Source organism: Sarcophilus harrisii, chromosome 5 (assembly GCF_902635505.1).
Source record: "Sarcophilus harrisii chromosome 5, mSarHar1.11, whole genome shotgun sequence".
In the NCBI taxonomy this organism is placed as follows: domain Eukaryota; kingdom Metazoa; phylum Chordata; class Mammalia; order Dasyuromorphia; family Dasyuridae; genus Sarcophilus; species Sarcophilus harrisii.
The window spans coordinates 214,852,301-214,996,479 of record NC_045430.1 but is presented as its reverse complement, the minus strand read 5'-3'; positions in this window follow the sequence as shown (position 1 = coordinate 214,996,479).

The window sequence follows — 144,179 nt, the reverse complement described above, 5'->3', positions numbered from 1 at the left end:
TTCTGTGTCTCTTGTTTCTGTCTCTCTTTGTCTTTCTCTCTTGAAAGGTCTCTCAGAAGAACTTTAACATAAATTGTGAAACATGGGAGACTCTATTACTGGACCACTCAGTATGCATGTCTGCATCAAACAAGGTACTATGGTCTTTGAGCAAAACAGAATTTCAGCAGCACAAAGGAAATATAGAGACATCTCCAATCCCCAAATTCAAATTTTGTGCCCAATCAAGGGCAGAGTATTCCAAGCTCATATTGAACTGAGCAGCCACAATTGAAGACACTGTACCTTGACTCCAACTTTGTGATGTCATTGACATCACTCTTCTTTTCTGCCTCTGTCTTTCTGACTTTCTCTCTGTTTGTCTGTCTGTCTGTCTCTGTCTCTCTATCTCTCTCTCTGTCTCTGTGTGTCTCTCTCTTTCATTATCTCTCATAAAATCAGGATAATAATAATTATGGCATGTTTTTCATGGGACTGTTGCAAAAGTCTTCTCTTAACTGAAGGGTGCTAAATGTTTGGGCTGTGATTTTTTTCCTTTCTATTGTTTAAATACACATATTTAGAAATCAAGTATCATAGAGGAGAACATCATACTTATTGTGACCTTTTTTAGCTGTTCATATAAGGTTATGCTTTCAGATAACAAAAGTGTTGAAAACACAAACATGAAAATAGTATTTTGTATCAAAAAAATAAACAGAGCTCTGTTTCCAGGATTTCAATTTTAAAAGTTACCATTAGCAACCAAATATAGTCTTTTTAACTCAATGTAGGCTATAAATTGTTTGTTGGTTAATTTGTTTTGGCCTGAAATATTTTTTCATCAAACATTTTAGCTCATAGCTGATAGAATTTTTCTTCTTCAAGGAATAGTAACAGGTTACTACGCAATGCCAAATATTACTCTAAAAACAGGCCATGATAGGGAGGCATTTCAAATCAAAGAATCAAAAAGACATAATGACATTTTTGCCAGGAATATCAATTTGACATCTGAGAGGCACAGAGTAAGAGCAGTCTCCATGCTCCCTTCATTCTAGGATTGTGAAACTTATGTGCAATTCACTTACTTTATCCAAAAGGCAATATCAGAGCAGTTTTAGCCACTGAAATTTGAAAAAACACCAAGCTGGAAACATATTTAATTTGTTTGTAATTATTTTTGAGTTATGAAAGTCATATGAATATATTGGCACAAATACTTTGAACACGTTGAATTTAATTGTACAGAAATCTTTTAATTGCATTAACTCACACCCACATTATATCAGTTTAAAGTATTTTATAAGTTGTGATCTTAAGATCAATAATTCAAAATATGGGAATAGTCACAAGTGACAGAAAAGAATCAAGGGACAAGAAGAAGTTCTGAAAGGATTTCAGGTGCTGTCTTGTTCTTCCAGTCAACTCATCTTCCCATCCCATTCAGTTTACTGGGACTGAATTCCATCACAACACAGATTGCCACAATTCACCAATGCAGACTAGATTTCCATCATTCATACATACTCCTTTAACCTCTCTTCAGTTGATATGGTATCTTTCTTCATTTCTCTATTTCACATGCGTCTTTCTTTCAAGTTCTCATTTTACCATGATTAGGAGGATGTTATGAAAGCATTTTCATTTTAAAACAACAAAACAAAAATTCCTTCCTTTCACGTTTTCTCTGGATTCTAAGTTGTGTATAACTTGAGAAGGAAGACAATCAACAATATTAAGAAATTTCTTTCACAAGAAATGTCGTGTCATCAGCTAGTTGAAATCAAGAAGACAATCACCTTCATTCTTAATAAAATGATTGAATGATGTCATTGTTTGATTCTCTTGGCTAGTCAGCATTTTCTAAACTAATGGAAAAGGACAAAAAATTTTTTAAAGAAAATAAGATAAGTTTGTTATATGGGCCACAATATATAAAAATATATGCAATTTACACCTCATAGTATTAATTAAACAAAATCAATTTGGCATTTTAAAAAATAATGAATTGTTATCATTGAATATCTCATTAGAATTTTTTATGATGTACACATTTATTTTCCTTCATCATCAATCCAAACTAATTATAATTTGTATCTGTGGGAAGGAACAACTCTCTCTTTCTATTTTTTACCAATTTCAACCTCCAATATTAATTTATTATTGCAAATCACTAATTCTATTATATATAAATATATGTTCCATTTTATAGTCAAGCCAATGGGGAATTGGTTTCCTTACATGGTTGACTCTGCAGATTATTCCAGTCACTTGGGATAGGCACCACTGCATATCAATGGAAAAGGCATTAAGTATGGCCCTTAACCCTGGGGAAGCAAGCTCTAATGATAGGACCTCATCTGCATCCTTCATATGTCTGAAGAACTTCACTCATAGACAGCAAACTAGTAAGAAAAAAATGAAAAATGAAGATAAAACAAAATAATTATATATAATCTGTACAACAAAGCAAATGTTATGAATATATTCTATGAGTTATGGGTACTCTGAATTAGCTTGAATGTAGGAAAGCTGAATATGCCTAAATTTAGTCAATTAGTTGTTCTGATTTATGTGATAAGGGAGAGGGATATTGATTGTTGAGTAGATCCACAGGAAAAAAGTTCAGCTCAGTAGCTGGGATGAACCACTTCACTATCAACTCAATCAGGTTAAGCAGCTGGGGCTTGTCTGAGTTTAATTCATTGCCTTCCCTCACCATTTTCTCAACCTCTCTAACCCTTTGAAATGGAGAAATGTGTGGGAGGAGAGAGAAAAAACTTCTCCCGGTCCCAAAACCCTCAGATGGAATAGACTGAATTTAGGCTCCCCAGTAAACATCCCCAATTAGCTGCACAAGAGGAAGAGATTATGATCTGGGACAGAGTCTTGGGCCTGCTTTGCTGCACAGTTTTTCAGTTTGTCAAAGGAAACCTCTGTGACCCTTGAGTATTATCTTAGTGTCAGTCACCCCTTTCCCCCCAGACACTACAGATAAAGAGATTCAAAAAGTCTTTGTAGAGAAGAAAAATCAATGCAACCAAAAGCATCTAGAATCTCTTTTCAAATAGAAGAATGAAGCAGGTAATTTTAAGTTTGGCTCATCATTGGTAATATTATGTTTCTGTTCTGAATTCCTTTTTCCCTTCCACCAACAAATGCCATGGTATGGGACTCAGTATATAATGGGAAAAAATTTAATAATTTTTAAAATAGCAATGACTAGCATTTATATAGTGCTTCAAAGTTTGCAGTGTATTTACATATTTTTGTTTCTTTTAATCCTCACAAACACATTGGGAGGTAGGCACAATCAACTCCATTTTACAAGTGATGAAATTGAGTATAAAAATGTTTAAATCATTTAGCTTTTCTTTTATGTCTCACCTAAACTAGATACCTAAATCACTATCTTTCAAAACTTGGATATAGTAAGAAAGTAATGGAGGAAACTTTTCCCTTTTCTGTTGCTTGGGGAAGAGGTAGAAATTGTAATCTGAAAGAAGGAATATTTTAGCTCAGTTTAAAGAGACATTAAGAAGCAATTTAGCTAGGACAAACTGGCCCATGACACATGCTAGATCAGTACCCTAGATCTGTGGTCTTCACACTATTTTAACCATATTTTAACTATTTTGTAGTCTCATCAGTAAAAAAAAAAAAAAAAAAAAATATATATATATATATATATATATATATATATAAATTATATGCATGTATTACATTTCAATATTTTTACATTATGAATAATATGTAAATATAGAATATAGGTATTATAAACAGGCAAAGTAATGTTTGTCTTCAAGGCTTTCTTTATTTGGTAGTTTGGTTGGCAAGACACTGAATAGGTAAATTAATACAGAGAAATTATCATTTTTATTATGTTAGCTCTGCCTATCCTTGAGCAATTGATATTTTTTCCCCAGTTCTTTAGATTTAACTTTTTTATGTGAGAAGTGTTTTGTAATTGTGGTCATATAGTTCCTGGGTTTGTCTTGACAGATAGACTTCCAATATTTTATATTATCTACAGTTATTTTAAATGGAATTTCTCTTCTTTTGCTGTTCAGCTTTGCTGATAATAAAATGTTAATGATTTATGTGGATTTATTTTATATCCTGCAACTTTGCTTAAGTTGTTAATTGTTTCAAGTAGTTTTTTATTTGATTTTCTTCTCTTCTCTAAATATACTATCATATCTTCTCTAAAGAATGATGGTTGTGTTTTCTTATTGCCTAGTGCTTTCAATATTCTTTTCTTCACTTATTGCTAATGCTGACATTTCTAGTACAATACTGAATAATAGTTATGATAATGAGCATCCTTATTTCATCCCTGATCTGATTAGAAATTCTGCTAGCTTATTCCTATTACATGGTTTTAGATAATTAAGGCTTTTAATTTTAAGGAAAACTCCAATAACATCTATCATGTCTAGTGTTTTTAATGGGAATGGGTGTTGGATTTTGACAAAAGTTCTTTCTGCATCTGTTGAGATAATCTTATGATTTCTTTTATTTTTATTATTGATATGGTCAATTAGGCTAATAGTCTTTCTAATATTGAACCAGCTCTGCATTCCTGGTATAAATCCCAAATGATCAGAGTACTATTTTGGTGATAAATTGCAATAAAATTTTTGAGTAATACTTGGTTTAAATTTTTTGTGTCAATATTTATTAGGGAAATTGACCTATGATTTTCTTTCTCTGTTTTGGCTCTTTCTGATTTAAGCATTACCACCATATTTGGGTCATAAAAGGAATCTGATATAATTCTATCTACATCTGTTTTTCTAAATGCTTTACACAGTATCATACTTAATTATTCTTTAAAGATTTCATTGAAAACACTTACAAATACATCTGGCCCTGTAGATTTTTTTTTACGGTAGTACATTGATGATTCATTCAATTTCCTTTTTCAAAAAAAAGAAGTTGGTTAAATATTTGATTTCTTCTTCTGTTAATTTGGGCAATTTATATAATTTGTGCAAATATTCATTCATTTCATTTATATTGTCAGATTTGTTGGTATAGTTAAGCAATTTAGCTTCTAATTACTGTTTTAATTTCCTCTTCTTTCATGGTAAATTTAACCATTCAATTTTTTATATTGGTAATTTGGTTTTGTTTCATTTTTAAATTAAATTAACCAAACATTTATCCATTGCCCTACCCATAAAATTCAGTTCTTAGTTTATTTATTAATTCAACAGTTTTCTTATTTTCAGTGCTATTAATCTGTCCTTTGATTTTTCAGAATTTCTAATTTGGTATGTATTGGAGATTTTTAAATTTACTCTTTTTCTAGCCTTTTTAGTTGCATTCCAATTGATTGATATTTTTTTTCAATTCTACTCACATAAGCATTTAGAGAGGCAAAATACTTTCAGAATAGTATATTAATGATGCAAAAACATTTTTTCTTCTCACTAAAATGACATTTTAAAAATCTTTAAATTATTAAAATGTAAATAACATAATATTTTCTCAGTTTAGAGAAATTATCTACTTTTGTTGTCCTACATTTGATACTTACAATTTCTCACAATCACTTATTGCCTGCTAAAAATTTCTGGGTACATTCCCTAAATTTTTAATAATTCACAAAATTAGCCCATCTTATATAACAATGCTATGATTGCTACTATAATAAACATAAATTGTAAAATAATTTGCATAACAAAGGGGCAGATAATAGTTACATCAAAATGAGATTTCTTCTAATTCATCATATTGTATATGACTGTCTTCTGATACATAAACTATCATGAACAATATTTTAGGATAAAATATTGTTATAAATATGTAACACTAATTGAAGCAAAACTTTCACTTTAATTTTCTTAAACAATAATTTGACAGATTTTGTGTATTTAATACAAAGTGATTATTATTTTAATTTTAATAAAATTATTGTATTTGAAGTTTACAAAAGAGCATTATGAAATGGAAAGTCTATTTTAACATTCTCTTCACTGATTTATTTGTGCTGCCAAAAAAAACCAAATATTTTTAAAATAACAATTTAAATTTTAGAGTAAGAAGCAACAAAAATTATCCTTTAAATGATCTATTTCATGAAAATGAATATCATTATTAGGGTCTTCTATAAAGTACCTTTTTTCCTCATAGAAAATGTGCCAATACAGAGATAAATTTATGATAAAGATTTTATTCACTTTTTTTCCCCTTTGACATGTGCTGTTGCAAAAAGAGCATTATTTTGAATTTTTCTTGGAATGTTGCTACAGTGTAGTGGTGGGTTATTTGATGTAGGTTTAACTTTCTGATATCAGTTATCGAATGATATTGAAAACTCTGAAAATGAAGCCATAGATATTTGTGGCATTTTGAGGAACTATGGACACTATAATAGTAAAGTTAGCCATCACAATATAATCAGTTTAAGAGAAATAACAGATGAATATTGCAAATAGGAGAATTAGAGGGATGGCCTTCACTCTAACAGTCCATGTTCTCATATGATTCATGATGTTCAGATATGTGTAGATAATTGAACCTAGAAATTCTTCATCCTGGGGCAGCTAGATGGCCCAGTGTATAGAGCACCAGCCCTGAAGTCAGGAGGACCCGAGTTCAAATCTGCTCTCAGACACTTAACACTTCCTAGTTGTGTGGTCCCTGGGCAAGTCACTTAACCCCAATTGCTTAAAGAAAAAAATAAAAGAGAAAATTCTTCATTCAGTTTTCCTGTCCTATGTGGGTGGTTAGTTCAAATATCTTTGAGGTATTATGAAATTCTTTCAGGAAGTTCTTCAATATTTATAGGATTGATGCAATTAACACAAAGATCTGTTTTGGTTGCTAGCCTCAACTTTTTATACAAAGCATAAAGCTGAAAGATTTATATTCACTATTTTGATGAAAATGATTGTAACCCAAAATGAAAAAGGAATTCCTGGATGGTAAGATCCTAGATATGTTCCTGTTCACATATGGCATCATATTAAGTTTGTCCAAGTATATGTTTATTTGGCATAATTAGTATAGGTGGAAAATGACTGGAACAAAGACTGATTTGCTTTCAAAAATTGCAAAGCCCTTTTATGGACCTTGCAGCTTATTATTACAGCAAAGGTCCTTCTTTTCAATCTTAACATTTTATTAATGTTGAGCTCATTAAAGCAATAATGATTCCCTCCCCCCCCCCATTTTTTGTATACATAAGGCTTAGCATAATGTCTAGCACAGAGTAGGAAATTATTAAATGTTAGGTGATTGATAATGAAGAACTAAAGGTAAATATCACATTTAAGGTACTGGAGAGAAATGTGGTTTGGGCAAGGAGACCACAACATAAAATCAGTGAAATTTTTGAAGATGAAAAAGCATAAAGGACTTCATTGAGACATTCATATCATAATAGAAAAGATGGGCCAATCATGTGCCTGAGATAAGAGGTGGCAAATAGATAGTAAGGATGCTCCACTGGTACCCTTGCAGTATTAGAACAATGCAAAGAAGGCGTCTAGTATATTAAATGGACTGAATGTGGCAAACTTTTGGGAAATGACAAAAGTCTCACAAGATAGGCATAGATGGACTATGATTTGCAATACTGTGGGAAACTCCCAAATCAATGAACATGCACACACATTTCATTCATTTTATGTGATTATCTCTATCTTTTATTAGTTAAAAACTCTTCATGAGGATTAGTTTTACAAAGTAATCCATTTATTATTCAGTCTATATTTTGTTTTATATATATATATATATATTCTATCTATATTTTAATGATGTGCCTTCCCCCACCTTTTTATACCCCATCTAAAAGAGAAGATTATTGTGATATATAGTGAAAGAAGTTAGTCTAAAACTAATTTCTGTCACACTGATTTCTAATTTTTCCACATGATTTTGTTGACATGGAAATTCTTACTCTAGGGATTGGTATCATTGAGCTCTAGTCAAACTCTAGACTCCATGTCTCATTGGTTTTTCATCGTCTAGTTTATTTTACTAATCTAGAAAATGATCTATTTCTTTTTATATTGCTAACATCTTGCCTAGCATATAGTATGAATTGATAGTTGATAAACTGATAGATCAACTTTTATAGTTTCTAACCACCAACCGTGTACAGTTACTCTATTATGGTTTATTTTGCAATTTGGCAAAGTTAATCACCTATTCATTCTTTTTTCATCATTTTTGTTTAGATTCTTTAGCTTATCTTCCTATACAGATGCATGTCACTGTTATTTTTCTATATCTACAACTAATCTATGATAGTTGGATTTTTATGTCTTTAATGTACAAATTAATTCATGTACTATCATCATTTATGTCATATTGACACAGCCCTAATTTGAACATGAAAATCTCTTTGAGTATTTTAATTCTATAGAGAATGTTTTGTATTTTTGATCATGTAATACCTGATTGTGCCTTTGTTGGCTACCTTCCAGATATTTTACATATTTTATAGTTATTTTGAATAGAATTTTCTTTTCTTCTACCTGCTGGGTTTTGTTTGTAGTATTCAGTGTAAGAGATCTCTTAGAGTATATTTTAATACAAGATTTTTAAAAAAAAATATTAATCATTAAGTGCTACAAATTTTATTTTCTTTATTTTTTTTAAATGAGGAAAGAGAAACTGAATGATTTTCCTAGGGTCAATTAGTCATTTAGCATTTAAAGTAGGATTCAAACTTAGGATGGTTCTTATTCAAGTACACTTTCCATCACACAGACTGCCCTCAAGAAATCCTTATTTAAACTTAAAATTCCTGTTAGATACTCATTTTTTCTTGTCTTTATTTTTTGAATATGAACAAATAGATGCTTCAGTGTTTGAAAATTAGGCTTTCAGAAGCAAAGTTATTTCAGAGAGTGCTGAAGGAAACAGTGTGAGGGGAAAGTAGAGTTTATTTATCTGGTTTGTGGATAAAGATTTTTTTTTTTTAAATGATGTTGTATTTGGCAACCACCATAATGTGTCTATCCTAATGTATCAGTGTTAGCTGTGACACAATATGCCTTAGGGAAATTGAGCAGCAAAGAAATAATTAACTTACCATTCAGGGCCTCCACTTTGCTTGCAGTGAAAGACTAATGAAATACAGAGTAGCAGCCTCATTGTATGGGTTGTTCCATTATTGCTGACAATTATCAGACAACAGTGACAAAGAATAATGGCATACGAGGAGACAATTTCTGTATACCAGGTATGATTAGACAGCTTCTAGTAGTAGCAATGATCTGCTAACATCTGGTTTCTTTCCCTAATTTGTACAAGATTCGTGTATTAAAACTGCCTAGCCAGCAAGAAAGTAGAGCTCAACTGGAAATCAGTACCTTACCTGGGTGCCATAAGATAAAACTATTCTAGACATTCTTTATTGGTTGAACACATTGTGATCTGGTATGTTAGGGAGAAAGGAAAGATGTAAAAAACAAGAGAGTCATAATTATGTTACCCTTTGGAAAGGTTAACTTGTTCATTCCTTAGTCCCTAGAAGGACAAATATCTAAATTATCCTCAAACAAATGGGTGGTGCCGATTGCAGGCAAATTTATGACACAGGTAATTTGTCTTTTATACCTCTAATTATCTTTTTTTGGACACTCCAGGTCCCAAACACTTTGTTCCCTTGAACCATTTTATTTCTTTTTAAAAAACCATTACAATGCCTCTGAGAGAAATGAATGTGGTTGGCTAAGAGAATAGTCACAGGTAATTATTTTACAGTTACATTATTATCTTCACATTCCTAGTAGCCCCAAACAATATTCTATTTGGGCCTTAGTTTGCTCATCTGTAAAATGAAGGATTTAGTCTAAATGAATCTCAAGTGTCTTTTCCAACTCAGACTATGCTCACTCTATGCTCTTAGCCTAAGGAAGAATAATTTAAAATGCCATATAAATCATAGTTAGCTATTAATAAAGCACTTGAAGATGATGAGAGAAACAAAGATTTGGCACAAATAGCAATGAAAACCCAATTTCCATTTCTTTTCCACATCTCCATCTTCTGTTTCTAGCCACTGTACTCTTATTTGCTTTCCCAGATATAAATCCTTGTTCTAGACCTGACTCTGGGCTGTTTTGTAGTCAAGGTTATTGATAGAATAAAATGAACACCAAAATCATTTAACAGTAAATAGAAGACATGTTCCCCAACAAGCCCCAGGATGGAAATGACAGGACATTGATTAATTTGGGGCATATCTCCAGCGTTCAAATTTACCCTGGTGCCACTGACACAATTTGCGAAGCCAGGCAGATGAACTTTTGTAGTGAAGTGACAAGGAAGTTAGACAATGTTTCAAATATTAGTTACCCAGATCAATTAAATCTTATGGACAGTCTCAATTATCTTGTGTGGGTCAAAGTAACCTAATCTATATGGGGGTAAACAGTGATCCTACAAACTCCCTTTTCTGGACTCTCTTTCATTCATAATCATTGCTAGCTCAACTTTATACTGCCCCTGATCTTTAAATCCCTTGTTTTCCCCTCTTCTCATTCTACACTTTCCCAAATTGCAGCATTGTGTTAACCCTATCATTCACTTTTTGAAATGTATTCCCAGAATCATTAAATATCTTTTAATTATCTTAATTTCAAAGGGTTACAGGGCACATAATTTAATTTTGAATTTTAATTCACTTGAAAGAATCCAGTTGTTGGAATTCCATATTGTTTGTAATCTTTTCATCACATCACAACATAGCTTTTACAGGAGTTGAATTAAGTGCCCCAGGTGAATAAATCAGTTCCTTAAGAATATAGCATATTTTAAAAAGTTATGGTATTTTAAGTAACTATAACAGGGCTACTTTATTTTCTTTGCTTGTAATAAAATATATTGAGTATTACAATGGAAAATTAATGACAAAAATTGAATTGAAGAGTTGTAAATGTTACATGAGTTTAACATTAAGATCTATCCATATATTTACCAAGCACATAGATGTTGCTTCTTCTATAAAATCTGACAGAATAGAATTTTAAACAAAATCCTTATGTCTCTAGGATGCTGCTGAACTCTTTCTCAGAATATGTCAATACTTCACAATTGGCATTACATGGCAATATATCCCAAATAATCTCTCAGATTCTTCGTGAGGGTAAACCTGGTGCAAGTTGTAGCAACCATATCCTATTTCAATCTCAATTATAAAACCAATCATTCTCAATATATGTGGAAAGGTAATATATACAACATTAATCATAACCAAGATTTATAGTAGTAGTGTCAAAGGAGATATTACCCTCAAGAGGTCAGTTTTTCAACCCAAAGAACAATACATTTTCCTATAAGCTAAAAAGTGTAGTCCGCATTTTTTTATTAGACTATTGAGGTGGTAGTTTGGAACTATCTTCTCTTCCCCTTTAATTCACCCATTGCTAGGAGGACCACTATCTCTATCCTTTTCCTTAAGATATGTGTTTGAATGCTAGTATTAAGTCAAGAAACCCCCAATGGTCCATTAGGCATTAAAGTGAGCAAACCCTTCTTGAATTTTTTTCCGTTTTCATTGTTCTTATGGAGTTATTTCATTTTAAGAATAAAATAATTCCAAACATCTCCCAAGAGTATATCTTCAAATGATTTGCTATCTTTCAGTAAAATAAGTTTTTTTTTCTGGGAGAAATATTGCCCTGAGCATGAGTAAGAACTATATCTACAAAAGAATTACATATTATACTAAATATACACAATAACAGTAGGAATTCTTCTATCAAAGAAATTATAACCTTTTATTTCCTAGTAGTCCTTTTCTTGTGAAAATAACAAAACCTTGAATGATTCAGCATTGGAGATATACAGAAGGTAATTTTATTTATGACTTTTAAAAGTAGACATATACAGAAGTACAGGTAGAATATACAGAAACTTCTTAAAAGGAATAGTTAATAGATCACTAATTATTCTTTTTAAGAAGTTTCTGTGTATTCTAAATTTTAGTTTTTCTTATATTGTTTTAGCATGAAACATGTAGTAAGCAGCTATTTATTATGAAGTATTATGTTAATTACCTGGGATTCAATTTTTTAAGTTAATTGCCTGCTCTCTGTTCACATTTTACTTATATCTTATCAATGAAGTCTTTAAAATGGACACAGAGGTCCAGGTTCCATTAACCTGTTTTTTTAAAATCTTCTACATTACATTAGCTGATTCTCCCAATCTAAATTTATGATTTAAAATATAAAAACTTACCAAATACATAAAATTTTTAAAAATTACAATATCTATCCATTTGAAATAACTGGTGAAATTTTGTCCTTTTTCACGAAATTTTTAAGAATGTAAAAATATTAACAGTAGCTCACATTCACTAGTTTTTCTTTATACTTTTATTTTTTTTTTTAATAAAATGAGGATTATTGAAGTTACCCTTGATAAAAACAGGTGATGAAATCAGGTAGACTTTCACAAATGATTCTTTCTAACAAACTATACCTAGGAGGCAGTCACACAGTTGAAAAGAGGTATGGGAGCAGCTGGGTGGTGCAGTAGATAGAATACCAGCCCTGAAGTCGGGAGGACTTGAGTACAAATCTGGCCTCAGACACCTAACACTTCCTAGGTGTGAGACACTGGTCAAGTCATTTAACCCCAATTGTCTCAGCAAAAAAGAAAAGAAAAGAAAAAAAGAAGTATGACAGTTTGTATAGTTTGGACAGTTTGGACTAGGTTCAAAGGACATAGATCAGAATCTAACCTCTTGAATTTATTCCTCACTTGGCCATTTCCTAGAGTAATGAAATCACAGGAGCAGACTCAAACTTTCATACCTACTATCTCTATCACCTCCTGGGTATCTCACTTAATTTGTTCATACTTTAGTTTCCACAAATAAGGATACTACCTGTATTGTCTATCCACTAATACTGTTGTGAGGTTATAATGAGAATATCTAGGCTAGTCATCTTACAAACTTTAAAATAAATAGAATCATCACTTGTAATCACTAATCTAAAGAAGACAAAGAAAAGTCTGCTGTATTGTATAAACCCCCCTTTATAAAATAATCCTTTGCAATTCCATTTGTCTGAAGATGGGCAAAACATAGACTTAAAGACTCTCCTCTACAAAGAATTTCCCATGCATATAGAAAAACTATTCCTTATGGTGTTCCAATGAAAATAATTGTTCAGTAATTTCCTGATTGTTAGTTTTAGGTATGGTAAAAGACAGAAGATATAAGAAAACAAAATATGTAAGCCTTCTATTCTAGAGAACTTTAGTACAAGGTCCTAATGGAAAAAGGATTCTGTGTAGATGATGAAGGCGTCTAAATGCTTTTGTTTATGACATTGTCCTTCATGTATTAACTACCCAAAACACTCTCAGGTCTCCTTCGTGATATTCCTGATTGCCCAAGATAAATCAATTTAAGAAGTTTCTAAAGGGGAAAAAATGGATGAATAATGATTATTAACCAGACTACTACATACACCAGTATAAGCAGTATGTTGAATGGGCATATCAGCACAAAGAACAGGGAAATTTACTGCAGATAAACCATGCACTGGAACCAACAATAAATTAGAGGGAAGAAATGGATTGTCTGACATTTAAGAATTTCACAGTGCTTTAAACAATCTCAACTCTTTCTTTAACACACTCACACAAGCACATATACACGTCTTTTAGATACGTCTCCCTTTTTACCTTGCCTCCAAGGAGTGCTCTGTGGTTTGAAATTTTGAAATACCATAAACTCTAAAGAATCAGAGTTGTAGGTAAGCAAAAGGTTCAGGGAGCAATGAATGACAGAATCAAGAAGAGGTTATTTCTGATGGTGATCTCTGAACAAGGTAATAGATGATATCACACAGAAAACACACAATCAAAAAGAAGTGAATCGTTAAGTGACAAAGATGAAGGGGATATGGATAGTCTATGTGTTCCATTGGTAATCATGAAATCTGAAAAAGGCTGAAACTTTTAGGGGAAGATTTCCAGAAATTTAAGTTTCTTCTTTTTAAAGTTTCTATGAACGAATAAAATAAGAATTATATATGATGAAAAAACATGTCTGGATTATGATTTGAACTGATGGAAAGAATATCTACATCACTTAGAATCCAGAGCTATTGGAATAATGAAATATTGATATAGCAAAGGGAAAAGAACAAACATTTATTAAATGCCTACTATGTACAGGCACTATGCTAAATATATTACAAACGTTATCTCTTTAGTTATTTTTGATGACATGATATATTTTAAATAGTATTTTACAGGTTCAACATCCTTTTAGGTTATTTAATCTTTAAAACAAATCCTTGAAGTAAATAAGAAATATATTGTTGTATCTCTTTTACTGGTGAGAATATTAAGTTTTAAACAATAAATTACCAAGTGTTGAAAAGTTGTAGAATGAAGGCTTAAATGCAAGTCTTGTAAGTTCAATTGTAAAACAATTAACCCTCACCCCAATTGTGATTATTAAAAGTGAAAGTATTTATAAAAAATAAATACTATTGATTTTGCCATCAAAAGGAAAACTTATTGCACATTTTAGGAGAGAAAAGCAATAATTTTTTAAAATTTAGTTTGTTTTTTTTAGAGTATACATATAATTTTTTACATATATCAATATAAATCAGGATGGCAGAGAAAAATCAGAACAAAAGGGTTTAAAAAAAAAACGAGAGGGAAAAAAAATTGAAAATAGGGTTGGTTGAGTTGTCAACTGGATCCAACTATTATGGAAAGCAATTTGTCACTATGTTCAAAGGGATATAAAAATATGCATACATTTTGATTCAGTAGTGTCTCTACTAGGTCTGTATCCCAAAGAATGTTGAAAAAAAGGTAAAAGGACCCACATGTGCAAAAATGCTTATAGCAGCCCTTTTTGTAGCAGCAAGGAACTGGAAGCTCAGTGGATGCTCAGTTGAGAATGGCTGAATAAGTTATGGTATATGAATGTTATGGAATGTTATTGTTGAATAAGAAATGATCAACATGATGATTTCTGAGAGATCTTGAGATATTTACTTAAACTGATGCTAAGTGAATTGACTAGAACCAAGAGAGCACTTTACACAGCAACAAGAAGATTATGTGATGATCAACTGTGATGGACTTGGCTCTTTTCAACACTGAAGTGATTCAGGCCAATTCCAATAAATGTGATAGAGCCATTTGCATTCAGAGGGAAAACTATAAGGACTCAATGTGGATCATAAGATATTATTTTAATCTTTTTGTTAATTTTTTGTTTGCTTGCATATTCCCCTCCCCTTTTTACTTTTTGATCTAATTTTTCTAGGGCAGCATGATACATGGCAAAATATGTTTAGAAGAATTACATGTTTAACCTATTTGGATTGCTTGTCTAGGGAAGAGGGGAGGAAGAAGGGATGAAGAAAGATTTGGAATAAAAGGTTTTGCAAGAGTAAATGTTGAAAACTATCTTTGCATGTACTTTGAAAAATAAAAAAAAATATTGTTATAAAAAGCAAATAAATAAATAAGCATTGGAAGAAAGAAAATAGTGTGTGTTGATCCATATTCAATCTTCATAGGTCTCTATCTCTATATGTATGATGTTTTCAATCCATTATTTATTGGGATTGCTTTGTATTACTGAATTGCTGAGAATAACCAAATATATCATAGCTGATAACACAATCTTGTTGTTTCTATATATGATGTTTACCTGGTTCTGCTTACTTCACTCAGCATAGGTGAAAATCTTTACTACAACCATTAACTACTATAAATTACTAAATCTTTCCAGGTTTTACTACAATCAGCCAGTTTGTTATTTTATCTAGAACAATGATATCTCATTACTTTCATATACCATACCTTATTCAGCCATTCTGTAACTGATGGATTTTTCCTCATTTTCCAATTCCTTGCCATGGCAAAAAGAACTGCTACACCCATTTTTGCAGAAATGGGCTATTTCCCTTCTTTTATGATCTCTTTGAGAGACAGACTCAGTAGTAAGACTGCTGGATCAAAGTTCTATAGCCTTTGGGAAATAGTTACAAATTGTTCTCCAGAATGGTCAACCTGCCATCAGGGGGAGGGAATGGGGGGGGGGAAGGAGGGGGAAAAGTGGAACAAAAGGTTTGGCAATTGTCAATGCTGCAAAATTACCCATACATATAACTTGTAAATAAAAAGCTATAATAATAAAAAATATAAATAAATTTAATGTAATCAAAATTATACATTTTGTATTTCATAATGTTCTCCAGTTCCAAATAATAATCAGTGTCCCCGTTTTCCTACATCTCTCCCAACAGTTATAATTATCTTTTCCTGCCATTTTAGCCAATGTGAAAGGTGTGAGGCTTTTGTCAGAATTGTATTTATTTGCATTTCTCTAATCAATAGTGATTTAGAGCATTTTTCATATGATTATAGATGGCTTTGATTTCTTCATCTGAAAATGATCTGTTCATATCCTTTTACCATTTATCAATTGAGGAATGATTTTAATTCTTATAAATTTGAGTCAATTCTCTATATATTTTAGAAATGAAGGCTTTATCAGAAACACTGCTTGTAAAAAAAAAATTCCCGAGCTTTCTTCTTCACTTCTAATCTTGGCTTCATTGGTTTTATTTGTGCAAAACCTTAAAAGCTATAATAATAAAAAATATAAATAAATTTAATGTAATCAAAATTATACATTTTGTATTTCATAATGTTCTCCAGTTCTTCTTTGGCCAGAAACCCTCCCTTCGCCACAGTTTTGATAGATAAACTATCACTCTCCTAATTTGCTTATAGTATCACTCTTTATGTTTAACTTATGGACACATTTTGACCTTATTTTGATATAGGGTGTTAGACAAAGGTCTATGCTGAATTTGTGACATACTGTTTTCCAATGTTCCCAGCAATTTTTGTCAAATAGTGAGTTTTTTTCTCAGAAGTTGGAGCCTTTAGGTTTATCAAACAGTAGATTATTATAGTCGTTGATTATTGTGTCTTGTAACCTAACCTATTCTGTTGATACCACTCTATTTCTCAGGCAGGGCAAGATGGTTTTGATGCTGCTGTTTATAATATAGTTTTAGATCTGATATTGTTACTTCACAGACCTTTGCAATTTTTTTTCCATTATTTCCCTTGATATGCTTTACCTTTTCTTCTTCTAGATTAATTTTGCTATTACTTTTTCTAGCTCTACAAAATAATTTTTTGCAGTTTGATATGTAACATCAGAGAAACTGAGGTAGATACAGTTTTTTTTTAATCTTTTATATGTAGAGTTTAATTTAGTTGACCAAATGGGACTCTTGTCCAAAGCATTTGGTGCAGATAAACTAAAGTAGATACTTTATGTAGAGTTTTAGCTAACTAGGAATTGCAAACAGAATACAAAACCTGAGTATACAATCTTATTGGGGAAGCAAAAGCAGATAAGGAGGGCAAGGACACTGGGAGGATGGACAAATCATAATTCCAGAAAGGAATCATAACTTAATCCTGATAGGATAGGGGTCAAGATAAAAGGTCGAGGACAGGAGACAGTTAGGTGAGGAACGTTACTCAAAAGGAAAGGGAATTATCCTAGCATGGATCAAGATAATGTACTTGGAATTTATGACACAATGCTATGTAAAGAGGGTCAGAGCTTGAAGGTTTTTCCTGGGTTCTTTTCTAAACTCAGTTTTCTAGTCCTAATGGCAAAGAGGGTGGTTGGCGGCTATGATTTATTATCCAGTGTTCAACAGGTATTACACTGAATAATTAGACTAATTTAGATAGCATTGTCATTTTATTATACTAGCTCAGTCTACTTCTAAGTAATTGATATTTTTTCCTACTGTTTACATCTGATTTTATTTGCGTGAAAAGTTTTTTGTATTCATATTTATATAGTTCCCATGTTTATCTTGGCAGGTAAACACCAAGTATTTTATTTTGTTTATACTTATTTTATTTATTTATTTATTGCTGAGGCCTCAGAGTCACACAGCTAGGAAGTGTTAAGTGTCTGAGACCAGATTTGAACTTAAGTCCTCCTTACTTTAGGGCTGGTGTTCTATCTACTGCACCACCTAGCAGCCCCTTTACACTTACTTTAAATGAGATTTCTTTCTCTAGTTCTTGCTGCAGAGCTTTGTTGATAACATATAGAAATGCTGATGATTTATGTGGTTTATTTTATACCCCACCACTCTGCTAAAGTTGTTAATTATTTCAGGTAGTTTTTTTGGTTGACTCTCTAAATATACTATGACAACATCTGCAAAAAGTGATATTTTTATCTTTTTATTGCCAACTCTAATTCCTTCAATTTATCTTTCTCTTCTTAGAGGAGCAATGCATTTTATGTTAATTAAATAGTAAGTTATCTATTTAATTTTTTATTTTGTCCCTCAAATTCCATTCTATTCCTTAAAGACTGCTGTCATAGTATAACATTTAACTAGAGCCATTTGAGAAGGCCCTGACTCCAATGAAATTTTATTTTCTTCTTCCAAGGTAGCCACATAACAAGAAATTTTTGACAGTCTTCTAATTATTGATATATATGAACCCTGCCTCCTAAGGAGCAAAGCTAGTTTCTAGATAAATAGGAACTGTTTGAATTTCATTTATAAAACAGTTTCAGAATATTGAGATTAAAAGATTCATTTGCATTTGATCATTAAAAGCTTGGTTTTCAATGACTATATGACATTAATTGTATTCAAAGCATATCCTGCTTTACTAAGTTACTAAGAGGAATATAGAATGAAAATTTCTATTCATTCAAGGACATCACTTTGGTTACTCTGTGGATTGAATGAACAAATAATATACAAAATATGCAGTAGGGTATGGCCAGAAATCTATATTTTTGGAGAGGAAAAATAACATTGATAGGATCATAGCTACATAGTAATGTTGGACAGTGGGTAACACATTTAATACACAGAAATATGTAATGAACCTCCTTCAGTACAATATAAAATACCTATTACATGACTACAATTATATTTCACTTAAATACTATGAAGAAGTACTATTATGTTAATTCTTGATGTTCATTCTTGTCTAGTTGATTACCCACACTTTGAAAAAAAAACAACTAGCTTTTCTATTTTGCCTATAAACAAATGTTCTCCCCTTTTCAAAATGATAGTCATAGCAGAACTATACTTTTTTTAAAAATTCAATTTTTTAATGCATAAAGTGTGATTGGAGAAACTCATTACATAAATACATGATTTAAAACATTTGTTGAATATGAAATATATAAAAAATCACCCTCCTATTATTGTGATAAATCATACAAACTAATAAATCTTAGTCAATATCAGAACTATAAGTATGTATATTAGAGTTGGGACCATTTTACTAGAGTAAGAAGTGGACAGCAAGAGTGCATTGGGACATCTAGTTCTATTTCTTTCCATGGCTGATTTTAAGGGAATATTGTCCCTGGGAGAAAGAAAAGAAAGGAATCATGTCAACAGGGCATTGGTATTCTGTAGATATTGTGGGGGATATCAGTATAGACCATCGGAGGACTGTACAATGAGATATAAACATGACAGTTGCAGAGGGAGAAAAGCATTAAAAAAGTGAAAAAAAAAAACCTAACTTTTAAAGTATATATTTCCTTTTACTGCATTCATTATTTTCCATAATTTGGTATTGAATTCTCAATATGCTGACATATATTCTTTGATTATTCATTATGAAATTCTATATCACATTTACTATTAGGCATATCTTTGAGGAAAAGTCCATTTTCCCTTAATTATAACCCATAAGTTTTCAATAGATTTAAAATCAGATTGGTCCCCAAACCAATGAAACAAGTTTATCTCTAATCTGATACATTTCTTATTCTTTTATGATATGTATTATAGTGAAAGATCATGATATGGCATTTCTTTTCTATTTAGAAATTTCTTTAATTTGGGGATAATTCATCTTTAGAATATGCCAGTATTTAATAAAGTTTATCATTTCTTTGGTGGAACATTAAATCCAGGACCACTAGATATTAAAAACAGTGTTATGAAGGCACACAGTTCTTTGGGGCTTTTCTGAATTTTTTCAAACTGTTTTTGTATAGCCTTGAATGAAAAAGTGAATTTAAAATAACTTTTCTTTCAGTTTCTATTACTCCAGATTTTCTCTTAATAATCCATGAAAACATTTTTCCTTTATGATATGACAACATACATACATGCCCACTTTTATATTAGGAAAAAATATACTTACATATATACATATACTTACTGTTCTTCTAACTTCAAGAAGTCCACCCTACCCCACATGTAGAGGAATCAATAGCAAGCTCTTTCTAGTTGCCAGGTCCTGCTGAAGGTCTTTGATATTTTTCTCGGGATTAATTTAATTCATCCCTTTCCTCTTTCAGTATTTTGACCTTTGGGATCAGTCTCTCTTAAATTTCTTTGATGCCAGCTCAGAGTACATAGAATTTAACAAAATATTTGATAAAGTTTCTCATGGTATTATATAGAGAAGATGGAGAGATGTATCTTAGGTGATATTTTTATGTTTTGTTTGGCAATGTTTCTTTTGAGTCACTAAATCTCCAGAGTGGTCATTAATTGTTTAGTATTAGTTTGGAAAAAAAAAAGGTTTCCAATGATATTTCTTAAGGATCCATGTATAGCCCTGAATAGGTTAATATTTGGTATGATTATCAAAATGGCTGATTCTAGGGAAGGGGTATATGTACCTATATATGCATGTGTATATATACATATACACAGACATTTATAAGGACACATATACATTAAACACACATATATGTTCCTCTGTCTTTATATACACACACACACACTATATATACATCTCATATTGAGTGGTCAGGATTGAAAAGGACACACGCATACACTCAAAATGTTAAACACTGAAAAACAATTTTGACAGAATGGACCATAATGTAAAAGCTAATAGAATGAAATTAAATAGGGACAAATATGAAGTTCTGAGTTCAAAACATTAATCTAAGTATAATGTGGAGGATGCAGATATGACCTTTGACAATGGTAATCAGCATCTTCTTGATAATTTCATGTACATAGGTTATAGAGACATTGTTCCTTTTTCATTCTCCTACCTATTGAATCACTCCTCAGTTGTTTTGCTGAATTTTTATAAAAGTCACACTCACCAACTATGAGTGTCCACCACAGCAATGCCCTAGATTATCTTCTCTTCTCCCTCTGTATTTTTTCACATGGTGTTCTCATCATGTCTCATGGATTCAATTATCAGTTTTATGATAATGCTTCTTGGATCTCCTTATCCAACCCTAACCACTTTCCTAACATTGTTTCTTAGCTCTCTTATCTATTGAACGTCTTGAACTGGTTGTCTCTTAAAAACCTTAAATTCAACATTTATGAAACAATTCGTTATCTTTTCCTTAAAATCTTCCCTTTCTAATTTTCATATTACTTCAAGGGCACTGCCATTCTTTCAGTCATATAGATCTGGAATCTAGGAGTCATCTGTGTCTCCTACTTTCTCTTTTACTCTCCATGTCTAATTTGTGACCAAGTCCCACTCATTCCATCTTTATGAAAACTTTTGTGTATACCTTTTATTCTCTAATATTGCCACCACCCTTCTGGTTTCTTTCATCTCAATAAAAATTTCCCCACTTCAAAAAGTCCTTTTCCAATCTTTCTTAATGCTACTTTTCTCCCTTTTTTATTGAATAGCTTCAATTTGCATGCTTCTCCTCCCTGCTTAGACTGTGAACTCTGAAAACCTACATAGTAAGCTCTTAACAAATTTATGTTAACTAATATTGAGTCTTTTATATTACAGAATCTTTCTGATTGGCTTGATGCCTCAATGTTCCAATTTACAACTAATTTTTAACTTCCATTTATTTTTCTGAATGTTCTTAAGACTATCTGGCTTACTTAAATCTCATGCCAAGCTTTTTGCACACTCATTTTGATTTCTACTGCTTTTTTAAAAATTTTGTTATCCAACCATACTTATAATCTTCCATCTTTCTCTCCTGTAGTATTATGAAAATTATCTTGTTCTATAAAGTTATATCACTTTTGATTGCCACTTCAATAGCCTATTTTATATTAGGTATAGTTCACAAATCAAAAGCTATATTCAAAACTAGTGTTTTCAGTTTCTATATTACTTAATTTAGAAGACTGAGTTGAAGCCATTTTAAATGTTTTATGTTCCTCCTTACCAAAAATTTGTTGTTAATTTAGATCTTTCCTATATTTAATATTCTCTAACTGAACACAATTGTGAATCAAGTGATATCTTCTATGGAGAAGTCACAAATCCTCTTAATTGCTGGTATTTTTAACTTTTTCCCCCTATTTTTAGTGCTTAGATCTGTGTCAGGTACAAAAAAAATAACACAACAAATGCATATTGGTTGATAATTTTCTCTCCTCAAATTATTTTATATTTATCTATATGTAGCATTCAGTCTCTTTTACTCCAACATTTTGACTTGTAGTTACTCTGAATTTACCTTTATATGTGTATATTCAAGACCATGACTGAGCCTACTTGAAAGCATATCCTTGACAAATTTTTTTTCCCCTCATTTTCCTCAACTTTATTTATTTATTTTTATTTTATTTTATTTTTTATTTAATAGCCTTTTATTTACAGGTTATATGCATGGGTAACTTTACAGCATTAACAATTGCCAAACCTCTTGTTCCAATTTTTCACCTGTTACCCCCACCCCTCCCCAGATGGCAGGATGACCAGTAGATGTTAAATATATTAAAATATAAATTAGATACACAATAAGTATACATGACCAAACTGTTATTTTGCTGTACAAAAAGAATCAGACTCTGAAATATTGTACAATTAGCTTGTGAAGGAAATGAAAAATGCAAGTGGGCATAAATATAGGGATTGGGAATTCAATGTAATGGTTTTTAGTCATCACCCAGGGTTCTTTCTCTGGGCGTAGCTGGTTCAGTTCATTACTGCTCCATTGGAAATGATTTGGTTGATCTCATTACTGAGGATGGCCAGGTCCATCAGAACTGGTCATCATATAGTATTGTTGTTGAAGTATATAATGATCTCCTGGTCCTGCTCATTTCACTCAGCATCAGTTCATGTAATTCTCTCCAAACCTCTCTGTATTCATCCATCTGGTCATTTCTTACAGAACAATAATATTCCATAACATTCATATACCACAATTTACCCAACCATTCTCCAACTTATGGGCATCCATTCAGTTTCCAGTTTCTAGCCACTACAAAAAGGGCTGCCACAAACATCTGTGCACATACAGGTCCCTTTCCCTTCTTTATAATCTCTTTGGGATATAAGCCCAGTAGTAACACTGCTGGATCAAAGGGTATGCACAGTTTGATAACTTTTTGAGCATAGTTCCAAACTACTCTCCAGAATGGTTGGATTTGTTCACAACTCCACCAACAATGCATCAATGTCCCAGTTTTCCTGCATCCCCTCCAACAATCATCATTATTTTTCCTGTCATCTTAGCCAATCTGACAGGTGTGTAGTGGTATCTTAGAGTTGTCTTAATTTGCATTTCTCTGATTAATAATGACTTGGAGCATCTTTTCATATGACTAGAAATAGTTTCAATTTCTTCATCTGAGAATTGATCCTTGACAAATTTTAAGGGTGTGCATATATATCTTGGAAATGGAAAAATGCTACAAATTATGAATTATTGATTATCTAAACATAATAAGTGATGGTGAAAATTTTAACAATGCACATTAAACATTCCTCTGTACATTGTTAAAATAATTGCCTTTTATTTATTTTAGCATTTATTTTTTTTAAAAAATTGAATTCCCAAATCTTTCCCCCATGCTAGTCCCTCTCCTATCCACTGAGAAGGCAAATGATACTATATCAGTTATAGAGATTAACTCATGAAAAACATATTTCCATAATATTATCTACATTACAAAAAAATACAATATTTTAAAGGGGGAAGGAGAAATATACTTCAGTCTATACTCAGAGTTGATTAATTTTCTCTCTGTATGTAGATAGCATTTTTCTTTATGATCCCTTGGAATTGTCTTAGATCATCACATTGATCAGTTAATTATTGTTATGTGTTTACTGTGTACAATATTCTCCTGATTCTGCCTACTTTACTTTGTCTTTGTCAGACATCAAAGATCCCAAAGTCATCCATTCAATCCGACACCAACACCAACACCAGTGCTCTTGACTTTTGGCTTGCAATAGTGAGTGCAATTAAGGGAGAATGAGATGAATAACTTTGTGCAACTCCACTTCACTTACATCCAGTTCAGTCATAAATCAAGACATCAATCCATGAATTTTTGGTTCTCTTAAAAAAAAAAAAGAGGACAAATGTCATCAAGTGGTTTTGTGTGCAAGATCAAAAGAAAGCAACAGCTCACTCATAAAATCCCCTGCATCCTTACAATATATAAAAGAAACTGTTCTTACATATGTTACATGGTAATTTCTAGAGAGAAAGACTTACATTTTCACATGGCTAGTAGGTAATATGGGTATGTTACTCATATATATGTATATGTGTGTATGTGTGTGTAATCATATGTAATATGGGTAACCATATGGATAGAGCAACTTTGCAGTTTGGACAAAGAACTTTGTTTAGGCTCAGGAATTTAAGTTATCAAAACAAAAGCAAACAAAATAATGGTAAAGATACTACTATTAGAATCTAAATTTTTTGAGAGTAGAATCTGTTTTATTTTTGTTTTTGAAGCCCTTGGACCCTGCACAGTAACTTGATTTATTTCAGAAACTTAATGAATGCATGACAATTAATTGATTTAGAGCAATTTTGAACTCTTCTAAGTCATTCTCTAAATTCTAAAGAGCAAATTAATAATCTACTCATATTTAGTAGTGTCTTGTATATTCAAGATGAATTAGCTGGCAAGTACAGGGAATTAAAAGGGATCCCATTAAAATTAGTCTTTGAAGAAAAGAAAAAAATATATTTCTACAATTGTACTCAAAGACTTTCTAGCTTGGTAAAACCCTACAAAGCTTCAGTTTTATTAGTAAGGTTCAGGTTATGTCCTAGTTGTAGTAGCTTTTGGAGTCACACTTTATTTCATTACTTATGTATTAAGTTTCTTGAATGGTTTTAATATTTTGTTTTTACCTTTTTTTAACCATTCTTCATTAAAAGGTAATTTTTTTTGGTCAATTTTTACTTAAGTCCTCTCTTTTGGAGAATAAAGTGTTGCAGAGATGTAGAGTCATCAGAAAGGTATTAGGGTGAACCATAGTAAGCCCTCTCATAATTATAACTGAAATAAGGTCATTTTTGTAGTCACAAAAAAGAGTTTCTCCTTGATGTCCTAAACAAATCAGTCTCCAAAGCAGTCTTATAAAACTTTTTTTATTAAAATAACAGCATTGTCTTTTAAATAACAAAATAGCACAAAACTATGCTAACTATTGCTTCTGTGTCTACATTTCCATATAGGTAGTAGTTTCCTGAATATATCAAAAATATGTATTTGAATAAAAGAAATATTTCTATTTAAATGCACACTATGGAAAATGAGAGGTTATTCCAGAACAATGAGGTAATCAAGGATAGAAGGAAAAGGCAGGTGAATAATATTAGTTGTGCCATGTTACTGGTTTGAGTCCTGACAAAAAAAAGCTAGAGTCAAATGCAATCTGGTTGTCCCAAATCCAGAACTGATGTTTAGTTTTATCATTAGCCAATGATATTGGTCAGATTTTACATAGGCAGGCCAGATGGCAGAAAATCAGACCAGATCCTTTTTTTTTTTTTTTTTTTTTTTTTTTTTTTTTTTTTTTTTTTTAGTGAACATTTGTAAATGAATGTACAATCTAGGAATAAGTATAGGGATAAGCACATAGGAAAAAACAAACAAACAGAATAAGGGATGAAAAAAGTAAATTAGAACCAGGAAATGTTAATAGTCCTTATTTAAGTACTCTTAATTGGGGAGTATATGTCTTGTCTGTTCAGTTCTTTAAAGATGATTTTCAAATGACAGTATATCAGAGAAATCTCAAAACAAACAAACAACAAATTATGAACTGGGTAAAGAATTATGGGTGGCATTTTTTTTCTTAAAGATCATAAAGGTAAGTGGAGAAAAAAGGAGAAAAAAAGGGATAGCTGCTGCTATCACGTGGCTTTGTAAATATAAGGTTAAGTGCTACATAAATATTTGTCATCTGAAACACTATTGAGGGAGCATCTTTTTCATTGTTTAGGAAAAGATGAATTTTTCAGAGATCAAAGGATTCCACTTTTATGGTGGGAAAGGAACTTAATGTCTGTTTAGCACATTTTCTTTATTTTATATGGAGAGAAATGAAGGCACAAAGAGGTTGTGACTCATCTAGGGTCACACATGGAATGATAAACCAATAGAATGAGTCTTTGCTTTTAAACCACAGTTTAAATCCTACTTTATGAAGCACCTCCTTAAATCCACATTATTCCCAGAAAGACACACAACACATTGAGTCCACACATAGACACATACATACATGAATATGTATAAAACATACATATCTATCTATCTACTTTTAATAGAAATAAAGAAGCATTATAGTATAATACATAGAGACCTAGCCTCAGATCTAGCTGTGTAACCATGTATACCGTGTACTGCTTTGTGACTTTGGGCAAGTTATTTAAACCCATTTGCTTTTCTCATCTTAAAATAAGCTGGAGAAAGAATTGATAAAATATTCTAGTATTTTTGCCAAGAAAACCCCAAATAGGGTCATGAAGAGTTGGACAGGACTAAAATAAATGAAGCTCAATAATCCTAAAGTTGTAGATATGTCTAAATTTGAGATCTATTTAATTTATTTTGTCTTATTTACCTTGTTGATCCTATCTATTTCTCTTTCACAAGGAAGTGCAGAGCATTATGTTTAATTAGAGTGGGAAAAAATAATCCAAGACAAACACTGTCCAGTCTAAATCATTCTTTTTAAAGATGTACAGATGAGGAAACTGAGTCCTAGAGACATGAAGTGACTGAATCAGGATTACATAGGCAGCGTATAACAAAGATAGGATTTAAATTCAAATTCTTTAGCTCCAAACTGTTTGTATCCCTGGCACTGTGGGACTCCTTCCCCTCCTCCTTTTTAAACTTTTTGAAAATCTACCACTGGACCTAAAATCCAGTTCACTAATTGATTATTGATTCTTTCAGTTATGTCTGACTTTCTATGACCCTATTTGGGGTTTTCTTGACAGATACTATAGTCATTTGTCCTTTCCTTCTTCTGCTCATTTTACAAATGAGGAACTGAGGCAAATGGTTAAATGGCTTGTCCAAGGTCACACAGCTAGTAAGTGTCTAGTGAAATTTAGTTTTCCTGATTCTAAGCCCACTTACTTTCTGTCCCATCCTACAAGTACCCTGTAAATGTCATTGAAACACTGAAAATTATTGAATAAATAGCCCTTCTTTCTACCTGGATAGACTGTGTAAGTGCTTTAACCTAGCAAATCAGGTGGTAAAAGTTAATTCATACCCTTTGGCATTTAGGACAGTCTGGTAATTTGTCTTTGAAAGACTTTTTATCTTAAAGATAAGAGAAAGTAAACCTGCATTATCAGAGATTAATCATGGACTTTTCAATTTGCCTTTAAGGTTGTTTTTTACTTCTTTCTTGATTCCATTAATGGATTAAAGCCTAAGAAAGGAAAAAAAATAATGTTGGACTACAAATTTGATTCACCTCCTTAGGAAGGTACTTAATGAATTATATTATTCAAGAATAGTCATAATCTTTCCTTCTCAAGAAAAATTCCATCAGTTGTCTAGAGATAATAAAGCATAAACTGCCCAAGGGAGGGACTTTCTGTTCTGTTACCTGTGTTTTTGTCTGGTTATCAGTAAGGGTAAGGAGGATTTTGACCCAATGTTTTTTTTTTTTCCCTCTGAAAAACTTACTATTAGAAAATAAGCCATTCTAAAAATCACTGCGTCTTAAAATTACAGACACTTGAAAGGAGTAAAACTCTCAGACTCTTAAAGAAATAGAAAAACAAACTTGGCATGATGCCCATTGGAGTACATAAAATACACCTCAAACCCATAGCTTCAGAAACAGTGTTGGAGCCTCAGTATATTCATTTAAAAATTAATTGAACTAGTAATCACACTTTCCACAAGCTAGAGATAATGGTTTGCTTCCTTGTGAAAATGTTAATGAGGTTATGTCCTATGCATTAGCTGAATAGTCTTAAAAATGGATATGAAGTTCACTACTAAAGTTATTATTATTAGAAGACCATAAGGTGGCTCTGAATATACTACTTTGGGCATTGTCATGCATCCTATTATCCTTTAAAATTCAGGAATTCCACTGGTTTGTCAGTATTGATTTCTTATATTTATTTTAAATAAGTATCTTCTTATAAACTGATTTAAACATGTATATAAAAATTTAAATCCAATTGTATTCAGAAATCTCTATTAAGGTAATATGAAGTGTAAGGCATTGAACTAGGTTCTGGAAATATGAAAGAAGACCAAAATACTCTCTGCCCACTGGAAACTAAACTTCAACTGGGGGAAGTAGGAAACTCAGATAAATAAACACAAACCAAATGCAAAGAAACTGAATGTAATTTCAGGACAGAGAATTAACAGTGGAAACTTTGTACTGAATGTAGCAACTGAGCTATAATTTTGTTGAGGTTGGGAAAGGGACCCCAAAAGTTTGGGTTCACAGACTAGTGTTGAGAGGTATTTCAAAAGAATTTGCAGACTTGAACCCACATCCTAATCAAAGGACAAAGTTTATTGTAATTGTAATGCCATTACAAGCAAACTGAATTCCAAAAGAAATTAGCAAAGAAATAGGAGCAAGGAGACACATTTATCTAGCTTTCTATCACTGCCATGCTAATTCCATGGTGCATAGGTAGAGCCAGGGAATAGTATCTGGAACTTGGTTCTTACTGACCAGATTCATCACTGACCAGATTATTAGTCAGCAATGATGAGTTGTCTATTTAGAATTAGACAAATTGTTGTTCTTAGATTGGGAATGTGGAGAGTCCCTGAGGCAGACTCCAAAGCCAGAAGTTTTACTGACTTATTGTTAGAAACAGAAGTCCCCCCAAAATAAGGGGACCACAAAATTATTGTTATATTTTATCACTTTGAGTAATTCTAAGTATCCTAAGAGGCAAAGGTAAGGAAGGAAAATATTCCAGAGAGACATCCTAAATGTGCAAAGCCACAGTGTAGAAATACAGCATTATATATGAGGGACCTATACAGTACAGAGGTACTGTCATAATATGACAGATGAATTTGACTAGAACAGAGTCTATGAATTGTTAGATTATGTAATAAAAATGGAAAGACATCATAGGCTATCTTCATCAATATGTCATTCAGTGAAAAATTAATTCAGTAATTAAATTTCTAGTATGTGCCAGGCAATCTACAAAGACTTAGGAATTCACATAAGAAAAAGAAAGAGAATCTCTGCCCTTACAGAGTTTAAAATGTAATGGGGGAAGGAAAGACATTAGAGAAAGCTGAAATAAGGTAATAGGAATATCCAACATAAGACCATGGTAGAGAAACTTAAAAGACTGGAGCTGGGTTAGCAATAAAGGCATAGTTGGTCCATGATGCCCTTTAAAAAACTCTTCACTGGGGGTAAGATGAAGGAATCAAAATGGGGGAGTAAAGTCAAGGACTTTCTTCTATTTTTTCCTAAGCCCCTCCAAATATCTTTAAATAATGACTCCATTGATCAAGGATGGACAGAAGTAGCTACACCCAAAGAAAGAACACTAGGAAATGAATGTAAACTGCTTGCATTTTTGTTCTTCTTCCCAGGTTATTTATACCTTCTAAATCCAATTCTCCTTGAGCAACAAGAAAACTGTTCAGTTCTGCACACATATATTATATACAAGATCCACTGCAATCTATTTAACATGTATAGGACTATTTGCCATCTTTGGGGAGAGGGTGGAGGGAGGGAGGGAGGGTAAAAATTGGAACAGTGAGTGCAAGGGATAATGTTGTAAAAAACTACCCTGGCATAGGTTCTGTCAATAAAAAGTTATTTAAAAAATAAATAAATAAATAATGACTCCAAAAAATCTAGAGCAGCAGAACCCAGAAAATATTGGGTGAAGCAATTTTCCAGCACAAGACAACTTACAAAGTTGGCAGAAAAGTACTGTTGCACTAGGATGAGGGTGGAGTTCTGTTGGGTACAAGTCACACCAGCATATCTCTAACCTCGGTAAATCAGGAATAGGCCTCAGGGTAACTGAATCAGTGGCAGCAGTGACATTGTCCAGAAGTCTTACCTCATAAACACCAAAGAGAGTTAAAAAGGTCAGCAGGAAAGGTTTCCCACATTAGGGTGAGTAAAGTGCAGTCCAGAGCAGGCCTCTCTAGTATGGCCCCACCCCTAGCAAGTTAGGAGTGTACCTTAGGAGCTACTGAATCAGTAGTGGAAGTTGTGGCATCCAGAGCTCTCAGCCCAAGATAGTAAGGGAACTGAACAGCTGACCAAAAGGAGATTACATGGATATCTTGGGTAGTCTTGAAGCAAGATTCTATTACTTTGCCCATACTCAAATCTAGGATGCAGTCCTGGGTGGCAGTCCCAGTGTGAGAAAGAACACTAGCACATTAAAGCTTACAGCCATAGTGGATTGGTGCTCTTCAGAGATCCAGGCCAAAAAATATTGCTTGTCACTTATTTATAGACCAGAACATGATGCAAAAGAGTAGTAAATGCACCTCTCCTTACATAATATCAAATACTGAGCTCCTGAACTCCAGCATAACTTGAGGCTTGGTCACTCCTATCTAGCACAGGAAGGAAGTCAGTAGCACTAGCCCCAGGGTAAGATAAAGCCATAGTTACCTGTAGAGGAAGAAACATTCTCCTCTTTGCCCTAAAAGTAGACCTCAACCTTTAAAAATGATAAAAAAAACAAAAAGAGCTCTGACCATAGATAGCTTTTATGGGCAAAGAGCAGAATCTGTTCTAAAGTGAACTCAAATCCTGAGGACATGAAAGGCAAAACTTCTCCAGATGAAGTCTCAAAGGATGTTATGAGTTAGTTGCCATCTCACAATGCTTTCTGTTTTTTTTTTTAATGAAGAAAGATTCATTTATTTATTTCTCTGTACGAGGCCTGGGACACAAGTAAAATAAGAAAAGACAGTCTCTGCTCTTACGAGGCTCACATTTTCATAGCAGGAGGCAACACATGAGGTTTCACCCATAAATCAAATGGAAATGCCCAGTGGTCTTTGAAATGCCCAGATGCAAAAGAGGTCATACCATACCATATCTTTCAAAATTTAATTTCTAAGGATAAAATCACATTTGTATTTCTTTTTTATAACTTTTTTATTGACAGAACGTATGCATGGGTAATTTTTTACAACATTGTCCCTTGCACTCACTTCGGTTCCAACTTTTCCCTTCCCTCCCTCTACCCCCTCCCCTAGATAGCAGGCAGTCTTATACATGTTAAATATGTTAAAGTATATCCTAGATACAATATATGTGTGCAGAACCGAACAGTTCTCTTGTTGCACAAGAAGAATTGGATTCAGAAGGTAAAAATAACCTGGGAAGAAAATCAAAAATGCAAGCAGTCCACATTCATTTCCCAGTATTCTTTCTCTGGGTGTAGCTAGTTCTGTCCATCATTGATCAATTGGAACTGAATTAGATCTCTTTGTCAAAGATATCTACTTCTATTAGAATACATCCTCATACAGTATTGTTGTTGAAGTGTATAATGATCTCCTGGTTCTGCTCATTTCACTCAACATCAGTTCATTTGAGTCTTTCCAAGCCTCTCTGGATTCATCCTGCTGGTCATTTCTTATAGAACAATAATATTCCATAATATTCATATATCACAATTTACATAACCATTCTCCAATTGATGGGCACATTCATTTTCCAGTTTCTAGCCACTACAAAAAAGGGCTACCACAAACATTTTGGCACATACAAGTCCCTTTCCCTTCTTTATTATCTCTTTGGGATATAAGCCCAGTAGAAAAATTGCTGGATCAAAGAGTATGCACAGTTTGATAACCTTTTGGGCAGAATTTTAAATTGTTCTCCAGAATGGTTGGATTCGTTCACAACTTCACCAACAATGCATCAGTGTCCCAGTTTTCCCACATCCCCTCCAACATTCATCATTATTTTTTCTTGTCATCTTAGCCAATATGACAGGTATGTAGTGGTATCTCAGAGTTGTCTTAATTTGCATTTCTCTGATCAATAGTGATTTGGAACACCCTTTTATATGAGTAGCAATAGTTTCAATTTCATCATCTGAAAATTATCTGTTCATATCCTTTAACTGTTTGTCAGTTGGAGAATGGCTTGATTTCTTATAAATTAGAGCCATTTCTCTTTCTATTTTGGAAATGAGGCCTTTATCAGAACCTTTAACTGTAAAAATGTTTTCCCAATTTGTTGCTTCCCTTCTAATCTTGTTTGCATTAGTTTTGTTTGTACAAAGATTTTTAATTTGATATAATCAAAATTTTCTATTTTATGATCAATAATGATCTCTAGTTCTTCTTTGGTCACAAATTCATTCCTCCTCAACAAGTCTGAGACTACCTTATGTTACTCTAATTTATTTATAAACTAATTCTTTTTTTTTTTTTTTGATGGTTAGATAAGGTAAAGATTGTTATTTTTTATTTTTTTAATAGCCTTTTATTTACAGGTTATATTTATGGGTAACTTTACAGCATTGACAATTGCCAAACCTCTTGTTCCAATTTTTCCTCTCCTTCCCCCCACCCGCTCCCCCAAATGGCAGGATGACCAGTAGATGTTAAATATATTAAAATATAAATTAGATACATAATAAGTATACATGACCAAACAGTTATTTTGCTGTACAAAAAGAATTGGACTCTGAAATATTGTATAATTAGCCTGTGAAGGAAATCAAAAATGCAGGTGGGCAAAAATATAGGGATTGGGAATTCAATGTAATGGTTTTTAGTCATCTCCCAGAATTCTTTTGCTGGGCGTAGCTGGTTCAGTTCATTACTGCTCCATTGGAACTGATTTGGTTCATCTCATTGCTGAGGATGGCCAGGTCCATCAGAATTGGTCATCATATAGTATTGTTGTTGAAGTATATAATGATCTCCTGGTCCTGCTCATTTCACTCAGCATCAGTTCGTGTAAGTCTCTCCAGGCCTTTCTGAAATCATCCTGTTGGTCATTTCTTACAGAACAATAATATTCCATAATATTCATATACCACAATTTATTCAGCCATTCTCCAATTGATGGGCATCCACTCAGTTTGCAGTTTCTGGCCACTACAAAGAGGGCTGCCACAAACATTCATGCATATACAGGTCCCTTTCCCTTCTTTAGGATCTCTTTGGGATATAAGCCCAGTAGTAACACTACTGGATCAAAGGGTATGCACAGTTTGATAACTTTTTGAGCATAGTTTCAAATTGCTCTCCAGAATGGTTGGATGTATTCATAGTTCGATCAACAATGTATTAGTGTCCCTGTTTTCCCACATCCCCTCCAACATTCATTATTATTTTTTCCTGCCATCTTAGCCAATCTGACAGGTGTGTAGTGGTATCTCAGAGTTGTCTTAATTTGCATTTCTCTGATTAATAATGACTTGGAGCATCGTTTCATATGGCTAGATATAGTTTCAATTTCTTCCTCTGAGAATTGTCTGTTCATATCCTTTGACCATTTATCAATTGGAGAATGGCTTGATTTCTTATAGATTAGAGACAATTCTCTTTGTATTTTAGAAATGAGGCCTTTATCAGAACCTTTGACTGTAAAAATATTTTCCCAGTTTATTGCTTCCCTTCTAATCTTGTCTGCATTAGTTTTGTTTGTACAAAAACTTTTCAGTTTGGTATGGTCAAAATTTTTTATTTTGTGACCAGTAATGATCTCTAGTTCTTCTTTGGTCATAAATTCCTTCCTGTTCCACAGGTCTGAGAGGTAAACTATCCTGTGTTCCTCTAATTTATTTATAATCTCATTCTTTATGCCTAAATCATGGACCCATTTTGATCTTATCTTGGTGTATGGTGTTAAGTGAGTTCATGCCTAGTTTCTGCCATACTAATTTCCAGTTTTCCTAGCAGTTTTTGTTAAATAGTCAATAACTACAACAATCTAGTGTTTGACAAACCCAAAGATCCCAACTTTTGGAATAAGAATTCAGTATTTTATCCTGTGAACCTAACCTATTCTACTGATCAAGTAATCAGCTAATACCAAATGTTTTTAGTGACCATTGCTTTATACTATAGTTTTAGATCAGGTACAGCTAGGCCACCTTCATTTGATTTTTTTTTCATTAGTTCCCTTGAAATTCTTGACCTTTTGTTTTTCCATATGGATTTTGTTGTTATTTTTTCTAGGTCATTAAAATAGTTTCTTGGGAATCTGATTGGTATAGCATTAAATAAATAGATTAGCCTAGATTGTATTGTCATCTTTATTATATTCACTTGACCTATCCAAGAGCACTTAATATTTTTTCAATTATTTAAATCTGACTTTATTTGTGTTTAAAGTGTTTTGTAATTTTGCTCATATAATTCCTGACTTTCCCTTGGTAGATAGATTCCCAAATATTTTATGCTATCAACAGTTATTTTGAATGGAATTTGTCTTTGTATCTCTTCTGTTGGATTTTGTGGGTGATGTATAAAAATGCTGAGGATTTATGGGGATTTAGTTTGTATCCTGCAACTTTGCTAAAGTTGTGAATTATTTCTAATAGCTTTTATGTAGGATCTATGGGGTTCTCTAAGTATACCATCATATCATCAGCAAAGAGTGATAATTTGGTTTCCTCATTACCTACTCTAATTCCTTTAATCTCTTTTTCAACTCTTATTGCTGAGGCTAGCATTTCTAACACAATATTGAATAATAATGGTGATAGTGGACAACCTTGGTTCAATATTGAATAATAATAGTGATAGTGGACAACCTTGGTTCACACCTGATCTTACCGGGAATGATTCCAGTTTATCACCATTACATATGATGCCTACTGATGGTTTTAAATGGATGCTCCTGACTATTTTAAGGAAAAGTCCATTTATTCTTATACTCTCAAGTGTTTTTATTAGGAATGGATTTTGGATTTTATCAAATGCTTTTTCTGCAGCTATTAAGATGATCTTATGGTTTTTGTTAATTTGGTTATTGATATAGTCAATTATGCTAATTGTTTTCCTAATATTGAACAAACCCTGAATTACTGGTATAAATCCTATTTGGTCATAATGTATTATCCTGAGGATGATTTTCTGTAATCTTTTTGCTAATATTTTAAGATTTTAGCATCAATATTCATTAGGGAGATTGGCTATAATTTTCTTTCTCTTTTTTCAACCTACCTGGCTTATGTATCAGTGCCATGTTTGTGCCATAAAAAGGAATTTGATAGTACTCTGTCAATCTCTATTTTTTCAAATAGTTTATATAGCATTGCAGTTAATTGTTCTTTAAATTTTTGGTAGAATGCACGTGTAAATCCATCTGATCCTGAGGATTTTTTCTTAGGAACTTGATTAATAGTTTGTTAATCTGAGCAAGCTATATTTTTGAAGGTATTGTTCCATTTCATTTAAGTTCGAATTTATTGGCATAAAGTTGGGTAAAGTAACTCCTAATTATTGCTCCAATTTCCTCTTCATCAGTGGTGAGTTCTCCCTTTTCATTTTTAAGACTAACAATTTTATTTTCCTCTTTACTTTCTTTAATCAGATTTACTAAGGGATTATCTATTTTGTTCATTTTTTCATAGAACCAACTCTTAGTTTATTAATTAATAAATTATTAATTAATTTCAATAGTATTTTACTTTCAATTTTATTTATCTCTCCTTTTATTTTTAGAATTTTAAGTTTAGTAGTTGGCTGGGGTTTTTTAATTTGTTCCTTTTCTAGCATTTTTACTTGCAAGCCCAGTTCATTGACCTTATCTTTCTGTATTTTATGCAAGTAGATTCTAGAGATATAAAACTTCCCCTTATTACCGCTTTGGCTGCATCCCACAAATTTTGTTATGTTGACTCGTTATTGTCATTTTCTTGGATGAAGTTATTAGTTATGCCTATGATTTGCTGTTTTACCCAATCATTCTTTAATATGAGATTATTTAGTTTCCAATTATGTTTTGGTCTATTTCCCCTGAATTTTTATTGAATGTAATCTTCATTGCATTGTGCTCTGAAAAGGATGCATTTACTATTTCTTCCTTTCTGCATTTGAATTTGAGGTTTTTGCGTCCAAATATATGATTAATTTTTGTATAGATTCCATGAATTGATAAACCTCTAAACTCCAGCTTGTGTAATAATAACTTACTATTTGACAAAAATTGTTGGGAAAACTGGAAAATAATATGTCAGAAACTCATCATAGAACAATACGTCACACCTCATACCAAATTAAAGTCAAAATGGTACTTGACTTGGGCATAAAGGATAATACCATAAAAATTAATACAGCAAGGTATAATTTATCTATCAGATCTTTGGAGAAGGAAGTACCAAAGAATAACTAGAGAACATTATGAAAGGCAAAATGGACAACCTTGACTACATTAAATTAAAAAGGTTTTGCACAAACAAAACCAACAGAAACAAGAATAAAAGAGAAGTAAAAAGTTGGGAAAAATCTTTGCAACCATTATTTCTGATAAAGGTCTCATTTCTAAAATATATAAAGAACTGTGTCCAGTTTATGAGTACAATCATTCCCCAATTGATAAATGTTCAAAGCATATGAACAGACAAATTTCAGAGGATGAAATTAAAGGTGTTTATACGTATATGAAAAAATACTCTAAATCACTACTGATTAGAGAAATGTAAATTAAAACTACTTTGAGCTACCACCTTACACCTTTCAAATTGGTTATGGTGACAGAAAAAGATAATAAATTTTGGAGGCTATCTGGGAAAACTGGAGCACTTATGCATTATTAATGGAATTGTGAAATAATCTAACCATTCTGGATAGTAATTTGGAACTATGCCCAAAGGGCCATAAAACTGTGCATATTCTTTTACCCAACAGTGCCATTACTGGGTCTGTATCCCAAGGAAATCTTAAAGGAGGGAAAATGATCCACAAAAATATTTAATATAGCAGGTCTTTTTGTGGTAACCCAGAATTGGAAAATGAGTAGGTGCCTATCAATTGGGGAGTGGCTGAACAAGTTGTGATATATGAAGACAATTAAATATTATTGTTCTATAAAAAATAATAAACAAGTTTATTTTAGAAAGGCTTGAAAGATTTACATGAACTGATGCTGAGTGACACAAGCAGAACCAGGCATATAGTGTATGCAATAACAGCAAGACTGTGAAATGACCAGCTATGAAAGATTTGGTTCTTCTCAGTTGTTCAGTGATCCAAAACAATCTCAATAGACTTTGGATACAAAATTACTTTTTCATCCAGATAAAGAATTAAGGACACAATGTAAATCAACATATGCTATGTTCACTTCTTTTTAAAGTTTTTTTAAAAAAAATTTCTCTCCCAATATTTTTCATAATTTGTATTAAAAATAAATAATTTACTAGAAAAAAACAATATGATGACATGCATAGATCCAGTGCTCCCACAGTTGGATATTTCCCCTAAAAGTGTTATTCAAAACAACAAATACTATTATTCTAGCCACTACAACCATTTACAACCACTATCATTACCAACACCAGTTGTTCAAATTTTTTTGTTACATCATCATTTGTAATTGGGGGAAAATAATCTGAAACATTTAAACAAACAAAAATATTGTCCTTTCCCTATGAATTTCTCTTGTCTTCTTTCTCCTCTTTCTCTCTCACTGCCTCCCTCCTTTTCCTCATCTTTCTCTTTCTCTTCTGTCTGTCCAGGCTAGCATCCTCCTTTTTCTGAATTTTTATAGCATCTATTATCCATGCCATTATTCTTTGTAATCTTAACTTAATACAGATGCTTAACTATATTGAGGAAGCCAGCTTTGCTTCCTCAATAAGATTTAATTCTCTTAGGAGTAATCATGACATCTCACCTTTTTAATATCTTACATGGTGTCAAAAAAACTCCACATTACATAGTAGGATACCAATATTTTGTAAGCGAATTGAATTTAAATGAATTAAAATTGAATTAAAAATGACAATTTTGCCTAAATTGATATACTTTTCCCATGGCATACTAATCAAGTTGCCAAAACATTATTTTATAGAAAATAGAAAAAATAATAACAACTAACCCTTTTGTTATTGTTTAGTTGTGTTCTACTCTTTATGACTCCATAGATTGGTCCATGGAGTTTCATTGGTAAAGATAATAGAATGGTTTACAATTTCCTTCTCCAATACATCCCATTTTATAGCAATGAATTGAGGCAAATAGCAGTTAAATGACTTGTCTAGGGTCACATGGCTATTAGTGTTTGAGGCCATATTTGAACACCAGGCCTAGTTCTCTATCCACTACATTCTACTCACTGTTTTTCTTGTAAAAATGATCAATTTATACCAAAAAAAAAAAAAAAATCTTTTCATCTTCTCCTCCCAATGGGATCATTTGATAAAGTTTACATTTTTGGTAAAAACTTACATTTGCCAACTAAGTAGACAAAGTGCTAGGCTTGGAGTTGGGAAGACATGAGTTCAGATCTGGATTCAGTCATTTACTAATTGTGACCTTGAGCAAGTCATTTAATTTCTCTCTGTTTTAATGATCCTCATGAACAAAGCAAGGATAATCATTGTACTTACCACCCAGCATCATTGTAAATATCAAATGAAACATTCCCAATCTTAAGCACTTAACACAATGTATATGCAGTATATAGTAAGTGTTATACAAATAATCATTTTTGTTGAGATAAAAATTTGCATATATGTGCTGAATTATTTTTTGCTTGCAAATATATCTTTGCCGTGTAAATATGCATAAAAGAAATATTCTTTTAGAATATTTTAAATGGCAGAAAAAAATTTTTTAAAGTACATCACAGTATAATTGTAAATGAAAATAAGTTTTCACTTTGTCTATTGGTTTCTCCCAATATTTATATTTCTTCTTTATTAAAGTTGAAATCATTAACTCCATTTGTGTAGGACACAGAGAAGCTACTGAATGCAGAATTCCTGATAGTCATATTCACTTGACCTCTCTGGCTACATTGCATTTTATTTGGCTCTGTTCTGTTACTTCTAGTTTCTCTCAGTCATATCAAGGTTAATGAGAAAGTGTGAAAATTGTTCCTATTCATAGAAAGCTGTGGAAATATAAAGGGGTTTGATATCACTGAATTTTTTTTAGTGTCATATAATAAAACATTAACTATTCACATACATCTTCATTTCAACCATTAACTACTATAAATAAACTAACAAAATTCTCAAGCTTTAATATGGAATATGAACACTGTTCAGTATTTAAGATGAGTTTATTTTAGTTTTGGTGAGAGTGGGCATGGAGGATGAAGGTAGCACAGGAGCTCTGGACACTTAGTTTGATCCTTTTTGGGGAAGTATTAGTATGGAAATTCTTTCCATCAATATAGATCATGCACTGGTTCATATACTTAACTGGAGCAAACTAATTTTTTCCTGATTTTTGTTTAGAGCATGGAAATGTATCTTATATAATTTAAAACAGGGACCTATATCATGATAATCACAATGATTCATATAATTGCTGGCCTGTTATTCTTCTTGCATGTCTATATTTCTGACATATTTTGGGATTTTGTCTCTGACAATTTATGTTTCAATTCTGTAGTTTCTCACTATCTATCTGGTAAAACTTGTTGCATTTTTAGACCATAGTCTAAAAAGACAATGACATTCAATTAGAGAGAGCTACAGAATGCAGACATAATCATCATTATCATTGCTAATAATTATCATAGCTCTTACTAGGCACTGCATGCTTTACAATTGTTATCCCATTTGATCCTAACAGCCTCCCTGGGAGGAAGGTACTGCTATCATCATCCCCATTTTACAGATAAGAAAACTGAAGCAAACTAAGGTTAGCGTTAAGCGACTTGACTAAGGTCACACAGCTGGTAAGTAGCTGAGGCTGAATTTGAACTAAGAGCTTCCTTAACTCATGACCAACACTCTATCCAGTGTATTGCTAAAATCCAGTTTAGTTGCTAAAAAAAAGAAGCAATACAATGGGAGAAGAATATGTTTTCAGTACTGAACTAGAAGCTGAAAAGGGATAAGGGAATCTTCATTGTTTAGTTTTTCCCCGATTCTACCTTTTTTGGCAAAGATATTGCAGTGATTTGACATTTCCTTCTCTAGAGGACTGAGTGACTTGCCAAGGTCACATAGTTAGGTGTGAGTCTCAGGCTGGATTTAAAATTGGGTTTTTCTGACCCCAGATCCAATGTTCTATCTAAAGAATCAAGAGACCATGTAGTCCAATTCTTTCCTGAACAGAGGTCCTTTGCAATATCTATTTCATCCAGGACCTACAACATTTGAAGAAAAGCAATAATCCAAAGTCTTGATAACTATAGTAGTTAGAAAGTTTTTCAGCATACAGAGAAAATCTACCATTGTATCTTTGTCTCAAGTCTGCCCTCATGACAAATAGAACAAATCTAGCTCCTTTTCTACTTAATTATTCTTTCCCCTCTTTACAACAATATTTTATTTATATCATTTTTAAATTTATATATTCATGACAATTTTTGCTATTCATTTTTACAAGATTTTTAGTTCCAAATTTTCCCCCTCCCTTTTAAAAATGGTATGCAATTTGATATAGGTTATACATGTAGAACATATTTTTGCATTGGTCACTGTTGCAAAGGAAGAGACTGATGAAAAGAAAACACCTTACAAAGAATAAAGTAAGTTTATTTATTTATTTATTTATTTTAAATGCTTCAAGCTGTATAGAGTCTTTCAGTTCTTTATCTGGATATGAATAGCATTTTCCTTCTTGAGTCATTTGCATTTATCTTGTTAACTATATTCCTGAGAAAAGCTGAGACATTCACAGTTGATCATCATGTAATGTTGCTGGTACTATATACAATGTTTTCCTAGTTCTGCTCATTGTACTTTGTATCATTTGTACAAGTTTTTCCAGGTTTAGCTGAAATCTGCCTGTTCATCATTTCTTATTGCATAATAATATTCCATTACATTCATCTACCTCTTATTTAGCCATCCCCTCTTGGGGAGCTATAGGGCCTGACTGTTTACCTGGTGCTACACTGATGCTACCCTGAGGTCCACCCGAGGATCCATATGCCTAGTACTATGCTGAAAGGATGGTGCAATGTGGCTGGCACTATTAGAGTCTATAAGGGTCTGCCAGCTTACCTGGTGTGGAGCCACAGTCCTAGTACTGGTATCTGTTTTGGGTTGAGGCTAGTGTGATGTTTCTAAATTTCCCTGGGTATACATTGAAGCATATGCTATCTGGCCACTGGAGTTTGTCTATTTATCCAGGACCATGCTCCAGCATGTGGAGATCTAGAGGTACTAGATCTCCTGTTTGCCTGGTACTGTGATAAAGAAAATCACAGTTCTTAGAACTGGAGTCTGCCCCTTACCCTGGGTCTGTTGAAATAGGTGGAATTCCTCATGTTGGTATTTGCATGCTCCACAGCACTGGGGCTCAGGATCTTCTACTGGTTTGCTGAGGTGAGAATTGTTACCGGCTTAATGGAATGCTTTCTGTTCTGGATCAAATTACCCTTTTGCCTGAGTGAAAAAGGTTTTTCTTGTATGTCCTCCAGGTTTCTTGTGCAAAAAGATTGTTTCACCGACTTTTTTGCTGGTTAGGTTATTCCAGGATTTGTTCCAGGATGTGTGCCATTTCTTGGTTGTTTGGAGGTGAATATAGAAATTATTGCTCCACCATCTTGGCTCCTGGAAGTCCCACATGACAGTTTTAGAGGAAGTTTTCCCTGACTCCTCTTTCCCTAGACATCCCTGACTTCAATTGATATCTTATGATCTCATTTCCAATTCCCATTTCCTGTTATCTCCCCACCATATTCTCCCAATCCATACCTTTTCACCTTCAGTGAAACTTAGGACTTCACTTCTGGATTCTCCCAGCTCAGATGGATGAACCTTTCTTTTCTTTGTCTAGGTCTAATCATATCACTACAATACTTGCAGTTCCTTCCCTCTTTCCCTTCCAATAATGACCTTTCCCTTCTTACTAGCACCCTTTAATGTGCGATATTTCCTCATTAGAATGTAAGCTCCTTGGAAACAAGTACTATTTTGTTTGCTTTTATATGCATTTCCAATATTAGCATAGTTACATAGTAAGTGTTTATTAAGTATTTATCTATCAATGCTGGACATTATTCTCTTGATGCTCTGCAGATCGTCAATATCCATCCTACAAGATGGTACCTGCAGGAAGGAAAGAAGAAAAGAGGGATGGAGGAAGGGGGTAAGGAGAAAAAGGAAAGTAGGAAATGAAGAAAGGAAAAAAAAAGCAAGGGAAAATGAATGAAGAAAGGAAGCAAGGAATTTATGGTAATGAGGATTATTTAGTTTCAAGATTAGTTTCAAGTTCAAGATTTCATTAAAAAAATTCATAATTCATGGACTTGGATTTAAAGTGAACCTTGAGAGGAAGTAGATTTCTTATAATAGACTTTCATATTTTCAAATATTATTTTAAAATTATCTCATAACTATCTTATTCAAGCTAAATAATTTCATTTTTCCTGTTATTTCTTCATAGGTACTGTTTTGTAACCCTTTAATCATCCTCTTTTTTCTCTCTTAAACTTATGAGCATGAAGTTTTGAAATGATCTTGAAAGGTCATCTAATATCTTATTCCTTTTATTCACATATCCGAGATGAATGAGTACTTACACTAAAATTTTAGTAATCTGTATTTTTAATCCAGTGTGTTGTTTTTTTCTACCTGACAACTATCATATCCCTTTTATGAATCAGGAGAATTGCTCTGGGTGAATGATTCAAGATCATAAAGTCAACCTGTTAATGACCTCTGTCCTCAGAGATCTCTGGGCTTCCATTCAAAATCTTCCTAGCTGGGTTAGAGCCTTTCAGAGTGTTTGCAACCATGAGCTTCCTTACCACAAACCAATGTTACTTCTATGCAAGTCATAAATAACCATTCATTTTTCTATAGTGCTCTCAGATTCATCAAGCACTTTTCTCCTAGTAGTACTGTCACTACAATGAGACAATAGGTAGTACAGGTAAGTATTGCTTTCATTTTACAAATAAAGAAAATGTAGTTGTTTAGAAGTTTAATTACTTGCTAAGGTCACTTACATAGAGAGTGTCTGAGACAAAATTTGAAATCGATTTCCCTGGCCTAAATTAAAATGTTATTTCTACCATAGTAAAGTTCCTTTCATTGATATATTGGAATAGACGCCTCAGATATATGAAAAATTACATTATGACTTAAAGATATATGATTTTTTTGTTCACGAGAAAATAATTACTTTATAAGAATTTACATGTTTGAAATTTATTGTAATATATGGGCTACTTCTCTGGACGGCCTCAGGATCAGTCAGAGTCAGGATCAGTCAAAGTCCTTGGTCTTCAATCTCCCTAATGAATATTGATGCTAAAATCTTAAATAAGATATTAGCAAAAAGACTACAGAAAATCATCTCCAAGATAATACACTATGATCAAGTAGGATTTATACCAGGAATGCAGGGCTGGTTCAATATTAGGAAAACTATCAATATAATTGGCCATGTTAATAACCAAATTAACAAAAACCATATGATCATCTCAATAGATGCAGAAAAAGCATTTGATAAAATCCAACATCCATTCCTATTAAAACACTTGAGAGTATAGGAATAAATGGACTTTTCCTTAAAATAATCAGCAGCATCTATTTAAAACCATCAGTAAGCATCATATGTAATGGAGACAAACTGCAACCATTCCCAATAAGATCTGAGTGAAACAAGGTTGCCACTATCACCGTTACTATTTAATATTGTATTAGAAACCTAGCTATAGCAATAAGAGCTGAGAAAGAGATTAAAGGAATAAGAATAGGCAATGAGGAAACCAAATTATTACTCTTTGCGATGACATGATGGTATCTTAGAGAACCCCAGAGAGTCTCTAAAAAGTTATTAGAAATAATCCACAACTTTAGCAAAGTTGCTGGTTATAAAATAAACCCACATAAGTCATCAGCATTCTTATATATCACTAACAAAATCCAACAGTCAGAGTTACAAAGAGAAATTCCATTTAAAGTAACTACTGATAATATAAAATATTTAGGAATCTATCTGCCAAGGGAAAATCAGAAACTTTATGAGCAAAATTACAGACCACTTTTCACACAAATTAAGTCTGATCTAACCAATTGGAAAAATATTAAATGCTCTTGGATAGGGCGAGCAAATATAATAAAGATGACAATATTACCTAAACTAATCTATTTATTTAGCGCTATACCAATCAGACTCCCAAAAACTATTTTAATGACCTAGAAAAATAACAACTAAGTTCATATGGAAAAACAAAAGGTCAAGAATTTCAAGGGAATTAATGAAAAAAAATCAAATGATGGTGAGCTTAGCTGTACCAGATCTAAAATTATATTATAGAGCAGCAGTTACCAAAACTATTTGGTATTGGCTAAGGAATAGATTAGTTGATCAGTGGAATAGATTAGGTTCAAGGGACAAAACAGTCAACAAATATAGCAACCTAGTCTTTGAAAACCCAAAGATCCCAGCTTTTGGGATAAGAACTTACTGTTTGATAAAAATTGCTGGGAAAATTGGAAACTAATATGGCAGAAACTAGGCATTGATCCATACTTAACGCCGTACACCAAGATAAGGTCAAAATGGGTTCATGACCTAGGCATAAAGAATGAAATCATTAATAAATTAGAGGAACATAGGATAGTTTACCTCTCAGACCTGTGGAAGGGAAGGTCTTTATGACAAAGCAGAACTAGAGATCATTACTGATCACAAAATAGAAAATTTTGATTATACCAAACTGAAAAGTTTTTGTACAAACAAAACTAATGCAGACAAGATTAGAAGGGAAGCAATAAACTGGGAAAATATTTTTACAGTCAAAGGTTCTGATAAAGGCCTCATTTCCAAAATATATAGAGAATTAACTCTAATTTATAAAAAATCAAGCCATTCTCCAATTGAAAATGGTCAAAGGATATGAACAGACAATTCTCAGATGAAGAAATTGAAACTATTTCTAGTCATATGAAAAGATGCTCCAAGTCATTATTAATCAGAGAAATGCAAATTAAGACAACTCTAAGATACACTACACACCTGTCAGATTGGCTAAGATGACAGGAAAAAATAATGATGATTGTTGGAGGGATGTGGGAAAACTGGGACATTGATTCATTGTTGGTGGAGTTGTGAACGAATCCAACCATTTTGAGAGGTAGTTTGGAACTATGCTCAAAAAGTTATCAAACTGTGCATACCCTTTGATCCAGCAGTGTTACTACTGGATTATATCCCAAAGAGATTATAAAGAAGGAAAGGGACCTGTATGTGCACGAATGTTTGTGGCAGCCCTTTTGTAGTGGCTAGAAACTGGAAACTGAATGGATGTCCATCAGTTGGAGAATGGCTGAATAAATTGTGGTATATGAAAATTATGGAATATTACTGTTCTGTAAGAAATGACCAACAGGATGATTTCAGAAAGGCCTGGAGAGACTTACACAAACTGATGCTGAGTGAAATGAGCAGGACCAGGAGATCATTATATACTTCAACAACAATACTAGATAATGACCAGTTCTGATGGATCAGGCCATCCTCAGCAACAAGATCAACCAAATCATTTCTAATGGAGCAGTAATGAACTGAACTAGCTATACCCAGAAAAGAACTCTGGGAGATGACTAAAACCATTACATTGAATTCCAATCCCTATATTTATCACACCTGCATTTTGATTTCCTTCACAAGCTAATTGTACAATAATTCAGAGTCTGATTCTTTTTGTACAGCAAAATAATGTTTTGGTCATGTATACTTATTGTGTATCTAAGTTATATTTTAATATATTTAACATCTACTGGTCATCCTGCCATTTAGGGAGGGGTGGGGGGTAAGAGGTGAAAATTGGAACAAGAGGTTTGGCAGTTGTTAATGCTGTAAAGTTACCCATGTATATATCCTGTAAATAAAAGGCTATTAAATAAAAAAAAAAAAAACCAAAGTCCTTGGTCTTTAGAAGGAGAAGTGAAGGAGGCAGGCAAGCTGCCATGTAGCTCATCAAAGATGGATCCTAGAGTCTGGAGTCTGGAACCTGAAGACTTCCAGTCTGCCTTTCCCCTCAGCCTTCCAATTCTTACTTACTATTACCTCACCACAACACATTCAGCAGGTGCCAATCATGAGGAGAGCCATCACATCACCATATCATCTAAGTATATGTTTACAGAGCCATTATCTTACATTGAGTAGGTATTTTGCCTTAAGTACTGTCTTAGATTCAAGTACACCTTTTCAGAATTCCAGCCCTCTATAACTTATTCATCGAGTAACACTGTACTAGTTAAAATTTATCAGAAATAATGTCTAGTCACATTTGCGTTAACATTTACTTGATGGGCTTATACATGTGGCCTTGTGTGGCATATTTGTATACATGCCTTGTTTATCTTCCTCCTAGCTATTAAGTTTTTGGATAACATAATAGCACCTTATTCATGGTAGGTGCTGAATAGACTGACTTTATCCATTCAACTTCCACCAAATTTTTTATAATTGTTGATAAGAGAATACTTTGAACTCAATGTAATTTTTTTGCTGATTGGAAATAATGAAAGTCTCCAGAAAGAATGGAATGACTCCATTCTTGCCTCTCATATTTATTGTCTATGTGACCATAGGGGAATCATTTAACTTTTTTGAGCTTCAGTTTCCACAATACCTGTATAGTACCTGTCTCAGAGTGCTATTGAGGCTTAATTTAGATAATTCATATAAAATAATTTACAAAGTTTTAAAATGCTTTAAGATAGTAATGATGATTATTGTTATTATCTTGCTTCCCCCAATCCCATGAACCTGATCCACCAATGACTTTCACAAAGGCAACATTTAGCAAATATGTATTGAGTGATGAAATAGATCAATAAAAGGATAATTTTTTAAAAAGTAAAAAAGCATAAAATGTATGCAAAACCTATGTGCTAATATCATTTTTCAGAGAACAAAATAGTTGGCTGTGGTGGCAAGAACTTGTAATTTCTAGTACAGAAAAGCTGAGGTTAGGAGAACATTTAAACTCTGGAGTTCTGAGATACTTTCTTTACTATATCTTTATATATATCTTTACTATATGTAGTATTAGTACTGTGAGGATTTTGCAAGAACAGTGTGCATAGGACTAAGATGCCTAAGGTAAACTAAATTGTCTTAAGTATGGGAAAAAAAATAGAACAGTCAAAGCTTGCATATCAATTTGTAGTGGGTCTAGGACTGTGGGTGGCTATTGTACCTTCAGCCTGGGGGATATAGGGATACCAAGTTTCAAACCAGAACAAACAAACAAAATCTAGGTAAAGCAATTCAGTAACTATCCTGATCCGAATCAGCTTGCAGATTTCTATCATTATATCTTTGACATTATTTGTAGACCACATGGTGACAAAGTAGGGGAGACTTTCATTATTTCCAATCAGCAAAAAAATTACATTGAGTTCAAAGTATTCTCTTATCAACAATTATAAAAAATTTGGTGGAAGTTGAATGGATAAAGTAGAGTCACTCTTAATGGATGGTAACTGCTTTTGCAATATTTTCCCACAGCTATTAAATACATTTGAGAGGAATATCTACTAAAGAGAAAGTAAATGTCTGAACTACCTGGTTGACTGGAGCAGTAATTTCTAGCTTAAATAGTATTACATTAAAGCTATCCTTCTTTCTCTTGGAAGGAGAATTTATAACAAGATTTGAAATAGATGTTATTTGTAAGTGAAAGTAGTTTCATTTTGTTCTTTGTTTCATTTCATTCATAGCTTTAGTAATGGAGATTTCAACAAAATAGTTGTTTGTTACCCTGCCTTTCCATAGTAAATATTAAGTAATAAGGATAACTCACATAACTCTTTAAGGTGTCTGAAGAACTTTGTTAACAACATCTTTGTGAACTAGGGAATTCAAAAAAGTATTAGCCCCAATTTTGAAGGAAGGAAAGAGAGGAGGTCTAATAGATTAATTCAGTACCCTCAAATTCAAACCTTATTGACTTAAAAATTATAAGTTAACGTTAGCTGTATTATATTATAATTTAATTTATGTCATTAAATATTGCCCAATTATATTAAGTCTGATTTGGATGCCCTCTGGAGTTTTGCCTCTTTCATTTGATATCAGTAGTGTAAGTAGTTTAAGTGACTTGCTAAGAATAACACAGCTACTAAACTTTGCACTTGGAATCAAATCCAGCCCTAGTGTTAAGTTAAATATACTTTTAATCATCACTATTCCTGTAGGTCTAAGGAGATAGAAGAAACTAGGGAATATACATAGTCTAGGAATCTCAACTAGTAGATTGAGTTTTATCAGTCATAATAATATCTCCTGTTTATTTTTCACTTTATATTTTACAAAGCACTCCCTTCCTTATAACCCTTTGAGACTATGAGGACACTTGTTCTTGCTTTGTACATGAACATACTATGATTCAGAGAGAAGAGAAACAGCTAATAAGTGTTGGAGTCAGAACTGTGTAACATAGGCTTTGGGTCTCCTCTTTCATGTTTGGACTAGTATATTTGATACCTAGAGGACAGTTATTTCTTCCTGAGAACTATAGGGGTAACTCTACTGGGTTAGGGATGTCTTTTTCATAGTCTCATTCATTAGCCCTTACATCCAGTGTTTCCTTCTGTCATCTGACCAGTATCATCTTCCCTATATCAGTTATTCAATTAGTATTACTTAATAATTATGAAAGACTATTTACTAGAATATGTAACAGGGATAGTAATACAATAAAATCACAAATTGGAGAAGCATTTGCTTCTTCACACATTAATTCCTGGTAAGAAAGGAGTAAAACTGAAAGTTGTTTCCTAAAAAATAATCCATCCTTCCTAACCCAGAATGACATACACTCCTTGACTTAAAGAATCCTTTGTTCTCTTTGTAGGATATCTATTAAATTCACTTTGAATGTAATGTAACCAATGCATGAGTTGTTCCCTTGTTGGACTGGGTTCAGAAAGTCACTCCTCAGGGATTCCTCCTTACTAGACTTAGTCACTACTGTTACTGTAGACTGAACTCTAAGGGGATCTTCTCAGGACTTTTGGTACTCAAAAGCTTGTAGACTAGTCCATTCTATCTGTGATACTCATCTACTTAATATTATGAAAAAATAAACACTACTGAAACCGAAGAAATAGAGGTTTTGTATTTATGAATAGAGGATCCAAGGGAACAAAGTCTGTGCATTTGAAACTTTTGCATAACTTGACATCCAATTAAGACCTTTCATTTATTTATTTTTTGCCATCATACAATATAACACTAGGAATTAGTCAGAGGATAACTGACTATATTCTAAATTCAGGACTATATTAGTTGAATTTCTGGAAGCTAGCCCACAGTGTCTTAACAAGGATCAGCAAAAGGCAGAACAAATGATCAAGTTCTCATTTACCAGTCCTATCATTACAACTAGAACTTAAGCTATTGGAAACCAAGACTCCTACATTCTCCATTAAATCATGCTGCTTTTCTGGTAGTGAATTAAGTAAGAAATGCAAATAATTCATTTCTCAGATTCTGTTTTATCTGGATATATGAATGACTAGGGAGAAAGTATGGCAATCTAAAATGAATTACTTGGATAATACAAAAATATGTTACTTTCTTTCCTCCAAAATTAGCCAGAAAATTTGCCGCCTTCTTGAGTTTCTGCTTAAGCATCTTATTACCCTTACACTGTCCTTCCAATGCACCTAGCTGTTGATGGAATCCGTTCCCCTGTGTCTTGCTTTGTAGCAATTAAGTAACTATCAGTAGATGATGTTCAAATGTAATCCTCACAAAGCATCCTGACAGGTCTATTTTATATGCAGTACTGGCCAATTTTCAGCTGTCAAGATTGGAAGGCTAATCACTACCTCTTCCTTCACTCATTTGAAGAGGAGACCCAAAGGGAAGATGGGGAAGTAAACTCTGAGATGTTTTTAAAGTAACTTCTAAAACAAAAGATAAAGTTTTAATATTTGTATAAATAAAGGGCTGATTTAGCTGATTTCTAAAGTAGTCCCTTTCAACTACTCCTAAGGCTCTAACATTATATGAAAAAAAAAAGTTGAAATGCATGAAATAGAAGTCCTTCCTCTACATTTTTACTTGAATTTACCTTCTAAACATCTATATTTGGAAATGAGCTTTCATCTTTAAGTAAACTTTTAAGGTGACTTACTGATACATGTGGCTGGTTTTGTTTATTATGAAAATTTCATTAATTAACCTCATACAGTTCTCAGGGCTGTTAAAATTTCAAGAAGGCATATTTGCAAGTTCCATCTATAGACACACTATAATTCCCACTTTTTTACTTGAGATAAAACAAACCTCACCTATTTATAATAATAAAAATAATCTTAGAATGTGTATAAAAATCAAAGTAGACACCAAAAGAAAAATGAGCAGTAGATGTAAGCAAAATTATATATATATATATATATATATATATATATATACACACACACACACACACACTCACACACACACACACACATATATGTTTGTGTGTATGTGTCTGTGTATATGTGTGCATATAAATATGTATGTATATACATATATATATATCCAGTTTTTTCTTTTTTTTTGGAGTGGGGCTCTTATTTTGAGGAAATTGTTAAAATGCAGCATAGTCAGCAATCTAGTATAAGTGATCAGAACTGAAAGTTCAGCTAAACAGAAGAATTCTGGCTAGTATTCAAATTTTTGGATATTTGAATTAATGGAAATTCAGAAAAAATCAAGGAGTATGTAAAATGCCAACCTGAATTTTTTTTAAAGAATCCAAATATCATGTATGTATATCTCTCATAATGGGTATATATATTGTGTGTGTGCGTGTGTGTGTTCCTACTTCTGTGATTATTCCCATATAGATATTGGAAGTGGCATTTTGGAAAAGGATTATTTTCAGGACTTTGGTCCCATTTCTATACCAGCTTTATGCCAACCATGAAATAATCGATCCAAGTCCTGATCTTCCTCCATTGTTGTTAAATACAGAATAATTTTCCCTCAGGTTTTGTATAGCCCTGGTTTAGCTCTCCCCAATTGTGTCTGTTACACATCTTTAGTCTGGTAAACAATCTTGATTCTTTAATATCCTTCTCAACATTTCCAAAACAAAAACAAAAACAAATAAATATCATTTAAAATATCATTTAAAGCAGCTAGGTGGTACAGTGGTTGAAGTATTGTGCTTGGAATCAGAAAGAGCAGAGTTCAAATCAATCCTTGGACAGATACTAGCTGTGTTACACTGGGCAAATCACTTCATCTGTTTGTCCCGATTTACTTATCTTTCAAGTGAGGATAGTAATCAAATTTACCTCTCGGGATTGCTATATGGATCAATTGAGAAAAATAATTCTAAAATTCTCAGAACAGTTCATGGTATATAGTAAGTACAATATAAACGTTAGTTATCATCATCATCATTATTATTTAATATCTGTTGGAATCATTTTTAATTTAATGGAATAGATAATTCTACAAACCAGAAGAAAGAAAATTTCAAATACTGAATACTAGCCTTTCACTGGTGAATGGGATTATACACAGCTGGTCTTTATAACTATTTGTTTAAAATAAAAAAGAAGTTCTTTCCATTTTAAGTGTAGAGGAGGAATTATAGATATAGGATATTGTTGGAATCTTTACAAAGTGTTAAGACATTGGAGTTGATAGAGACAATAGTTATCTGGTTTGGCATGGTTCAGTGTGATTGATTTGATCTTTGTAAGAGATATTTTGGGCCAGAACTTGAAACAAGGTACTAAGTGGAACTGATAGAAACAATGCTTGTGTTCACACCTTTAGAGAACTCATAAGTATTTAAGTACTCAATGGAGTGCACATGTTTGGGAGAGTCAGGGTTTAGAATGAGATAACCGAATTTACACCTCCCTTAGGGCCAAAGAGCATTCTGGAAGATAACCCAGAATCCCTCTCTCTCCAGAAGGTGGAGTTAACCTTTGGGAGATCACATATATAGGGAGCTCTTGGAGCTTGAGTTTAGTTTTTCTTGTGGGACTTACTTGAGTTAGTTACTTGAGGAGTTACTAGAAACTCTGTGAGCCCGAGAGAGTTTTACTTGGAGTCGGAGAGAAGCTCTTGTAACCCACAAGCCCTATCTTCAAGGCAAGAGATTCATTGCATCTTCCAACTTGGTGCTGGCTGGAGGCTGAGGAAAGCAGAGGCAGAAGCCAAGGACAAAGCTGCACGATCTCTTGGAGCCAGGCAGAGAGATAGGCCTCAACTAACCGGACTATTTTGGAAGGAGAAATAAACGTTTGCATTTTTACCAGCTGGCTGCATTTTGGAGTAATTATTGATTATTACTGAAACAAAGGCTGCCTCCAGAAAAACTTCACAGGATATTACAGATTTATGATGTCAGAAACAATATAGTGGATTAGTTTTGTTTTGTTTATTTTCGGAACAGTTTTTATCAAAACAAAAATCTTTGTTACCAATGAAGCATTTTCTGGATAGTGAAGAACATGATGTTTTTTTTTTTTTTTTTTCAAAAACCAGAAAAACAAACAACTTAAAAATATTACATAAATGCTATCTATTGCTGATTTTCACAGAAACTTCTTTTTCCCCATATCTATATCTATCATGATCAGACAGGTTAAGTCTCATTTTCTCCCTGGAACCTTTGCTTAAAACAAGGATTCTTAACCCGGAATCCATGAACTTGTTTTATATTGTGATGACTATATTTCAACACAGTTAGGTTCCTTTGTATTTCTGCATACATATATACATGCACAGAGAGGTGTGTTTATGGATTTAAAGACATTATTTTGATAAAAAAGAGCCATAGATTTTAGCAATGTCAAAGAGTTCCACAACACATACGCACACACACACAAACACACGCATACACAGTCACACACACAAATTAACAATGCCTAGGCACTTCTACTAGCACAGAAATTGTCTTGGTCCTTCAAAGAATTCTAAATTCCAGTCTTTCTGGAACTTCTGCCTTAGAGCAAAATTCCACATGGCACAGATCTTTCCATTCTATCAATCATCTCTGGATCTGTTTTCTATGTCTCATATGCTAGAGAGATAGTAGAATTTCAGGAAGTAGTTGTTAAATTTATGGATAGCTATAGAAAACTTCCTTGAGGGGGGCAGTGTTGAATTGTTCATTATGTTCTCAAAGATTCAAATAAGGTGATAAAGCATAATTGCAAATGTTATCTATCTGGTGGTCAGCTAGAAATCACTTGAAAACTTAACTAGGGAACATGAGTTTGTGAATATGACAGAGTGTGTTTATTTTTTAAATAATAAAGTGAAATAAAATTTAAAAGGAGGCAGAGGAGTAATTTTCTTGACCTAAGATTGAGTGGTGTTTAGAGTCTTGTTGCCTGTTCCTTATTGCAGTCAAGAGCAATGCTTAAAGAAAAATGAAGAAAGTGGTAAGTAAAAAAATATGTGGAGTAAGGTGAACTCTACATGTATTCCTACTTCAAAGAGATTTTTATCTTTATCACATGATTTCCTTAAAGGAGGTATCCTGTTATATTATTCTTCCAGAAGGATGTGTCAAGTTCTTTAAGACTCTCAAACAGTGTGAATTGTTTGCAAAAGACAGTTCTTAAAAGTAACAAGAAATAAATATTTACTGTCAAGTGTGTTAAAAGTTCCATGTTTTAAAAAAGTAGGTTCCAAAAATGTTTCAACAAACATCTCTGTTTTAATTCTTTTGATGATTGCTTTTCAATAGTAAATTGAACTATTTCAATAGTAAATTGAACTATATAAAATATATATATGCAATGATGGTCAATATGAGAACTCCTCCACCAAATCAGTTGTAGTTTCAAAATTCTTGTATATTAGGTATTCTTTCCAAGCATATCCATAATTCTACTTTGATGGCTGAATTATCTGGGTCAAAATATCAATGAAATATCTTAGTCATACACATGAAATAAGATTTTCAAATTTTTAAATAATTGAGCAATAAATATTTATTATGTGCTTAATCCCTGCCAACTACTGTCTGAAGTTCTGATGATACAAACAAACAAAAAAAAAACAGGAAAAGAAATTTTCTGCCCTCAAGGAAGTTACAATTCAATGTCAGACATTACATACATACACACGTACATATATACATATATACACATGCATATATAGATACATACATATATATTAACAAATACTTCATAGAGTGAAAACACTAGAATAAATAAAGGTAGGAGAAAAGCTTCCTATAAAACATAAGGTTTTCACTGGATTTTTAGGAAGTCAGTTGGTAGAAGGTAGAAGGAAGAAGTCAGTTCAAGAAGGAGAGTATTCCAGCAAGGTTGGGCAGGGAGTTGTTGCATTGATAGAAAATGGTCTGAGGCAAGAGATGGGGTATTTTGTTTATGGAAAAACTAGGAGGCTATTGTCACTGTATTGCAGTGAAAAAATTAGAGAGGAACATGTAAGAAGACTAGAAAGATAGAGGAGCACTAGATAATGAAGGGATTTACTACTTGCTAATTTTATTTTTAAGGCTAGTGACATTAATATCTTGTGTGTGCATGTGTACATGTGTGTATGTTGATTTCTTGGGAAAAAATTAAGAACATCAGACAAGTGTATTGTTGACTTGTTTTAAGAATCGGTTCCCCAGGATTCTGAACATTATAAGTCTCCAGATATACATATTTCTGAATAAGAATATACCATCACTAGCTTAACTATTGGTGATGAGAAGGTAGATTCCTGGGTTCTTTTATTTTCCTTAAATATATACTTTTTTATTTTATTAAATAGTTCTTTAATTTTTCTTAAAAATATATTTTGAATCATGCTGTGATTCTTTTTACACATATATATTTTTTCTGACAGTAGTTGGTATTTTAGAAAGTCCAGAAAGCATATACTATAAACATATAGCAAAAATATTCATGTATATGTTAAACACTACAGTATAAACATTGTATTATTTCAGAAATAGTATTTTTCAGTCGTAAAAAAAATAATTAATTTTAAAAATGACCCTCAAATTATTTCCTGAAATATTTTGGAGCAATTCTTCAATTTGTTTTGATTTAATACCAGAATTTAGGAAACCCCAATATGTTCAAGGCAGTGAAGATATAAAGACAAAATAAAATCTAGTATTTGCTCTCAGGCAGTAATATGTAATTAGCAAAAAATTTCCAGCCATTATAAAATATATTTGGGGCACTATGTATTGTTTATCCTTGGAATATTACTGTAATCTTCAATTTTACTCTTGGAGTTTCTTGAGGAAAGACCTACATAAACTTTCATGTAAGGAATATATATTCTAGACCTAGGGGTAGGAAAACTTGGTTTTGAAGCTGCACTCTTATACTAACTCTATGATTATGAATGGAATACTCACATATTTTGAATCTTTTTTTTTTCTTTTTGGCTGTTTTTTTTTTTTTCCCTATAGGTGATAGAACTCATAACATGAAGAGTTTTTATCTTACAATGTTGTTATAAGGCTTAAATGAGATGATATATGCAAAAAAAATGTAAAACCTTAAAGTGCTATAAAAATATCAAGTGTTGTTGTAATTGAATGACTTCCTTAATAGTAGGATTAAAGAGGATCAATTTAAGATAAAAGTGTTCACATTCTATATCCTGAATGTGTCTGTGCATATGTGGTCTTCTGTTCTGAACTACAAAATGATCTGTTCCGGAAAGAGGCCAGGGATGTATGAGTACTTACTAAACACCTCCCAATATATGTGTTAGCAAATGTAAAATATTCGGAAATGGTGACTTTATACCATATAATTCACCTAAACTACCCTCTGTCTCCAATTCTTCCATATAAGAAATCATAAACCAGTTAAGAAAAACATTTCTTTTTACTGTTTTTTACCATAGGAATGATCAGTTTCTACAAAACAGATGTTTGTTGAATGAATAAACAAATTGATAAACTTTTAAATTGTTTCGTGAGTTTTTAAAAGGTAACAGTAAAATTTCATATGATGGTATCCTATTCTGGCTCAATTCATGTACACTTTTTCCTAAGCCATTGTGAAACATAGCTATCCCTGTTGAATGTTAAAATTTCCATTGCATATAGCAATTGGAACTACTTTGATAGGGTACCCTTAATCTCCATGACAACCATGACCCTGTGGTAAGGTTCTGATTTTCACCCCTCCCCAATGCTAAAAGTCATTTCCCAGGAGACAATGATCACCATATTATACATGGCATAATCTCCCTATGGAAGGTCATCTAAATGGGTCAAGCCAACTAATTCAAAAATAAGGAAAGAGTGTTCATTTGTATCAGGAGTCATTGGAGCTGCCCATTTCCAACTCACCTTTGGAAAACACAGTTCATCTTATGATTATTCTCATTTCTTTTCAGATTGCTTGTTCTTGAAGAGTAGTTGGCAGATGGGTTGTACCTGAAATGGGAAAAAAAGACTTATTACCAAAATGAAAATAGAGGCTAAATTGTTCAGTTCTCTTTTAGCAATTGGCAACAAAACTTGAATTGAAAATGAATTTGACTGTTTTTAATTATTTCCTTCAGAAAAAAGATTGCTATTTAATATAATATTTAATAGTGTATGATTTAAACATGAGGGTAGTCCTTCCAATCAATTTAGATTTTAGCAACTACATTTCTAATTAGGTAGTTGAAGTTGTTTTCACTAAAAATAACAAGTATAATTTTTATTGACCAACCTTGTAGTGGTGGCATTCTGTACATAGCAAAGGCTTTAGGGTGATCAACTTAAAATCTATTTTGTGAGCATAGACTTGATTTTTTTCTAGCTTGTGGAATACAACCAGAAGGCAGCAATAAGGTACAGTGGATAGAGTACTGGGTCTGGAATCAGGAAGACCCATTTTCTTTAGTGCAAATCTGGTCTCAGACAATTAATTGCTAGGTCAAATAACAGCCCTTTTCCCTCAATGTTCTCATCTCTAAAATGAGCTGAAAAAGGAAATGGCAATCTACTCCAGTACATTGCCCAGAAAATTTCAAACTTGGTTATAAAGCTGCCAATGTCTTTCCAAAACCAAGATTATCTTCATACCATAGTAATATATTACAGGATGACAGTATCATAAATCTAGAGTTAAAAGGACTCGAGAGTTTTTCAAGTCCAATGCCTTAATTTTACAGATCAGAAAACTGAGGTACTTAGTCAGAAAGAGGCAAAATGTCAGTCACACAGCTACAAATTAAATTAAAAAATATTTACATATCTACACAGTGTGCCAGATGTTGTGCTAAATCCTGGGTATACCAAAAAGGCATAAGTAGTCCCTGGTCTCATGGAACTCACAGTCTAACTGATGACAAACTATGTAAATAACCATGTACAAGAAATATACATAAACACATATCTATGTATATACTTAGATATATAAATATGAAAAATTAACATAATTTCAGTTGTAAAGCTTTAGAATTATAAGAAATAAAGAAAGGTTGTTGCAGAAGGTGAAATAAGGAAGGCAGGGAAGACAATAGGCAGAAATGAGGAGGGAGAGAATTCCCAGGGAGTAAGGTATAAAAAGGCTATAAAGGGAGGTAGATGCCAAGTCGTAAAAAAGCTTTAAAAGCCAAATGAAGGATTTTATGTCTGATCCTAGAAATAATAGGGAACAAATGGAGTTTATTAGATGAGGGAGTGTGTATGACATGATAAGACCTGTGCTTTAGGAAGATCACTTTGATAGCTGAGTGGAGAATGGGCTGGAGTAAGGAGGGACTTGAACCAGATAGATTTACCAAGATGTTTGCAATAGTCCAAGAATAACGTAATGAGGACTCCTAGGGTAGTAACAGTATCAGAAGGGAAAAGGCAGTATGATCAACAAGACTCGGCAACTGATTGGATATGGAGTGTGAAAAAATTGACAGTGACACATAGGTTATGAAACTGGATAACTGAAGGATGGTGGTGTTCTCAATAATAATAGAGAAGTTAAACAGAGGAAAGGCTTTTGTGGCCAAAAAAAAAAGTGAGTTCATTTTTGAACATGTTGACTTTAAAACATCTGTAGGGCATCTAGTTCAACATATCCAACAGTCATATGATACTGGAAGTCAGGAGAAAGATTAAACCTTGATAAATGCTTCTGAGAGCTATTTGCACAGTGATGATAATCAAACCTTTGGGCACTGTGGGATAAGCCAAATAGCATAGAAGGAGAAGACAAGAGGGATTATAACAGAATGTTGGGAAATGTACACATTTAATTGGTATGAATGAAAATGTAGTAAAGATGTGGCAGAGGGAACTGAGGAGTAGTCAGGCAGGAGAATAATGTCATGGAAACTTTGAGAGAAGTGAATGTCAAGAAGAAAAGGGTCAGTCACCAATGTCAAATAATTCACTGTCAAATAATAAGGATTGAGAAAAGGCCCTTAGAGTTGTCAATTAAGAGATGATTGGAGAGATCACTTTGTATTTTATGATAAAGTGTCTTCAGGCAGGATTATGAATCCAGATCATCCCAATTCAAAGACCTCTGTCCTACCCACTACTATCTCTTAAAGGGAACTCTTAGGATCATAACATCTAAACAATATTTCCAGTTGTATAAAAATGTTGACCATTTCATTTGGAGACTTGGCTTGTAATTATAAAGCTTTCTTAACAGAGGTAACTGCAAAAATATAAAATAATTCCCTACGTTGTAACAAATATGTGATTCAGTAGCTATGTAAATTTTAGAAAGAAGACCTGTTTTAAAACATGTAAAATCACAGCTTGTTTGGGAAAATATAGGAATTTTCACTATCCTTTAGAAACTTTGAAAAGATAGCTCTTAAAATATTTTTATTATACTATTTAATGGTTGACCGTGATATATTTTCAGGAAATGACTGGTACTTAAATACTATATTAGTGTTTTTTAAATGATTTTCAGACTATGAAAAGATCATAGATTTTAAAGTTGGTTGGAATCTTAGAGTTCATAGAATCCAATCCTTGTATTTTACAGATGACAAAATTGATGGAGAGAAAAATTAAGGGACCAGTGCAAGGTTAAACAAGCATTAAGTAGCATAGGTTGGTTCTTGACTTCAAATTCCAGAATGCTTTCCACTAAAATGGCCTTTCTCAATATAAGTGTGATTCTTACCATTTAGTGAGACAAGTGCTATGTCACTGTACCAGCCTGTATCTTGGAACAGTAACCTGCCCAGAGTCATATAGCTAATAAATGACAAAAGGAAAATTTGAACTCAGGTCTTCCCTGATTTTAGTTCCATTTCTCATTTTATTCTACCTTTTGAAATAACTGATAGTAAGAAGGGTAAAGAAATTTTGCTCCAATTGGAACAATTTGTGGTTGTAGATAAGTGAAAGAACTGAAAATATTTAGGTAGAAAGAGACATGGGGGAAAAATAAAGGGAAACCTTCATTCTTTTGTCTTTCCATCAAACTGTCATTTAAAAAAAAATCAAAGTCTTGAAAACCTTTGCTATGACTTTTAGTTTATAAACTGTATTATCCTGGCTAAGTCACATCCCCTCAATAAGCTTTCATTTCTTTATATTTAAAATTAGAAAACTAGAATTTTCTAACTCTAATTGCATAACCCTGTGATACAATTTACATTGAACTTGATTCCCAGGCAGAACTAATTTTTTTTTTATTTTTAATCACACCAATGTTTCCTCCGTAGTATTCATTCATAGTTCCAATATGGAACCATTGTCATTCAGTATAATTGAAAATCATTCTAAATTTTCTTATTCCTATCATAGCGGCCCATTAAAAGAAAATTGTTCATAATTAACATGCTAAAGGAAAATGTTGCTGTTTAGTAATTTTAATCATGTACAATTTTTTGAGTTCGATTTTGGAATTTTCCTGACAGAGATACTGGAGTACTTTGTTATTTCCTTCTATAACTCATTTTACAGGTGAAGAAACTGAGGCAAACAGCATTCATGAACTTCCCTAAGATCATCCAGCTATTAAATGTCTGAGTTGTTTTTTGAATTTTTGAGTCCTTCTGGCTCCAGGCCCAGTGTTCTATCCATTGCACTATATGCCAAAGGAAATAATGTGGCTGAATGAGTTACAAGAAATAGGAACATTGAGGGGCAATAAGTTCTAGTCTTAATTTAGCTCCAACTTGTTATGAGATTGATTATAGATGATGAAATGTGTTTAATTATTTTTTAATATTTAATTCCCTAATAAGCCCCTAGTTTAGAGAACTACAGTTCTTGCTTAACGATATAGTTTAGAAAAAGAGGCTAGAAATAGTAGATGTCTGCTCAGTTGATGTAATGTTTTGATCCTGTTACATGGGCTTATAAAAGATGGTGAAGAAATCAGACTTATTTAGTGCAAAAACCTTCACCTGAGATTTGTTTTTAAAGTTATCTGTAATAGCATTGATTCACTTTCGAAAAGCAAAACAAAATAAAAACCTAAGAATAATATCTGAAAGACTATGACTCAAATTTCTTTCTGAAATATAGTTTCAAATTTTTAAATGATTGCATTTTTATTTGTGCTACAGTTTAAATTTCTCTTTTGCAGTGAAATATACTTCCTCATGACTGTAAAGGGATGACATTTCTGGTTAAAAATGGGTTATTTCCCTTGGTACTTTTACCTAATTTTCTTGTGTGGGTTCTCAAGATTTTCCTATTTCAGGGGCATTTCAATTCCAGCTGACCTTGATAATGTATAGAACATCATGGGAACCATTTCTTGATATACTGTTTTGATTCTGGGACTTTTGAATAAAATTTTAACTACAACTTTTTATCTCAGTACTCCATTTAGTCTGTGGATTTTTTTTTTTTTAAAGAAATCAGTAACTGTGACCTTTTGATAGGGAGTGATGCTTGCGTCAGGTCATCCACAGTTTCTAATATAATCTGACAGAAATTGCATCTATGTGATGCTCAGTTGCCTAAAACAAAGGCTGAACATTGAAGGAAATAAAACTGAAGATAAGAATAATATCATTTACTAAGTTGTTTGCATTTATGCCACCACAGCTGATTTGTCCTCTTCCTGTCTCAATTCATGGGTTTACTATCTCATAACTTTTTTCTATAAATACTTCTTTTTCTCTTCAGTCATTTTAGCTTAATCTGCTTAAAGAAAAATTAAAAACAAAACTTGGGGAGTGCAGCTGCTAGAGGAAAGGGCAAGTCCTTGCCTGAGCTCTCCCAAATTTTCCTCCAAAAAATTTTAAATTGCTAAAAACAAATTGTTGAGTGGCAGAAACAAACAAAAGGATGGGATTCTACAATTTTCCAACCCAATATAACTTAGGAGTTTGGCAGGAAAAATCTATCACACTGGGAAGAAAACATAGGGCAAGGAGCACAAGCACAGACCATCCCAGAAAACCAGCATCAGGTATTGGGAACCTCTGAGGCAACTTTTACTTCCAGACCTCTCATGCCACCAAAAACCAGGAAGTTGCACAAATAGTCAGAAAGAGATTTGAGGGCTCCCTTTTCTAACACTATTGCCTTGCCCATACTCAGATCTGGCAATTTATAGTCACAATTCCAAGTTGAAGAGGAGCACTGACAGACTAAGGTTTAAGGTCTCAGAAGGGTATGAACCCTGGTCACAATTCCAAAGGAGAAAAGAAGGCTCATATTCTCTCACAGATCAGAATACAAGTTAAGAGAATAGTAAATACACTTCTCTTTAGACCAGAACTGAAAACTTACAGACCCCCAAAACTAGATGTACCAAACACCCTGAAGCCTGTGATAGTGCTCGCTCTACCTTGAGAGCAGAGCCTAACATTAATATAAAGTTAAAACTCAAAAAAATAGGAAGGAAAAATGAGCAAACAACAAAAAAGTTACTATGGTGACAAGAAAAATCAAAACACTAAGTCAGAAGACAACAGAGTCAAACCTTCTAAATTCAAAGCCTCAGAGAAATTTATATTGTTATTAAGTTCCAAAATAATTTCTGGGAGATCTCAAAATGGATTTTAGAAATCAAATAGGAGAAGTAAAGGAAAAAAATTGATAAAGAGAAATCATGAAAAAAGGGTCAGCAGCTTAGTAAAGAAGGCACATAAAATAGTGAAGCAATAACATTTAAAAAGCAAAATAGAACAAATAGTAGAAGTACAAACATCCAATGGAGAAGAATGTCTTAAAAAGCAGAAATTACCAAATGAGGGTGGGAAATATATGTAAAAATTCATTGAAGAGAAGAACCCCTTTAAAAAAAACTAGAATTGGTCAAAAGGAGATACAAAAGCTCATATGAAGAAAATAATTCCTTAAAAATTAAAATTAGGTGAATAGAAGCTAAAGTTATTAAAGTCATAAAATTCTTTTATCAAGAAACACTAAAACAAAATCAAAGAATAAAAAAATAAAAGAAAATGTGAAACATCTCTTTGGAAAAACACTGATCTGGAATATGAATCTAGGAGTGATAATTTAAGAATTATTGGAGTACTTGAAAATCATGATAACAAGGGGGGGTAGAACTAGTCAGAAATTATAAAAGAAAATTGTTTTGGGATCCTAGAATCATAGAGAAAAGTAGAAATAAAAAGAATCCCTTAATCACCTCTTGAAAGACATTTCAAAATGTAAAGTCTTAGAGCTTTTAATGGACTAATTCTACAGCTCTTAGGTCAAGAAAAAAAACAGTGCAACCATCCAGAGAGAAAAAGTTCAAATATCGTGGAGCCACCTACAGTCAGGATAACACAAGAAACAGCTTCTTCATTAAAGAAGCAAAAGAACTGGAAAATAATATTCTGGAAAGCAAGGGACCTAGGATTACAACCAAGGAGTCCTTACCCATGAAAACTGAATATATTAATTGGGGAAAAAATGCATTCAACAAAATAGAGGACTATCATTCATACTTGATGAAACGACCAGAAAGGAATAAAAAATTTGACATTCATATACAATACTCAAAGGAAGCATAAAAAGGTGAACAGGAAAAGGAAATTATCAGGAATTTAATAAAGTGAAACTGTTTATATTCCTTTATGGAAAGATGATATGTGTAGCTCTAATAAATTTATCATTATTAGGACAGTTAGAAAGAGAATACCTAGAGGAAATGGTTGTCAATTTGTCAATTGAATATGATGGAATGATCATCTAAAAAAATAAAATCAAGGGGTAAGAAAGAGGAATACACTAGAAGAAGAGAAAAGAAAGAAGTAGAATGGAATAAATTATTTCATGTAAAAAAGGCACAAACGTGCTTTTAAAATATAGTGAAAGAGAGGAACTAGTTGGGAGGAGCCCATGAATCTTACTTTCATCAGATTGGTTCAAAGAAGAAGTAACATATACACTCAGTTGAACAAAGAAATCTATTTATCCTACAGGAAAGTAGGGCAAATTTGGGGAAGTAGTAGTCAAAACACTTTTGAGGATGGACAGGGTGAAAGGAGAGGAGCTGTACAAACAGAAAGAAAAATCAGATGGAGGGAAATACAGTTAGTGAGTATAACTGGGAAGAAATTTTACAGTTACTCTCTCTGATAAAAACCTTATTTCTCAAATGTATAGAGAACTGAACCAAATTTACATATTTATATACTGAGCCATTGTCCAATTGATAGATAGTCAGATGATTGAACAAGGAATTTTCAAAGTAATCAAACTTTCTAAAATCATTAAAAACTCTAAATCATTATTAATTAGAGAAATACAAATTAAGCAATCTTTGAGATACCCTCCTCACATTTATCAGATTGATTTATATGACAGAAAATAAAAATGACAAATGTTGGAGGGATTGTGGGAAAATTTAGACATTAATAGATTATTTGTAGAGTTGTGAAGTGATTCAACTATTCTGTAGAGCAAATTGCAAATATAACTGAAAGGCCATAAAACTATGCATAACCTTTGACCCAGCATTATCACTATTAGTTCTAATTCCAGAAAATTCCTATATGTACAAAAATATTTATAATAACTCTGTTTAGTTTCAATTATTTTCACATTTGATCCTTATAACAATCCTAACAAGTGAGTATGATTCCTATTTCAATTGAACTGTTGAAAAAAATGTAAACAGACAGAGACTAAGTGACTGCAATCAGATGTGACCACCCTGACTCCAAGAAGCTTCTTGACAACATTCTATACAATGTAATAACTGTTGCAGGCTTCTTTCTCTAACTGCTCTTTGACTTCTGCTTTTACTCTTGTCTTCTTGTGTCCCATCAGAAAGCAATATTTAAATGATCTTATTGGTGTTGTTGTTTTCCTTTTTTTGATATATGTATGTGTGTATATTTATCTCTCAACATACCTTTCTTGCATTTTCATTTCTGTTTTCTGGAATGTTTGTGATGCAAATAATTTGTTGTAGTTTTCTTTCTATGAATGCTTCAAACATTTCTCTTTTTATTGAGCATCCATCAACTTTTAGTCTATCAACTCCAAAATGATAAAGGCAGCATTTGTTTTTTATAATTGCAAAAATATAATTGTAAAAATGCTATTGAGGGAGACAAAATAGATCTTCTTGGCAACATGTTAATATAGAAAACTACAAATTAACATTATCTTTGTTGTAATATATTTTTGATTTTGTTAAACATTTCCCAATTATATTTTTAGAGCTCCTTTTTCCTTTTTTTTTCTTTTATTTTTTGAAAAAAAAATTCTTTACAACATTATCCCTATGTACTCACTTCTGTTCCGACTTTTTCCCTCCCTCTCTCCACCCCCTCCCCCAGATGGCAAGCAGTGCTATACATGTTAAATATGTCACAGTATATCCTAGATACAATATATGTGAGCAGAACCAAACAGTTCTCTTGTTGCACAGGAAGAATTGGATTCAGAAGGTAAAAATAACCCGGGAAGAGAAAAAAAATGCAAACAGTTTACATTCATTTCCCAGTGTTTGTTCTTTGGGTGTAGCTGCTTCTGTCCATCATTGATCAATTGAAACTGATTTAGATTTTCTCTTTGTCGAAAAAATCTACTTCCGTCAGAATACATCCTCATACAGTATCATTGTTGAAGTATATAATGATCTCCTGGTTCTGCTCATTTCACTTAGCATCAGTTCATGTAAGTCTCTCCAAGCCTCTCTGTATTCACCCTGCTGGTCATTTTTTACAGAACAATAATATTCCATAACATTCCTATACCACAATTTACCCAACTATTCTCCAATTGATGGGCATCCATTCATTTTCCAGTTTCTAGCCACTACAAACAAGGCTTCCACAAACACTTTGGCACATACAGGTCCCTTTCCCTTCTTTAGTATCTCTTTGGGGTATAAGTCCAGTAGTAGCACAAAAGTAGCATTCTTAATCATCATTCTTCTGGAATTGTGGTTGGTTGTTTTGTTAAACATGGGTAATAAGAATTATTCATTTTCATAATATTATTATGTAAATTATTTCCCCAGTTATGCTCACTTCATGCTGCATCAATTCATAGATAGATTTCCTGAGATTGATGAAATTCTTATAATTTATCACATTCATATTGTTTGATTTGTTCAAGCATTTCACAACTAATGCATACCCACTTGATTTCAGTTCTTTGCTCCAAAAAAAAAGTTTGTATGTGTATGTTCTTTTTTTTCTTTGATCTCTTTGAGAATGTTGACCTATTATTATTATTTCTTGGTCAAAATGCATAAATGTTTTCATAACTTTTGGGACACGATCCAGAAGGATTTCACCAAGCTAATAGCTCTATTATAATTACATCAATATACTTGTTTTTCCACAGGCCCTTCAATATCTGTCATTTTATTTTCTTGTCAGCTATGTTAATCTGATGATTTTGAGGCAAAACTTCAAAGTTGCTTTAATTTTCATTTCAATAATTATTAGTGATATGGAATATTTTTTTGGATGTAGATACAGATAGCTTGTGCTTCTTCCCTTAAGACCTATCTCTTTATATATTTTGAACTTTTTTGCATCCCCAGAACTTAGTGCAGTACCTAGAACACAATAAGCTTCTAATAATTTCTTATTGACTAAATCACTTCCTAAAAATGAATGAATGGATATCTTAGCCTCTTAATGCTCAATCTTGCCTTTTCAATGAGATTTATAGAGGGGGAATAGTTAAGAGCTTAAAGGGCACTCTATGCCATGAATACATAATGCAAATGAAGATGCTGATATAAGACAATAATACTCAGGCCAAATAAAATGAACAAGCATTGGCATAACATCATTAAGATTTAAATCACATAACCTTCCATTCTGTTAACAAATAGCAAAGGACAAAATGGAAAATAACATGCACTATTTGTTATAACTATATATATATATTTTGCCGTGGCATTTGGAGTTAAGTGACTCACCAATTCATCTAGGGTCACACAGCTAGAAAGTGTTAAATGTCTGAGGCCAGACTTCTCCTTTGTCAGATTCTCCTGACTTTAGTGCTGGTGTTCTATCCACTGTGCCATCTAGCTTTCCCTTATAATATTCTCCTATGTAGTTTTGCAAACTCTTTTCTATAAATGTTTTTTATAGTTTATTAGAATTTTTTTCAAAACCAAGTGTTGATAAGAAATAAAAGTAAAAGTTTCTTTTTGCTGATAAAATTTCTTAACTGAAATAATAAGACATCTATGGTAGGAATTTATAATAGTAATTGTCTAGGTTAGAACTATATTCTGGGCAATTTTTGAACTTGGATTTCCATAGCATCTTTCCTTGATGAGAAGTATTTCCTTCTTACCAGTTTAGAGAGATGAAACTTAGAGGCATAAGAGATGTTGCCATAGACAAAAGTCAGTATCTTAGCAGAAAATGAGGTTTTGCTTTCTTTATTTTCATAATTAAGCTACCAATTCTGAAGAGGGTCACCCATCATCACTTATTTTATGATTTTAAAATCCCTGTTCAGTTTCCATTATCTCTTTCTACGAACTCAATCCCAAATTACTTTTTCTCTTTTTTCTCTATCATTAGTTTTGAACATTAAAAACATATATTTTAATTGTTTTGTATTTGACAAAATCAGCAACTAAATTTGGGATTTAAAGATAGCAGGTTATTTTTATAAATTCCCTAAATACATACATTAATTTATTCACTTTCTAGTTAACTATATATTATTGTTATATGGGTATTAGAATTGTAGGCATTTTAGAGATTTTAGAGATGGACATCTGTACCAATTAATAGATACTTAAATTTCTCCTGACACAAACCATTTGGATTTTGCATAAAGTTTCCAAAACCAAATTGAAGTCCATTCATGGAGCTCAATTCCAAGTATTATATGGAATAGGGAGTGATGTTGAAGAGGTAATTAAATATATTTAGATTTGGGTCTTAATTACCTTTTTGATTGAGCATGGAAGTTTATCTTTAGAATGGTATTTTGATAATGAAGCAAGTTCAATTATTTTGTGTGATCTCCCACTGTGCTAAAGACATGCAGACTGCAATTCTGAGATAAGTAATTTCATTGGGAATAGTGTTCTAAAAGCATATCAATTATGGCAAGCTTTTAGTGTATTTTTACCAGTATTTAAACATTCCCAATGATTAGTTATTAACAATGTTCTGCTCATATTTTACTACTGAATATTTTATTAATTAGTGCTGGCATAGGGTTAGGGATACAGAGAGTATTGACACCCCAAACTGGAGAGTGGGGTTCTGAACATCAAAAAATATTCCTTTGCAATGTAATGACAAATTTGGCTAGACTGATAGTAATAGCAGCAATTAGCTCAAAAATATTTCATTTAATAGAGAACAAACTGATTAACATAGAGAATGATCTTCTAGTTTGTTGGTCATTATTGGACATGAGCCAGAAGCTAGATAATAATATGCCATAACAGAATTTGAGACCGATATGCTTACTTAAGCAATGGGTGTAGTTTTCCATGTTAATTTTCACATGTGGCTAAAAGCTGTTTAGTAAGTATCCTATACTAATTGAATTCGTTATCAGATAAGGACATTTTTTTTTAAAGCATATAAGAAAACTAGAATAAAATTAAGGGAATACAAGTTCTAGTTTTGTGTCTCCTACTAATTAGATGTTTGACTTTGGATAAACCATTTTACTTCTCTGAGACTAATTTTTCTCATTTTTAAGATTTCTTTCAAGTCTATAATTTTCTATTTCTAAATTCAAACATTATCATAATTTTTAAAAAAGTTATCATTGGCATAAGTGGGAAATAGGAACATTTAAAAGCTGGTGAAAATGTTGACCAAATTGAATGTAAAGTCCTTGGGGCAGGGATTTTTCATTCTTGTCTTATTTCCTTATACATATAGAAGTGCTTGTTATAATGTAATAGTAATAAATGGTTATTGACTGATCAATTGCTTATTGGTAATAGAATCACCACTTCATTTCATACTTCCTGAATTCATTCTCCTTTATCATTGTTATATATCCATAATAAGCATTTAAAATATTTACAGTTGTTGATGTTTTCTAGTATAGGCCATCTATTTTTAACAATTTTTTTTCCTATTCTACAACTTGTTTTCATAACTTCTGATATTTTACTCATTTTATATGATTTTCCCAGAAACTCTCCAAATTGTAATTCCAATTTCACTATGATGAATAATCTTAATAGGAACTTTTCCAACTATTTACTAGTTAAAACAATAGTATATGTTAACAAAACAAAGAAAACAGAACTACTTAATTCCCATCTTCCTTCTATTTTTAGACTAAGAACAGTCTTCAAGCTTGAAAAGGTAGGACAAAAATGGATAAGAGATAATTGAAACCTTGGATGAAGGGCAAAAAAGAATATCAGACCATTTGAAACTTTGAAATGAGTTCATACCTCTCATTCCACATGAATTGCATGCCAAGGTATTGAAAAGAAAAACTTGTTGGTTTGATCTATAGTACAATCACTCAGGTTTTTTTTATTTTTTTTAGAGAACTTGGAGATTGGAAAAAAAAATGCTAGAAACTTGGATCATGGAAAATTGTTCTGATTTCATAAGAGAAAAATTAATTCAGGAAATTTCAACTAATAAATTTCATATTAATCACAAGCATATTCCAGATAAGAATGTCATAGAATATTTATGAGCACTTGGGAAGGGGATGATAGCTAGAAATAAACAAAGATCCACTAAGAACAAGTCATTTAAATGTTGCCTTATTAGAAAAATAATTCAGCAGTTATTTAATTGTCTATTATGTCTGTGATATTATTGAAAACATTGATGTTATTGTTGAGGTCTAGATTTGGGGTACCTAAATGAAATTAGGATTTAGTTGAGGTCTAGTGGCAGGTTTGGGGTACAGGGAGTCAAACAGAGCTCCCCTGCAACCCCCTTGGATTTGGTGCAAGGATACGATGGTAAATGAGATCTAGTAGCGGCACAAGTCCCCAATAAAAGCATTTATTAGCCCGAGAGCTAGATTGATAAAAGAGGTTTATTATTGAGTTTAGAAGTAGGAGATAGGTGAAGGTAGAGATAAGGAGGACACCAGACAGAGGGTCCAGTGGACAGAGGGTCCTCACATGGCTACCATGTTTGGAATCTCTGCAAAGAGGGGTTCCCAGCATGGCCCTTTTATAGTAGGAGACTTAGCTAGAGGGGCTTTTGGGTGTAGCCCCAAAGTTGCCTCAGATCTGGATGGGGCTGGGATGGGGCTGGGACAGGTCCGGATCTTCTATTGGAATTCAAAGGGACCAGAATTTGTGAGTCAAAGGGTAATTTACATTATTAACTAGGAGGGGGTAGGAATCTAGAAAGGAATCTTTTCCACATCATTATTAAAATGTAGACTAAAAGAAGAATTAAACAGTTCTTGTTCTCATAGTGTTTATAGGTAGGTGATTGACTTTATTAAGTTCCCAGATTGGTAGTTAAAGTTACTGAAATAGACAATTATATCTTGATTTCATCAAGATATTTAAAATTCTTTAAATCTATCTTGGCACATAAGATGAAAAAAATAAGTTTTATGTTTGATGTTTCCTTATGTTTTAATCATTCATTCATCTCTCAAAGTATTATGATTTAAATAAATAATGTAAAGAATATCATCAAAATATCTGAAAAATGTAGACTAAAAATTTTGGGATATCAAAAAATATCTGATGAACATCTCACATGTTTCTTTGATTTTCTCAACATATCACAAAATCAACAGAAAAGAATTCTACCATATTGAGTTTTCCCTTCATGGAAAGTTTTTGGAATACCTGAGTGAGAGACCCATAGGATGAGCAGGCATAGATGAATTTTTATCCATATCTTGGTGCCAATGTCCACTTTCTTGTGGTATTAAGGTATTGATCTAATGAATCCAATTTGTATGTTTTCATTACTGCATGTAGTTATTACATACTCACTTCATATCACATGCTTAGCTTTCTATAATATCTTTATAATGTTTCATGCAAAATGAACATAGTTCAGCAAGAATCAAAGAGTAAAGCTTTGTTTCTTTTTCTTTTCTTTTCTTTCTTTTCTTTTTTTTTTTTTTTTTTTTGTTGTTGTTGTTGTTGTTGAGCCAGTTGGGATTAAGTGACTTGCTCTGTATCACATAGCTAGGAAGTGTGAAGTGTTAAATGTTAAGTGTCTGAGGTCAGATTTGAACTCAGATCTTCCTGACTTCAGGGCTGGTGTTCTATCCACTATACCACCTAGCTAACTCTAAAGTAAGCTTTCTTAAGAGAATTAGAAAGCACCTCAGAAAAGACAGGAATTTCAGGGCCTGAGATTTTGACCTGAGTGAAATATAAACATCTCTAAGCCAACTCCACTGTGTCAACAAACAGTAAATTCTTGAACCCCTTTGATAGGAAGCAGTGTAAGCTTTGGGAAATTTCCTCTCAATTTTCACCTAACTCACATCCTCAAGAAATTTCATTGTACACACTTCCAAATCACAAACTTTTACCTTATACACTTTCATCTAAATGAAATCTACTATTGGTAGATGCAGAGTGAGGGAAGATCAAGGGACAGCTTCTCCCCACTGTTTCTAGAAGTTAAGCCTAATGGTGCAAAGAGGAGTTGATTCTGGACTGCAGCTGTCAGTGAGGAAAAACGAAGGGTGAAGCAGGGAACAAGAACATTTCTGAACAGAGTGAGTGGGGAACCTAACTGTGGCTGAAGTTGTACCCCAGAGAGAATTCAGAAACCAACAGTAAGTTGAGCCCCAGACAGAATTCAGAAAGCAACAATCAAAACTTGATACTAATAATAAATAAAATAAGTTAAAAACAAGTAAACAAGGAATAAAAATCCAACAATAGAAAGCTGTGGAAATCTGAATACAAATGCAAAGGAAAATAATAAATTATTTTTCTTTTTTTATTAAATCTTTATATTTTGAAAACATAGGCATGCATAACATTTAACTTTCACCCTTGCAAAACCTTGTGTTTCATTTTTTTTCCCCTTCCCTTCCTCTTACTCCCTCCTCTAGATGGCAAGTAATCCAATACATGTTGAAAATATGAAATTCCTTATTTATAGTTCTACAATTTCCCATGGCAAAAGAAAAATCAAATAGAAAAGGAAAAAAGAATGAGAAAGAAAACAAAATGCAAGTAAACAACAATAAAAAAGTGAAAATACTATGTTGTGATCCATACTCAGTCCCCAGAGTCCCCTCTCTGGGTGTAGATGACTCCATCACAAGACCAATGGAACTGGCCCGAATCTCCTCAATGTTTAAAAGAAACATTGATCATCATATAGTATTGCTGTTGCCACATTCAATATTCTCCTGATTCTACTCACTTCACTTAGTATCAGCTCATGTAAGTCTCTCGAAACCTCTGTAATATTATTCTGCTAGTTTTTTGTTATACAACAATAATATTTCATGACATTCATGTATTATAACTGATTCAGCCATTCTCCAACTGATAAGCATCCACTCAGTTTCCATTTTCTTGCCACTACCAAAAGGGCTGCTACCAATATTTTTGACCATATAAATCCTTTTCTCTTTTTATGATTTCATTGGGATACAAGCCCAGTAGAGACACTGCTGAATCAAAGCAGAAATATAGTTAGATAGCTCTTTGACCATAATTTCAAATTGCTTCCCAGAATGGTTGGATCAGTTCACAACTCCAGCAATAATATAATAGTGTCCCAGTTTTCACACATTCACTCCAACATTCATCATTATCTTTTCCTGTAATTTTAGCCAATCTAAGAGAAGTGTAGTGGTACCTCAAAGTTATCTTAATTTGCCAATCATTGATCAATATTGATATAGAGAAGTTTTTCATATGTATAAATGGTTTTAATTTCTTCATCTGAAAAATTGTCTATATCCTTTGATCATTTATCAATTGATGAATGACTTGAATTCTTTAAATTTGAGTCAATTCTCTATATATTTTAGAAATGAAACCTTTATCGGAATCCTTGGATATAAGTTTTTCTCCAGTTCATGGCTTCCCTTCTAATCTTGTCTGCATTGGTTTTGTTTGTATAAAACCTTTTTAACATAATATAATCAAAATTATACATTTTGCATCCAATGATATACTTTAGTCATCCTTTGGCCACAAATATTTTCCTTCTTCAGAGATCTGAGAGCTTTTGTTCTTCTGATTTGCTATAATATCACTTTATATCTAGGTGATGATGAACCCATTTTAACGCTATCTTGGAACAGGATGTTAGATGTGGGTCGATGCCTAGTTTATGCCATACTAATTTCCAATTTTCCCAACCATTTTTGTCAAATATTGAGTTCTTATTACAGAAATTGGGGTCTTTGTGTTTATCAAACAATAGATTACTATAGTCACTACTATTTTGTCTTGTGAACCTAACCTATTCCATTGATGAATATTCTGTTACTTAACCAATACCAAATGGTTTTGATGACTGCTGCTTTTCACTATACTTTTAGGTCTGATACAGCAAGGTCACCTTCATTTGTATTTTTTTCCATTAATTCCCTTGAAATTCTTGAACTTTTGTTTGTCTAAATGAACTTTTTTTTATATTTCTGTAAAACATTTTTTGGCAGTTTTATTGGTATGACATTGAATAAATAGAAGGTAATAATTGATACTTTTATAATATTAGCTTGGCCTTCCCATGAATACTTGATATTCTTCCAATTGATTAGATCTGACTTTATTCGTGTGGAAGGTGTTTTGTAAATATATTCATATAAATCCTGATTTTGCCTTGGCAGATTGACTCCCAAATATTTTATATTATCTATAATTATTTTAAATGGTTTTTCTCTTTATAGCTCTTGCTGCTGAGCTTTGTTAATAATAAAAAAAATCCTGACGATTTATGTGGATTTATTTTGTATCCTGCAATTTTGCTAAAGTGTGAATTGTTTGTGGTAACTTTTTTTTTTCTGATTATCTAGTGTTCTCAAAGTATATCATCATAGCATTTACAAAAAGGGATAATTTGGTTTCCCCATTCCCTACTCAAATTCCTTTATTTTTTTTCTTCTCTTATTGCTATAGCTTATAGTTCTAATACAATATTTAATAATAATGGTGACAGTGGGCTGGTTCTTGTTTATCCCCATTATATAGGATGCTTTTTGATGGTTTTAAATAGGTGCTACTGATCATTTTAAGGAAACCTCCATTTATTCCTATACTTTGTAGTGTTTCTAATAGGAATAGGTTTTGGATTTTGTCAAATATTTTTCTGCATCTATTGAGATAATCATATGATTTTTGTTAGTTTGGTTATTGATATAATCAATTATGCTAATATTAAATCAGCCCTGAATTCCTGGTATAAATTCTATTTGGTCATGATACATTACCCTGGCGATAACTTGCTATAATCTCTTTGCTAATATTTTATTTAAGAGTTTTACACCAGTATTAGTTAGGGAAACTGGTTTATAATTTTCTTTCTCTGTTTTGACCCACCCTGCTTCAGGTATCAGCACCACATTTGTGTCATAAAAGAAATTTGGTGATACTCCTTTCCTTATTTTTCCAAATAGTTTCCATAGTATTGAAAATAATTGTTCTTTAAATACTTTGGAAGAATACTCTTGTAAATGTTTGTGATGCTGGAGATGTTTTTCTTAGAAAATTGATTGATAGCTTGTTCAGTTTCTTTTTCTAAAATGGGACTATCTAAATAATTTATTTCCATCTGTTAATCTGGGCAATTTATATTTTTATAAGTAATCATCCATTTCACTTGGGTTATCAGATTTATTGGCATATAGTGAGCAAAATAGCTCCCAATTATTGCTCTAATTTTCTCTTCATTGGTAGAAAGTTCACTTTTTTTTTTTCATGTTTGAGACTAACAATTTGATTTTCTCCTTTTTTTTCCTAATCAAATTAACTAAAGGTTTATCTATTTTGTTAGTTTTTTTTTTCCATAAAACCAACTCAGTTTTGTTTATTAGTTAAATTATTACTTTCAATTTTATTAATCTCCCCTTTTGTTTTCAAAATTTCAAATTTGGTATTTAATTGGGAGTTTTTAATTTGTTCTTTTCTAGCTTTTTTAGTTGCATTGCAATTCATTGATTTTTTTTTTTCTTTCTCATTTATGCAAGTAAACATCGAGAGATATAAAACTTATCCTAAGAACTTCTTTGGCTGCATTCCATAAATTGCATTATGTTTTCTCATTATTATCATTCTCTTGGATGAAATTATCAATTGTTTTTATGATTTGTTGTTTCACCCATTCATTCTTTAGGATTAAAGTTTAGTTTCCATGTAATTTCTGGTCTATTTTCCCCTGGCCCTTTATTGCATGTAATTTTTATTGCCTCGTGATATGAAAATTGATGGATTTATTATTTTTACCTTTCTGCATTTGATTTTGAGGTTTTTATGCACTAATGCATAGTTAGTTTTTGTACAGATTCCATGCATCCAAGAAAAAACATCCCTTGCTGCCTCCATTGAATTTTCTTCAAAGGTCTATCATACCTAACTTTTCTAAAATCTGATTTACCTCCTTAACTTCTTTCTTATTTATTATATAGTTTCTACATACATTATAGAACTACATCTATCTCATTCTGAGGGAGCAGGGTTGAGGTCCTCCACTAGTATAGTTTTGCTATCTAATTCTTCTTGCAGCTTTCCTAACTTTTTCTTTAGAAATTTGAATACTATACCACTTGGTGAATTTATGTTTAGTATTGATAGTATTTCATTGTCTATGGTATCCTTTAGCAAAATGTAGTTTTCCTTCCTTATCTCTTTTAATTGGGTCTATTTTTGCTTTTGCTTGATCTGAGATCAGGATTGTACCCCTGCTTTTTTTTTTTCTCCTTCAGCTGAAGTATAATAGATTCTGTGATATTAAAGGTTTTAAAAAGCTACTTCTACTCCAAAGAGTAACATTAAATGATTACTACAAGACCAAAAAGAACTCTTGGAAGAACTTTAAAATAAGTAAAAAATTAAATGAGAGATCAAGGGAATATTAGGGGAAAGAATAAAAGCAATCTAGGAGAATTATGAAAAGAGAATTAACCCATTGGAAGAAGAGATACAAAATCCTAAAGACAAAAATAATTCTTTGACAATTAGAAATTGGCACATGGAATCAAATGATGTTGTAAGACACCAAAAAATAATAAAAATTTTAAAAAATAGAAGAAAATTTGAAAACATCTCATGAGCAAAAACAACTGATCTGGAGAACAGGCTTCAGCCTGTTGAACTACCAGAAAGTGATCATCAAAAAAGTATCTGGATACAATATTACAAGGAATTATTAAAGAAATTTAAACTGAAGTTCTAGAACAAGAAAGCACAGTAAAAATAGAAAAAAAAATCTACTGTTCACCACCTGAAAGTGATCTTAATAAGAAAATTTATAGGGATATTATAGCCAAATTATAATGCTGAATAATTTTTAAAAATTATTTAATTCACCTCACATCAATGGGAACTTACAATAAGATATACTAAGTAGATATACTATGCTCAGAGTCTGAATTTTTTTCTTCCATGGTTTTTTAAATAATCAAATTACTCATCCATCCTTGATCTTCTCATCTTTTTATCATATTGTATTATTATGACTTTTATGATTCAAATGCTCTATCTCTACCTTTTTTTGAGCAAGAGAAGATAACCCTTAATTGCCTTGTGCTACTTGTAGACAATTAAATGGGTTATTTTGCTCTAATGTGGTAATTTCCTCTAATTAGGTGTTCAGTAGCTTTCTTCCCCTTATGTACTTTTATAAACTAATCCTAAAAGACTTAAACTGCAAACCAATCTCAATATCATGAGTGTCATCTCTGAGAGACAGAGGAAAGTTTAGGCATAATAACACAATGTGCTCATGTTGTTCTTTAGGGAATTGAACATATAATCATATTATATACAAACAAAGGCAGAGGGGCAAAAAAAAGTAATCCAAATAAAGCAATCTGAATAAGTTGAGAATGAAGAAAATTTTCTTCCCCTTTAGGGGAGAAAAAAAAATGGAAAGTTGAGAAAGATTGCATGAAAGAGAAGACATTGCTGAATATTGAAGGAGGGAAAGAAAATATTTCAAAAGAGACAATGGTCTATCTCTAATTGTCTTTGTAGATAGGAATTTGTTAATAATTGAAAAAACTGGCTCTGGGGCAGGAAATTACATCTTTCATTTTAATATGCATTTTTAGCATTTTCTCCATCACTTTTTTAAAATTCTAAACAATCAAAATAATACATTAATCTCTGATTTGTATATTTCTCAAGGTAGAATCAATAATGATCAATAAAAATCTAAAATTATATTTCATACTGTGTTTTTCTTCTCATAAGTGGAAATAAGATCAGTAGAATGTCAACTCCCTGTGTTCACAAAGTGTTATTTTTATTCTTGCCTTTTTAGCTGTAGAACCTACCAGACAAATTATTAGTGTTTAGTAAGTAATTGCTATGTTTGGTTGGATAATGTTGAATTTTCAAATAAGTAAGTGTCCCTATATGCAAATAGGTCAAATGACTTTGAACAAACTTCAATTCTTAAAAGAGCTGAAGTTTCATTGATTGTTTAAAAAAAAAAAAAAAGATAAAATCATTATTTGGAGGCCAAGTTTTCTTGTGATCTTATTCTCTACCCTTGGTAATTTCTGTGATAACAGACTTATTTAAATTTCAACCTGCAATTAGAACTTTTCCAGTGTGGGAGGACTTGTTTCAGTATGTTTCAATGACAACTTCAAGAACCTAGTTACCTTTATATTATAGAATAATGTTAAACTTCATGGAGCACTTTGCTGAAATAATGATAACCAGCACTGTGAGATAGATAGAAGTTACAAAGTTGAAAACCAGTTTTTTCAAAGGAAAAAAAATTAATAATTGAGCTAAGTAAAAAGATGAATGAGCATCATTAAAAAGTAGGATATTTTCTCTTATTTGAGGCCTTCTTGAGAACACTAGGAAACTGGCCATTTTTTGAATGTCACTAATGAAGAGTAGATATTTTCAGATATGGATTGGATTGGATAGCCATTGATGTCCTTTTAACTCTGAAATAGTTAATAAGAGTTTATCATTTATATAGCCTTTAAAGGTTTGAAAAAGACTTTATAAATATGACCTCATTTAAACCTCATATTAACTCTTGGAGGTAGTGCTACTTTTCTCCATATTTAAAATTAAGAAAACTGAAGCAGAAAGAGTTAACTGAACTGACCAGGGTTACATAGCTATTAAGTATCTGAGGCCATACTTGGCTTCCAGTCAGGAAGATTGTGATCTTATAAAATTTGGGATCATTGAAAAAAAAACTAGCATTGTCATCTCTCCTTCAAGTAACAAGAATAAATAACCTATCTCCATATGAATTTAACTTTTAATCTTTCTCTAGCATAGACCTCTAGTTTACTGTTATTTTTTTTAATGCACATAGTTCCCTTTCACCATATTCTATTTTAGTCTATTCTATCTTATCACCCTTGCATTTCTGTAGGCCAGTACTTATAGCTGGATCTCATTGCTTCCACATTCCTATTGAAATCTTCTCACTTTTAAAAGCTCAAGTCAGAAACCATTTTACCCATTCAACTTTCCTTGAAACCCTTACCTAAAAGGTTTCATATTTTATTATTGTAATGTGTCTTTCCTGACTCTCTCACATACTCTACCTTCTTAAATACTTATTTGTAGGAAAAATTTACCTCCCCTATTACATTGAATGCAACTAGAGGGTAGGATTTATGTAATTTTTCATCTCTGGGCAGTAGGATATGTGACTTTGCTATTCCCTCCCACTGTCCTCCACTAATAGAACACAGTTGTCTATTGGTTGGGCAAAGAGGCACCCTCAGAAAGAGATATTGGATGGCACAAACTTTGGTGACAGTGAATAAGAAGAGACAAAAGCCATTCAGCATGAAACAATCCTAATCCTGTTCCTTTAGGCATTTCCTTTGGATAATATTTCAATGAGGTCATATGCCTTTTGGAATAAGTCCAACTATAAGGCAAGTGGGGAATAAAGAAGTGAGCAAGAAATAAGAGGTTTGCTGGGATGAGAGAGATTAGCAGTCATGACTGTAAATAGAGGAGAAAGTTGGATTTTAGCAGGATGGAATGAGGAATAACAGTGGTGTGGCAAGCTCTAACAAGAAACATCAGTGGTTGGCTCTCATTTATCCCAAGTACATGTTGCTGTACATTTGTATCACTATTTTTGTCACCTATAATTTAAACAATAATATATTGCCAATTTTGAATGATTTTCCTTCATTTATTAGAAAAAAGCTTATATCTGTTATATACAAACACATGTTATTTTAGAAGAAATTAATAGTATATCATTCATAACTGATTAATTGGCAGAGCATACATATATGTATATGTATATATGCAAATATTATGCATGTATATTTATACATACAGTAAAAATAAACTGCACAAGTTAGAACATATTACAAATATAAGCCTGATATAATCACCAGAGAGAGAGATACAGTGCTGTTCAAAGTTGTCAAAAGCAAAGGTTTTAAGAATCCTTTAATGATTTTTCTCTATTCAAACTGAGCTGATTCACAGAAAGGGACTCATATTTTCAAATAAGCCAGTTTCAGTTTCTGAATTCTGAGTTTCTTAAAAAAAAATAAACATTCATGATTAACAAATAGTACATTTGGAAAGTGTAGGAAATGAATGTTAGTTATCAGGAATTTCAATAAAATATATCCAAATATTCAGATGTATTACATGAAACTAAACAAAATACACCAGATTTTTTGAGTTTTTTTCATCATTAATTTATATCTTCAATAAAAAGTTCCCAAGTTTTTGCTTAAAGCAAAAGCAATTTATCTCAAATTATATGCCTTTCCTTATGCTTTTTTAAAATTTGTAAAGTAGAAAAGAATCAAGTTAAATTTTTCTAAGTACAGTCAATATACTTAGAACTGTTTAAAACTACTAACAGGTTAGTAAAATAAATAGACTGCAGATTATATAACATGTGACTTTGTGATGACCGCGTATTTAAAATCAGCTGGAGTTAGGAATTGAGGTTAGGGGAAAATCTTCGATCTTTATTCTTAGTGGAGGTGAAGAAGGATCGCTGTCACAATGTGAGCAGCTGGGACAAGAACCCAGCCAGCAGTCTCTCCCCGCCTTTCTTCCTGCCCCTCTGCCTCCACCCATCAAAACCTTCATTTCCTATACAACACATCAAGATTTGCACAAAGAATGGGCGGGGGCCATTCTTTCTCCAAGCATATATATTAATAGAGTATGGTCCAATTACTATTTAGCCTCATGTGCTTGGGACCTCAGTGCATCAACTCGAGCTTCAGCCCATTGCACAACTTCAAAAAACAAAGCACAAATTTATTTAACCTGAATAATTTGATATGCTCAAAGCACTCTTATTGGGACATTTAGACTGTTTTCGTTTCTGAAGTTGCCAGGATTTGTCACCAGTCCCTTTATATTCTCCTTCCTGATCTCCACCAGAAACTGTAGCACTCAATTTATAAATGCCTCTTTTGCTTTTTTTTTGAGGTGGATGGTAGTTATGTATTTTTTTTTTTAAGATTGATGAGGTAAAAACAGTCAGTTAACTTGATGAGGGTTGGCACGGGTCAGGGAGTTGTGGGAACTCCGTTCTGGTTAGCACAGATCCTTCATAAATGAATTTACGAACCCAAAAAGTTAAACTGGCAAAAGAAGTTTATTATTAGAAGTGAGAAGTCAGCTTTTGCAGGCTGACTTCCTTAGTGGCAAGGTCCCGACAGAGAAGTAAAGATCTAGCAGAGAAATCCTCTAGCAAAGAAAGTTTCTAGCAAAGAAATCTCTACAGAGAGGTAAATAAGATCCATTTAGGGAAATAGGTGAGAGAGATAAAGAGGGAGTAATGCTGAAAAGAGAATATTTTTTCAGTGGGCAGAGGATTGCATCTATGCCAAGTAGAGAGAGAAATTCCTTGGCATAATTTCTGCTTCTAGGTCCTCTGCAAAGAGTTGGGCTGAAGGAAGTTTGTTACAGCTTTTGGTGAGGGTTGGGAGCAGTTTAAGTTGAAATCAGAATAGAGAATCTTGGAATTGAATGAGTGAGCCTGGACTAATCTCTAACTCAACAGAATTGGATAGAAATTGAGATCTTCAGTTTGGGCTAAGTAGGAGTGATCCTGGACTCAACTAGTCCCAGCAAGATAACAGAATGAAACCACTTTATCTTGATTCCCTGGGGCAGGTCTTTCAGGGGAGAGCTTCACTGAGGGAGTTTCCCACGCTTTCCCTCCAAAGTATAAGAGAGAGAGTGTGAGGGAGAATTTCGGGGCTCCTCTTGTCAGACTGATATGTGGGAGAAGCAAATGGGCACACTTTTCTTAACGAGTTTTATCTACATGGTTTCAAGAATTTATTCATAGTATTCGTTTTTGTTCTTTCTCCTACCTGAGCCTCCATTTGTAACCCTGGGATCCTCAACTTCTAACTAGTGAGAGTTCTTCATATTTAGTTGAAGCTGAAACTCAGACCCCACCATACTACACTGAGCTGAGGCAATCTTCATCCCACACTATTTTGGAGACTTTCAGGGAAACCTATTCCACTACCTTCCCTCTTTAGTTTGGGAACAATAATTAAATATGTCTAGCTAGCTCAATTTGCTTATAAATCCTGGTGTGCCTGGGCTTATAAATGTGTTGGGAAGTGGAAAGGAATTGCATCAGCTGACTAGTATGGTCTTGGAGAGAACTATTTAAAAAAAAAAAAAAGCAAGATCAATATGGGAAGATTTAAAATTGAGAGGGAGAGTAAAGAGAAGAAGGAGAAATTTGATATAGAAAGGTTTGTCACAGGTCATATCCCAGCTGATGTTAGCAATACCTTTCCCTATTTGATACCCATCAATTGGGAAAACAGCTAAACAAACTGTGGCATATAATATTTTCATAAAAACCTGGAAATATTTACATAAGCTGATAGAAAATGGTCAGAATCAAGAAAATGTTGTACATAATAACAGCAATATGAAGCAATGAAGAATTGTGAATGACTTAGCTATTCTTATCAATACAAAGATCCAAGACAATCCCAAAGCACTCATGATGAAACATATATTCTACCTCTAGAGAAAGGAGTGATATTATCTTAATACACCTGAAGCATACTATTTTTCTTTTGGTTTATTTTTTCATGCTTTTTATTTGTTTGAGTCTTTTTGTACAATATTACAAATAAAGAAATGTTCTGCATGATTGAACATGTATAACCGATATCTGATTGCTTATCTCAGGGAAGAAGGAGCAAAGGAAAAGAGTGAGGGATAGAATTTAGAACTCAGAACTTTAGAGGAACAAAATTAAAATTGTTTTAACATGCAATTAAGGAATAAAATATTATTTAATAAAACTTTCTCTATTTCTGCCAACATACATTTAAGAAGAAGTATGATCTCATTAAATAAATGATGGGTCTGGTGTCAGAATCTCGATTTTAATCATAACTTCGCTATTCTATTTCTATTTGTGTGCTTGACTTTGAGCAAATAATTTAACCTCTTGGGATCTCAGTTTCCTCATCTGTTTATTAAGAGTGTCAAATCATATAATCTGGGTTAATTTTTATCTTTGAATTTTTGAAATTATAATTCTAAAAATTCAATGATGCTAGTCCCCTACCTCTATCATTGGGAAGTTGACCTCAATTATACTAGAATCAAATTTTTGGATATAGATGCAATAGCATTCTACTACTCTACAGGCTTTTGCCTGTCCCTTTCTAAACATAAACTGGAGGCCTGGTTGGTTCATTGCTGTGTGTGGATATTTTATAATTTGTTCAACGAGGTGAATTGTTATGCACATGTGCATCGCGTGCGTGTGCGTGCACACACACACACACACACACACAGGAAACCATCTCAACTTAGGGAATGATGATATGGGGGAAAGAGGGCATGAGGCTTGAATTTTATTATTTCTCATTTAGTTCTGATTTAAGTCATTGTTGGTGTGTATTGTTGTAAAGTTTAATAGATGATTGTAAAATTTAGTAGTTGGGAGCACATATACATGTAGCTTTATTTCTCAAGGAAAGTGAAAATGGGGACTTAGCAAGTAGCAGGAAAAACTTTTTGTTAAATGCATACATATACAAATATGTGTGTACACATGGGTACATGTAAATATATATGTATTTGCTACCCTTTTGTACAACTATGCATGTTTCTACATATATTTGTATAAATACATCTCTCCATATATATACACATATATATGTATCTTTGATATGTATATGTATGTTTTGTATATATGGATGTGTTATGTGTGTGGGTGTTAGATCCAAATGTTTTGTACATTATTCAAATATACTGATTAATTTAATGTGAGGCTTTGTCTTTGTTCTTTGATATTTCAAAATTCACAAGAGTAGTAGATAGTATATTATAATTGTAGAAAATAAGATATGTGGACATTGATCTTTTTCTTCAAGAGACTTGCAATCTAAAATGAGTTCTGGTTTAGGAGTTCAAAATAACACATAGATACACATTATGTCTGAAACTGGTCATGATAATCCCATAATACAGTTTTCTTCTCCCATCTGGGTACCTCTGCAGTGGATATTCTTTAAACCAAGAATTCTTCCCTTTTCTACCTCTTAGAAATTTTACCTTCTTCATAGCTCAGTTGATCCCCTATATCATAGTGCTCAACCTCATAAAATTATATTTAGTTTATATACTTTTGATATTTCCTTTTTGTATCCATGTTTTCCCTCCCTTTTTCCTTCAGTAGAATGCTAGTTTCCAGGGTTCAATAATTGTTAAAATTGTGTCTTTTCTCCCCTTTTTTCTTAACACAGTGCCTGGAATATGGCACATAGAATTTAGTGAATGCTTGTTGAACTGAATTAAATTGAAAGGTGACTCAAACACTTTCTTTTGAAAATAAACATTCCCCTAAGGGAGATCTATTCTCTCTTGAAGGAGGGCTTGAATAAGTGAGCACTTTATTTCTACAAGAAAATACACTTGACTCCTTTGGAAGCTGGGGCTCAATCCATTTACAAATATTGGGCCATATTTCCCTTCTTGTATCTATGGTAATGCTCTTAATGCTTTGCCCAGCATTAGCATATGATGGAATCAATGGGGCTTGCAGCTTATTAAGTGTCTTGGCTTTTCTTCAGCATTTAATCAAGTGCAAAAGCTATTCATTGCTTCAGAGACCTCGAGTCATGAACATTATCCTCTTAATTCAATGCAGAAGATGAAGACCCCAAGAGGACAAGTTTTAATATGAACTCAATATAGCCAGAAAAGCTTGGGTAGGAGGAAAGAGTGGGGAGGGGGAAGTAGTAACATGCAAAAGGAATCATTGGGGATAGAAGTCTAGTATAATCCATATGTGTGTGTATGTATGTATATATGTGTGCATATAAACATGTATATATGCACACATATATATCTATGTAACCACAGTAAAAGATAATGTTAACATGTAGCTTAAATCTATCATACGTACATCAACACCAGTCAACCTCTTATTGAGGAAGGTAGGATGGAAAGTGGAGATGAATGTATTTTGTTTTTAATTTTGGTAGGAAAAACATGTCTTGGAAGAAAAGAAAAAGGAGGATAAATTACAAGACGTATTTGTGTGGGTTGTGTTTCTCCTTTAGCAAGTAAGAGGGAAAATCATGCTATTTTTTATTGAATTGAAGATCTAAGTAAGAAATAATGAAGCATTAATTTAATAAAAAATTAAAACAAGTAGGAGACTAACAAAGTCATTGCTGCATATTGGGTGAAAGGTGAGTGAAATGGAAATCTTCTGATATGAAAGAATGAATAAGACTTGAGAAATCACATTATCTCTATTTGAAAAGAGAAGCCTTCTTCCCAGCTTATTGAAATACAGAAAAATCTTTCTGTGAAGGATTATGATCTAAAGAGACAGTTCATAATTTTAGGCCATAGTAAATCTGTGAAGAATGAAATCTCAGTTTTTTCCCTTTACAGCTTATGAAAATGCAAACTCAAAAATTAACTGTAGTGAAATAAAATCTTTAAATAGGTGTGTGTGTGTGTGTGTGTGTGTGTGTGTTATATAATCTTCCTAAGTCAGACAAGCAGAGTGCCACAATAACAGGATAAAGAAAAAATGAAGACTGTTTTAGTAAAAAGTAAATAATATTTTTTGGTTTTAGCTCACCTTCCTTTCTGAGACCCACACCACTTTCCCACTGAACAAGCTATCCCTTATCATAAAAAAATAATACTTTAAAAAACAGGAGGAAAAAAATCAGTTCAACAAAACTAAGTAGTATAGTAATGATCTCTGACAACATATCAACAATATATTTTTTCCTGCATTGTCTAAGCATTTATTGAGTACATGCTGCCTATCTTACTCTCTACTGCTATTCTTTTTTTCATTAAAAAAAAAAACTTTCTCATTAAATGTTAGGAAAAAATTCTGTCTTAATATGAAATATATGAAGATATTGGAACAACCCTTCTCCTAGACAACCCCACAAATTTATGGGACTTAGTCTACTATCAATATCTTATTATATGCTTTAACTTTGTTTTATTAAAAATTAAGAGAAAACAAAATTTTTTTACAAAGATTAAACTTTTATTTACCCCAGGTGTAATGGAAATTTCCCCTAAATTTACTATCCCAACTTTTAGTTTCATGAATATTTTAAATGAGTTTTCATTGTTGATAATTTTTTTAATGGAATTTGACCAAGACAAAAGCATATGGGACATTTGATATGGAATGGTTTTATATAGCTGTATTAATATTCTGGAATTGTATTGTCTTGAGAGGTCATAATGGGACTTTATTTTTCTGAGTCATGCCAGTCTGTGAAGGATAACAATGTATTTGTATTATTTCCACAGAGCATTGTAGATATAGGCTTCACAGTATGAATGAGACAATTTGATATCAAGCAACAGCAAATAGGTACACAATTTTCCTCTTTTACTTTCCTTCACCCTTTCTTCTTTTTCCCCTTTCCCCTCCAACCTCATACACTTATTAAATTTTTGTTTATTATTCACATCAAATATTTCAGGTCACCTATTCCCCACTCATTCAGAAGATGACAAATGTTTTATTTAATCACATTCTGAATATTTTAGCTATGCCTGATATTGGAAAATGAAAGATTTTGAAAAGCATATAAATGGATAATCTCTTTTGCCCATAGGAAAAAAAGGGGGGCTCATTCAGTAGCTGTCTCAAGTGCCATGAGAGAATCAAACCAACTTTCTGGTGATATTTAGGTCAAGACTAGAAGGAAAGATAATGTATTCTGTTTTGGATGAGTATGTAATTAGATAAACATCCAATTTGTGTGGAGTATACTGGTCATACCAGATACTTACAAGCTGTATGACTTGGCCATTCGGTTACATTTCTTTCTGGTGACATTTAATTGAGCTAAATATGCCCAATATTGAAGTATGCCCAATAATGAAGCTAACAAATCATACCAACCATATAGACAAAGAGGAACTAACAAGAAAATATCAATGTATAGATATCCTTTTAAAATGAACATATCTTCCTTTAAAAGAGAGCACTCTGGGTAATTATCTGATTCATAGATTATACTAAGGTGCATTTAGACAATGGTGAGGTTCATTTTTTGACAGTGAAATGGTCCTTGAAAGAAAGTTAAGCAATGTGAGAATGACACCTGTTTAACCTGTCATTCTATTCAAGAACAATTCCAAAGGGATGGCTGGATACAAAATATCTGGACTGAATCCAGAGGATTCTAAATTTCAAAAACAAGTTCTTCTGCCCCCAGCCTTTATATCTTTGTCATCATCTGCTTTACACAACTATTTTTACCTTTTCTAGGAAATTAATAAGTCCATACCAAATAATTGAAACAAGTGTTTAGCTCATATTTAGTTAGTTTTTGTTGTTGGTTTTTTTTGTTGTTGTTGTTGTTTAAAATCATAACCACAGTAATACGTCGATATATAGCATCTCCAGTGCCCATTATAAATGTTTAATTAGCAATGCTCTGATTTTAAAAAAAAATATATAATCATGAAAATATTTTAAGCTTAATCTGCATTATTAATATTTTCTCAATCATTTTTATAAGTCAGATAATCACCAAAACAATAGATAATGCCCTAATTTGTGGTATTTGCCAATCTCTGAAATGTAAGTGCTTACACTGAAAATTTAATCATTAGCTCTCACATGTTGGTTTGAGCTGACTGTAGAAAGTTTTGGTCATTGCCATGAAGAATTGGTAGTCATTTATATGTTGGGACATAGAGGATATGATTTGTAAGTCTTTAGACACCATAGACTTATGGGAAATTGAATAATTCATTACAAACATTTCTATGAGTGAATGCTGGATATATTTTGAATAATCAGAACAATCTTTCTAGTTATCTTTATTGAATCCTAAATCTACATACATTCAGGTCTCATTTTTCAGTCCCATATCACCAGCTGCTTGTTGAACATCTGCAAAGGGAGAATAATATTAATAATTATAATATGTTTGGTTGTTTTTTAACTGTGTTCAAATCTTTGTTGGGCCCATTTGCAGTTTTCTTGGTAAGAGATACTGAAACATATTGTCATTTCCTTCTCCAATTCACTGTACAAATAAGGAAACTGAGGAAAACAGAGTGAAGTGACTTGTCCAAGGTCACACAACTAATACATATATGAGAGTATATTTTTTTCTTAACTACAAGGCTGGCACTCTATCCATTAACTCTTTTAGCTGCTCCAATAATTATAATAGTTCACATTTATATAGTTCACTAATGTTGAACAAGCATTTTATATATGCTAACTCATTTCATGCTCACTACAACTCTGTAAAGCAGGTGGTATTATCCCTGTTTCAACAGACATGCAAAATGAGGTTCAAAAGTTAAATGTCCTGGCCAAGTCATACAGCTTGTAAGTATCTGGTATGACCAGTATACTCCACACAAATTGGATGTTTATCTAATTACATACTCATCCAAAACAGAATATATTATCTTTCCTTCTAGTCTTGACCTTAATTTTTTTTATTTCTGTCAATTATCATAATCTTTCATGTTCTTCAATCTCACTTATCTCTCATATCCAATTAATTGCTGTCTCTTTTATTCTAACTTTGTAACATCTCTCTAATCTGTTCTCAGAATTTTTCCAAGCCATATATTCACATTCTTATCCCCACTAAATAAGATGATCTCAACAATCTTTTAATAGGTTTTCCAACTTCCGCTCGTTTGCTTCTCCAATTCTTTCTCCATTTTTAGAGAATGAGGCATATCCCAAGCTTTTAATTTTTTTTCCCTATTACTTCTTTATATAGTCTTAGTATATACTAATATAGTCTTATATAGTCTAAGTATATACTAACTATATATTTCTTCATATAGTCTAAGTATATACTAAGTATATAATTACCCTCATACAAACTACAAATGAACATTTCCTTTCCTCTCATTTCCTCATTGATTTTTGTCTTTTTTTTTCAATTTAGATAAAAACACCATCACCACCAAATAATAATACTATTTTATAGCACCTACTATGTTATATCCTGTGAAAGATGCTCTGCAAATATTATGTCTATAATTCTGGGAGATAGATCTTATTTATTTAATATGTATGTATAATATATATATATATTTTTAAGCATATAATCACACACATAAATCATACATATATGTATACTGCTAATATCCCCATGTTATAGAAGAAGAAACTGAAACAAACAAAAGTAAATGACTCATCCAAGACAACACTAGTTTGTCCTTGAGGTTGGATTTGAATTCAAGTCTTCCCAACTCTTGGTCTAGAACTCCATCCAAAGCTATTTTTGGAGTATTAGCTACCATCTCTCAAAGTTCTGGCCAACTTTTTGCTGCTAGATTGGACAAGTAGAATTATAAGACTAGAAACTATAAGTCATAGTATGTATTGAATTTATTATACATAAGAAGAAATTAATAAATTCTACTTTAGAAAATTAACTATTTGTCATAATTTTAGGACTAGTCATCTCTACATCTCTTAGTTGTAGCCAGGTTGTATAAAAAGGGGCTTTTAAAGCAAAACTCTCAATATTCTCTTCCTTCCTTTTCTTAAGGATTCATGGTTCTTATATTTATCTAGGTTAGAGTAACTTTACCATTTCCCTGAATTAGAAGATGAACAAAATGTTTCCTTAAACTTCCTGCTCCTCCAATTTTATCTGAGAATGAAGATAAACACATTCAATTTGTTTTTTCACTGGTCTTTGGAACTCCCAGCATGATTCCCTATTCTCTCTAAGCTAGTTAATTAGTGCCCTTGAAGAAGGGACCCCAAAACTTGAAAATCTCCTTCAACTCTGCCTCAGTGAGGGACCGCACCCAAGGGAAACAAGATAAACAGCTTCATTCTGTTATCTAGGTGAGGTTGGTTCAGTCCCGAGCTAAAAGAATTCCAACCCTATTCAATTAAAGAAACTCATTCAATTCTACTCAAATTCCAGCTCAAGCTAAAACCCAGTTTGTAGACAGAGCCAACTTGAAACTCAACCCATTAGCCCCCTTCAGCTTGTAACCAAAGCTCCTATTAGAAAAGAGCCAATCTAAAATTTTCTCTTTGTAGAGGTTCTAAACATGCCATGCTATTCCATACTATGAGAAGGAAGCCTCTGCCCATTGGAATAATATTCTTTTCCAGTGTTATCCTCTCTTTACTCTCACCTATTTCCTTAACGAGACTTTATGCCTGTCAGGATTTCTAACCTTACTTCCCAATCCCTATAATAAACCTCTTTTATCAATCTAGGTTTTTGGGTTTGTAAATTCCTTTACAGAGAATCCCTGCACTGCAAGAAGGGAGTTCCCCAAAACTCTCTACCCTTGCGCTGAATCCCAAGGGCGTGCAGGGGAACCAAACCTCTCCATTTGATTCCCTGAACCCCGAACTGCCACTAGACCTTATCATTTAACTCCCTGACCACCAGAAACCCTAATGTCATTTTTGTTCTCTAAATCTAGACTTTATCATTTGGTTCCCTACAAAAGGCAACCCCAAAAGCTAAGCCTCATCACCCTCTCATTCAAATTGCCTTAAAGATAGCCAATGTCAGAGGTAAAGTGGAATAGACATTCTATTATCCTTATCCATGCCCATCTCTATCATAAGTATAATGGTTCGTGTAGCAACACATTATTTTTATCTTTTCAGTTGAGCAGTTTCCAAACATTAATCAATATATATTAGCCTAAATCAATTTATTGCAGGTATTTGAATGTAATTGACCTCATTTGTTCTCTTTTGTCACCTCCTCCATTCAATTATTTTGACTGCATATCATTGTCATTTTATATTGACTTTCCAAAGAGAACATTTAAGAAAAATGAGTAGGAAAAAATAGTTATGGTTAAAAAAAAAAAAAAAGTTCAGTGAATATTGTCTCTGCCTATTAGAATATAATTCCTTGAGGACAAAAACTATTTACTTTTATGTTTTTATCCCAGAAATCAATCTAGTGTTTGCCAGAAATTAGCACTTAACAAATGCTTTTTCATTCATTCATTGCAAATTAAGCTTGCTGCAAGGTGCTTCTGCCTTTCTCAATTTTCAAAAGATAGTATTTCAGGTAGTAAGTAAATTTTCTGTTTCTGTTCTGATTAGCACCTGGCACAACATTGATTGAATTAAATGATATATATTTTTTAATCCTAACTTTTCTTAGGAGCCTAGAGCCCTGACTATAGCATTCCTTTGCAAGTCTTATAATGAGAGTCTAGGTATTGATATGTAAATAAGGAAGAGAACTGTCCAGAGTGCTTCAGAATTGTGCTGTCACTTTTTGTAAAAAGGCTGACCAGAAGCAAAAAAAAAGGAAAAATCTCAGCATCTTGCTTTGCCAGCAAAGATTTCTCCAATGTCATATTCCTGGGATGATCCTGTTTACAATCCATAAGTCATGGTTTTTTTTTTTTTTTTGGGGGGGGGGGGTTGGTTTCTTTTTTTACAAAAGTCAAATGAAAGACTATATATATGAAACTACAGATAAACTACATGGTCAAAGCTGCATGTAATTAAATAGGACTGGTGATTATTTGAGGAAGAAAAAAATGTGTTTATAAAGAAAACAACTGATTGGAGAAATTATTATTTTTTAAAAGCCTCATAGTACATATCTGTGAGTGTACTTTACAGATTTTAAAATTGATTTCCATTGCTTATCTTAATTTTTACTACAGCATGGTGGGTGTTAGTATCTCCATTTTTATACAAGGAAATAAGAACCAAGGTCACTAGAATGACCTATGTTCACATGTCTATTGGAGATAGAATCAGAATCAGAAATCAGAAAACTATATTACTAAACATCTCTAACTTCCAACTTTTTATATTGTGGGCCTTATCCCCATATGAATCTTGTAACTGAATGTGGAGATTGTGAACTTTAGATTTATTATCAGTAAATATTTGATTTGTATACTTATTTTATATATCTATATACCTGGGGTCATGTAAAAATTTCCCCAGCAAAAACAGATCAAGTAGGAAAAGTTAGAGAGGCCCTGATCTATCCAGTGCTTCCTTCCTAACTTTTAATTCATGCTTCACTGTCTCTACTGAATATTTCACATTGTACAAGTCTCCAGGCTAAACACCAAGAAGATAAAGACTGCAGCTCTTCTGAAACTTAGACTATAATTAGGACAACATATAAACACACATAATCACAAACACAAAACAGGAAATAACAAGTGCCAAATCATAGGACATAGATATAGTTTGGGAAAATGTCATTGAAAAAGTAAGAATTGAATTGCGCTTAAAGGATGAGAAGGAATAATTTAGAAGGGCTCTCTCTCCTTCTTTCTCCCTCCCTCCTTCTTCTCTCTCTTTATCTCCCTTCCTCTCTCTCTCTCTTTTCCCCTCCCTCTCCCCCCTTTCCCTTTCTTTCCCTTCCTCTTCCTCTCTCCCTCCCTGTCTCTCTCTCTCTGTCTCTGTCTCTCTGTCTGTGTCTGTCTGTCTGTCTCTCCCTCTCCCTCTCCCTCTCCCCGTCTCTTCCTGTTTCTCTCTGTCTGTGTCTGTCTGTCTGTCTGTCTGTCTCTCCCTCTCCCTGTCTTTCCCTGTTTCTCTCTCTCTCCGTGTGGTGTGTGTGTGTGTGTGTGTGTGTGTGTGTGTGTAGAGCTCTGGAAACAGAGATTTTCACATTAGGAGAGCAAGCAGCTCAGAAACTCTATACATATAGCTACCACGTTTCATTATATATTAACATTTTTATTACTCAAAATTTAACTTTCTATAGTTATAACAAATAATGAATAGATGAATGAATTTCAGAATAACCTGGGAAGACTTACAATGACACAAGGGAGTGAATGAAATGAAGTGAGCAGAACCAGAAGAACATTGTAAACAATAACACAGTCTTGTGTGATGATCAACTATGATAGATTTAGCTCTTCTCAGCAATACAATGATCCACGACAATTCAAATAGATTTGGGATAGAAAATGCCATCCACACGCAGAAGTAGAACTATGGATATGCTAAGGAAACCATGTTATAAATATTCAAATGGCTCATGGAAATAAAAAAGCTTTCCCACCCCTTATATCCAGCCTAAAAAAGCTTTCTGGCAGTTTCATGTATCTGCAACATACCTAGGAAATTAGAAATATACTACTAATAAGAGACAAACAGCTAGGTACTCTAATGGATTGTTCACTAGGACTGGAGTCAGGAAGACAATATGTGGCCCCAATAAGGGAGAAAGAAGGAAAAGGGGAAAGGGGGAAGAGAAAGAGGCAAAAGACTGGAAGGAGTGAGGAGATGGGATGGGAGAGGAAAAAGAGAAGGAGGAGAGGGTAAAGGGAAGAGGAGAGGGGGAGAAGGAGGGGAAGCAAGAGGAGGAGAAATGATGATGATGATGATAATGCATACAGAATATCCCTCTAAATCCATGCACTAAAAGCAATAAACTTTATTTATAGGAGAGTTCTTTTTATCTTTAAAATGAGTTAGAAAAGAAAATGACAGGGGGAGGAGCCAAGATGGCGGAGAAGACACACGCGACTTTCTAAGCTCTTCTCTTACCCTCTTTATCAATATTATATCGAGCCTCAAAAATAGTCTTGACTGCTACAATTCGTAAAGATAAGAAGTAGAACAACTCACCGGCCGAAGAAAATCTGCAGTCTCCCAAAAAGGTTTCCGGGGCCAGGGGAATCAGCTCAGACAGGGAGAGAAATTAGGTTCTGAGGAGAGCCTCAAACCGAAAGTGAAAGCACAGATCTCAGCACAAGCGCGCAGCCCCAACCTGCAGGATGGGGCTTTTCCTTGGGGCAGTTGTGATCCTGCAAGGCAGGAGGACGCAGCCCGGGTTAGCCTCCGGTCTGCACAGTGGGGAGCTCGGCTTGCTGGAGCTTTTCCAGGGCCAATTTGCATTGGGCAGAGACACTGGGCAGAGTTTGGGGCAGTCTGCGGTCAGCTGCTAATACTCGCAGTCCCACAAGAGGCTCCGGCCTGGGGCAGTGACACTTTCACCCCTTGGTCTCCAGCCAAGGGCAATTGCTGACCCACACACCCCAACTGGGCACTTTGATAGCTTGGCCAGTGCTGAATCCACTTCCTGTTGGGAGAAGGGAAAACTCTCACTCAGAGCACTCCCATACCTCGGAGCTGGAAATTGGTTTATATCTTTCCCTGCCAGAGGAAGTTGGAACCCCTTCTAGAGAACCTACCCTAAAGGCTTTAAAACGAATAAAAAGATGAAAAGAAGATCGACAGCTTCTATGCAGAAAAGACAGGTCAGCAAACCTCAAGAGACCTCAAACAGCAAAAATGCATCAGACTGTCCTCCTTTACATGACGCTCTCATAGAAGAGACCATTAAAAGTCTCTAAAAGAGACCAAAAAATGGTCTCATAGAAGAGACCATTAAAAGTAAAAAAAGCTAATGAGGAAAATAATTCTTTAAAAATTAGAACTGAACAAATAGAAACTAATGATTCATTGAGACAGCAAGAATCAGTCAAGCAAAACCAAAAAATTGACAAACTGGAAAAAACCATGAATTATCTACATGCAAAAACGACAGACTTGGAAAACAGATCTAGGAGAGATAATCTGAGGATTATTGGACTTTGAAAAACTAGATGAAAAAGATTTAGATACTATTTTACAAGAAATCATCAAAGAGAACTGCCTGATGTAATAGAATCAGAAGGTAAAATAGGCATTGAAAGAATTCATCGAACACCTTCGAAAGAAACCCTAAAATAAAACCCCAAGGAATATTGTGGCAAAATTTCAGAACTATCAGATTAAGGAAAAAATTTTACAAGCAGCAAAAAAAAAAAAAAAAAATTTAAATACCAAGGTGCCACAATAAGGATCACCCAAGATCTGGCTGCCTCTACACTAAAGGAAAGAAGGGCCTGGAATATGATATTCCGAAAGGCACAAGAACTTGGATGCAGCCAAGAATAAACTACCAGTAAGTTGAGCATTTTCTCCAGGGAAGAAGATGGACATTTAATGAAACAAATGAATTATTTGTTCAAAAAACCAGAACTAAAACAAAAATTTGATTCCAACCATAGAACTCAAGAGATGCAGAAAGGTAAAAATAACTCTTGAAATTGTATTTTGTTGTGGATATACAAAAGAATACATGTATGATTTGTTTGTACTGATATAACATAAAAAAGGGAAGTAGATATGGAAAAGGGATGATGGCAGAATAAAGTGGGAAGGAGGGATAAAAAGAGGGAAACCACATCCCACAAAGAGGCAAAACTTATCAATCTGAGGGAATTTAGAGGGGGAGGAACATGTGTGAATCTTACCTCATCAGAGTTGGCCTCAAAGAAAAAAATAATTGACATTTGTTTTGGAGAAAATTTCCCTCATTAAAAACGAGGGAGAGGAAAGGGAAAAGAAAAGAGTAATAAGGGAAGGAAGGGAAAAGACCCAAGGGAGGGAGGGATATAAAGAGGGTAACATCATGATACAAGAGGGGTACATAAGTTTAAAAGGGGAAAGAGGGTTGGGAGGCAAGAATAAGTAAAGCACAATCTGGGGTTATTAGGATGGAGGAAATACAGATTTAGTAATTCTAACCGTAAATGTGAATGGGATGAATTTCAAAAGAGGAGGCAGATAGCAGACTGGATCAAAGTCAGAACCCTAAATATGTTGTTTACAAGAACACATTTAAAGCAGGGAGATACATATGAGTAAAGGTAAAAGGCTGAGCAAAATCTATTATGCTTCAGGTGGAAGTCAAAAAGAGGGTAAGCCATCCTTATCTCAGATCAAGCAAAAGTAAAAATTGATCTAATTAAAAGAGATAAGGAAGGAAACTACATCCTGCTAAAGGGTAGCATAAACAACGAAGCAAATCAATATTAAAAATATATGCACCAAGTGGTATGGCATCCAACTTCCTAAAGGAGAAGTTAAGAGAGTTGCAAGAAGAAATAGACAACAAAACGTAATAGTAGGAGATCCCAACCTTGCACTTTCAGAATTAGACAAACCAAACCACAAAACAAATAAGAAAAGAAATTAAAGAAGTAAATAGAATATTGGAAAAATTAGTATGTTGGATCTTTGAGAAAATTGAATGGAGATAGAAAGGAATATACTTTCTTCTCAGCAGTTCATGGAACCTATTCAAAATTGATCATATATTAGGACATAAAGACCTCAAAATTAAATGCAAGAAAGCAGAAATAGTAAATGCTTTCTTTTCAGATCATGATGCAATAAAACTACATTCAACAAAAATTAGGGAAATAGACCAAAAAGTAATTGGAAACTAAACAATTCATCTTAAAGAATGATTGGGTGAAGGCAAATTATAGGTAAATTAATAATTTCACTCAAGATAATGACAATGATGAGACATCATACCAAAATTTTGGGATGCAGCCAAAGCTAATAAGAGGAATTTTAATCTAGAGGCTTACTTGAATAAAACAGAAAAGAAAAGATTAATGAATTGGGATGCAACTAAAAAAAAAAATTAAAACCCCAACAAATAACTAAATTGGAAATTTAAAATTAAAACGAGAAATTAAAAATATTGAAAGTAAAAAACTATTGAACCAATTAATAAAACTAAGAGTTGGTTCTATGAAAAGCCAATAAAATAGATAAGCCTTTGTAAATCTGATTAGAAAAGGAGGGAGGAAATAATTGTAGTCTTAAAAATGAAAAGGGAGAACCCTTTCACCAATGAAGAGGAAATTAGAGAAATAATAAGGAGTTATTTTGCTCATTTTATGCCAATAAATTTGATAACCTAAGTGAAATGGATGACTACCCAAAATATAGACTTCCAGACTAAAGAGGAGGGAGTAAATTGCTTGAATAGTCCCATTTAGAAAAGAAATAGAACAGGCAATTAAACAACTCCTAAGAAAAATCCCCAGGACCAGATGGATTAATGTGAATTTTACCAAACATTTAAAGAAAATTGGCCCAATGCTATATAAATTATTTGATAAAATAGGGAATGAAGGAGTCCTACCAAATTCCTTCTATGACACAGACATGGTACTGATCCTAAACCAGGTAGGCTGAAAAAGAAAGAAAATTATAGACCAACTCCCTAATGAATATTGATGCTAAAATCTTAAATAAGATATTAGCAAAAGACTACAGAAAACCATTCCAAGATAATACACTATGATCAACAGGATTTATACCAGGTAGGGCTGGTTCAAATAGGAAAACTATCAATATAATTGGCCATGTTAATAATCAAATTAAAAAACCATATGATCATCTCAATAGATGAGAAAACATTTGATAAAATCCAACATCCATTCCTATTAAAAACACTTGAGAGTATAGGAATAAATGGACTTTTCCTTAAAATAATCAGCAGCATTTATTTAAAACCATCAGTAAGCATCATATGTAATGGAGACAAACTGCAACCATTCCCATTACTATTTAATATTGTATTAGAAACGCTAGCTATAGCAATAAGAGCTGAGAAAGAGATTAAAGGAATAAGAATAGGCAATGAGGAAACCAAATTATCACTCTTTGCCGATGACATGATGTTATACTTAGAGAACCCCAGAGATTCTGCTAAAAAATTATTAGAAATAATCCACAACTTTAGCAAAGTTGCTGGTTATAAAATAAACCCACATAAGTCATCAACATTCTTATATATCACTAACAAAAATCCAACAGTCAGAATTAAAAGAGAAATTCCATTTAAATTAACTACTGATAATATAAATATTTAGGAATCTATCTGCCAAGGGAAAATCAGAAACTTAGAGCAAAATTACAGACCACTTTTTACACAAATTAAGTCTGATCTAACCAATTGGAAAATATTAAATGCTCTTGGATAGGGCGAGAAATATATTAAGATGACAATATTACCTAAACTAATCCATTTATTTAAGGCCATACCAATCAGACTCCAAAACTATTTAATGACCTAGAAAAATAATAACAAAGTTCATATGGAAAACAAAAGGTCAAGAATTTCAAGGAATTAATGAAAAAATCAAATGAAGGTGGCTTAGCTGTACAGATCTAAAATTATAATTATAGAGCAGCAGCCAAAAACTATTTGGATTGCTAAGGAATAGATTAGTTGATCAGTGAATAGATTAGGTTCAAGGGATAAAACAGTCAACAAATATAGAACCTAGTCTTTGACAAACCAAAGATCCCAGCTTTTGGGATAAGAACTTATGTTTGATAAAAATTGCTGGGAAAATTGGAAACTAATATGAAGAAACTAGGCATTGATCCAACTCAACGCGTACACCCAAGATAAGGGTCAAAATGGGTTCATGACCTAGGCATAAAGAATGAAATTATTAATAAATTAGAGGAACACAGGATAGTTTACCTCCAGACCTGTGGAAGGGGAAGGTCTTTATGACCAAAGCAGAACTAGAGATCATTACTGATCACAAAAATAGAAAATTTTGATTATACAAACTTGAAAGTTTTGTACAAACAAAACTAATGCAGACAAGATTAGAAGGGAAGCAATAAACTGGAAAAATATTTTTTACAGTCAAAGGTTCTGATAAAGGCCTCATTTCCAAAATATATAAGAATTAACTTAATTTATAAAAAATCAGCCATTCTCCAATTGAAAATGGTCAAAGGATATGAACAGACAATTCTCAGATGAAGAAATTGAAACTATTTCTAGTCAATGAAAAGATGCTCCAAGTCCAATTAATCAGAGAAATGCAAATTAAGACAACTCTAAGATACCATGACACACCTGTGGGATTGGCTAAGATGACAGGAAAAATAATGATGATTGTTGAGGGATGGGAAAACTGGGACATTGATGCATTGTTTGGAGTTTGAATGAATCCAACCATTTTGGAAGTAGTTTGGAACTATGTCAAAAGTTAAACGTCATACCTTTGATCCAGCAGTTTACTACTGGATTATATCTCAAAGAGATTATAAAGAAGGGAAAGGGACCTGATGTGCACGAATGTTTGTGGGCGCCCTTTTGTAGTGGCTAAAACTGAAACTGAATGGATGTCCATCAGTTGGAGAATGGCTGAATAAATTGTGGTATATGAATATTATGGAATATTACTGTTCTGAAGGAAATGACCAACAGGATAATTTTCAGAAAGGCCTGGAGACTTGAACTGATGCTGAGTGAAATGAGCAGGACCAGGAGATCATTATATACTTCAACAACAATACTATATGATGACCAGTTCTGATGGACCAGGCCATCCTCAGCAACGAGATCAACCAACATTTCTAATGGAGCAGAATGAACTGAACTAGCTATGCCAGAAAAGAACTCTGGGAGATGACTAAAAACCATTACATTGAATTCAATCCCTATATTTATGTCCACCTACATTTTGATTTCCTTCACCTAATTGTACAATATTTCAGAGTCTGATCTTTTTGGTACAGCAAATAACGTTTGGTCATGTATACTTATTTGTATCTAATTTATATTTTAATATATTTAAATCTACATATCCTGCCATCTAGGGGGGGGGAAGAGGTAAAAATTGGAACAAGAGGTTTGCAATTGTTAATGCTGTAAAGTTACCCATGTATATATATCCTGTAAATAAAAGGCTATTAAATAAAAAATAAAAAAAAAAAAAGAAAATGACAAACCACTTGAATATCTTTGCCAAGAAAACTCCAAATGGGGTCATTGAGAGTCAGTCATGACTGAAAATGATTCCACTACAAAAATCCAAGTTGTACACCACAACTGTAAAGTTAAGCATCTTGGATTCTAAGGGCAAAGTAAAATAGGAAAGGGGAATTTCTAAGGGAAATTTTTATTTCTCTTTTATATTTTTATTCTAGTTTTTTTATTTACAAGACATATGCATGGGTAATTTTTCAACACTGACCCTTGCAAAACCTTCTGTTCCAACTTTTTTCCTCCTTCCCCCCGCCTTCCCTAGATGGCAGATAGTCTAATAAATGTTAAATATGTTAAAGTATGTGTTAAATACAATATATGTATACATATTTATACAGTTATCTTGCTGTACAAGAAAAATTGGATTTAGAAATAAGGTAAAAATAACCCTAGAAGGAAAACAAAAATGCAAGTAGACAATAACAGAAGGTGTGGAAATGCTATGTTGTGGAATATACTCATTTCCCAGAGTTGTTTTGCTGGGTGTAGCTAGTTCTCTTCATTATTGAACAATTGGAACTGGTTTGAATTATCTCATTGTTGAAGAGAGCCACATCCTTCAGAATTGATTATCATATAGTCTTGTTGTTGAAGTGTATAATGATCTAATTCTGCTCATTTCACTTAGCATCAATTCATGTAAGTCTCTCCAGGCCTCTCTGAAATCATTCTGCTGGTCATTTTTTTCAAGAACAATAATATACCACAATTTATTCAGCCATTCTCCAATTGATGGACATCCATTTATTTTCCAGTTTCTGGCCACTACAAAAAGCCACTACATTTTTGTACAGGTGAGTCCCTTTCCCTTCTTTAAGATCTCTTTGGGATATAAGCTCAGTACTAACAATGCTGGATCAAAGAGTATGCATAGTTTGATAACTTTTGAGCATAGTTCCAAATTCCTTTCCAAAATGGTTGGATCTGTTCACAACTTCACCAACAATGTATCAGTGTCCCAGTGTTCCAGCATCCCCTCCAACATTCATCACTATTTTTATGACTAGATCATGAACCTTTATCTTGGTGTACGCTGTTAAGTGTGTCAATGCCTAGTTTCTGCCATACTTTCCCAGCAGTTTTTGTCAAATAGTGAATTCTTATCCCAAATGCTGGGGTCTTTGGGTTTGTCAAACACTAGACTGTAATAGTTATTGACTATTTTGTCCTGTGAACTTAAAGTATTCCACTGATCAACTAGTTTATTTCTTAGCCAATACCAAATAGTTTTTGTGACCATTGCTTTATAATATAGTTGTAGATCTGGTACAGCTAGGCCACCTTCATTTGATTCATTTTTCATTAGTTTCCTTAAAATTCTTGACCTTTTGTTCTTTCATGTGGATTTTGTTGTTATTTTTTTTCTAGGTCATTAAAATGGTTTCTTGGGAGTCTGATTGGTACAGCACTAAATAAATAGATTAGTTTAGGTAGTATTGTCATCTTTATTACATTCGCTCGGCCTATCTAAGAACACATAATGTTTTTCCAGTTGTTTAGATCTGACTTTGTGTGGAAAGGGTTTTGTAGTTTTGCTCATTTAGTTCATGACTTTCCCTTGCAGATAGAATCCCAAATATTTTATACTATCAGCAGATACTTTAAATGGAATTTCTTTTTGTAACTCTAGCTGTTGGATTTTGTTAGTGATATATAAGAACACTGGTATTTATGTGGGTTTATTTTGTATCCTACAACTTTGTTAAAGTTGTGGATTATTTCTAATAGCATTTTAGTAGAATCTCTGGGGTTCTCCAAGTATACCATCATATAATCTGCAAAAAGTGATAATTTGCTTTCCTCATTACCTGCTCTAATTCCTTTAATCTCTTTCTCAATTCTTATTGCCAAAGCTAGCATTTCTAATACAATATTGAATAGTAATGGTGATAGTGGGCAACCTTGTTTGAATCCTGATCTTATTGGGAATGGTTCCAATTTATCCTCATTGCATATGATGCTTGCTGATGGTTTTAAATAGATGCTACTGACTATTTCAAGGAAAAGTCCATTTATTCCTATACTCTCTAGTGTTTTTAATAGGAATGGGTGTTGGATTTTATCAAATGCTTTTTCTGCATCTATTGAGATGATCATATGTGGTTTTTTTTTGTTACTTTTGTTATTGATATAATCAATTATGCTAATAGTTTTCCTAATATTGAACCAGCCCTGCATTTCTGGTATAAATCCTATTGGTTAAGGTGTATTGTCCTGGGCATGATTTTCTGTAATCTTTTTGCTAATATTTTATTTAAGATTTTAGCATCAATATTCATTAGGGAGATTGGTCTATAATTTTCTTTCTCTGTTTTCATCCTACCTGATATCAGTACCATGTCTGTGTAGGACTCTTTCATTCTTTTTTCAAATTTTTCAAATAGTTTATATATCATTGGAGTTAATTGTTCTTTTAATGTCTGGTAGAATTCACATGTAAATTCATCTTGTCCTGGGTTTTTTTTTTTTGTTTGTTTGTTTGTTTGTTTTTAGGGAGTTGATTTGTGGCTTCTTTTTTTTTTTTTTTTCTAAAATTGGACTGTTTAAGCAATTTACTTCTTCTGTTAATCTGGGCATCCTATATTTTAGGAGATATTTATCAATTTCATTTAGGTTATCCAATTTATTGGCATAAAATTGGGCAAAGTAACTCCTAATTATTGCTCTAATTTCCTCTTCATTGGTTGAAAGTTTGCCCTTTTCATTTTTAAGACTAACAATCTGATTTTCCTCTTTCCTTTTTCTAATGAAATTTACCAAGGCTTTATCTATTTTGTTGTTGTTGTTGTTGTTGTTTTCATAAAACTAACTCTTAGTTTTATTTATTAATTCAATAAGGCTTTTTTGTACTTTCAGTTTTATTAATCTCTCCTTTTATTTTTAGAATTTCAAGGTTAGTTGTTTGATTGTTGTTTTTTTTAAATTTGCTCTTTTTCTAGCTTTTTTAGATTCAAGTCTAATTTTCTTTCTCTATTTTATTCAAGTAAGCATTTAGAAATATAAAATTTCCTCTTCTTACCACATTGGCTGCATCCCACAAATTTTGATATGTCATCTCATTATTGTCATTCTCTTGGGTAAATTATTAATTGTGTCTATAATTTGCTGTTTCTCCCATTCATTCTTTAGGATGAGATTATTTAGTTTCCAATCACTTTTTGGTCTATTTTCCCCCTGGCTTTTTATTGAATGTAGCTTTTATTGCATCGGATCTGAAAAGGATGCATTACTATTTCTGCCTTTCTGCATTTGAATTTGGGATCTTTATGTTCTAATATGTGGTCAATTTTTGTATTGGTTCCATGAATTGCTGAGAAAAAAAATGTACTCTTTCTGCCTCCATTTGGTTTTCTCCAAAGATCTATCACACCTAACTTTTCTAGTATTCTATTTACCTCTTTAACTTCTTTCTTATTTATTTTGTGGTTTGATTTATCTATTTCTGAGAGTGCAAGGTTGAGACCGACTCTCCTAGATCTATTTTCCAGCTCTGTTGTTTTCCCAAGTAGGTATTCAACATTTTTTTCTATTTTTTTTGTTTTTTTGGAGGTTTTGCTTGATTGATTCTTGAGTCTCCTTGAGTTATTCATTTCCATTTGTTCAGTTCTGATTTTAATGAATTGTTTTTTTTATTTACTTCTTTATGTATTCATTTATTTATTTAATTATTTTTGTATTTCTCCATTTGAGTTTTTAAATGAGTTGTTCTGTTCTATGGAGTTTTTTTCCCATTTTGTCATTTTTTTTAAAGGAGTTATTTTTTTTTCCAATTCACAAATTATGTTTTCCTGGTAGTTGTTTACCTTTTCCAGTTAACATAAACTGATTTTCAGGGAGTTGTTTTCTTTTTCCTTTTTATTTTTTAATGAGTTATATGCCTTATCCAGACCCTCTTGCAAGATTTTCCTTTCCTTCCCCCATTTTTCTTCTAGTTCTCTTTTAAGATCCTTTTTAATTTCTTCTATTAGAGCCTTGTGTGGTGGGGACCAGATCATATTCCCCTTTGGGGTTTCATCTAGAGACAATCTGTTTTTAGTCTCCTCAGGGTTTGAAATCTGCTCTCTTTCATTATAGAAGCTATCTATAGTTAGAGCCTGCTTTGCCTATTTATTCATTTTAACAAAAAGAAAAAAAGAAAGAGAGAGAGAGAGAAACAGAAAGAGAAAGAAAGAAAGAGAGAAAGAAAGAGAAAGAAATAGAAAGAAAAAGAGAAAGAGAAAGAAACAAAAAGAGAGAGAGAAAAAGAGAAAGAGAAAGAAACAGAAAGAGAGAAAGGGAGAAAGAGAAAGAAACAGAAAGAGAGAAAGAGAGAAAGAGAAAGAAAAAGAAAGAGAGAAAGGGAGAAAGAGAAAGAAACAGAAAGAGAGAAAGGGAGAAAGAGAAAGAAACAGAAAGAGAGAAAGAGAGAAAGAGAAAGAAACAGAAAGAGAGAAAGGGAGAAAGAGAAAGAAACAGAAAGAGAGAAAGGGAGAAAGAGAAAGAAACAGAAAGAGAGAAAGAAAGAGAGAAAGAGAAAGAAACAGAAAGAGAGAAAGAAAGAGAAAGAAACAGAAAGAGAGAAAGGGAGAAAGAGAAAGAAACAGAAAGAAAGAAAGAGAGAAAAAGAAAGAAACAGAAAGAGAGAAAGGGAGAAAGAGAAAGAAACAGAAAGAGAGAAAGGGAGAAACAGAAAAGAGAAAGAGAGAAAAGAAAGAAACAGAAAGAGAGAAAGAGAGAAAGAGAAAGAAACAGAAAGACAGAAAGGGAGAAACAGAAAGAAACAGAAAGAGAGAAAGGGAGAAAGAGAAAGAAACAGAAAGAGAGAAAGGGAGAAAGAGAAAGAAACAGAAAGAGAGAAAGGGAGAAAGAGAAAGAAACAGAAAGAGAGAAAGGGAGAAACAGAAAGAAACAGAAAGAGAGAAAGGAGAAAAGAAAGAAACAGAAAGAGAGAAAGGGAGAAACAGAAAGAAACAGAAAGAGAGAAAGGGAGAAAGAGAAAGAAACAGAAAGAGAGAAAGGGAGAAACAGAAAGAGAGAAAGGGAGAAAGAGAAAGAAAGAGAAAGAAAGAAAGAAAGAGAGAGAAAGAAAGAAAGAGAGAAAGAAAGAAAGAAGAAAGAAAGAAAGAAAGAAAGAAAGAAAGAAAGAAAAAGAAAGAAAGAAAGAAAGAAAGAAAGAAAGAAAGAAAGAAAGAAAGAAAGAAAGAAAGAAAGAAAGAAAGAAAGAAAGAAAGAAAGAAAAAGAAAGAAAGAAAGAAAGAAAAGAGGAAAACAATTCTGTGGTCTGCTTTTGGAGCAACAAGGGGTTACTGAACTTCCTCAACAGACAACAGGAAGTGGCAGTGAAGCTACAGTGGAAATGCAGTGGCTGTGCTGGGATCCTGCTAAGTCATTCCTGGTGTTGGGTGGGTGTGGGCAGGTTCTGTGAGTCTCTGGAAGAATCTCCCTGCCACAGCAAAATACTGGCTTGCTGCCAGGGCAGAGTAGTCAACCCTGTAGTAGAGTCCTCCCCACAGATTTTTCACCCCTGGAGACCACACCCCACTCCTGGTCTGCTCAGCCTGAGCTGTCCTCTGACCTCTGCCTGCTTATGCCTTCACCTGGTCCAGCCTCCTCCCATGCTGCACCCAACCACAACAGACCTTTTCTGGCAATCTTTGAGATTATCTTTTGTTGGTAATGTGTTGTACTCCCAATATTTGTGGTTCTGTCAGTCTAGTACTAATTCAGAGGTTGAATTCATCATAAATAGTTTGAGGGTCGTGGAGGAGCTCAGAATGAAGTATGTGTCCTCTCTGCCATCTTGGCTCCATCCCTGGAAATTTCTATTTCTAAGGGAAAACGTGCTATTTTTCAAGGTGCATTCAATGGCATGCAATATGAAGTGTCAAAACAGAGAGGCAAAAACAAAGCAGTAAAAAAATTCAGAAGCAACCCTGTTAAGGAACTTCTCCTACAAGAATTACATTGCCTTTAGAAGTTGAGTGTCCCAGAGATATCTCTGTCTTTGGGTTATTGAATAAATGAATGAAAAATCATTTATTAAGGCTTACTATATGCCATAAAGTACCAAATTTATAAATACAATAAAGCAAGGTGGCTCCTGTTATCAATTCTAATGTAGAAAAAATTAACATGAAGTAGGTATTGCTGCACTCCTCCATGGTTTGGAAATAGAATGAGTCATGTGAATATTTAGTTCTGAATAAGATAAGATGAAAGGTAATTTATCAGAACCCACAGTTCTATGGTCAAAGGGCCAGATTCCCAATTGATAAGAGGGAATTAGGGTATCAAAGTTGCAAGGAGGTGATATGGATATCTGTTTCTGGGCACAATGAAGTAAAAATCTCACATATCACAGTGCAGATTCTGAGCAGCAAGAATTCAGATTCATTCAGAGAACTTTTGGAGTGTTCATTGTATGGTTTAAAAGTGACCAGAAGACTTACATGAACTGATGCTGAGTGAAGTAAAAAGAACCATCAGATCATTGTACACAACAAATGCAAGATTATGTGATGATCAATTCTGATGCATGTGGATCTTTTCAACAGTGAGATGATTCAGACCATTTCCAAAGGTTTTGTGATGAAAAGAGCCATCTGCAACCAGAGAGAGGGCTATGGGGACTGTGTGTGGATCACAATATAGTATTTTCACTTTTTGTTTCTGTTTGCTTGCATTTTGTTTTCATTTTTGATTTGATTTTTCTTGTGTGGTATGATAATTTGTTTAGAGGAATTGCACATGTTTAACATATATTGGATTACTTGCCATTTAGGGGAAGGGGTGGGTGAAGGTAGTCAAAATAATTGGAACACAAGATTTTACAAGGGTGAATGTTGAAAATTATCTGTGTAAATCTTTTGAAAATAAAGGCTTTAACACTTTAAAAAAAAGTAGTTCAAAGGCTTACATGAACTGATGCTGTTCTGAAGTGTGCAGAACCAGAACATTGTACACAGTTATAGCAAGATTATGTAATCAGCTACAAAAGATTTGATTCTTCTTAGCAATGTAATGATCCAATACAATCCCAATAGATGATGCAAAAATACCTTTTGCTTTCAGAGAAAAAACTATGGAGACAGAATGTGGATCAAAGAATAGTAAAAGCATGTATTTTTACTTTTAAAGTTTACTTTTTGTTTCACACTTTTTTTTCCTGGCCTTATTTTTCTTGTAAAATATGACACAGGTAGAAATATATTTAAAAGGATTGTACATATATAACCTATATCAGATAGCTTGCTGTCTTCGGGAGTGTAGAGGTAAGAGAGGAAGGGAGAAAAAGTTGGAACAAAAAATGTCACAAAAATGAATTTTAAAACTATCTTTATATGTGTTTGGAAAAATGAAATACTATTGAGAAAACAGTCATTACTTTCAAGCAGAACATGAATCATATTGAAATGTAATGAGAGAATGTGTTACAAAATAAATAAAAATACAATAAAATGTGAAGAAAGAACTGGCCAGGAAGTGACTATACAATACAATAAGTGATATTCATAATGATCATACTAAATTATATTGGATTGAATAAGTGACCAAAAAAGTAATACATTTATTAAACATTCTGAAAATTCATAATAACTATTTTTTAAATTATGTTTGGATGGTTAAAGATTCTGCTAATAGGAAATAGGCATCGATAATAATTTGTTTTCCTAAGAATTTTAAGGAAGAAGAATCTGAACTTGTCATTTCAATTAAGTTCAGTTCTCCCTATCTGGCAACTCTATCTACTGAAAGATTAGAAAATAGCTTGAGATTCCAGCATTTAAGTCATTTGCCTCACACACAGTAAGCACTATATGAATGTTAGCTACTGCTGTTGTTATAATAATTACAATTATTATTGTACCTATGATTGTGGAGTTAAACTACATGTGTCTTAGGAAGGGCTTGTACTCAGATCCTTTCTATCCACTTTACCACATTAAGTACTTCATGATTTTTAGGTACTATGACAAAAGTACATCCTAAGTAATCTGTTTCTAAGATCTTTCATCTCCCAAAAGAGAGCCTCAAGGAAATGGAAGTATTAGGTCACTGAATTAAGTAGAGTCTATTATTTTTTGAATATTTTTCATTTTTTCTTTCCTTTTTTTTTAAGCAAGTCAATTAAAGTTTAATGACTTGCCCAGGATCATACAGCAACTAAGTGTTAAGTATTTGAGCCAGGATTTGAACTCAGGTCCTCCTGACTTCAGGGCCAATATACAATTTAATTTTCTTAATGAAAAAATGTGTCTGTTTCCAGGGGAGATTTTACTATAGCTTGTATTTCTTAACATAGAAAAGTCACAATGAAAATATTTATGGCTTTTGGGAATATATCCTTTTCTAATATCCTTTTCTGTTCTTTATAGCTTTCAGTCCATGTTCTTATACATAGAATAGTACAAATATTTTAGTACCAATAATTACAGTGAAATTAAAGTTCTATCAACACAGTATTAACTCTCTGAAAAATAAAATATCTCACATATCTCACATCTCACACATTTCAATTCACATAATGCCAAACACTTGAATACTGTTATACTGGCATAGTTTTCACTTGCATGTTTGATTATGTTATGAGACATAATATTAGTAGAAGCATTTTAAAATTACATTTTAACAAGGAGAACTATTTCATTAAGAATCGCTCCATTTTGCACTTGACCACATAGCTTTTCTTTTTTTTTTTTAAATCATCTTAATCCCTACCCTTATATTGTCCTCCACTAACCACAAAAGACCTGAAGGTTTCCTGTCAAACATGACCCACAATAAGTACAATAAGTAACTTTAGTGATATCAATTGTGTTGTTTAGAATCTTTTTTAAACCGCCTTTTATAAGTCTCTTATCCATTTCTGGGAATAAATCTAATATGATTTTTGAAAGAAGCATAGGAAATTATATAAAACATGAATAACCATTAAAGAAAGAAATGCTGAGGCAAATTGTGTATGCCTTCTGTATATTTCCCCCAGAGGACACAGAGAGATTGATGGGAGAACAATGAATGTAATTGGAGCACCTCTGGGTTAGAGGAAAGAATCAAACACACACACAATGCACCTTAATTAGGTTCTATTCAAGACTCATTGGGAGGACTCTGTGAAGGAGATCTGGTGGTCTTCTTTATTGTCTTATGGAAATTCACTTGGCTTCCATTCTGAGTGGGTTCATCTGAAGGAAACTCTCTTTACCCTAAAAGAGAATCTGCTTGTGTGTATCTGACAGTCAAGGCATATGGATGGTATATGAAATGTACTGCAGATAGAAAAATCCAATTTGTTTCTACTGATCATTCTCTGAGATTGCTTGTCTTTTCCCTTTAGTGCTGTTCTTATCCCTACATTGTGTCCAAGTTCACAAGCCTGTTTCACTGTAGGTCATGGAACCTGCAACACATTGTGGGATAGTATCTTTTGAACTTACTAGTTGATTGGTGATGAAGATGTCAATTCACTGTGTATCTCTGCTCTTGCTTGGAGATGGTTACTAAATGTGTGGCCACTGAATGTGTGCAGACCAAATTAAATGATGGAAAGCTTATATTTCCACATATGTGCCTAAAGGTTGTTGTTGAAGGATTATTGAGTGAAGGGAAATAGAATAAAAAATGATTTTATATATTCAAATGGCAAATTATAGAGTGGAAGAAAGTCTGACACAGAAAAGGACAAAATTTTAATCAATGCCTTGGATTTTCAAGTAGAAGCTTATTATGAGTAGAAAGAATGCTTTATTTATGCTTATGGCACAGGCTCAATGATGATAATAATAGCTGACTGATATTCTTTTACAATTGCAGAGCAGTGTTTTGTATTTTAACTATTCTGAAACTGCCCAAAGTAGTATGGATTCATTGCTGGAGTTGGATTCTAGAGGATTCAAGTTTAAATTCTCTCAGATACTTACAAGATAATAATAACCCTCTGCAACTCATTTAATTTTTCTGAGCTGCAATTTCTTAATTTCATCCATAAACTGGGGGTAATAATATCCGAAATACTTCCTCTCATAGAGTTATGTAAAGGGTTGAAACTCCAAATAGGTGCACTGGAATCAGACAATCGAGCACTTAGGCTAATTACTTATTGGACAATAACTCTATTAGCATATGCTTGGAAAAGGCCCTTCTCACTTTTCTGTGCTGGCTCAGTCTTTTAGTGTATACAGATAATCGTAGGAGGGATTAGAGGGTGGAGTGAGACAAGCCGAGTCACTTTGGAGGAGGACAAGGAGAAGGGAGGTTGGTGGTAAGCTTGTGGCAGTTTTGCCCATCCCCTTCACTTCTCCACCTAAAGAAGAAGGACTTTTGCTTATCCTGACTTTGGCTGATTCTGAGGCCTCCAGGGAGCTAATCCAAACCTCACAGAGTTTTTATAGGAATCAAATTTTTAAAATATATTTTGTTAATTTAAAATTTAGATTTACACTTTCTCCTTCCCTGTCATCTTCTTAACGATAACCTAGCAAATGTGAAGAAACTTCTGCCCTCAGGATCACTAGGCCATGTTCTCAAAGAAATTATTTACTTTCTTGCTGCATCTTTATACCTTTCCTTCCTTCTTCCTCCATCTTACTCTCAGTTGTGTAATTATGGAGCAAGACCAAATCAACACTGACACTATTACTAGATAGAATTTGTCCAGGTATGCCCCTATGGTGCCCCTTTCTGGTCAGCACTCTTGGTATATTGTTTCCACCTTTACAATATTAACTTCTTTAAGAAGTAGACATGCTTTGCTTCAGTATCTGTACTTTATCCACACTAAAAGATGAGATCCTCCATGGTAAGGTGTGGGTGGCAGAAAGAAACTGAAGCATTGATAACATTGATTCAAGGAAGAGTCAAGATGACAGAGAGTAGATAGGTATTTATCTGAAATCTTTCTGGCTTCCCTCAGATAATCAACAGATAAACTTCTGAATTGGCTTTGGAATGACAGAACCACAAACAAACCACAAACAAAAAGTATATCAAATTTCCAGTAGAAGATATATTTGAAGAAATTCAAGAAAGGTCTGTCTCAATCAGGCAAGAGGGGTGGGAATGGAGGTGGCCCAGAGAAGGTCTCCTGCAGGTAAACTTAAAGAAATCAAAGGTAGAGAGGTGGGAGAAAGGGGAGTGTGAAGAGTGTTGTAGGAACCACTTGCTAGTAGCTGCTGGGGAACTAATTCTAACCAGCAGAATAGATTTCCTTCATGTGAGAGGATGTTAACAATACAAGGAGAATAAGAGGCAATTGCATTCTATCACCTCTTTCCTCTTCCCTCTTGCCTCCAATTTATTTCATTCCCAATTCACAAGCAAAATCTGAGTCAGTAAGGGCTGATTTTCAATTCCTTCCAGTGTGTTTCAATTCACAGTTTTGGGGACTTTCAGAGAATCAACCTGCCCTTAATGGTACAGTCCCCTTTAGCCTCTCATAGGCTTTTGGGTTTCAAACAGGTGTGGTTCTTAACAGAAAAGAATTTACTGGGAGGCTCTTAGCCAAAATACAGCAGTATTTGCTTCTCTGTCCTGATCAGAAGCCAGTGGATTGACAGACTAGCTGTGAGATTATCAACACGAAACAGAAAGTAAATAGTGGGCCCCTGAACTCCAGCATATAAGCAGGATTTAGCCATGCCCACTAGCATAGGAAGGAAATCTCCAGCACCAATTCCACAGTAATACGAAACCACTGTTCCCTGTAGAGGAAGCTTGGGACAATCTCCCTTTTGTCCTAAGAGCAGACCTTAACTTTTAAAAATGAGCAGCACAGCAAAAAAGAACTCTGACCATAAATAGCTATTATGGAGACAGACAAGAACAAACTTCAAATCCTGAGGACAGTAAAAGCAAAGCATCTCCAGATGAAGCTTCTAAAAATGATATGAATTGCTCTCCAACTCAAAAGACTCTCTTTTTAAGATTTTAAAAATGATCTTAAAAGACAGAAAAAAAAATGGGGAAAGGAATTGAGAGTTTTGGAAAAGAACATGCAGAAAATGTCTGAATATAATCTCTCCTTAAAAACTGATTTGGCACAATGGAAAAAGGAAATAATTCCTGAAAAAATAGATTTGGTGAAATGGAAAAAGAAAACTACTCCTTGAAAAGCAGAATTGGTGAAATGGAAACACACAACTCCCTAAAAATAGAATTGTTGAAATGGAAAAAAATAATCCAACAAACAAAACAACTCATTTAAAAGTTCAATTGGTCAAATGCAAAAGGAGGTAAAAAAGCCAATTAAAGAAAATAATTCATTAAAAATTAGAATTGAACAAATGGAAGTACATGACTCAATGACACATCAAGAATCAATCAAACCAAAAAAATGAAAAAAAAAAAAAAAAAAAGAAGAAGAAAATGTAAAACATCTCCATCAGAAAAACAACTGACCTGGAAAATAGATCCAGGAGAGGCAATCTAAGAATTATTGGATTACCTGAAAAAACCCAATGAAACAAAGAGCATAGGCAACATCTTTGAAAAACTAATCAATGAGGACAGAGGTTCCAAACATGCCAGCCTTACTCCTGACATGCCAGGACCCTCTCTCCACTGGCATCCTGCTTCCGGTGCCCTTCTTATCTCTTTATCCTCACCTATTTTTCTTTAACTATACTTTAACATTACTTCCAAACCCCATAATAAACCTCTTTTATCAATCTAGCTTTTCAGGCCCATAAATTATTTTATAGGGAATTCTCGTGCCACTACTAGACCTCATTTAACTCCATATCCTTGCACTAAATCCAAAGGGGTTTCAGGGGAACTCTATTTGACTCCCTATCGCCCACTAGACCTCAATTAAATTTCATTTAGGTACCCCATATATAGACCTCATCAGTCTTGTGATGAAAAGAGCCATCTACACCCAGAGAGAGGACTGTAGGAACTGAGTGTGGTTCACAATAGCATTTTCACTCTTTTTGTAGTTATTTGCTTGCATTTTCTTTTCTTTATCATTTTTTCCTGGTTGGATTTGATTTTTCTTGTACAGCAAGATGATTGTATAAATATGTATGCATATATTGGATTTAACATATATTTCTACCATGTTTAACATTTTAAAAAATGATGAAGCAAATTTTATTGAGAAGTTTTTTTTTTAATTAAAAGAAAAAGAAAAGAAAATCCACCTACTTCCATATTTGAGATATCATGTATTGAAGAGCATGTTATACACAGACACAAATGCTCCATAGAGAATGATATCTAATGGGGTGGGGGGGAGATAATAAAAATAATGTATGATAAAACTGAAGGTATCTCAAGCATCATGGAAAAATGTAGGACAAACACTAATTAGAAACAGAAGAAATAACTTTGCCACTAATGTGACTGCAGCAGAATTTCTTTACCTTTTGATTTCCCAGTTAATAAAATACAAAATAAATAGTTGGATGTGATGATCCCTTAAAAAAAAAAATGCTGTGTTTTGAAAAAAACAAAAAGAAATAATCAATGAAAATTGCTTTGATGTCTTAGAACCAGAGGGGAAAACAGCTACCAATCACCTCCTCAAAAAGATTCCAACATGAAAAGTCCAATGAATATTGTACTTAAATTCCAGAATAATTAGATCAAGGAGAAACTTCTGCAAGCATCAAGAAAGAAACAATTCAAATATCAAGGAGGCACAATCAGGTTGACGCAGCATTTACCAGCTTCCACTTTAAAGGACTGAAGGTATTGGAATATGATATTCTGGAGGCAAAGGAATTTGGACTCATCCAAGAATCAACTATCCAGGAAAATCAAGCATTATCTTTCAGGGGAAAATGAACATTTGATGAAATAAGGGATTTTCTTTTATTTTTAATGAAAAGAGCAGAGCTGAACAGAAATTTTTGTCTTCAAATACAAAGCTCAAAAGAAGCATAAAAAGGTAAAAAGGTAAAAAAAAGTATGTTTTTAAAAGGCTGAAATGTTAGCATCCCTATGTGGGAAGACAATATGTTTTAAATCTTGAAAACTGTATCTTTATTAAGAGTATACTTAAAAGGTGTAGGTACAATTTGATATTACTGTGATGATATATATAAAAAAAATAAACTGAGTGAAAAAGCTAAAGAGCAAATTAAAAACCCAATTAAATTCCAAATTTGAATTCTGAAAATAAAAGGGGAGATTAGTAAATTTGAAACTAAGAAAAATATTGAGTTAATAAACAAATCTAAGTGTTGGTTTTGTGAAAAACAAAACAAAACAAAATAGATCAACCTTTAGTTAATTTGATTAGAAAAAGCAAAGAAGAAAATCAAATTGTTAGTTTAAAAAATGAAAAGGGTAAAATTGTCCCTATTTAAAAGGAAATTAGGAGCTATTTTGTCTAGCTATATGCCAATAAATACAATAATCTAAGTGAAATGGATGTATCCTTATAAAATTGTGGATTGTCCAGATTAACAATGGTGGAAATAAATTACTTAAAGCATCCCAGAAATTGAACAGGCTATTGATCAACTCCCTAAGAAAAAAAAATCTATGGTATCAAAAGGATTTATAAGAGAATTCTATCAAAATATTTAAACAACTATTAATTCCAGTTCTATACAAACTATTTGCAAAAATAGGGAAAAAAAGGAGTCCTATCAAATTCCTTTCTACCATGAATACAACGCTGATACCTAAACCAGGGAGAATCAAGAAAGAGAAACAAAATTATAGACCAATTTCCTTGGTGAACATTAATGCAAAAATCTTAAATAAAAAAATAGCAAAGAGATTATAACAAGTCACCAGGATAATACATCATGACCAAGTAGAATTTGTACCAGGAATGCAGGGATGGTTCAATATTAGGAAAACTATTAGCATAATTGACTTATCAATAACCAAACTAACATAAATCATTGAATTATTTCAATAGAGGCAGAAAAGGCATTTAACAAAATCCAACACCCATTTAAAAACACTAGAGATAGGAATTAATGGAATTTTCTTTAAAATGATTAGTAGCATCTATTAAAAATCATCAGCAAGCATCATATATAATGGGGATAAACTAGAAACATTCCCAGTAAAATCAGGGGTGAAAAAAAATTACCCACTGTCACCATTAATATTCAATATTTTACTTTTATTAAAACTACATCCGGTGCTTAGTATATTTAAAAAATAAAATTAATTCCCTGGGGCAGGCAGGAAGAAAGCTCTGATATAGATCAATTTAGTTCACTGGTCCCACCCTCTTTGGAAGTATTATAGTCAGAAATCCAACTTATTTCAAACCCCTAAGGTTAAATTTTCCCTTATGGCCCATGCCACATTTGCTGAACCCCTTTGGGTCAGTCTGTCTTAATATTCTGTCTCATGGTATCTTTCCTCATATGTCACCCCCCCATGCCATGTGTTATCTCTTCTAATACCATTATACTTGTTAACCCCTCTTCTCCTCTTATACTAACTAACTCTTTTAGGATAAATCCCTTTTAAAATTTAGTCTATCAGGTAAGTACATGCCCCAGCCTCATGGGATATTCCCTTTCCACTGGGTAATTGTGAGTTATTTTATATGCTCTCATTCTATTTCATTTTTACTATTCCTGGTATCTATTCTATGTCTTTTTTTTTTTTTTTTTTTTTTTTTGGTCCATAACCTCTTCTAAATAAACCTATCTTTTGCCAAAAAAGAATGGCCATTATGAATTCTTCACATGACCAAACCCCAACATTTGATGCTTCTCCTAAAGCTTATGCATCAGCTACAATAGTAAATATGTTTATTTAATATTATCTTAAATTTTTATTTTTCTACATTTAGTTTTTATTTTATTCTCAAATATAAGTAAAAAATAGTTTTTTTAAATTAAATTTTGAGTTTCAAATTCTGTTTGTTTGTTTGTTTTTTTCTCTCTCTCCTTCCTCTTTGAGAAAATCAAACAATTGGTGTAGATTAGACTTGGGCACTCATCTAAAACATTTCCATATAAGTTATATTGCCATAAAAAAGCATGAACCAAGCCAAAACAACCAGCAGCAGCAGCAGCACCACCACCACCAAAAAACCCCTCTAAGCATAATAATGAAAGTTTTAAAAAAAAGTATTCTTTGAATTGTATTCAGACCTCATCAGGTTCCCCTCCCCCCTCCCAGGTGAATAGTATTCTTCATCTTAAGACCTGCAGAATTATCTTGAATTATTGTATTGATGAGAACTATGTCATTCATGTTTATAATCATATAAAATTGCTATTACCATATAGAGATTTCTCCTGGTTTTGCTCACATCATTTTACATCAATTCATATAAGTCTTTGCAAGTTTTATTTATTTTTATTGAGGCCATTCTTTGCCTCAATTGCTACATAGCCTTAATTATTGAATGGGTGTAGTCTTATTCAAACTGAAATATGCAGAAAACCTTAGCTTAAAAAAGCCAAGTTCTCCCACTGCATCCAGGGCCATTTCCAGTCCTATTGATCTATATTGGGCCACTGGACTTAGATGACTCTGGAGAGGAAAGTGAGGCAAATGACCTTGCATAGCCTTCCTTCACTTAAATCCAATTCACTTGCATGTAATGGCATCACCTCCCTGATGTCCTAGTCCTCTTTGAGAAAGAAAAAAACAAGCAACAACCACCACAAAGTGTTTATAGTATTATTTTTTAAAAAAATGACTTGATCATATGTTAGACCATTAGAATATGATTTTACAGTTTTAAAAAGCCTTTGCCATTAAGAACAATTCCTTCTTTTTTTCCAGAAGAGGAAACCAAGTTCCACATATGTTGTGACTAGCTCAAGGTCATACAGGTAGTACATTTCTGAGAAGGAGTTTATATCCAGGTTTTCCTACCGCCAAGTCCAATGTTAAATACCTCCCACAATGGACTCTGTTTTTATTATCTTAGAGAAACCTACCCTGAAAAAGCCTATCATTTCATCTTAATTGTCATAAATATAATGGTTCAAGTGCACTAAATAGCGCAGTAGATAAAACAATAGCCCTGGAGTTGTAATGCCAGAGAAACTGAGCAAGGCAGAGATTACTAGAACAATTTATTAGTTTATTAAATGGAGAAATTTTCTGGAACCAAATGATCCATGTTTAGTCCCAGGGCTGAACAAGACTATTGTCTCAAAGAATCCAGCCCTGAGTATCAGACAGCAAGATTTTTTTATAGGAATGAAATAATGGGGGAAGTACCTGGATGGGTACTGGATGGATGGATGGGGATAACCTGATGGGGGGAGGCACCTAGGATGTCACAATGGAGGGAAGTACTGGAAAAGTTACTGATACTCTAATGATACCTAAAATGGATAGACCTTTATCCTGTCAAACATTAAGAAGGAATGATTATAGCCTAAAGATATAAAACCTTTATCTCATCAAACATTAAGAAGGAAAGGTTATAACCTGAGACAGAGTAACTAAATAGGGCAATGGGGAAATTAAGGTCAGGACATTAAAAGGGAGCTGTGGCACAACAGAGTCAGGAGGATCTGAATTCAAATCTGACCTCAGACACTTAATACTTCCTAGTTATGTGACCCTGGGCAAGTCACTCTACCCCAGTTGCCTGCAAATAGTTAAATAAATAAATAATTCTTTTAGTGATATCATCATCTTCATCATTATCATCATCTTCATCGTCACCAGGTTAACCCTTAGGTAGTACTTCAGAAGAGGCCATTTTATCTTATTTAACACAGATTTTTAAAATTACTATATTGTACAAAATTCTGAAATATATTATAGGAATTTAAAGACAGAAAAAATAGCAGTCTCTAAGTTCAAGATGTTTTAAGGTCTAATGGGAAGGACAGGACATACACATAAATAAGGATTTATGAGGATCTAACATTTAATGTGATAAGGGTCAAGAACTTACAGATAACTTAAAAAAAATGAAGACTTTTTACTTGGGAGGAGGGGGATTAGAGAAGATTTGATAAAATATTTCTGGTTCTTGAAAGAAGATTTTTAAAAGGCAGACATGAAGGAGCACATCCTAATAATTACAGTTCATCTGAATAAATGCATGGGAGCAAGAAAATAAAATATATCTTCAAATAACTGGTAATCCTTTTGAAATAGAAGAAGTGTGATAAGAGGCTGGGAGGATAGATTATAATCAAAAGTATAGAGCTTCATAAGTATCAGATATAGATAAATGTCTCTAGAACCAGTACTAATTCCATTAAGGTTTTTCTTTAGAATGCTGATGAGATGGTTCCTTTATAGATATTCTTATCAGATGATCACCTGATTGGATGGATGTAGAAATGAGAAGTGACTGGAGGTTATGGGAGCCTCAGAAGGGCTTGACAAAGCAAATCCAAACCCAACAAATGATAACAAGTTTTGTAGAAAGGTACTTATATGATAAGAGAAAATTCAGGACTATTATTAGAAATAGGTTAAGCAAGCATGAAATCTCTCAGATTGTATGATATAAGCAGTTCAGGATTGAAACATTCGAGAATTGCCCACTTTAGTAGTGACTGGGGTGAGCAATAGACCAGCATATCTGATTTCCTATAAGACAATCACATTGACCTGAACCAAGAGACTTTTACAACCTGCTTGTACAGTCACCATCTGTAATTGGAAAATCATCAAGCAAAAGGACTTTTATTCCATATATCTGCTGCAAGATTCTATCTTAGGTGGTAGACATAATAAGGATTTAAAACTAAGCAGAGCTCATTTATTTTAGCACCTGAATGAAAAATTTCTCGCTCATGCAAAGAGAACTATAATTGTATTGGCAAATGAGTAAGTGACAGTCTCCTCAGCATTGAAATATCCCCTTAGTGGAGCATCAAGATGTTCTGTGATATTGGAAGCATGAGGTTTTTGATGGGTAAGAAAATTAAAGTTCTAAGGATTGGTTGTCATTATAGAACTAGTATACTTATATAGAATTTATCCTTTTTGTATAAGTATTTTATCTATGTATCTATGTATCTATCCCTTAGACAATATAGAATGATGTAATATAACAATTGTTTATATTAAGATTTAGTAAATCGTATGACCAATAATGTAGAAGAGTAATATTTTCTCTAATCCACATAATTCAAAATTCTCCAAAAGAAAATTATATGCATGAAGTAATAAAATTCTGATTAGTTTAAAAATCTGTTGAATTATCAGCAAAGGCTAATCCCTAACAAATTCACTCAGCATAGCCTCCCCCATGAGCCTCCATACATTGGCAGGATTGCTTTTGATCTGGAATCCATTTATTATTTTGTTACTACTCTAATACAAATACTTCCCCTTGCTCAATCTTCTGCCCCCAGCTCTAAATTTATCATTCTGAGGCAACAAGCAACAGAACTCAACTACCCATTTTCCTTTTAAAACAATTCAGGCTCATCACAGAGAAGGAGATGGACATACAGGAAAACAAAGTCTTGTTTTTCTTAAGACAGCAGTGCAATAGCACTTAGCCAGGGAACTGAAGAAAAGAAAAAAATGAAGCAGGGATTCAGAGTATTAAGAATATATGCTATGCCTCAAAGAAAAAGATATCAAAATAAAGCCACTTTTAACCATCAAGAAGTAACTTGAAGAAGAGGTGGAGACTGGGGAAAAGGGAATTCCCTAGCATGGGAAGAAGTTGAGACAGGTCTGAGGTGCAGCACTGAGGCAAATCACTATCAAAGGGGAAGGAGTCAGAAAATGAGTGATATGGTAATTGAAGGGGAAAAAAGATTGAAATTATCAAAGATATAAGAAGGAAGAAAACTCAGTTAAAAAGCATGAACATAAACACATAAAAATGAGTCCCAGTTTTTGGTTGTCTACACCTGGGTGGGAGAGTAAGTGATGGCAGAGTTGGTATCTATGGTGTAACCAACTTAGCAGTTCCCCCCACTCCCTGCCTCTCAATACTTTGTTTCAGTCAGGCTGGACTGTTTATTCTGATTGTAGCAATTGCTATTGGTTTTGAAGATGGTAGACTCTTCTCCTTAGGAGTTGTTCTCTGAGAAGATAGCTTGGAGGGGATGTTGGGCTGGAAGTGGGACAAATAGTTCTGTTGAAGGTCATTCTGCATGGGTACATATTGGAATTGTTAACATTCAGTCATTTAGTCATGTCTGAATTTTTGTGCCCCCATCAACTACAGCATGCCAATATTGTCCATGAGCTTTTCCTGGCAAGATATCAGAGTGGATTGGTGTTGGAATACACGGGAGCTGTCGGAATACATGGAAGCCATCTGACAGTGGCTGCTGGAGATCCAACCCAAACCTGCAGAATGGATCTCCTATTGTGAGAGGATGATGCAAGGAGACTGAGAGGCAGTTGCTGTTCTCTGACCTTCTGACTGAGAGGCTGTTGCATTGTCTGACCTCTCTCCTTTTCCTCTGCCTCCAATATATTTCATTCCCAGTCCACAACACCTATGTCAACAAAGGTTGCCCTGTAACTCCTTCAGATGTTATGATTCACAGCTGTGGAGGCTCTTGGAGAATTGACCTGTCCCTTTACAGGTTGACATTTTCTTCTTCAAAAGAATAAGGCAAGTGGAGGTTAAATGTTTTGCCTAGGGTCATATAGCTCTTAAGTGTCTGAAGCTAGATTTGAACTCACTTCTTCCTTACTCCAGGTCTGTGAGTGTACAATTCAAATTCAGAACATTACTTAATTATTTTTACTTAATGATTCAAGTTATATACAAATATTTCTTAATTATGAATTCCTCTCTTTTTTTCTTTCTCTCTATCCCCGTCTTACTACTTCTCTGTCTCTGTCTCTGTTTCTTTATTTCTCTATCAAACAGAGGCACACATATATTTCCTCTACCAATCAATCAACAAATATTCTAGTAATCATTATGTCTCAGGTACTGTGCCAAGTGCTGGAGACTTATAAAGTATCAACTAAATGCAGAATACCGTAGTGAACATCCAGCTAAAACACAGAAAGTGTGGTCAATTTACAGACCATTTTAAAAGTTAATACTTGTTCTTCTTCTAAAACTGTAAGTAGAATGACCAAACCATACAGTTCCATTCTGTGCTTCAAAAATTTGCCTTTTTCTTTTATGTAAATTAAGACATCATTTTATCTTCAAAGCTAAAGATTGTTCAGGTTGCATTTTTCTTATATAATTCACATTTTTAAAAGGATGGTTAAAAAGTATTAAAATGTTTCTTTTAATAAATGTTGAGCTTTATTAGACTCTATACCATTTGAAAGTTCTTTGTCAAAATATTTCAACTTAGGTTGTGAAAGACATAAGCTTATTAGGGAAAAACTTGAATAATATTTGATCCAAATGGCAAACTTTTTTCTCCCTCACAGGATAATGAGTTTGAAGGTTCTCATCATAATAGATTCATGGAGAGACCAGATTTTTTAAGAGTTGTGACATTGGAAGGACTGTAATAACTATAGAATAAAATACAGAGGTGGTTATTTGGTGTTAATAGGATTCTACTTTTGTGAAACATGCTGGGAGATTTAGAATAGGCTACAAAGAAAGACAGAATGACACAAATTGGATTTAGCTACCAGTTTCTTATGAATTGATGGGAACAATAAAACAGGTGGAATTATTCTTGACAGGTATAGAGGATTGAAACAAGGGAGATCCAAGGCAAAAGCTATATAAAACACACATTTAGGAACACAAAGTTCACAAACAGCAATGGAAAAATGTACACTTACTAGAAAAAAATCGCAATCATTTTACATGTGTGATTTTTTCTTAAAGCAATATAAATATAGAATATAGCAAAACCACAGGTCATTGAGTTTAGCAATTTTCATTTTGTTTTTTTCTTTAATCGTTGACTTTTCATATTCATATCCTATACCATTTATATACATTGACACTGTTTTTAATACAAAGAGCTAATGATTTCATGTAATTGATATAAACTTAGTAGAAAATAAGCTTCTATAGCAGCCATTTTAACTTTCTCTTTGAATCTTTAGCGTTTAAAGACAGGGAAGGGCATACTGTCCTGTATGTCCTGTATGTCCAATAATAAATATTTGTTGAATTGAATCAACATGTGATTGGGAATGTGCTAATTAATATCAGAGTATATGAAAAAATAACAAATTCAGAAGATGCGGATTTTTCTTTTGTTTATACAAGTGGAAAAGATTGAAAAATATAACTTTAGTCAACAAAAAACAATTTCATTTGCAGATATAAGAACTAGTTTTAAATCATTACAAATTTTATGAATTAGTTACAAAAAATCTCAAGTAAATTTCCACATCAGTTAAGAGTCCTAAGTCATTGAGCCTCCTGTTTTGACTTTAGAAACCAACTGCATTTGTTTCAGATAAATGCAACTTTTTCCCACCAAACATCTGATTATCTTTCACTCTCATGCTTTCTAAGAAAAAATTGAAGGACAAAGATTAGCCAGCACTCAAGTAACTGATGGTGGGATGTATTGGAAATTGGAATGAGATACATTTTTAGAACTGACCAGGAGAAAGGAATGGGATCAATAATGAGGGAATGGATACCCTTCAGATCTAGCAGGTATTCTTGTTCCACCTCAGGCCCTATAGAACCTGACTCCAACTCACCTTTTCTACCTAATGTCCTACTAATTTCAGTCAAACTATATGTCTTCATATTCTAAATTACTTAGTGATTTCTTCTACTTCCATGTTTTTGTACATACAAAACCCCCCTCTCAGATTCTCTACACTCTAATTCTTTGTCTTCTACAAGGTTTAACTCAGATACTCTCTCCTTGAGAAAGTCTCCTCTGATACCTTCTCTCCTCTCCCTCCCCAGTTTCCCATTACTTCTTAAATCTCTTAGGCCACTCTGGCCTCTCTTATGCATTTAATTGTTTTCAAACTTTTGGTTGTCTATGTATGTCTCAATCTTTTCTCTCACCCCACAAGTTCCCCATGTCAGAGACCTATTATTTTTTCATTTCTAAAACCCAGTTCTTAAAAATGGTTTCTAGATCTCGAGGGCACTATTCAAAATACATGTTTTCTAATTGTTGAAATGTTACCACCCCTGTGTTCTGTTATGAAAGCTACTTTCACAACTCAGAAAATGGAAAATTTCAAAGGTATTCTCAGATAATCAATCAAAGTTGTTGCTTTAGGACATTTCACCTAAATACCAGACAAGGAATAACCTTTTCAATTAAATTAAACAAATATCTACTATGCATTTCCAAGGTCAGAAGGCAATAAACAATGGCAGAATGGAGAGTTAAGGATGGTTGTGTGACTGAGCAAGTCATTCAACCATGCTAGATTATACTCTAAGATTGAAAAACATGTATTTTCTTGAGAGCTCCCATTAATGATGAAATTATAGATCTCTATCTTTTTTAAACATACACTATGACAATCAAAAAATGAAATGTGTAGGTGTGCCTGGCATGGAGCCAAGATAGAAGAATAAAGTCAGAAAGTTGCTCCAGGTTTACCAGTTTCACTTGAAAACCAGAGGAAACCAAGTCTCTTAACAGACTCTGACAGAATGAAACCCTTCTCCAGATCAAGATAGGCTGAAAAAAATTCAAGAAAGATCAGTCTCATTGGGGTGAAAACTGTCTGTGTAGCCCAGGTCAAACAGACTCTAGGAAAGTCAGTGAGAGAGGCTTAAACACAGAAAATTAGCAACTAGGACCCATAATCCTGGCTCAGCAGAGGAACAAATCAATGGGGCAGCTTCCATTTTCAGCTCAGATGGCAAACTCTGGGAAACCAGGCTGTTTCCTAAACAGAGCAGGCAAACCTACCCCTTACAAACACAAGGGGTCTCTGTATTCAAAGCCAAAGCTCAGAACTGTACAAGAAACTTACAGAGCTCCACCATAAAAGTAAATAAAGGAGGAAATATCAAGATAAAAGGTAAGAAAATGAACAAGAAACAGAAAAGAAACAACCATAGAAAACTATGATGGTGACAGGTTAGACCAAAACACAAACTCAGAAAGCATAATGTCCACAGAAGAAATCTCCAAGAGTGAAATAAATTAGTCTCAAAAACAAAGATGCTTCTTGGGAATGCTCATAAAAAACTTCAAAAGAAAAATTAAAGAGATAGAAGAAAAAAATGAGAAAAGAAATGGGAAATAGGTACAAGAAAATCGAGTTTGGAAAAGGAAGGAAATAATTGTCTGAAGAAAACAACTCCTTAGATAGTAGAACAAATCAAATGGAAAAAGAGAGACAAAGGATAACTAAAGAAAACTATACATTAAAATATAGAAGAGGGCAAAGAAAGCTAATGACTTTGTAAGACAGCAAGAATCAGTGAAACAAACTAAAAAAATGAAAGAAAATGTGAAATACCTCATTGACAAAACAGCCAACATGAAACATAGATCCAAAAGAGACAATTTAAAACATTTTGGCCTACCTGAAGGCCAATATAACCAAAAAAAGAGGCTGAATATTATTCTATAAGAGGACATTGAGGAAAACTGCCCCAATATTGTGGAAACAGAGGGGAAATACTCATTGAAAGAATTGTTCTGTCACCTCTGGAAAGACAGTCCACAAGGACAATCCCAAAGAACATTGCTGAGAAACTCCAAAATTATAGTCTTAAGGAAGAAATATTGTAAGCTGCCAGATAAAAACAATTCAAATATCAAAGAGTAACAGGATTACCCAAGATCTGGAAGTTTCTACATTAACACATCAGAGGGCCTGGAATACCATATTTCAGGCACAGGGCCTGGAGTTGCAACTAAGAATAAATTACCCAGGGAGATTCAACATCATCTTTCAGGGGAATAGATGGAACTTCAATGAAGTAAGAGACTTTAAATCATTTCTATTGAAAAAACAAGAACTAAATACAAAAATTAATCTACAAGCATAGGACTCAATAGAATCATAGACAGGTAAATAGGGTAAAACATATATATTTAAAAGTTAAACTGTTTACATCCTCAAATGGGAAAACAATATCTGTAACCCTTAAGAACTGTATCTGACATAGGGGCAAATATAGGGCAGCATCACATGGATTGAGTGTGTGGCTGTGAATTGACTCTAATGTGATGACATCAAAGAAAAAGACATTAAGGGGTGGGAAAATATCTGTACTAGAAAAAGAGTAAAGAAAAGTTTTAATGGGAAAAGTTTAATGGGACCAAGAAGACCTATTACAATAAAGGGGGGATAGGTAGGGGGGAAGAGCATTGTCTGAAATTTGATCTCACTAGTTTTGATTCTAAAATGGAATAAGGATATCATTCAATTGGGTATAGAACTTTATTTAATTCCTATAAAGAAGTAGGAGGAGAAACAGGAAAAGAAAAGAGAGGGACAGGAGAGAAGGGAGGGCAGAAATACTAGGGAAAAAAGGTTAGAGAAGGGGAGAAAGGCTGATAGAAAATAAGGAAGTGGGTGAAGGGGGCGGGGTGATAAGAGATAAGGTAGTCAATGTGGTGGGTAAAAAAAGCACTCAACTGAAGACAAGGTGGAAAGAGAATAGAAGTATATATAGGGGAGAAAATTGAATGGAGGGAAATACAGAGCTGGTAATAGTAACTGATAATGTGAATGGGACAAAGTATATAAAACAAGCAAATAGCAGAGGGGATTAAAAGCTAGAGGCTTACAATATGTTATTTACAGGAAACAATTAACATCAAAGACACAGAGTAAAGGTAAAAGGCTGGAAGAGAATTTATTATATTTCAGCTGAAGTAAAAAAAAGCAGCAGTAGCAATTCTGATCTCAGATAAAGGAAAAGTAAATGCATCTTGACAAAGGGTAGCATAAATAATGAAGTAGTAACAATACTAAATGTGTATGCACCAAGTGGTAAAGCAGGCAAATTCCTAGAGAACAGTGTGAGCCAGTTACAGGAAGAAATAGACAGCAAAATTATTCTCTGGGGGGAGATTCAACCTTACCCTCTCAGAATAAAACAAATCTAGTCACAAAATAAACAAGAAAGAAAGTAGGTAGGTTAATAGGATTCTAGAAAACCTAGACATATTAGATCTCTGGAGAAAATTGAACAGGAACCAAAAGAAATACATCTTTTTCTTAGCATTACATGGCACCTACACAAAATATGGCCAAGTACCAGGGCATAGAAACCTCACAATCAAATGCAAAAAGACAGAAATAATAAATGTTTCTCTTTCAGGCCAAAATGAAATAAAAATATATTCAATAAAGGGCCAGGGAAAGATAGACTAAAAGCCAATTGGAAATTAATCTAATTCTAAAGAATGAATGAATCAAACAAAAAAATCACAGGATTATTTCATCCAAGAAAGTGAAAATAATGAGACAACATACCAAAACCTATGGGATACAGCCAAAGCAATGTTGAGGGGAAATTTTATATCTCTCAATAGTACATAAATAAAATAGAGAAAGAAGAGATGAACAAATTTGGCATGCAACTAAAAGGGCTAAGAAAAGAACAAATTAAAAACCACCAATTAAATACCAAATTAGAAATTTTGAAACTTAAAGGAGAGAATAATAAAATAGAAACTAAGAAAACTATTGAACTATTGAACTATTGAAGCAAAACTAGGAGTTGGTTTTATGAAATCACTAACAAAATAAATAAACCTTTCATTAATTTGATCAGAAAAAGCAAAAAACAAAAACAACTAAAAAACAAACAAACAAACAAACAAAAATATCACCAGCACCAAAAAACAAATATGTGAGCTTACTACCAATGCAAAAGAAATTAAAGCAATAATTAGAAGCTATTTTGCCCAATGTATGGCAATCAGTCTGACAATTTAACCAAAAGGGATTAATATTTACAAAAATATAAATTCCCTAGGTTAACAGAAGAGGAAATAAAATACTTAAATAGTCCCATTTTAGGAAAAGAAAGTGAACTTGTCATCAATGAAATCCCTAAGAAAAAATCTCCAGGGTCAAATGGATTCATAAATGAATTCTACCAAAAATTGAAAGAACAACTGATTCCTATACTATGTAAACTATAAGGAAGGAGTACTGTCAAATTCCTTCTATGACACAGATATGGCATTGATACCTAAGCCAGAAATGACCAAAACAGAGAAAGAAAATTAATCTCCCTAATTTTTAAAATAAAATAATAACAAAGAGGTTACAGCAACTTATCAGTAGGATAATACACTATGATTAAATAGGATTTATACCAGGACAGGGCTGCTTAATATAAAAAAAAAAAAATTACCATCATCAACCATATCAATAAGAAAAAAAAAACAGAATTTATACGATAATTTCAATAGATAGAGAAAAGCACTATTAAAAGCACGAGAGATCATAGAGATAAAGGGAGTTTAACTTAAAATAATAATAAATATCTATCTAAAACATATAGCAATCACTATTTGTAATGGAGAGAAGTTGGATGAATTCCCAATAAGATCAGGAGTGAAACAAGGATGCCCATTATCACCACTATTATTATACTACAAATGTTAGCTTTAGCAATAAAAAATAAATTCAAGGAATAGAATAGGCAGTGAGGAAATAAAATTATCACTCTTTGCAAATGATATGATAATATATTTAGAGAATCTTTAAAAACCATCCAAAAATCTACTGGAAATAATTCACAGCTTTGGCAAAGTTGCAGGATATGAAATAAACCCACACAAATCAGCCTTTCTATATATTATTGACAAAGCCCATCACCAAGAGATAGAGAAATTCAATTTAAAATTATGCAAACATAATAAACTACTTGGGGGGTATACCTGCCAAGACAAACCCCAAAATTATATGAACACAATTACAAAACACATCTCACATAAATAAAGTCAGATCTAAACAATTGAAAATATATCAATTATTCATGGCTAGGCTGAGCTAATATAATAAAATGACAATTCTGCCTAAATTGGTCTACTTGTTCCATACCAATTGCCATATCAATAAAACTGCCAAACCATTATTTTATAGAACTAGTAAAAATAATAAAAATTAATTCATCTGGAAGAACAAAAGATCAAGAATATCAAGGAAATTAATGAAAAAAATACAAAAGATGTTGGCTTAGCAGTACCAATTCTAAAACTATATTATAAAGCACTAGTAAACAAACCCATTTATACTGGCTAAGAAATAAGAGTGGTGGATTAGTGGAATAGATTAGATACACAGAACATAATAATCAAGGCCTATAATAATCTAGTATTTGATAAAGTCCCAAACTCCAGCTTCTGGAGAAAGAACTCGGTATTTAACAAAAATTGCTGGAGAAACTGGAAAATAATAAGTCAGAAAATCAGCCTAGACCTATATCTCACACCCTATACCAAAATAAGGTCAAAATGAATACATGATTTGGGCATAAAGGAGGATACCATAAATAAACTAGGCAATCAAGGGATAATATATTAGATCTTGGAAGAAGGGAGAAATTTATGATGAAACAAGAACTAGAGAACATTATGAAAGGCAAAATGGACAACTCTGATTATATTAAATTGAAAGGTTTTGCACAAACAAAACTAACGGAAACAAGATTAAAAGGGAAGTACAAAACTGAGAAAAAAATCTTTATACAGATAAAGGTCTTATTTCTAAAATATATAAAGAACTATGTCAAATTTATAAGAATACAAGTCATTCATTAATTGATAAATAGTCAAAGCATATGAACAGATAATTTCCAGATGATGAAATTAAAGCCATTTATAGCTACATGAAAAAATGCTCTAAATCATTATTACTTAGATAAATGTAAATGAAAACAACTCTGGGTACTACTTCATACTTCTCAGATTGGCTAAGATGACAGAAAAAAGATAATGATAAATGTTGGATGGAATGTTAGAAAAATGGGACACATGCATTTTTGATGGAGTTGTGAAATGATTCAATTATTCTGGAGAGTAATCTTGAACTGTGCCCAAAGGACTATAAAACTGTGCATACTCTTTGACCCAGCAGTGCCATTACAGGGTCTGTATCCCAAGGAAATCATAGAGGAAAAAGGACCCACATGTGCAAAAATGTTTGTAGCAGCCCTTTTTGTGGTAGCAAAGATTTGGAAAAGGAGCCCATCAGTTGGGAAATGGCTGAGCAAATTTTGATATATGAAAGTAAAGGAATATTATTGTTCTTTTAAAAATGATGAACAAACTGATTATAGAAAGTCCTGGAGAGATTACATGAATTGATGCTGAGCAAAACAAGCAGAACTAGGAATACATTGTACATAATAACAGCAAGAATATGTGATGACCAAATATGAAGGGCTTGCTTCTTCTCAGTAATTCAGTGATCCAAAGAAATCCCAATAGACTTTGGACAGAATATGCCATCTGCATCCAGAAAAAAGAACTAAAGAGACTGAATGTAAATCAACAGATACTATGTTCACTTCTTTTGTCTGTTTTTTTTTTTCTCTCTCCCATGGTTTTTCCCTTTTGCTCTGATTTTTCTCTCCCAACATGATTCATAAACAATGTGTATTAAAAATAAATAAACTTACTACAAAAAAAATTAGTTTTAATCCCAAAGAAATTAAGCATTATACTGAATCCACACATAAGAACATTCATTTATTTACCTTATTATTTACCTTAAGCTAAGTGAAAATTTTTTTTATTCAAATACTCAATTTCCTATACTGTTTACTTAGGAGGCAGCTAGGTAAAGCAATAGAAAGTGCTGGACTTGGATTTGGGAAGATCGGAATTCAAACTCTAAGATTCTACCTAATCCAGTGACCCTAGGCAAATCATTTAATTAGGTTCTACACTAGTCTTTTTTACCTTGATGTTAAAAAATGTTCACTGTGAATTCATTGCATATTTTATCATTTTTCTTTAAGACTCAAGTTTTGTGTTGCAATTAAACCCCTCAAATGTATTATAAGTCCTTTGGGTTCTAAGATGATGTCATGACCTTGCATTTTATTCATTGCATATTATATGTATAAGAAAAATTAAATATTAAGGCATTTTTTTCTTTTTGTAAATCTTCTAAAAGGTACAGAAGTATTTGAAAAGGCCTATATAGAAAAAAAAATTACTAGAACAGAAAGTCATTATTTCACTCTGACAGAGTCAAAATTTCTGGGAAAGAACACCTAAATGAAAGTTCACAACAGCAATCGATATGAGACGTATTGGAGGCATCTTAGCAGGAAAAAAATTGGTTCCCTCCACTGGTCAACCTTTACCTGGATAATTTAATTGTGGTCAAGGATGCTTTGGCTTCATTTATAGCTGTTTCCCACTATAATGAATCTAGAAAGAAGAAGTGACATTGGTAACTGCTACTGATCACTAGGGAGGAAATGCATCCCTTCTCCTAATGATCTGAGACTGTTTCTACATCAACAGATTCTATAGAAGCTAGACATTTCTGAATTGGAAACTTATCCAGTTACCTAGTTCAAGTAAAGTCATTATTATATGCAAAATCACACCATAAATTCTGTGTATTCTATCTTCTCAAATAGTTAATGGGTTTGGTGGCACACACCATTTATCCATGGAGAATGCCTACATTAAAGGATTGCATTGTGCTATTGATTTTCATTTAGAAATCCCTATAACAAGCAAGGGTCCTTTGTTCACTAATATTGATGACTCTGCATGAAGTTTGATTTCAGTTCAGTTAGTTAAGGCATGAGGTTAATGAGTTCAAAGCACAAGTTTGATTTCTAGATAGTCCAGATATCTTTGCTGTATTGTGGAGAGAAAGAATGTACCTCTAACCTTAACTATACAATCTAACAATGACATACTATTGGTTGTGAGGTAAACCAGAATACAGAATGTAGATAGGTCATCAAAAATTAGCTATCTTTCTATGTGAATGATGGAAACTTTATTTAAGGCTACAACGGCATCTTTGGAGTTCATTTCATGCTTTTAATTATTATGGATCTATGGCAATGAATTGAGAGTATCTACTAATTCTCAGTTCTTGTTTTCACATTAATTTTTAACTATTAAACCCTGCAGGAACAGTTAAAGAACCAATGTACAGAAGCAGAAGACAAAAAATTTGCTACCAGTCTGAAGGCAGCTGATGCCATATTTATATAGTATGTCCTGATGCATGTAACATATAGAATAGCTTTCTTAATTCATGAGGATGAAAGGAGACACAATTTATATGATTTCTTTTTTTATGGATGAATTCCTCCAGGATCTGTATTTCAGGGTCCCATAGTACCTGGGAAAAGTAATCCTAAATTCTAAGAAGCAACATCAGCATAGCATGATCTCTGTTAGGTTCAACTCTATTGGAAAGAATCTGAGGATATGCCTCTCTTTCTCCCTATCTCTCTCTCTCTCTCTCTCTCTCTCCCTCTGTGTGTGTGTTTAAAAAGCCTGTTTACAAAGGAATAGAAGGGTTGTAATCTTCAAACAACAGAAAAGAGCATATGCATAACAATGAAATCACAGACACTTACTGATGTATTGTTAGAAAGTAAGATCATTGAGGGAAGGAATTGGTTTTCATTTTGATGAGATAATTAATGGTGCATTCTGTCTCCTCTATGTCTAAGAACCAAGATAAGATGATAAGGCTCAATGCATTTCCTGATTAAGTAAAAGAAGTGATATCAGAATGCAGAGAAAATAATAATCCACAGAAGCAAGAAGTCTAAAATAGTAATAATTCCAAAAGGCTTAGGCCATGTAAAAGTGGTTGTTTTCCTACTCTGAAGAATCTTTTGCTTCTTTTTTATAAACCTCTCTCTCACACATATCTTCAGGAGTAGGAGAGTATGGAAGGTAAAGAATAGCTATATTAATTTCACATTTTAATACTCCATCTACAACTACACAACTGATGTACAAAAGGTTGGGACCATTTCTATAATGCTGCTTCTTTCCTCTACATCTTTACTTTATAGGGCCTCTATTCATGATGGAAATTCAAGTGAAATAAATATGAGGCACAAAGAAGGGCAGGATTTGATTGATGTGATGTTATTTATTGGTCTCCCAAGGAAATGTGGAAAAGTATATGAAGATAAAAATTAAAATTCACTAAGCACATTTCAGGGAAAAATACAATTTTATTTTTTGTTTTATTAGGTCTTCAGTGAAAGAGAATGCTGCAGTCTAAGACAAAAAGAAAGTAGAGTAGAGCACTAAGGGCTTTTTTATTGTATTATATCAGAGAAAGTATGTGTTCAAATGTAATGTACTTTTTTGGTGTGTGTGTCATTTTTCCCCTTTCAATTGATTTTCCCCCTGTTTATTGAGGAAATAAAAGAAACAAGTAATGTGTTGAGCTTGGATACAAGTAGTACTAGTATCTGGATTGCTTTTCCTTTAAGGCAGTTATGTTCATAGTATATTTCTTTTTGATGGTAACTGGAGTTGTATGAAACTTTTTTACTGCATCTTAAAAACCAAGGAAAGATTCTTACTTATGTTTCAAAATGGTAAGTCCATATGATTTTTAAAGGTTTCTTTTAAAGTACCTTGATTCTTCATCCCTGATTCAATTTAAAAGTTTTATTAAATACCATTGTGTGCCGAGTACTGTTCTAGGCACAGTGGATACAACAGAATATGCGTGTCGATAAATGAAAATATATCTATCAATAATTTAGTTTTTGCTAAATTGGAGCAGCAAATTAATAAATGGTATTCACTTTGATATTGCTATTTAATCAATTACTTTTTTCACTTTACATGTGTGCTGTTGTCATTATTAGGAGACATTTGTATATCGGTTCATGTTGGGAAAATGATAAATTATGGATTTACCCATTTCTTTCTGTGGCTGATTATTTTAACACTCTCGAAATGTTAAAAATGTCAAATAAATAAGCCTTTAACTTAAAAAAAAAAAAACCAACACAGTCTAAATTGTGACAACTAAAATACGAATAGTTAAATACTCATATATATAATATATATGATATGATAACATACATATGAATAGATAGTTTGATCAAAAGACCTTAGAGAACTGAATGATAAATTTAGAGTTTTGAAGAGAGCTTAGAGGTTACTGAATTCAAACTACTCCTTTTCCCAAGGGACTCAAATGATTTTCCAAAGATCCTATAGATGACAAAGCAGAATTTAAATTCAGAAGAACTGACTTCTAAGTTGGCATTAGGTTCTACAATGATGAAATGAAATAATTTATATAAAGTTCTTTGCAAGTCTTGAAGTGCTATACGGATGTCATCTATTGTATGTACATAAAAAAAAGCACAGAGTTGCATACTTATGCATCTTTAGACAGACAGGCACATTGGCAGGCAGACAGAAAGTTCTTTAGACAGGTTTCCCAGGCACTCATATTTCCAACATGATTTCATGCTGACTGATTAGCTAAAGAAGATTTAATGCATGATTAAGCAAAGACATTTGCATGGATAGGATCTTATAAGACAAACTGAACTGTTAAATTTTTCTATGCTATTTTAGAACAATATATCCAAAGGAGGAATGAGAAAAGTTCTGAGAAGCATTTCAGATCTATTTATGAAAGGCTAAAGGTTAAAATAATGAAGTATCAATCTTCCTTCTTTGAGGTTCTCTAATATATAGTTCATACAACCCTTTGTGGTCCTGATCAAAGAGAGTTATTCTGTCAATACATAAAAATCATTAGCTTCATGATTGGGTACAAAAAGATATTTTTAAAAATTTGTTATAAATCATTTTTTCACATGTAATTCATATTTCTGAAAATATGTCTCCCAAATTCCACTCTTAGAGATTAATCATAGGGCTTGATTGTCTCCCCTTCAGAGTTCTAATTGTACCCCTGAGAAGCTGAATGTTTTATCAACCTAGCCCTCCACCAGAGTGCTTTCATCAATAATTACCAGTTGAGGTTTACTTTAGTCAGCCAACCTTAAGTAGCTTTTAGGAAGAAGTATTCATTTAAGGTGGTATTGCATAGTAAGAAAAGTTGTTACAAATATAACCCTAAAAAAGTCTGTAGTACTCTCCCATAATCACATAAGAAGTCCAGAGAAAAGTGGGCTCAGATTTAGAGAACACATGTAGAAAAGGAAAAATGACAGCATTTGATGGTTCAAAGTCCTTTGCTCCCATTTGTGGGTGATCAAGACATTTCTTTTATCATGGTGTGGTTCTTTGCTAGGCTCCTTGTGGAGCTCTGATTCTACTTCAAGTCATTCCATGTCTCTCAATGCAGACATAGGTACTAGCTAAGCTTGAGTTGCTGTTAGAATACTTCAGAGAAGATGAGAAGTCTTACGGAATCCAGATCTTTGACATTCCCATAGTCTTCATGTGGCCAAAGGAAACACGGTGAAGACCTATTATCAAGTGCAACTCCAAGGTCTCTCTTTCTACCCTCTATCTTAGTGATTTCTGCTTAGAAGTCTTACTAAAATGCCATGTTTGTTCCAAACTCCTCATTGTGTTTGATTCTAAGCTACTTTGATAATTTAGAAATGACTCAATTTTCTTCAGCCTATTTAAATATATATATGTATATATTTTTTTTCACAGTATAATTCTAATTCCAAGGACTTTTCCCATTTATTCTAAAGTCTACAATTGTGATTAGTTACTAAATTAGGCATTTTATCACTTTAAGTGGTAGCGGGGGGTGATTTGATTAAATAATTCTATCAACCTTATTCTCTCTTTGATTCACAAATAATAAATAACAATAGTAATAATTCCATGGAATAGCAAAGCCAGTAAGATCTTCAGAGATAATTTAGACCAATTTACTCATTTTGGGGATGAGAAAACAGGAAACAAATGTGTAGAGAGGGGAAATGACTTGTTCAAAACTATGCCCCCAATTTTAGTCAAAATGGGATTAAGATCTAAGTCTCTTGATCTCCTTATGCCCTTAAATTAAAATATTCCATTAAAATATTTCATCTTTTATAAGTATAATCCTTTGTATGTACTTTTGGTGTTAGAACAAAGACAATAAATATTAAAAATTACCTTTCCTAAGTCAGAACTGGATGTTAAGTAAAAAAATGGTTATTTAGACATGATAGATTGTTATTGAGAGAAAGTTTTGAAGGTTTCCATCAGATAATTTTTCATAATTAATTCATAAATCTTGATCTGAAATATTCCTTGCCCTCATTCTTACTGATTTTTTGTTTTGTTTTTATATCAGCTTTATTTGATTTTTAATTTTTATATTTAAATTTTTATTTTCCCTAGATACATGTAAAACTTTTTTTACATTTCTTTTTAAAAAGACTTTGAGTTCCAGATTCTCTCTTCCTCCCCATCCTTACCTCCTTTAAGAAGGCATACATGATGTTATGGAAAATATTTCCAGAAAAGTCATGTCGTGAGAGAAAACATAGAACTCTCTTCCTATGATAAAACCTCAAGAAAAATAATGTTGAAAAAAAAAAAAGAGTATGCTTTAATCTATATTCAGACACAATCAGTTCTTTCTCTGATTATGGATAGCATTTTTCATAATAAGTTCTTCAGAGTAGTCATGGATCAAAGTATTGCTAATAATTGCAAAGTCATTCCCAGATGATTGTTACATAACATTGCTATGAGTTTGTACACAGTTCATTTCATTTTGCTTGAGTTCATAGAGGACTTCCAAGGTTTTTCTGAGAGCGTCTTGCTCATTATTTCCCATACATAATTACATACCACAATTTTTCAACTACTCCCCAATTGATGGGCATCCCCTTAATTTCCAATTCTTTGCCCTGACTAGAGAGCTGCTATAAATATTTGTGTACATATAGGTGTGTGTGTGTGTGTGTGTGTGTGTGTGTATATATTTAAAACTTTTGGAATTCATGACTAGTATTGATATTGTTAGGTCAGAGGGTAGGCATGATATCATAGCTTTTGGGGCATAGTTTATCTTTTGATCATTTGTCAGTTGGGGAATGCCTGCCTCATTTTTGACAAACCAATAAGTTAATTAAATTACAGGCTACATCTTTGAATCTCAGTTAAGGTCTATAATACCTTTCATTTGGGCTACCTAAATGGCCTCCTCCTAACTAGTCACTCTCTTTTCAGTGCCTTCTCTCTCTAAATTTATTTTTTCCACACCTAGCTAATGTATCTCTCACTTCCATTTTCAGATTACAAACTTATCCTGATCTTTAGGGCTCTGTGTAGTCTAGTTTTCATCTACTCTTCTTAAAATACTGCTTTCTGTATTTTAAGCTAAAGTCAAATTAAATGATTTATTTTTTCATCTCTTTCAGGTGGCAAGGTAAATGGAATAATGGACTGACTCACATCCTGGGTCAGTTATTTACTAGCTGTGTAATCTTGAGGAAGTCTCTTAACCTCCTGAACTTGAGGACAGGAATTTTTCTATTTCACCTCCCCCCCTTCCCCCCAATTTGTATCTCCTATGTTTACACAATATCTGGCACATAGCAAGCATTTAAGATTTTTTTTTAATTGAGCCTCAATATCCTTATCTGTAAAACAAAGCAATTATACTTGATGATTATTAGAATCCCCTTCAACTTTGAGGGAGACTAGATGTTGACTCGGGCTTGGAGTCAAGAAGACCTTAGTTCAAATCCAGTCTCAGACACTTACTGGTTGTTTGACCTTGAGCAAGCCACTTAAGCTTATTTGCCTCCATTTCCTCATCTGTAAAATGATCTGGAGAAGGAAGTGGCAAGCCATTTAGTATCTTTATCAAGAAACTCCAAAATGGTTCAAGAAGAGCTGGGCATGACTGAAACAACTCGCCAATAATCACCACTAAATCATGATCACATAATTCTGGGATTTTGACCTCTTTTACCTTTTCTACATTTGTCTTTCATAGTTATAAGAGATACCAGTTTATGCAATACTAAATATATCACTCAATAAGTACTTATTATACACTTGTTCCATCATGGGTATTTTACAAGATGGCGGTGATACAAAGCAATGATGAAATGTTACTTGCTGTCAAAAAGCTTGCATTCCATTGAGGAACACATTTTTAACATATACAAGGGTATGAAAAGTAAATACAAAGTAATTTCAGGTACTTAACTGTCAGCAGAATCTCACAGAATCTCTGATATTATATATTTATAGTCTATGCTACTTTGGATCATTAATGAAAGAAATAGTGAAAGAAAAGCTTGTTCTTAACTTTTAGATTCTACCCTGAAACCTCCCTTGATAAATACCCCACAACGCTAGCATACTCAAAAATCCTTGTGACAAAATTAAAGATGATAGTAAACCAATAGTAATGCATCTCCCTGTAATATTTTTATTCAGTTAGCAAAATGTATTATTTATTCAAATGAAATAAAATCTTAATCCAGACTTTAAAACATGATGGAATTAATTTACATACACAGAATCACACAACCTCACATAGAAGAAATATGTCAGAGCATCTAGTCAACTTTAAATTCCCAGCCTAGCACTGAAGGTTCTTTGTAATCTAACAATTAAATTTTCAAATTTGTTTCAGATCATTTCATTTTTCATATTCTGTGCATCAGTCAAACTATCCTATGAGCTTTTGATCTAAATAACATCAGACCTCACTCTTCCTACAAGGAAATAAAATATTTCAGAATTTCTTATTATGTGCCCCTGAATTTTTGTCTTCTCTGAGCTAAAAATCCACAGTTCGTTCATTTCTTTAATTTTAACAATGGTATTCAGTTTTCTTAAGATAATGATTAACTTCCAAGAACACATTCTCAGTTGTTAATGTGGACATATTTGAAATCCTATCCAATTTTAAGCTCTTGAGGACAAAAATGATGTTTTCTTCTTTTGTAAAACTTCTACAGAATGTGTCCTCATCTACTTAATTTTAAGAAACACGTGTTTAGGGGTAAGAGAATACTGTAAAGAATTGTATACATTTTTGTTTCTTATAACATCTACTCTAAGCACCAGACAACACATATACTTTTTTTCTTCTCTTCTCCATACACAGTCATTGTTTCTTTCCTTTTCTTTCCCTTTCTTCATGTGTCACAATGGTTTCCTAGGGGCTTATAAGCAACAAGTGATATGAAGAAAAATATTGATTTTTTTCTCCTTTGCTTGCTATCATGCTATTGATTTGACAATATTCTGTGATCACAACTCAAGTTCAGCCATAAATGTAAAATCTGAGCAATGTGTTTTGATTTCAGGAGAGAAAAAATATGGCAGCAGTTTAGGTCACTTCCTTGGATTCACAGAAATTCTCAATGTTTTGGACAGAAGTATACTATGAATTATAATATGAAACTTTTTTAAAAAATAATTTTCCCCTCACCAAATAAGTGAGGAAATAAATATAAACAAATCAATTCTTTATCATTAAGAAATGGTATCCATCAATAGAGCTTATTTCTGATACACTGGATATTATTTCAAAACACTTGCTATTTACAAAAACTATACCAAGAACTTTATTTCCACAATAAATAAATATCAAAGAAACCAACTGAGAAGTCACTAGAGATCTTGGGTCTGTCAGAATTCTTAATAGATGTCACCTACCATTGACTTCTGGATTACTGAAAATTCATATTCTATGAACATTTCTAAAGCTTATCACAATCCATAGGTTGGTCTAGTACAAGTGGAAGATATTTTGATGTCCTCTTTTCTTTCTCTTCAATTTTTCTAAAAAACATATTTTAACTAATTTAGTAAAAATGTTTCCTAGTAAGGTCAAAAAAAATTAAAAAAAGAATTTGCTAGAAGTCAAACTCCTGAAAAGAGAGAATTGCCAATCATAGGGCATTTAATGTTATTTCTCACCTGTGAGAACATTATTCCCTTGATTGAATGAAAATAAAGGACAAGCAAATTAAAGTAATTCCTGAAAATAACATAATATTCACAGCAGGAAATGAGAAGGGGAAAAAGTCAATGTTTACACATTCAGTCTTAATTTCTTTGCACGATTTGCTATTTGTATTGTGATTTGTCACCTTTCTAATAGAAAGCTTTGTGAAAAAAGTATGGTTTACTTAATTTCAAATCAAAGCAGAAGGAATCAAAGGTTGGTGAAAAAATTTAATGGTAATGCTCTGAGGTAATTATTGCTGAATAATTTTACTTTAAAATTTGTAAATGAATGTTACTCTGCAATAAAATTGAGTTTAGAATATCCCATCCATCCCCTCTCATTTTCTCCTCAATTCTTCAAAGTCTGGTGAAATTGATCAGATTAATATTCAGCGTGGAGAATTGAGTAATTGTGGAACATCCATGTCATATGGTATGTTATGCTATTTTCCTTTTTTTTTTTTTTAACAAGAACCTTTCCTTCTCTTTTATTTAAAACATTTTTGAGAGCAAATATAAGTAATCAACAACTGGTTTTCTTGAAAGGTGTCATTTTTTTCCATTTCTCTATGTGGCCTATCTGTTATGATTGATCCTTTAAGATTCTTCCCATATGGATCCCTTCTATACTGAAAAGCATAACAAAAGATTTTTGTTTGTTTTTTAAAAAAAAAAAAACTAAAATAAACAACTATTAAAATGTTTTTCTATTATAGATGACATTTTGATATCTGATAAACATAGGCAAAAGTTTTTTTTAATAAAGAAAATTTCAGATGTATTTGAATAATGATGGATGGAAAATAAACTTCATTATAAATATAGAAAATACAAAATGATGTTTCATTGTGATGTTTGCCATTTCATATTTTAAGGGGATAGAGAAATAACTAAATAGTTTTGAAGATACAAAATCAGATTTCAAACATGGTGAGAATTTTAGAGCTGCATATATCATTTTATAAATATTTAGAAACAGTATAATTTTGAATGGCTAAGGGTTTCATAAAGGCAATTTGGAGAGCTGTTACCTTTTAGGTGAAAACCAAGAGGCTCTGATTTAAACCATTAAAAGGTATAGCAAATAGGATATAGGCTGGTGACAGAGATGAAACAATTTATGAAAAATGAACAATAGTACTAGTCATCTGATACAAAGCAGTTTTGGCTAATAGTTACTGATTAACTGAATAAAGGTTATAATCCCAACTACTGTATTTCAGCACTATTTAGAACTCAGGGGAGTGAGTCTTGTTTTATGTTTGTATGGCCTTTTCTTTCTCTCTATGGTTATAGAGGAAAAACCAGAAAGGGCAAAAATAACTAATGTAGTTGTCTTGCTATATCAGAAAGGACTAGCTTATTTGTCTTGCCTATAAAGTTAACCGTGCTATTTGTTGTGAACTATCTTTTCATTGGACAATATAGCATTCAGATGAGTGAATAATTATCTGGAATACACATTAACCTAGATAAGGATAGTCTGATGAGTTTTGTAGTGCCCTGACATAAAGGGAACAGCTATTAAAATTAAGAGAAACACTTTTAAACTCCCAATTTGTATTTAGAAGAGAAGCTTTATCTCAAATAGAATTGGGAGGACCAATAAAAAAGTCTTTAGCAAAGAAGTTGTCTCGTGTGGTATTGATGTTCCTGAATGAAACATAAGGATTTTCCAATCCTTATATCTACATGTTATCCAAATATCCAAAAAAAAATCCAAATATTCCTATGTGTGTTCCCATTCTCACCTTTAAATACTGTGTGTCAGAATGTGATAGATTTTAATTATGAGTTGTGTATATTTATTATTTATGCACTTTTATATGAATATCTGTACAATATTTTTGCTTTATTATGATATATCTTGATGTTTATAATTTAAAAATGAGTATTGTGAATATTGCTGACATAAATATTATTGTTATTCATCCTTTGTTCTCAGAAAAGACCAATGACATTAGGACGGTAATATCTTGACTTGCAAACAAATTGGATTTAAATGAAGCAGGGTAGTTGACAGTCTCAGCCTCAATCTGTCCTTCATAGCCATCAGAGTCTGTAAAATATGGGCTAGCTCCCTGGAGGGCTTCAGGATCAACCAGAGTCAGGATAAATTAAAGTCCTTGGTCTTTAGGGGGAGAAGTAAAGAAGGCAGGCAAGCTGCCACAACGCTTGCCAAAAATGTATCCTGGATTTTGAAGTCTCCAGCCTCTCTCCTCCTCATTCTGCCACCAAGTCACTCTCCCTTCTTCCTCTGCCTTCCAATTCTTGCCTACAATTATCTTAGTACTAAACATTCAGCAAGCATCAAAGGTGAGGAGAGCCATGATCCAAATATATGCTAAAAAAGCCATCGTCTCACATCAAATAGGTAATTAGCCTTAAGTGCTCTCTTGTCTGATTCATTTTCAGCTCTCTACATCTCTTGCTTTCTTTTGTTTTAGAACATAGGTGGTCTTACCCTCCCTGATTCTTAGAGAGGTGAGAACCTCCAACCTCCAATCAGGAAGGGAGATGAAAATTGTTAAAGGTTATAGCTCCAACTCCTGTGTAAAACAGGGCCTTAAGTGATCAGCACTGCCTGTCCATCTGAAATGGCGAAGACTGTGAGCAATGAGGGGCGAGAGCCATGGGTGGAACCCCCTTCCTCCCAGCATCATCTTGTTCACTCTTATCGGGCTACCCTCAGATTACCTGAGCCGTGCCCTATTCAATGTTCAAGGCTGGTAGGGGTTTGGCAGGCCCTCTTACACAAAACACTAAAAAGGGGATGATCACACCCTCCCTGACTTCTCAGGAAGGGAAATAAAAAACACCAAAAAGAAGTGGGGCATCAAGTCAGATATTGTTAGTGGGTTTGTGGGCTAAAGGGTCTTACTAGAAACAGGTATACACAAATCCATCAGTTTGGGAGGTATTACAGAAGCACATAGTAATATAACACAGGCTATCAGTGATGACTCTCCCCACAGTTGGTGCAGGCTCAATGTGATGTAACAAACATGAATTGTACATGCAAGTAGTTATATAATAAACAATAAGAATCAACATGGTGTTGTACAAGATTTCCAGAAATCCTAGAAGGAGGGAATGTAAATAACAATCACACATACGCCTCCTTCAGCAGGTAAGAAATTGTCTAAAACCAATCTATTGTCCATTACTTCACATGTCAGGAAATCCAATGATATCTGCAAGTTTTTGAAGTCCTTCAACAGTCTTAGTATGTGTTAGGAATTCAATGATTCTTGCAGATTTTGAAGTCCTGCAATAGTCTCATCATTTGTCAGGGAGTCCAGTGATTCCTACAGATTGTGAAGTCCTACAACAGTGTTAACCTGTCTCAAGGAATCCAATGATTCCTGAAAGTTTTTAAGTCCTGCATCAATCTCATTAACAATTTTTGATGTCCATGAGTCGTGCCATAACTGCCATGCTCTTTCAGTGGTGGGCACAGTCAGTGATGGAACCACCCAATGTTTCTTGGGTCTTCTCCTTCTCAAGGGTCTGATCCATCTCTCTCCAATGGACAAGGCAAATATGGCTCATTAACACCCATCTGATTCCTTCTCCATCTGTAGAGATACAAACAAATCCTCTCCCCCAAGCAGTTAATATCTGGTCCCTTCCATTCACTACTTTCTGGATCTCTCCACATCACTTGGTGATTATTTAAAGATAGTGGAGCTGCTCACACTGGACACTGCCCTTCCAATGGGTTATAAAACCTGTCTGCCAGAGCCAATGCATCTTTGTCAAAAATCAAGAAGTTAATTGTATAAAGAGCTAAATTTAGAAGTTCTCTAGGATTACCTGTGGCTCCCCCTTTCTTTTGTTTTTGGAAGAGTGTCTTAATGTCTGTTTCTCCTCTCTACTATTGCCTGTCCTTGAGGATTAAAGGGTATGCCAGTATATAAAATCTGATACTGTGAACAAAAGTATGCAAAATATTTAGAAGTATATGCAGGTCCATTATCTGTTTTTATTGCTTGTGGCACATCCATAATTGCAAATGCTTGTATAAGGAATTCAGTGACTACTTGGGCTGTCTCTTTTTTTATGGTATGGAATATTATTGTTCTGTAAGAATGACCAGCAGGAAGATTTCAGAAAGGTCTGGAGAGACTTACATGAACTGATGCTGAGTAGGACCAAGAGATCATTATATACTTCAACAACAATACTATATGATGATCAATTCTGATGGACATGGCTCTCTTCATCAATGAGATAAACCAAATCAGTTCCATTTGTTCAATAATGAATAGAACCAGCTACAACCAGCGAAAGAATTCTTGGAAATGAGTGTGAACTGCTATATAGCATTTCCAATCCCTCTCTTTTTGTCCGCTTGTAATTTTGATTTTCTTCTCAGATTAATTTTACATTATTTCAAAGTCTGATTCTTCTTCTGCAGCAAAATAACTGTATGGATATATACACATATATTGTATTTAACATATACTTTAATATATTTAACATGTATTGCTCTACCTGCCGTCTTGGGGAGGGGGTAGGGGGAAGGAGGGGAAAAGTTAGAACAGAAGGTTTTGCAAGGGTCAATGCTGAAAAATTACCCATGCATATATCTTGTTAATAAAAAGGTATAATTAAAAAAAAAAAAAAAAAGATAGTTGGCCCTTTAAGAGGAACTTTAGAAACCTTTTCTTTAAGAATCCATCGCCAATTATGTAATAGTCAGCTTATCTTTAATGGAGACCCGTGTGTAAAATTTGGAGCTGCGGCCAATAAAATTTGCCACTCTGGAGTGGTTTCACAACATACATTAATTTGTGCATTGGTATAAAAGGTATATTTCTTGTCAAGTCTTATCCCAGATAATTGTACTGCTTGCTTAATGGTCTTTAACAAAATTCTAGCCACAAGCACTAGGTAAGGAGTAAGGCTTTGTTTTGGTTGTGCCAGGAGATTCACCCCCTCTATCACACTGTCTCCTTGATAAAGGACTGCTGTGGTTGCCTCTTTTGTAGCAAAAACTGATATTTCCAAGGGTTTTCGAGTGACTCAACCATATTGGATAAAGCCAGTTCAACTTCTCTCAAAGCCTCTTTGAGTTTCTTTTGTAAGCTGCCGTGGCGAGTTTAAAGCATTGTCTCCCCTTAAAATGTCGTATAATGATTGCAATTGATAGGTAGTCAAGCCTAACACTGGACTCATCCATTGGATAGCTCCTATCAATTTCTGAGTCATTTAAGGTGATTAGTTTCTCTGTTCTTAATGAAAGTTTTTGTACTGTAAGCACCTTAAGGTATACTTTGTATCCTAAATATTGAAAAGGAGCATGTCTTTGGATTTTTTTTCTGCAGCTATGCAATTTGTAGTTCCTTAGTGTTGCTATGGTCTTTTATAGACATGCTTCTAATGTTTATTCCTCAGGTGCACATCCCAATATATCATCCATATAATGTAATATCATTACTTTTGGAAATGCTTTTCTTACTGGAATAAGAGTAGCAGCAACCTACATTCGGCACATAGTAGGGCTATGTTTCATTCCCTCTGGCAAAACTGTCCATTCATATCTTTTATAAGGCTTAGCTAAGTTAATGCTGGGCACTGAAAAGGCAAATCTTTTCGTATCCTCCTTATCTAGAGGAATAGAATAGAAACAGTCCTTAATGTCTAAAATCCAAAGAGATCATTTTCTAGGCAATTGAGTAGGAGATGGAAGTCCAGGCTGAAGAGTTCCCATAGTTTCCATCTGTTCATGTACTTTTTTCAAGTCAGTCAACATCCTCCATTTTCCAGATTTCTTTCTTACAACAAATATAAGGGAATTCCAAAGACTTAAAGAAAATTGTAAGTGTCCTTGGTCAAATTGCTCCTGTACTATATCTAAAAAGGCCTGAATTTTATCTTTGGCTAAGGGTCACTGTTCTATGCACACTGGTGTATCAGTTTTCCATTGGATAGGAACAGGTAAGAGTGTTGGCAGACCTTCAACAGCAGCCCTGCCTAAAAAAACCCAAGTATTCATTTGTAATCCTAATTGTTGTAAAATGTCTCTTCCCCACAGATTGATGGGGATTTTTTTCAACTATAAAAGGAGTGAAAACTCCTGTTTTCCCTTCAAATGTCCATCTCAAAGGGGTAGCACTAACTTCAGCCCCTATTGATCCTCCTATGCCAGACATATAGGTGTCTGCTTTAATCTTTGGCCAATGACTGGGCCAGTTGGCACTGCTAATGACTGTACAATCTGCACCTGTGTCTACCAATCCTTCTAATGGTAGGCCATTTATATACATAGCGAACATAGGTCGGTCAGCTGTTACAGCTGCTGTCCGGTATATTCCTGGATTTTGTGGCTTGGAGTCAGAAGCTGGGCAACTAGATTGCTTATTAGGAGTCTGTATCAGTAAACCTGATGCTACTACTTCTCCTGGGTGATGTCACATATTGCCTACCTGTATTAGTGACTGGGATATTATCTATACACTCTCCAGTTTCCCACATCAGTGTATGGATGAACACTGTTTTATAAGCACTCCCAGGAAGTGAAATAGTCAAGCCTACTGTGCCTGGTGGAAAGGGATCCATAGGCCAGAGAGGAACAGATAACCTCTCCTGGGGGAATCTCAGTAGTCCCAGCTGGATACAACTCTGTTCTCCCCAATTATAATCCCTTTCTCCCATCAGGTTGCTTCTTGGCTGATTGGTCATGTCTGAGTACTGAACTTCTAAAGACTCTCT